This window comes from Gordionus sp. m RMFG-2023, chromosome 3, assembly GCF_954871325.1.
Source record: "Gordionus sp. m RMFG-2023 chromosome 3, tfGorSpeb1-WG-v2, whole genome shotgun sequence".
In the NCBI taxonomy this organism is placed as follows: domain Eukaryota; kingdom Metazoa; phylum Nematomorpha; class Gordioida; order Chordodea; family Parachordodidae; genus Gordionus; species Gordionus sp. m RMFG-2023.
In genome coordinates, this window is record NC_088777.1 from 40323775 (window position 1) to 40456849 (window position 133075).

At 25.9% G+C, this 133075-nt stretch overlaps 5 protein-coding genes and 2 long non-coding RNA genes across 16 annotated transcripts; 4 read left to right on the forward strand and 3 right to left on the reverse strand.

Annotated features, from left to right (window-relative positions):
• The first annotated feature begins 4798 nt into the window (after window positions 1-4798).
• On the forward strand, window positions 4799-10952 carry LOC135927158 (uncharacterized). 2 transcript variants are annotated; one of them, XR_010571966.1, is made up of 5 exons: window positions 4799-5005; window positions 5056-5212; window positions 9623-9754; window positions 10529-10616; window positions 10742-10952. It is a non-coding gene; the product is annotated as an uncharacterized LOC135927158 (long non-coding RNA). The 2 variants fall into 2 exon arrangements; XR_010571965.1 differs by having other exon boundaries at window positions 4799-5212.
• Window positions 5798-18283, reverse strand: LOC135927156 (uncharacterized). 3 transcript variants are annotated; one of them, XM_065463102.1, is made up of 6 exons: window positions 18170-18283; window positions 17994-18112; window positions 8700-9065; window positions 8509-8652; window positions 6791-7389; window positions 5798-6740 (listed from the first exon to the last, which is right to left on the reverse strand). In XM_065463102.1, exons 1-6 carry the CDS (start codon window positions 18210-18212, stop codon window positions 5864-5866), a joined length of 2148 nt encoding a protein of 715 aa, XP_065319174.1. In that variant the 5' UTR covers window positions 18213-18283; the 3' UTR covers window positions 5798-5863. The 3 variants fall into 3 exon arrangements, with proteins under 3 accessions (XP_065319174.1, XP_065319175.1, XP_065319176.1); XM_065463103.1 differs by having other exon boundaries at window positions 5809-6740; window positions 18177-18241; XM_065463104.1 differs by lacking the exons at window positions 17994-18112; window positions 18170-18283 and adding an exon at window positions 12178-12195 and having other exon boundaries at window positions 5810-6740.
• Window positions 17912-19139, forward strand: LOC135927159 (uncharacterized). The gene is made up of 3 exons (XR_010571967.1): window positions 17912-18557; window positions 18603-18689; window positions 18735-19139. It is a non-coding gene; the product is annotated as an uncharacterized LOC135927159 (long non-coding RNA).
• Window positions 19140-44881: 25742 nt separating this feature from the next.
• Window positions 44882-61607, forward strand: LOC135927604 (semaphorin-2A-like). 3 transcript variants are annotated; one of them, XM_065463708.1, is made up of 16 exons: window positions 44882-44905; window positions 50063-50110; window positions 53195-53282; window positions 53983-54034; window positions 54082-54156; window positions 54207-54311; window positions 55621-55717; window positions 55811-55975; window positions 56132-56444; window positions 56919-57072; window positions 57514-57718; window positions 57793-57914; window positions 57963-58123; window positions 60726-60772; window positions 60822-61100; window positions 61367-61607. In XM_065463708.1, exons 3-16 carry the CDS (start codon window positions 53200-53202, stop codon window positions 61507-61509), a joined length of 2001 nt encoding a protein of 666 aa, XP_065319780.1. In that variant the 5' UTR covers window positions 44882-44905; window positions 50063-50110; window positions 53195-53199; the 3' UTR covers window positions 61510-61607. The 3 variants fall into 3 exon arrangements, with proteins under 3 accessions (XP_065319780.1, XP_065319781.1, XP_065319779.1); XM_065463709.1 differs by lacking the exon at window positions 44882-44905 and adding an exon at window positions 48990-49001; XM_065463707.1 differs by lacking the exons at window positions 44882-44905; window positions 50063-50110 and adding an exon at window positions 50704-50807.
• Window positions 61608-61678: 71 nt separating this feature from the next.
• LOC135927605 (COP9 signalosome complex subunit 4-like) lies at window positions 61679-86129 on the reverse strand. The gene is made up of 11 exons (XM_065463710.1): window positions 85987-86129; window positions 85868-85947; window positions 85680-85831; window positions 84333-84436; window positions 80988-81141; window positions 62842-62992; window positions 62437-62518; window positions 62280-62365; window positions 62001-62116; window positions 61841-61925; window positions 61679-61798 (listed from the first exon to the last, which is right to left on the reverse strand). Exons 1-11 carry the CDS (start codon window positions 86055-86057, stop codon window positions 61692-61694), a joined length of 1188 nt encoding a protein of 395 aa, XP_065319782.1. The 5' UTR covers window positions 86058-86129; the 3' UTR covers window positions 61679-61691.
• Window positions 86130-90922: 4793 nt separating this feature from the next.
• On the reverse strand, window positions 90923-100899 carry LOC135927596 (polypyrimidine tract-binding protein 3-like). 4 transcript variants are annotated; one of them, XM_065463687.1, is made up of 18 exons: window positions 100870-100899; window positions 100776-100823; window positions 100680-100734; window positions 100528-100643; window positions 100298-100450; window positions 96058-96195; window positions 95961-96012; window positions 94242-94300; window positions 93961-94198; window positions 93845-93919; window positions 93649-93794; window positions 93439-93472; window positions 93250-93342; window positions 92823-92920; window positions 92652-92770; window positions 92521-92598; window positions 91194-91257; window positions 90923-91153 (listed from the first exon to the last, which is right to left on the reverse strand). In XM_065463687.1, exons 1-18 carry the CDS (start codon window positions 100876-100878, stop codon window positions 91085-91087), a joined length of 1644 nt encoding a protein of 547 aa, XP_065319759.1. In that variant the 5' UTR covers window positions 100879-100899; the 3' UTR covers window positions 90923-91084. The 4 variants fall into 4 exon arrangements, with proteins under 4 accessions (XP_065319759.1, XP_065319758.1, XP_065319762.1 ...); XM_065463686.1 differs by having other exon boundaries at window positions 100492-100643; XM_065463690.1 differs by having other exon boundaries at window positions 91089-91153; window positions 92577-92598; window positions 100492-100643.
• Window positions 100900-101219: 320 nt separating this feature from the next.
• LOC135926311 (protein BUD31 homolog) lies at window positions 101220-106040 on the forward strand. Of its 2 annotated transcripts, none has more exons than XM_065462137.1 (4): window positions 101220-101364; window positions 101558-101680; window positions 101724-101890; window positions 105886-106040. In XM_065462137.1, exons 1-4 carry the CDS (start codon window positions 101271-101273, stop codon window positions 105934-105936), a joined length of 435 nt encoding a protein of 144 aa, XP_065318209.1. In that variant the 5' UTR covers window positions 101220-101270; the 3' UTR covers window positions 105937-106040. The 2 variants fall into 2 exon arrangements, with proteins under 2 accessions (XP_065318209.1, XP_065318211.1); XM_065462139.1 differs by lacking the exon at window positions 105886-106040 and adding an exon at window positions 102594-102656.
• The last annotated feature ends 27035 nt before the right edge of the window (window positions 106041-133075 follow it).

Consider the following 133075-nt stretch of genomic DNA (forward strand, 5'->3'; position numbering starts at 1 on the left):
GTTTAAAGAGAAAATTTTAAAAACCATTAATTTTAATTATAATACAAGAGCAACACAATAGGGGTTAGGAAATCTAAATATTATGTAAGTTTATCGATTAAAATGATGATATTTGTTGAAATTTTATTTTTGTTTATGTTAAAATAAATTTAAATTACATTCAAAAAGATAGCAGAAAATTATTCAGAAATTAGTTTTATTTAAAAAATTATGACTATATGCAATATATAAATTTGGCCTATATTTAGATCATTGCATTATAATGGTCTATAATAATTGAATAATTTTTTTACAGCAATATATTTTGCCCTATTTCTAAAAACTTAATAGATAACTTTCCAAATAATTTTATCCTACCTCTAACCTACACTCCCCTTAAATGACCTCCTTAATGGAAGCAAACACCCCCCCCCCCCGCTCATGTAGATGTTGTCTGTGCAATTGCGCCAATTTCTCATTAGGTCGTTCTATATTGGGAATTAAATCTATGTATATTAAGCAGAGCTAGACCATTCAAATCAATTTCTGATGTCGTAATTAGATTAATTCTTTTTCTCAGTAACGAAGAAAAGGTCCTCTCATTTATGCTTGTACTAATTGTATTGTTGACAAAATATACAGTAATCATATTTCAAAAATGCTAAAATATATTTTAAAGTATGCAATGCTTCCATGGGTCTCTTGGATATATTAATCTTTCGTATCTATATGTAACGTCAGAAATTAATTTTTCTTCAGATACATTTATAGTCTCTGAATTAAATTGTGCTAGGTGTTTATTAATATAAGATTTAATCCTCAGACGGATTTCTAGGTATATTAATATCTGTAAATTGGATAGTTATTTGATAAATCCCAAATTATTGATTTGAAAAATGTATCCAAAAGTGAAATAATAACGGTTATTTTATAGTAATCCTTAAATAAGTCTAGGTGAATACTGGAATGATTTGTTTGTCTAGGAGTCGAGGCTTGCGAATCTCAAAATCATAAATTTCGCTTTTGCCTCATCAATCACACAAATCTCGTAAAATTCTTGGTAGATATAATATTATTTGCAATTATTATAACCTCATCCAAATTCATATCATCTTGTTTGAAAAATATTGCAAATTGTTATGTAACCTTCAGATTAAATATCTGGTTCTTCATGTCATTCCGATATTTCTTAAAGGGCCAGCTAAATAGGCTTTTTTATCTAAAAGTGCTGTAATTTCAAAGGTTCCATCTCGGGCATGATTTGCGCATTCTTTTTTCTTGTAGCACTAGAGGTCTCAGAAAAATAAATCTATTCCGCAAATTCGGTTTCTTTGGATATCTGAACATTTCATAATAAACTCTAGAAATTTTGCCTAATCATAGTTTTTAATAGAAATAAATTTAATACAATTTTATTTTGTTGATAAAATTTTTATCCATCAGTCTTTAGAATTTAAAAAATTTAAGAAAATCTGCTTAAATTTTAGCTGGATAAAATTTTGCCAAGAGACGGGGTAGAAGAGGAGGGGAGGGGTGGGTGTATCTTTATTTATGAACAAGAATAACAATCTTCAAAATTTTATAAATATAAGGTTATAAATAAATTTAAAATTTCTTCTTTTATTATTTTCTGAAAGAGAAAGATGTAATATGACCTAGAGAGGCTATATCTACATCATTTATAAATCATAAAATATTACATAAGTCAAAGTTGATGTAAAAAATGTAAACATTGGTATTTAATTAATTTTAAGAACGTGTGCATTGAAAATCATACATTTATAATAATTATGGTCTGGATAGAATGGAACGACATTAAAAAAATGAATAAAGATTGCATTACTCTATTCTCCTTTTATATTATAAATAAATAACATGATCAATAACTAATATCTGCAAAAATATATTTTATAATGTTTACTGAAAACTATTTTATAGGCATCATTTATAATATAAAGACGTAATATTAGTTAATTTTAAATTCTCACTTCCATCAATATTATTGTCAAATCACATTTTTTAAATTATATTTCTTATTCCCAACCAGAGAAATCACCTGAAGATTTGACGTTGCTTTTTAAACTTAAAAATTTCATTTCCAAAATTAGCAAAAATAGGATATTTAAATCGAGATTACCAAGAAATCCATAAAAATAGCATATCTTAAAAAATGTTCACGAAGCTCCCCAAAGTTATGGAATTTGACCCCATCCTCCCATTGCCCTTTCTCAAACGATCCCAATGATGCAAAGAGCATATGATTAGGCCTAATATCTATGTATAAGTTAATTAAAAAATAACAATTTTATTCATATGTTGGGCTACAAGGAACAAAGAGCGCAGTTTTGTTTGCATTAAAACCACTATTTAAAAATTATCTGTTAAAAAAATTTAGTTATAGATTTTAAAAAATAATACCGTCATATCTATCAAGAAAATAAATTTGAATTTGGTTTATAGTAGTAAAAATGTTTTATACAAAAAATTGAAGTTTTTGTTTTGTTATTGAATTCTCAAAACAAAAACTTCAGATTTTTGTTTGTATTTCTTTTATCCAAATTCAAATGTTGTCTACCCAGCCCTATTAACATATTCTTATATATTAGGAGCAATGAATGCCTCCATTTTAAAAAATATAGGGTTGTTTAATTTCAGAAATAAATTATTTAAAAAAATCAATAATTTTTTGTTATTTTTTTTTAAAGCAGCCTTCACTCTGCTTGCTATAAAAAAATTGGTAATTTAAAAACAATCTGCAAAATGGTGAATACTAAAATATAAATTTAAAAGTAAAGAAAAAAGTCATCGTCATTATTTTTACTCCATCCACTATTAAAAGTGTTGTAAACAATATTTTATTCTTTTTTCTTTATGATTTTCTTTCTATTCAACCTTAATTCATTTATTATGAACCTTTCTTTTTTTTAAATATAAAAGTATGGCAATTTTTTAATTTTATTTTATCTCCGAACTTTTATTGCATCTTTTTTTATCGAGCCTTTCTTTAACAATTATTTTTGTAAATTTTTTATTATATTATTTTAAAAACTCGAAATAATCACTTTTAGTACGCACAAAAATTGAGAGTTTTAAACGATTGCAAACGCAAATAATGCATTTCGAGCACATTGGTAAAATTACCGTGGCGTTAGCAATTAGTTAAAAAAACGCTAACAGATTTGCTTTTTTCAAAACATTTTTTTATTCGTTATTTTGTAATATATAATATGTAAAAATATAACTTAATTATCTTTCAAAATGAAATATTTAGAAATTAATGAAATAAACAAGCAGACGATATTAGAATGGTTAAAATGTTGAATCGACGATATTAATTAAAAATAAACCTCAAAAAAAGGGTTCCACGTCAATTCGGCGTGGAAAATTCGGCGCAAGACAATTTGGCCTGGCAACGATTCAGCGCATCGTCAATTCAGCGCGGCGTCAATTCGGCGCGTATCCATTAGAGTTGCAATTTATTATAAATTAAAAAATATAAGGATGATTAAATACAAGTCATTTTGAATGTTGGTATTATTAATTATTTCTTCATATTTATTTTTACAAAAATCTCAATTTTATTTACTAAATGTGTAATATCGAAAAAAATTAACTAATATTTATACCTATTTCTTTAATGGACCAATTTACCACATTATAAGGTATGTTGATTAGTAGCCAATATTCTGTAAGACTGGAGATTTTGCGCATAGAAGGAAGAAAGAAAAAGAAAGATTTGACCTCTATCTCTAATCTTATATATTATTTTGGCTACAATTTTAATCAACCATTTTTAAAAATAGGCCCAAAATACCCCCCTGATAAGTAATATGCCCAAAATCTCAGCTTACATAACATTGGCTACTTATCAACATATCTTATGTAGTAAATTGGTCAACCAAAGAAATAGGTATAAATATTGGTTGTTAATTTTTTTTTGATATTACACATTTAGTAAATAAAATTGAGATTTTTGTAAAAATAAATATGAAAATAATTAATAGGACCAACATTCAAAATGATTTCTATTTAATCATCCTTATTTTTTTTTAAACTAAGTAATATATAATAAATTGCAACTGTAATAAATACGCGCTGAATTGTCGCCGCGCCGAATTGACGCTGCTCGGAATTGTCCGCCGCGTCTATTTGAAGCTGCGCTGAATTGTCGCCGTGCCGAATTTTCTGCCCCGAATTGACGTGAACCCAAAAAATATGGCAAAACGCAAACGCTCAATATGTGCCCACTATAAGGCTTGATTATTTAAAATGAAAATTCAATTTATATAAAATAAAATTTAAATTACATTAACTAACTCGTATTATATATTTTTTAAATATTAATAAAATGAATTTTAACTATCTCGAATAAGTATGTTCTTCTCAGAGTTTGAAAAAAAATTCAAAGATTATTTTAAAATTCTTTTACGCCCAAGATTTTGAACAAAAAAATCTTTGAGGATCACAAAATGGAAGACTTTTAAAAAGTGCGAATTTTATATATAAAATTTGTGATTTCATTATGAATGTTTTTTTTATGCATAGTAACACAGAAGATTTATTTATACAAGATTTTTTGGTAAAAAAGATTTGGAATAAAATTTGATCAAAATCCTGTTTATCTTTTAAAAAATTTTATGTTGAAGAGGATTTTAAACTTCGGTTCATCTTATATTAACTAAATCGAGTTATTTTTTGGATAAATAAAGAGAATATTTTTTATATAATTGCAATTATTCGAAAAGATTAATACATTTAAGACGAATTTTTAATATAAATTATTAAATAAAATTAATTTAATAAACTTTTTTTAGGTAATTTAAAGAAGTTTATACCTTCCATACTTCACGAATCAGGGATAGACTATCATTTGGTCCTCAAAATTATATTTATCCTTTAGGATTATTTTATCCTTATTTTGATAAATCGGAAGTGGACGAGCCTTATCATAGGTTTTCTCCTAACGATTTTTTGTTGTGGTTAAATGCAGTTACCGAGGCGTGGTACAGTGAATGGGGTAATCAAGGTAAATTTTAAAATACAGTTAAAGTTTTCCTCTTTTTTTAAAATATGCAGATTCTAAGTCCTATTATTGATATGACTGAATCCTCCAAAATCCTGTAATAACAATCGTAGTCGATCCCTTACTGTTCCAAAATCCTGTTACACTTGACATAAAGGCAATTATTCGTAGAGCCAGACCTGCTCTTTTTACAAGAAATATAAATTATAGGTTTTATAAAAATAAATAGAAAAATATTTTCCCTCGTTTTTGCGAGTCTCAAAAGGTTACACTAAAATTAAAATTCAGGCCAGTTTTCATTTTAAGATATAAAAATATGAGATGGTTTACTTTTTTAAATCGAGAACATTCAATTAAGGTGGGTTTAGTAATTCTATATACATAATTTTTTAATAAATGCGAGCTTCACTGTATGAATTGACCAAACCAAAGAACCGTTCTAAATTGAACCTTAACCGAATCAAAAAGAATATATCCATAATTTTCATCGATCCCCTTATTTTAAATATTTTTAGTAGTAATTAATCTATTCGCATATTCATTAGAATAAAACTTATACTTATTTTATATAACACTAATATTTCCAAATTAAACCCGAATGAACCTTTGCAATTTTTACATAACCTTTCTTCATAAAATTCTTTGGGCCCCTAATAAATTTAAGAAAATAATTTCTGAACTCTTAAACAAATATAATATTATAACCTTTTTTTTAATCAAATTTATTTTTAAGTTACAAAAATATTAATAAAATAAACATTGGAAATTACAATATTATGATGATATATAAACTATTTTTCTTTAACATTATAATATATAATATAATATTTATATAAATTAATATTGCTATAACAATAAATGTTAGGGGGTATCAATATAATCATCTAGAAACACCGGAATAATGCCATTGAATGCACTGACGACAGTTTTAAGTTCGGCCGATTTTCGACGTCGAGGATCATATTTTTCTTTTTTGTGTTTTTTGTCTACGGGAATAATTATCGGCAAATCGTTTAAAGTTATAAGGGCCCGGCCATGAAACTTTAGGTTTTCATATTTCGATTTAATAAGCAAATTTTGTTCATTGCAATCAATCCCTTCGTATTCCTGAATATCTATATCACTTATGTTGTTAATATCATCATCATCATAGTTGTCGAGATTGTTTTTGTGTTGTCTCAGCAACCTGGGATCAATCCTTTTGGAGGAACGGGATGTTGAAGCCGCGTCTAGACCATTTTCTGGACTACCTTCAGAGACATCTTTCTTTCTCTTTCTTTCATTAACGCTATATTTATGTTCCGTGTACGAAGCCGTGGGAGAGGAGGTCGGATAATTGAGGGAATAATTGTCAATTTCCATATTATCTTCGGTATACTCGGTTTTAAGGTCGCTTATATTACATTTATTTTCATTCTCGTTATCATCGTCGGGGTTCCTGAGATTTTCAACCAAATCCTCAATGGTTCGCTGTAGTTCTGATTGTAAAATCTGTGGATTATCGGAAGGTAAATCGGAATTAAATTCTGATATGTATTGAACCATGAAGTCTATTGTTTTATGAATCGAATTCTTACTATCGACCTGGTTAAATTTTTCATCTAAAGTCGAGAGAATTTTTAACATGATTGAAAATATAAAGTTATAAAAGTCGACGCCTTGGTCCAAGCCTAATTGGCCTATTAGTTGGTTACATTTGTCCAGGATGGATGTATTATTAACCTTATCATTATATAACCTATTTAAAAAAAAAATTATTTGGCTGATTAGATTTGTTAAATAACATACATGGTATTTGTGAATGTGACTGCATTGTTTGAATTTGTTGTTGATAAAACATTGGCATAGCATAAACCAATGTTGGGATATTGATTGTTAGATGTTATATAGGTATTATTGTAATTTACATCTCTGTTATACGTATTCACGTGTAATAAATTTTGATTGTAAGCATCATGATAATTGTAAGGCAATTGGGTGACCGTAGTATTATGAATGAGATTCTCATTTCTGATATATGGAAGGCTTTGATTAGGAATAGGAACATCGGTTATTATGACCGGGAAATTAGGACGCGGACCATTTATTTCTGGCTTGGGGTAAAGGGGTATCAAAGAATGTCGGCGTTCATCGACATCTTTTGTAGATATCTCAGGTTTGACAATAGAGGGTGGCTCTGGTTGAGAGATCGATCCACTCTTGTTTACTAGGGTAGAAATTTTGTTTCCTTTTTTTCCATGAATGGGATTATTATAAATATTGTTGTGAATCAATCGTTCGAAGCGCTGGTTGGGTTGTTTAGTGTAATAAATGACAGCATAAGGTGATATATTTCGCGGATATTGAATTAGGGAGAGATTCTTCATATCGTATTCATAGATATAAATCTAAAGGACAAAAATTTTTTTAAAAATAATCATCATTAAAAAAATCTAGTAAATAAATTATAAAAATTTGCAAAAAAACGTAGAACAATGAAATATAGCCCTAAATTTACTAAAGCCTTAAATATAATGGTAAATCTTCTTTGATTCAGTTTCTGAACTCAACTAAAATTATAACTAGGGATGTACCGATATTTTTTTATTGTATCGGGTCGATTTTACGTCTTTTAATAATATCGGCGATAGATCCGTTAAAATGGCGTCTTTAAATTTATTAATATTTAAGAAAATGTATCTAAATGATAATTTAATCAAAATTTGATAATAGTATATTTTTAAATGACTTATCTATGTATAATAAAAGCTAAAATATATTATTAATATAACTAACAAAATAAGATTAGTGATATTGTATCGCTGATCGGCCGATATCAATTTAATATCGGCAATAAGGTATCGGATCTGACAGGCCTTTCAAAAGTGTAATCAGTAGACACCTAATTAAAACAAAACTATTTTTTAACCATTTCCGGCGTGAATAACAAATTGCTCATAATTTTTTAAAAATAATATTATGTAAGCGTGGAGATTTTGCTCATATATGACTGAAAGGTTTGGACATCTATTGGCCAAATCTCGAGGCTTATATAATATTATTTTGGCTAAAATTTTAATCGGGCCATTTTTAAAAATCGACCCGAATCTGGCATTTTAACAACACTACTCCCAGTATCGGTAAGCGTAGCAATTAAAAAAAATTAAATAGAACATGATTTGAGTGAACCTGTATCTTATTTATTTAGTTTTAATCATTCATAATTTTACAGCTTTAAAAACATAAAACTTTATCTTTTTTTTTAAATTTTTCATTAGTAAATTTAAAAATAACAAATACCATATTAGTTAGATTCTTGTTTCAAATATAAATTTATCAATTGTGTAGTAATTTTGAATGTGCGGGCATTAAGTTTAAATTTAATATTTTGTAAGTGGTTTCCAATTTATATTATCACATCTGAAAGGGTTTAAGCATCTTTTTTAAAAAATAGATTTATACCAATCAAATATTTCAACGGTAGAATTTTATATTATTAGATCAAATGTATATATTTGTGCGCTCACCATAGATTTATCTCTTTTAAGGGAAATAGATTTTTCATCTGGTATAGGCTTTTGATCAGGTATATGAGAGTCGTGGATTGGGGATGGGTCAACTTCGTTCTCCTCACCATTAACAACAACCGTCTGTATTCGACCCAATAAAACCTATAAAAATTTTTTTTATTTAGGGTTAACGTTATTATGATAATAACTTTGAATATGATAAGACAAGATATTTGTTCGCCTTTATCTAGTTTGAAAGTGTAGGGAGGAAAATCGGAGGTCCATAAACGATTACCATACGTGTCCGTATGGTAATTTCTTTTATTGATCTTAGAGTCTAAAATGCACGTGTCGGCATAACGAAATAAATGTACTCCCTTTTCCCAGGAACCAAGAATAGATTTTTTCAAATTACCAATCTCTAAGCTTCCATTGGCTATCGTATTGACTTTATCGAGCGGTACGAATGAAAACGCGTAAATTTCTTGTGGAGATCTTCCGCTGAGAAACTTTTTCATCTCATATTTTTTTTCAAGGTATTTTTCCTCACCCTTTTTATTGACGAATATTTGAGTCTAATAATAAAAATTTTTAAAATAAATATATTTGAAACATAAAACACTTGATCAATTAAAAAAATCTCACAAAATGTGGAATACAATATATTAAGTAAGCAGTATATATATATATATATATATATATATACATTGAAACAACATTATTTGTTCTTTTTCTCCTTTATAATTTAATAAAGTTATAATCAATAATGGAAATCTAGGATGTAAGCAGGGATGGGCAAATTCTTCTCAAGAAAATATATTCAAATAAAAATTTTTTCTCAATAAAATATAAATTTCCCAACAAAATATATTCAAATATAATTTTATATCCAAAAATCCAAACATTGGAAGCCAAATAATTTCTTTTTTCAAGCTATAAAATACAAATTTTTATTATGCTAACCCCCTTCTCCCTTCTTTAAAAATTTATTTTTATTTTTTGTATTAATATAAAAATAATATATATGGTTAACATGACAAATCAACATGAGTTTCAACTCGACTCCCTCAGATTTTTCCAAAATTTTTACTAGATGTTACATATATTATAACTAAGAAAAAAATATAATTAGATTTCAACCCCAACTAGCGGCTGAAATATGTGCCACTAAATATCGGAAAAATGGGGCATTTTGGACAAAATGCTATTTTTGGATGGCGCGTAGCCAGTTGGGGATGGGAGAGGGAGAGCCACGCTGTATCAAGTTAGCAAAATGTTAAAATATTTATTTCTTTTATATTATTTAATCTCAAGAAATTTTAAAGTTTATTTTCTTAAACTTTTTAAACCTTAAATACTAATGGATATAAGAAAATTATCAACCAAAAAAAAATTCTATCTGATTATCTTTACTAAAAACTAAGATTAGAAAATTTCTAGAGTGTATGATTATAAATATTTCTGAGACTTTTTATGCTATAGAAAAATTAAGCTGCAAAAAGCCTCCATGACAAGATGGAGCCTTCTACATAAAGCTATTACAAATTTTTTAAGATCTAGAAGAACCCATTTTGTATGCCCGTGGAGAAATATCAGAATCACTTGAAACAGATATTTCATCTGAAACTGATACATTGATTTAATATGACTGCCGATTTTTTTCATTGGAATGTATTAATAAATTATTTATTACACAACAATTTTATGCAATATTTTTCAAAAAATGGATTTGGTTGAAGTTATGATAATATCGACCAGAAATTTTTCGAGATTCATCTGATTGTTGAGCGAATGCAAAATTATATGTTTTTGAGATTCAAAAGCCTCGATTTCACCGACAAACAAATCGTTGTTTGTATTAACGTGGACTCAATTGAGGATTATTATAATATAACAGTTTTTATTCCACTTATGAACGATTAGCGATTTATTATTTGGCTCTATCCAATTTACAATTATATCTTATAACTTCTTTAATCTGAGGTATATCACATCTTGATATTGAAAAATTAAATATTTAGCTAAATTTTATTTATAGGTTATAAATGTACATGAAGGCCAATTAATTTCAGAATTTCAATGGTATGGAAGATTCATATTTGTAAATAATCCTTCAAGGAATACAAGTGAAGCATTGCTTACTTTAAAATATATTTTATAAGTTTTTCCAAATATATTAAAATTACTGTATATTTTGCCAATGATATCAATTAGTATAAGTACAAATAAGAGAAACTTTTACTCATTACAGATAATAAAACCTATATCAAAAGTATAACATCTTAAAATTGATTGAATAGACTAGTTTTACTCATGGAGATCTTCTAATACACAGAACAAATTACTAAAAATTGGCCCAATTGCAAAGAAGAATAAATTTTCATTTATTAATAATATTTTGATTAACTTTTTAAATCATTATAAAATATTTAATTTTATATTTTATTGTGATTTAGATACAGATTTATATAGCTATATTTATTTTTTAACAGTATTAAATTCGCTCTTAATATTTTGTATTTTCCAATATTTTATTATTTGTGTTATATGATAATTTTTAATATTTTATATAATGATTAGTTCTAATAAATCTTATATCATTAGTTCTGATAAATTTTTAATGCTCAAAAAAAACCATTTCAATATAAAAAATTATCCCCCCCCCTCCATTCCCATATAAATTTTATGGTTACGCGCCTGTTTGGATATAATTGAGCTAGAAGTGTCATTTGTTTTTTTATATAGCCTAATGGTAGACCTTTAAAATTATATAATGTTAAATATTGTTAAAAAATTTTCAATGTCAAAAGCCGGAAATTGAAAACCGGAAATGATCATAAAATCAAATCGGTTTTTTCTCAACTTTTTTATATAAAGGATTAATTAATAACAAATAGGGTCGAGTTCAGGTATAGGAGATATGGCATTTTAATCATTAATCAGTTGTAAAAATTCGCGCACAATTTGCATAAACACATACGCGGTGAAGGTAAAAAATGTACTTCCTCATGGAGTGTTTTTCAAGACGAATTTATATATATTATTGAAAAATTTTATAATTCCGATAAAAACAGTCGCAAAATGCCTTTGTAAAAATCATTTTATATAAATAAGGAGAGAAATGTTAATTGCAAAAAAGACTCATTTTATGCAATCTTAAGAAATTATATTCTAATTTTAATGAAAAACATGGTCATAAAAGTGAACTTTATTAAATTTGCGTATTTAAGACCAAAATATTGTGTTTTAGCTGGAGAACTTGGAAATGAACTATTATCAAAATTAATTGATGCTAAACGGGAAGATTTGCCCAATTAACGTCTAATGCTATATTCCCCGTTATAGATTATCAAGATTGTATTGCACAATCTCTGCAATTCCTGATTGTTACCTTAGAGAAAGTAAACTTTACACGGGTTTCCTTAGTCTACGAGAAATTTTTAAGATATCATTAGACAGTAAATAGTGTAATTGATTATACAACTTTCAAACAATGGTTAACTATTGATCGAACGACTCTTGAAACATTTTGCAAGTCTACATCCTATTTTATATTTATTTTTCAAAATATTAAATACAATAACCACACATTCATTTATATCTTCGCTGCAACCAGCATTATTCATTAAAATCAAGTTTAAATGTTAGTGATTTTTTAGTTATATGTGATTTTTCGAAAAATTATACTTATGTGACGCAGGACCACGTTCAGGGATTCCGCTGTAATAATAACCAGTCTACTCTCCATCCCTTTATGGTGTATTTCGTAAAAATAATATGATCAAACAAATTAACTATGTGATGCTGTCATCATGTCCTTTATTTATTTTAAAATATAATGATTAATTTTCTTAAATCAAAATTTTATAATATATCAAAAATATTTTATTTTTCTGATGGCGCAGTAACGTAATATAAAAATAAAAAAAAATTTCATAATCTTTGCCTTCATGAATTAGATTTCGGAATCAAAGTAGAATAACATTTTTTCGCAACAGCGCATGACATAAGTGCTTGCGATAATTTAATGGAATTACCAAAAAATTGGAAGCAATAGCTAGCCTTCAGCATCATTACGAGAACTAGATATTAAATACATTAGATTTATTTTATTTTTTATAAAAAATATTACAGGAGTTAATTATACGCTTATAAACGACCATGAATATGAAAAGAAAAATATCTGAAACAAGGTTTCAAAAGGCTAAACATATTCCTGGAACACAAAAGTTTCATGCGTTTATACCTCTCATGGAAAATAAAATTAAAGTTAATTATATTCATATTGTGAAAATTATTTAATTTACAATTATAAATTTAAAAATAAATTATATTTTGTCCTTAATTAAATTATAATTAAAAATTGATTTGTATTTTGTAAATATTCTTGAGAAGAAAAATATTTTAATTCATCAAATATATTCCAAACGTTTTCAAATCTTATATAATTATTCTTTTAAATATTAAACATAAAATATTTGATAGCTTTTGATTTATAGCAAATATTTATTAAGAATATTTTCACTCCTAAACCTGTGCTCGGCCAAACTTGAAAAAAATTGAGAAAAAAAAATATCGATTTGATTTTATAATAATTTTTGGTTTTTGACATTATTTTTTAACAATATTTATTATTATATAACTTTAAAGTTCTACTACTAAATTTAAATGACGCTTCTAGCTCATTATATCCAAAGGTACCATTTTTTCGACATTTAGAGCCCGTTATCTCAGCCACAGTTAGGAGTTGGAGGCTAAAATTTTATTTTTTTCTTAGTTATAATATATACAAATCTTGTAAAAATTTTAGAAAAATCTGAGAGGGTTGGATTGAAAATCGTGTTTTTTTGTTGATTTATCATGGAAATTAATATAAAACATATGTAATTTTATATTCTCGTCAATTACTTCCACCAGTAGACAATTTGCGCATATCACTTTTGCTTTTATAAAAATTTGGCTCACAGAATAAAAATACAAGCCCTTGAACCTAGGGAATTCTTTTGGAGAGAATATACAATTAAATATTTCTAAATCTAACTATTGTTCCTTTTAGGAAGACAATTATGTTTTTCTTAAATTATTTTTTTATTATTATTTTGATTTGTAAATGTTTTTAATTCTATTTTTTAGAAATACAAATTACAGTTATAACATAGTTGATATTAAAAAAGCTATATATATTTTAGAGATCTGCAAAGTCCGACCGGAAATTAGTATATAAACTATTTTTGGGCCGGGCAATTCGTAAAATATATTCTGGCCGGACCGTATACATAAAAAGGAGGAGCTCGCAAATCTGATTTTTCATAAAACTTTAATGCCAACCCGGGCATAATACTTTTGATATTTTGTTAGAATTTCAAGCTAATATTCTGATTGTAATAATATTTGAAAATAAATTACATTATACTTATTTCTTTGTACAAGAGCTGTCTAACTAAAATACGAAATATATAAAAATTCACAAAAAATTAAACAAGTTATTTATGAAATGATCCAATTACAAATACACAATGTAGATTAGAGGAAAGCCCTACCCGTTTTGGACTGTTAAGAATTTTAAAAGTTGTCCAGTCCACCCCAAAACAGTCCACCCCAAAATTTTTAATTTTTTTTGCCAGGCCCTGACTTTTAGAGTCTTTTAAAAATTTCCCGGCCTGTCAAAATTATATGAAAATTTAGGTCTGGCCTGTTAACGTTTTATGAAAAGTCTGACCTATCCCTTTAATTTTGCTTCTATGAATTTTTAGGCCATCCTATTTTTTCTCCCAATGTCAATTAAGGCTCTTAAAATCCCTCCTCTATGAATATCTATTTATCCAACAACCGTTTTATAAAACAATTGTGTTGTACATTTGTAATTATATCATGTAAATAAATTGTTTAATTTTTTGTGAATTTAATATATTATTTATATATTTAGTATTTTAGTTGGACGATAGGCATATTGTAATTTAATTTCAAACAGTACATAATAAAAATATTAGATTGCAATTCAAAAAATATTTTAAAATCTTAAGGCCGGGCCTTATTAAAATTTTACGAAAAATCAATGTTAGCGTCAATGTGTTTTTCCGACAATGTATATTTTTTTCAACTTTAAATCGTTTTTTGAGCACGTTTTTTTTAAATTTAAAATTCTGATTTTATCGGAAAAGTATTCCAGCATGTTTAGAATACCTATCTTATGAATTGTAGATAATTTTACCAATAACTTTTGACTCATTTATAACTTATATAAAAAATCAATGGAAAAACTAATGTAAATTATATTAAGTTCAAAATTTCATGATAAATTATCTGATATTCATAAGTATTTCAAACATGATGGAATACATTTCTGGTAAAATCATATTTTATATTGAAAAAAAACACGCTTAAAATATAATTTAAAATTGAAAAAAAACACGCTCAAAATATGATTTAAAATTGAAAAAAATAACATATCGCGGGAAAAAACGCATTGACGTTAACATATACATTATCTGGTTCTGCCGATCTGAAAATTTTTTCAGCATGAATTGCCCGGCTCTGCTAATTTTTTTTATAATTTTCCGACCAGGCCACTTTATTTTTTTAAAAAATTTTATCGCGTGCTTGACTAAAATAAAATAATCATTAAAACGATCTAAATTCGATATGTATTAGTAGAGGTCTGAGGCGTATATATTTCTAAAATGAGCGGGCAGGCAAATTTGATATATTTAAAAAAATGAGAACAGGCTTATATTTATTAAAAATATTTTTTCAAAATGAGAACAAGAATATATTTATTTATTACATAATAAATATCAAGATTTTCCACTAAGTTTATCATTTTTTTCAATATTTTATTTGTAAAATAAATAAATATAATCAAATAATTTTTAAATAATGGGTGGGCGAGCTAAACAAAATTTTCAATAGCAGGGAGGCAATTTTTTCGAAAACCATGAGCTCGCAAAATTTTTTTAAAACCTCTATTAGATACTGTAGTAAATAAATGAATTTAACTTTTTTAAAAATAAGAGAGACCTGCAGAGGTACCAATTTGCACGGCCCGGACCTGGTTATTTTTCAAAAACATTTTTCGGCCCAGCCTGGGTTTTAATTACTCAGGCACGGCCCGAATTTTTTAAAAATATATTTATTTTTAATTTTATATCTAATAATTGCAATTTAAAATATTTGTTTTTAAAATATACATCCTAGCCTGACCTGGGTGTTTTTTAAAAAAAATTTTAAGCCCGGCCCTGGTAAATTTAAAAAAATTAAAATACGGCGGGGGGCCTGCAGGTTTATATATTTTTGAAAGTTAAAGTAAATCCTCATAGGGGACTGACTGAATAGATTAAAATTGAATTAAGTTTCAAACAAATTTCATTAATATATTTAGACACACTAGAGATCGGTATGGCCTGGCCTTACGGCAGAGCAGGACAGCCTGTGTAAAATATTTTTATGTACAGGATCTGAAATTTACAATTTTTTTTAGCTTACAATTAGGCAAAATTTAGGTTTTTTATTCATAAAAATTATTATGCGCAGGGCTGGACATCTTGTGTAAAATTGTATTACTTTTCAAAAATTTTCATAATCTGGGCCAGCCCTCACTAATCTTAATGCATACCAGTTTAATATATAGGTGTAGAAATATTATTTAGTGAAAATGTATTAAATTTAAAACAATAATCTTTAGTGTATGAAGATGAATATAATTATATAAATAGTGTTTATTATTGAATTATCAATGCTTTTTCATCCAACATACTTTTTATAACTATTATTCTTATCCTTAACGAATTTGTGTACAACATTGTAGAATTTATCCTCCTCCCTCAAAAAAAAAATTTTACGCCTTAATTTTTATAGGATATAAGGAAAAATGTCCCCTTTTCTTTATGTAGATATTGCTCCCCAATGCTAAACTGAAATTATTAAAAGTATAAAAAAGATTGTCTAAAAGGTCATTTTTATATTAGATTGTCAGATGTCTAATTTCTTATTTGCACCTTTCAATAGGAGTATAAAACATCTAAACAAATTATTAATATTCAGCGTGTTCATAAAAAAGTTTTGGATGTCACTTTCGTCAAAATAACGTAAGTTTATTGCTGAATATGAATCATAGAATTTAGTAGAAAAATTTGCATTGTGATCGGTAGTGTTTAAAAAATTAAATGAAAGTTTAGCTGCGTAAAACCAACCCATAAGATATGATGTCAATCTGATAAATTTTAATTAGAGATCAGCAAAGCCCATTAAGATTTTTGAAGTAATTATTTTTTTGTATTGGGACTCAAAATAATTTTGTAAAAGTTGTAATCCATGTCATAAAATATTTTTGTCTAGCCTCCAGGTCAGATTAACTAGTTATTTGAATAAACATATTACTAAAATTTTAAACCCTAATATACTTAAGTCACATGTTTTCTCTTCTGAGAATGATTGCAGGTTAAAAAATTTTAAAGAAATAAATTAATGTTATTCACAATATATCATCTTAAGGACAACAAATAATATTTTTTCGGGAATGTTGAAACAAATTTTCGGTTTGGTTATTTAACTTTTTAAATATCTGGTTTATCAATCTTCTTTGGGAAATTTTTTGTTTGTCCATTTTAACTATACCATATACAGTGTAACTCCGTTATAACGTTCCCAGCATGGTTATAACGGGTTTATACGGTATTTGGTTTGTTAAGAATTTCTTTATCTTCATTTAAAAATTTAAACAATCGACCCCAAAAAGCGCTAAAATTTGGATGAGAATTTTCTTTCACACTTCCACAAAGATTGGAGGTGAGGAATAACTTTTCATATCATTTGAAGTTGGTTAATTATTTTCATTCTCCTTATTTTTATTATAAGCAAATAAAGGATTATATAACAAGTTTCATTTCTTTATAAAAGAAACACTTATTCTTTTTACTGGATATATAATTTTTTGTTATATGTATCTTTATATGACATATTTAGTAACTTCATAATAACGATTGCCAAACTTATAAGAATGGAACTAATAATACAATTTTCTATAGTTAAATAGTATCTATAAAAAAATTATTATATGTATATTGAAATCATGTAAAATTTCTACCAAATATTACGAGAGTAGTTTGCATTATTTGTGAAATAATCGGGAGAAACAGAAATGAGTCAAATGGTTTGATTTATTTTTAATATAAAATTTTGCGAATAAATTATAAAAATATTTTTAATGATTAAAATAAATATATTTATTCTCCTAGTGATATTAAATTTGCATAACGATTATATAGAAAAATCTGCGCATGTGCAATTTGAATATTTAATTGAGCTAAGAACAGATTATTTTATTATACATAGCAATCATTAAACGAATTAACAACCAACTATTTAAGTATTATAAATACTTTAACAGTTGATTGTTAGGCTGTTTAATAAAAACAAACAAAAATATTTTACCTTAAAGTAGGATATCAGATAGAAAAAACTATTAGACGTAGTATGTATAAATGCGCATTTAAAAAATTTAGCACTTTTTTGGTCATAATTCCGCACAATGGGTTTTTATCACAAGTGAAGGAGTCTGATAGTATTTTCGTAATTTGTTTATATTCATGAGATCCTATGAGGATATCTTGAAGGCAAGGGCAACCTACAAAATATGGTTGAATATATAAAATTTACATTCAATAGTCTTATTTAAATTAACTTGATACTTCTTTTTTTGGAATAATAAAATTGGTAAGTTTCATACTTATACTATATTTAAAAAAAATGACGATTTTTTTAATATTTATTTATCATTATTATTATTATATTATTGCGAAAGGCGCATTGATACATAAGAATCAACTATTGATGCATTTTTTTTGTTAAGGTTAAAAAAAACAATTTACTATAACTTTTTGTTTATACAAAATTTTATTGTCCTCATAATCCTGAGATTAGTCCATAATTATTTTTACATCATTTATTGAATTTGAAATTAACAGCCAAATTCCAAAAAAATTGTAGCTCTTAATTTTACCAAATTTTTTTTCTTTTATTTTTTATAGCTCAGATTGAGTCAAGAATTTGTGATATTAATAAAATATATAGTTTATCAATAACCATTTTAATTTCTGTAACATTCATCGTTCTAGATTTTCGTTTCTCTAATGGTAAAAACATGACTGGAAGCTGGTAAATTATTAAAAACCAAAAATCGTGAAATAGATTACTTGTTACATGTATAATATTAATCATTCAATAAATTTTATATTACAATTTTATAGGGTCTAAAAATGCACTACAAAGAGGTATCATGGATAAGATATATCATCATTATACCACTTTTTACAACTATTTCATAAAATAAATAGTAGGAAATTTTTATGACAAGAATAAAGAGAGCCATAAAATTATAGGAATACAAAAAGGAGAAAATAAAAATATAATTTTTTAGAGTTAGAGAATATTCAATTTTTAAATGACTTTATTTTAAATTTTCTCTGAATTTGTGAATGTCCTTGTTTGATTAAACTTTTCCTTCATTCTTTTGCCCTTACTTTATACAATTATCTATATATATCATCCTTGATTGAATATTTTTTTGGGGCATTTCCTTTTTTCAAAATATTTTATTTTTTAGTCAAAGTTAATTTTTTTTAATGAGAAAGAAAATTCAATAAAAATTCTATGCATAGTATATTATGGTATCTATTTCTGTTTACAGAAAATCTTAGCCACCAACTTAGTGTTGAGAAATCTTTATACAAATTTTAAGAAGTGGTGTTAAGCAGTGTGATTAAAATATGGCAAGAATTATTTTTTAGTTTCTGCAATTTCTTTGAAATGGTTAATGTTTTGATACTGTGGATGGGTCTATATACGAGTAATCTCCATAAAGATATTGGCTGACTCATTTTCTAAGGAATGAGAGATATCCAATTAGTGGTATTGTCATTTAAGTTCAACACTGAGTCAATACATAATTATTACATTAAGTGAAATTTATTTTAAAATATTCTTTTTATTAACTTCATCAAAATTATTGATGTTTCCATAAAGAACAATTTTCTAAGGAATAACAATAATGAGAGAAATTAAGATTCCTTTATAATAATTGATCGGGCTCGGGAGATAATGTCAAAATGGGTACGGTCTGGTACCCAATTAATTGATTATAATATATAACAATTAGATTTTAATTATTGACTTGTTAGGCAAAATCTAAACATTTCAAACCAAAATTTTAGCATATTGCATTTTAATTATCATTAAGTTTTATATATATTTAAGAAAATAAAAAATATAAAACCAAGATTTTAAAACTAATTATATGTGTATCTCATTTCATCTCACCTGTTATCTTTTTTTATTTCTCTATATGCATCAATTCTATTAGTAGTGATATTGGTTATACATTATTATCACTTATATATCTGAAGGTATCTTATTTATATAATTTTAAATATTTGCAATATGTTTAAAATTTTTGAAAATGCAACAACAACCAGATAATAGTTTAAAAAATTTATTAAAATATATTTTTAAATTAAATCTAAATACAAATAAATAAATAATATAAAAATTTTTTTTTTATTACATTTAAGATAGAAGTGTTGATGTTAGCCTTTATCATTCATTAGGTAAACTTCTCTTATTCCTTATTTCTGTTGGATTGGGGAAAAAGTATGCAATTTTTCAAATAAGAGTTCAAAATTTATTTAGATAATTAGATTTTTACACACCATTTAAATCAGAATTTAACATTTGCTCAAAAAAAAATCATCAAAGATTTTGATCTCAGGTTTTGAGAATGCTCAAACACATAAAATTTTCTCAAAAATATTTTATAAGTAAATGTGATTATTATGATAAAAAATCTTAGATGATAAAATCATAAATTTTTATAAAAAATTTATTTGATCTTTAAAAAAGATCTTCAATTTTGTTAATCTCAAAGATTTTTGCCAAAGATTTTGACTGAAGAATATTTAAATTTGAAGTTTTTGTTAACCCCATAATTAAATTTATATGGTTTTTATGCAAATTTATGAATTATATACCATTTATTTTAGAGTGAAATGTGTCTTATTATTAAATATACAACCACATAATTGCCTGAATTGCAACTTACCAGTTTATGCTGGACAGACATGGTTAAATTGTATTAAAAGCTAGGGCCATATCAGTGTCATTCCTCAAATAAACTAGTCTATTCTTAAAGCTCGAATCACCAATATCTTAGAACTTTGTAACCTATTATTAGTTTAATGGCTTGACACTATCACATAGGTTATGGGTAAATATATTACCACTTACCCTGCAAATAGTGCTGTTAAACGGCTCGATTTGAGCCGATTTTTAAAAACTGTTAACTCATTATTTTGGCCAGGAAGAAATTAGGCAAGTCTGAAGATTTTGGTCATAGATGGCACAAAGATTTAAAGATCTTGTAGCAACATCTCGAGGCGCATGCAATGTTTTACTGGCTAAAATATTGAGTTAACCGTTTTTAAAATCGGCTTAAATCGAGCCGTTTAACAACACTACCTATAAATATCAATAGCAACACACTTACTCAAGCCCAGGGATGTGAACCCTTCGACAAAAAAAAGGGTTGGGTCCGGTAATAAATTTAAAAAGGACCCGGGTCCAGGGTCCGGGTTCAGAGGAAACATAAAAATAATGACTCAAAATAAGACTTATTTTCATTCATTTTTTATTATAATTCAATATATACATATTTATAATTCGAAATGAGATAATTTATATTTTAAATCTTTTATTCAATCGCACAATCATGATATCTTCTAAAATATCATCCGTCAGATTTCCACGTAAATTAGTCAACGATGAAAATCCACGTTCTACGCTTACCTAAAATAGATAGTCATTTTTATAATACATAAATTATTGTACTTGTGTTGCCGGTACAGCCATGACGATTCTAGAAAAGGTATATAATTCTGGATATATTGAAGAATTTTCCTCCCAGAATTTTAAAATGTTTGCATCTCTATTTATTCTCATAACTTCCGAGAACTTTTCTATTAAAGATATAATAGATATATTTTGCTCCTTTCTATCAGATGATAATTTAATTTTTTTCTCTATCTAATAGTAAAATTTCCAGATCATCATTATCATTGTTATCAACCAGTAGATATTGTAACCACCAATGTATTGTAAATAATAGAGTTTTGGGTATGCCATAAATCTTCAAGATGGTCTATAGCCATTTGTTTTTGCTCACTACTTAATAAAACCTGATATCGCGGGTCTAAATATATAGAAGCATATACAACACTATTTTATAAATATTGTTGCTCTCTTATTTTGGTATTTTCTAATACTTCATTTGAAAAAGAACTTGTTAATCTCCCTAACTCTAATCGACATCTTAACCATATGCCATAAAAGTCCGATAGACATAATTGTTCAGCTTGCACTCTTAATGTTGTTATTTTTAAAGGAACCAGCACACTAGTAATCTCTTTTACTTGATTCCAATCATCTTCTGACAAAATGATTTCACATGCTCCTATGATAAAATCATTACAGAAATCTTTCAAACTTAATAATCGCTCTAGCATCTTACATATAGAGGACCAACGTGTTGTGCAATCTAAAATTGCCATTTACCTTTTCATGGATTTTAATATTCTAACAATTGTGGGAGTTCTTAAATATTTTAAAACATCCCCTTAAATATTTTAAAACATCCCTTGCTTTATCAATTATAGTTTTAAAGTGACTATTTTTTAGGGAGATTCCACGAAAAAAATTATAAAAATTTTGTATTATTTTTTAAAAATTATAAAAATTTTATATTATTTTTTAAAAATTATATATTATTTTTTAAAAATTATATATTATTTTTTAAAAATTATATTTTTACATTAATTTAAAAAAAAAATTTTAAGTTAAAAATTTTTAGCACCCTGAACCCTTGGACCCTCCACTTTTTAAAAGGGTCCGGGTTCAGCCAAAATACGAGGGTCCGGGTTCACATCCCTGCTCAAGCCTTAACAAAAATGATAAATATAAAACATTGGATCTTTATTTTCACTCTAATTGTCACATCCACCAGTGGATATTTTGATCCTTGAGAAATTTCGACCCATACGATTCCACACATTCGAGAAATAATTCATTTTCTTAAGATAAAAATAGAAATATTTGAATATAATTACAGCCTTTTTTAGGGACTCAATTATATTTTATTGTGCCCCTCCCTTTTTAACGTAATTTTGTATTTTATATCGTTTTTTTAGTTACATATATATAGTCTTTAATTGTTAAAATGTATATTTGAAAAAATAGATAATTTAATTTTAAAAACAAAAGGGGGGGGGGGAGGGGTATACAAAGAAAGATTTTAATTTATGATAAGTGAAAGCAAATAATTAAGCTTAAACATCATGATTAAATATTAGAAAGAAATTATCTTAAAAATTTAATTTATTGAAAGTCACAAATTTAAATACTTCTTTTTGATCTCTATAAAAGACTTAAATTTTGATAAGCCACGAATAAAAAATGTTATAAATTAATATTTTTTATATTAAAATTCAAGAGATGAAATTGTTTTTAATATCATTCAGCTCTTACATGTATTTATTTCTTACAATTTTACTATCTACAATAATCACATTTAACAATATTTGGAGTAGGGTTATCATGGGCAATTGATTAATTAAGATGTTATAAGAAATAATCTAAATGAACGAAATCGTGAAATAACATGTAATCAAACCATGATATATTTAGGTCGATTAAAATCATAACAAAAGTTTATAGTATATATCATTTTTATCGAAATAAATGGATACAAAATAGATTATATTTGAGAAATTCAATATTAAGAACTTAATAATAAGAAAACAAAGTTATATGCAGATTGAAAAAAATCTTTAAATTTCATCAGACTAGAGAATGAAAATTAAAGAAACCCAATATTTTATAGAATTTTTTATTTCATCATGAAAGATTTTTTATGAGTAAAAATCAAAGGATGTGTCCTGTTTCGACATAATTTTGATACTTAATTGCTGCTTAGCCAAAAATAATCAGCTTTTGAACTAGGACACTATTTTGGTTTGTCAAGAATTTTGTGGCATTTCTATTTTCTCGTTTTTTTATATTTAATTTTTTTTTTTTCGATTTTATTAAAAAAGTTTATTTTGCTTTTTAGACTGTTTAGTCTAAGCTAAATAACTGACTAAACAATCGACTGTTAGGAATAAATCGAACCAGGCCAAAAAACTTTTTACAAAAAAGATTTGGAATTTTAGATAAAATTTAATCAAAACTTACTTAAGCATTCTCAAAGAAGATCAAAAATAATTTTTTATTTAATAAATCATTTTTCCAACATAATTTCTTTTTAATATTTAAACATGATGTTTAAGCTTAATTAATTGTTTCACATTTTTAGTTTCAATATAATTAAAATAAAATATTTAAAATATTTCTTTGCTTATCTGGGTTCCAAACCATAAAGAATATTGGTTCAGGTTAGGATATGATAAAAATAACCGTTCAGTTTTTATTCTTGATTTAAAATTTATTAAATATTATATTATGTCCTAATTTATTTCATTACAAAATCAACTCATACAAATTTCATTTTACGCAATGAATGACGTTCGATAACAAGGTAAATTTTGAATTGTAGTTGATGATATATTAAAGTTTTTACTGATTGTAAACAGATAGACAGTTAAAAATGATATAATAATTTAGTATTCGATTTTTTCAGCACCTCTTAGACAATATGAATAATGATATAAATATTAATACTCATCAAATTTTGAATAATTTTTAAAATGAGTGTCAGGATTTTAGTATATTTAAAGATTACCCCTAATATAAAGTTGTATTTCATAAAATAAAACACCATTCTGCAGCCAAGTGCCCATATAGAAAAACTTTTAGTGCGGCTAAAGATAAACGGGGATGTCTTAATGATAAAGATTTTGAGTTTGTTTTTTTAAATTAAAATCTAACAATTATCTTTAAAATAAAAGGCTTGTCACATTTTGTTATACTTTGTTACAAAGTGTAACAATACTTGGATTTGAAATCGAACTTACCACTAACGGGACATTTGTTGTAGCAGCTTATTGCTATTCCCTCACCACAGCAGCTTAGTGTTATGCCCTCACGGGTTCTCTAATTTTATTGTTATTTAATTATTCTCAAAGTTGTCTTGGACTTATGAAAGTAGATATGTTAAAATGGGTATCAATTGATAGCTAATGAAAAGATTTATTGAGTCCCTCTTAATGGGAGAGTCAAGGCTTAGGAAGCCATTAATATTTTAATACACAAAATTTAGATATGGTATCAATTAAAATATAATTTAAATATCAGTATTCACTCTTGGTCTTCATGGGATTAAGCTTGTTTTGGGTATAAGGGTGGGGGGTGGGGGGGTATAAATATTTGATATGAATATCAAATAAATCAAATACCCTTTTATTGTAATGATAATTATAACTCTAAGTTGACGGGTTAGGTCCTGGGGGTCAGGAATATATTATCAACACAAAATAAATATTGATAATCAAATAAAAATTAATTAAAATATATTTTGACTCAACAATATATTTACTCTTGTATAGGTTAGACTTCGCGAAGGGGGAGGGAAATTAAAAATTAATTTGTTATGGATATCAAATAAAAGGTAATTAAAATATCTCTTGATTGTATTAATTATCACTCTAAATATGCAAGTCCAGGTCTTGAGGGAGGGGGGGGGATCAGGAATATTTTTAACAACCCAAACTATTAATATAGGTATCAAATAAAAGGTTATTAAAAAATATTTTGACTCAAATAACAGCATTTATACTTGTTTAGTAGTTGGCCATGGTTAGGAGGGGAGAGGGGTAACTTTTTTGATATGAATATTAATTAAAGATAATTAAAATAACTTATTGTAATGATAATTATCACTAAGTGGCTGGACTTAGGGCAGGGGCGTCGCTAGCTTTTACAATCTCAGGGGGCTCAACTAAAAAATTTTTATGGAGGGCTTCGCCCCCATACCTCCCAATTTGCGTTATATTAATATATTATACATATTATACTTTTTTTAAATTAACTAACTCTAAATAATTATTCTGAATATCATTTATTATATTTTGCATCAAAATAAACTAGCATATAAATCATTAAAGTAACACAAGACATTTCTAAAAATAATATTTTTTAATACAAAATCTATTTATTACAGTATAAAATATTTTCGATTATTGATATAAAAAAATTTTGCGCCTAAAGAATTATAAATGATAAAAAAGGTTAATTAATTCATATATATATGCCTCAACTCAATTTATTATGGTTTTTGAAAACATATAATATAATATTAGCAACTTACATTGACAAAAGGTCATGAAACTAATATAACTCTCTATTACCATTTTAGACAATGTTTTATAGAAGAGACTAATAAGAAAAAATTTATAAACCTTACCAAATCAACAATTCTTGAAGAAGAGAATATAAACGACCAATCCAAATCATAAAACTATATGGTGGTTAGAGCTTCCTCTTAAATGACATGATGGAAGCTAGATAAGTAATCGAGAAAATTATGAGATATTAAATTTCTAAAAGATAATCTTCTATTATTAATGATATATAAACGACTACACAGTTTACCATTATTGCTAATTAAAATATGCAATAATATGCTCTCAGCAGCTGTAGTAATAATCTTAAATTACATAGCCACACAAATAATAGATGCTGGTTAATTTGCAGTCCTAGGCATGACACTCACGATGGTAACCCATATCAGAATTTATTCTGTTAAATAAATTGATAAAACAAAAACACTAAAAACCTTTAGAAGAAATTATGAAAATATATTGAAGCCTTGAGTTATTCACGGCAAAAATGCCATATTAGAAATAATACATTTTGTAACTACAAAATAAGAACCAGAGTGATATCATGAAAGCAATTAAGATTTTATATATTATTGTCGCACCATCTCTAGTTGGTATATTATATCTTAAAATAATGGTAGTTTGTAATAATATTAAAAATATATTCGTATTAAAAATTTAACTCAAATTTATATTCTAAAGAAGAAAAAAAGAGCTTCCTAAAAACACGTAAAAAAGAGAAGAAAAGATATCTAATTTATTACATCCATTGTAGGATGAATAATAATACGCTTAATATTAATTATATTGTAAATAAATAGATGGAGTAAAATATTTGCAAGCAAATTATTACTTATATTTATTGTCAAAAGCATATTTAAGTTTTAAAATATTAACTGTAATAGATTATATAACTGTCAAATACGTCTGCAGAAGTGGTATTTTACCTAATATTTTATAAATAATTATATATAATAGAGGATTATAAACTATATGTCTACTTACTTTTTATAAATAAATCTCTTATACTTATTTGGATTTGGACCTTGAAAATAATTTTAGGAAGAGACATGATAATTAAATTTAAAAATCAATAATATAGTTGATTAGTGATTTTGAACTCGGCTAAAATATGAAATTATTAATTTTTAATTAATAAATGATTATATTTAATTAGGGTTATATAATAATAAATAATAAAAGTCAATTAAGTTTCAACTGTTAATGCTAAATTAATATTTAGTGAGTGATATTGTTATATTTTTAACATAGAATCTGATTGCAAGCTGACATAGTATAATATATATGTAATAATCTAATCTAATAATTAAAATAGTTCTCATTTAATAAAAATTAAGATAGTCTTATTAATTTTTTAATAAAATTAAATCTATATATTACTCAATAGAATTATAAAAGAAATTATTAAGAGGGCAATTAAAAACATTTATTTTTAGCTCAAGGGGATATTAAGGAACCATTAAAAAAAATTTTTTGCTTCATGGGGCTATTCAAACTTTTCAGGGGGCTCGAGCCCCTGTGCGCCTCCCCCCCCCTAGCGACGCCACTGGCTTAGGGAGTCTGGAATATTTTTATCAAAACAAAATACTGATATGGGTATCAAATAAAAGGCATTTAATATCTTTTGAATGTAATGATAATTATAACTTTAGGTAGGCGGGTCTAAGTCTGAGGAGGGAGTCATAAATATTTTATCTCCACAAAATATTGCTATATCATTTGATTGTATCGATAATTGTCATGGTATGTGAATCAGAAATTTAATTTTATTTTGAAGAGAGTTTATTCAAAAATTTCCCTATATTTTTATAAAATTTTTAATGAAGTGATGTATTTATTACCTTCGCAATTGAATATATAATTGGAAAATATGTGTGAATATACTTTTTTCTTGAAAAAATAGTATTTATGTGCTCAATAAAAAATATTATGTTTTATTTAATATCCATATCAATATTTTGTATTGGTAAAAAAAAATATTCCTAAGCTCCCAAGACTTAGACTTATCTACTTACCATCACACTCCATAAGATAGGCTAATTTTTTATTTATCTATCATCATATAAAGGAAATCTCTCATCCATTATTCATCAAATAAAGAAAAAAATTTAGATTCTTCTTCATTCTTGACCGGCCATCTACTAGTTACTTATATTTAGTATTGTTAATCGGCTTGAATTGAACCGATTTTTAAAAAGGACTAACACATTGTTCTATCCAGAAAAATATTAAGCAAATGTTTGGACATCTATTAGCGAAATTTCAAAGCTCAGGCAATATTCTTTTGTCAAAATATTAAGTTAACAGTTTCTAAAAATCGGCTCCGAGCCGTTTAACAACACAACTTGTTATATATATTTTTTATATGTATGGAACAGGGGCATCGCTAACCTTTACAATATCAGGGGGTTCAACTAAAAAAAAAATCCTGGAGGGCTTTGCCTTCCATACCTCCTAATTTGCTGACCTTCGGCCCCCTTTTCACCGGCCTTCGGCCGAGTTTTATATTAATATATTATACTTTTTTAAACAATTATTCTGAATTTCATATTTTGTCATTTATTATATTATGCATACAAAATAAACTAGCATATAAATAAAAAACTACCATATAAATAATTAAAACAATAAGACATTTCTAAAAATAATATTTTTTAATCAAAATCTATTTATTACAGTATAAAATATATTCGATTACTGATATAAAAAATTCTGCGTCTAAAGAATTACAAGTGATTAAAAAAAGGTTAATTAATTCATACATATGTCTCAATTGATAATGGTTTTTAAAACCACATAATATAATATAATTCTTAGCAACCTACATTGATAAAAGGGTCATGAAACTAATATAACTCTCTGTTACCATTTTAGACAATGTTTTATAGAATGGACTAATAAGGAAAAATTTATAGGCCTAACAAAATCAACAATTTTTGAAGGAGAGAATATAAACGACCAATCAAATCATAAAACTATATGATGGTTAAAGCTTCCTCTTAAATGACATGATGGAAGCTAGATAAGTAATCGATAAAATTATGAGATATTAAATTTCTAAAAGATTATCTTCCATTTTTAATTATATATAAACGACTACACAGTTTACCATTATTGCTTATCTAAAATATGCTCTCAGCAGATATAGTAATAATCCTAAATTACATAGCCATACAAATAATAGATGCTGATTAATTTGCAGTCTTAATACTCACGATGTTAACTTATATCAGAATTTATAATGTTAGATAAATTGATAAAACAAGAAAACTATAAGAAGAAATTATGCAAATATATTGAAGCCTTGAGTTATTTACATGGCAAGGATGCCATATTGAAAATGAAACATTTTGTAACTAAAATAAAGATATAGTGATATGATGAAAACAATTAGGATTTTATATATTATTGTCACACCACCTATAGTTGGTATATTATATCTTAAAATAATAGTAGTTTGTAATAATATAAAAAATATACTCGTATTAAAAATTTAACTCAAAACTGTTTATTAAAGAAAATAATAGCTTTCCTAAAAGCACGTAAAAAAGAGAATAAAAGATATCTAATTTATTACATCTGGGATGAATAATAGATGCTTAATTTTAATAAAATTTTTAAATAAAGATAGCGTTAAAGAATTGAATGCAAAATGTTACTTATATTTATTATCAAAATCAATTATTAGTAAAATTTATTAAAATATTCACTATAATTATATTATATAACTGTCAAATACGCCTGTATAAGTGTTTTACCTAATATTTTAAAACCAATTATATATAATAGAGAATTATAAACTATATGTCTACTTACTTTTTATAAAGAAACCTCTTATACTTATTTGGACCTTTAAAATATTTTTAAGAAGAGGCATGGTAATTAAATTTAAAAACGAATAATATAGTTGATTAGTGATTTTGAAATCGGCTAATTACAATATTATTTTCAATTAATAAATGATTTTATTTAATTAGGGTTATAAATAATTTAAATAATAAAAGTCAATTAAGCTTCAACTGTTAATGCTAAATTAATATTTAGTGAGTTATATTGATATTCTATTTTTAACACAGAATTTGATTGCAAGCTGACATAGTGAAAATATAAATTAAATCTATTAATATAATCTAATAATTAAAATAGTATTCATTTAATAAAAATTTAGATAGTCTTATTAATTTTAAATAATAAAATTAAGTCTATATATTACTTAATAGAATTATAAAAGAAATCGTTAAGGGGGCAATCAAAAAATTTATTTTTGCCATTAAAAAAAAATTTCCCTTCAGGGGGCTATTCAAATTTTTTAGGGGGTCGGACGCCACTGGTACGGAAATGTAACAATTACTTTTATATATGAATTATTAAAATTTAATAATTATTATTAGTTATTTTTATTATAACACTAAATATTTTTTTTCATTTTATTCATATCATCCATATAATGATCACAATATGGTATATTTGCGAATAAATTTTATCTAGGCAAATTTTTTTAAAATAATTATAAATATAGAGGCATCAGTAACGTATCACTCCTTAGACTCTACTTCAAATACACAAATTTTAAGTAAAACTTTTATTAAATTTTTTTATTAAATATATTAATCCAGAACAATTATTTTAATTAAACATAAAAATATTTAAGAATAAATATATACATATAATTTTACTTTTTTTATAGGGAAAGTAAAGGCGCAAACATGTAATTTTAACATAATATAAAAATATGTTATGTGCTTTTTTTCCTCAATTAAATCGTGTTCAAATTAGTTCCAACTTTATTCTTTATAACAAACCGTAATCTATTTTATACCTCTTCCGAGCTCCATATCCTTTTCAACATTAATTTATAAACACAATATCTATTAATCGGAAGAAGTCTTATAACAAATATAAAAGTGTTCGTTTTGAGGAGTTTAAACGATTCCACCGTTTTCCCAGCTTAGTTCTCTTGACCTATACCCTCCTATTACGTTCTCCTGTTCCTGAGTTTTCTATCATTGTATGCACGTTACAAGCAATTAAGACTAGCTTCCTTAAACGCCTTTAATAACTGAATAATCGTTTTCTCCCATGAATCACCAATATTTATTTTAATGTGATGTTTGTATCTGTCAATTGGGAATTACCAAAGGAAACAATTTAGTTAGGCTACTGCTTCTCTACTGGTATATAGATGACTTATTACATGAATTGACTGTTACATACCCATATCTAAAAACTAATAAATCCTATCCCACATTAAAAATATCGAATCAATAAACCTGCGATAAGAAAAAATAAATATTATAACAAATTAAAGTATATATAATAGTTTTTTAAAAATATTTTACATATTAAACTTTTTTATTTCATTCTCGAACTGATGTAAATATTTGAAAACTTAATTTATACATAATGGAATTCCCATTATTATATGGCTCGCTTTTCTTGGTATCAGCTATCTTTCTAATTTCATTCTCTGTCATTGCAGACCAATGGGCAACGGGTAAATAATTTAAAATTTAGAGCTGTAAGAAAAATCTTAAAATATATAGGATATTTTTATTATTCTTGTAAAATAATAAATCATCTCTAAATTTACATAAAAACTATTTTTTATCAAGATGTAAAGGAATAGCCCTTTTCGGAAATTTTGCAACCTTATATTTAAGTATATCTTTTTTAAACATGGCTTTTTTTACTGCTCTTTTTATTTTATAGAAGAGTTTACATTTTTTAAAATATTTATTAACTTATTTTATTTTATTATTTGAAAAAAATTATCATTTATAAATACTAATTTTATTAATTGAGTGGTTCGAGGGCAGCAATTTTTATTCGCTTAAAATGACATTTACTAAACTTTGCACATTTTAAAAAAGGGGTGATAAAATCCAATGTATAATATATTTATAATACTATTTAAAATCTGGATATAGCAATAAGAGTACCATATTAATTTAGGTTTTATATCCATTGAGAGGCTGTCCTAGCTTCCTTTTTAATCGCATCTTTTTCTATCATAATAATGTATAATGCTGTTTTTTAACGTTGCGTGAAAAGTGATTTAAAAAAAAATGAAATGTGATTAATATTTTCTAACATCTAAGACTAAAATGCCCAAAAAAGGCAAACTAGGATGACCTCGAAGACGCAGCTTAAATTAATTTAAATGATAGAAATCAAGTTTGATTAATAGAATTATCTAAAATTCTACCAAACATTCTAATCTGGGGTTAGATGTTAAACCAGTAATCCAAAATGTAGAAAATATAGGCTCAGATTCAGATAAAAATAATATTTCCGGTTGGGTTCATAAAATATAGTTAGACCCTTTTTCATACAAACTAATAAAAATTTTGTAGGTGGAGAAAAGCATATTTTTAAAATTTTATTATAAAAACCCATATTTCGATCAAATACCATTTATTTTATTATTATTGTACATACAGTATACCAAATTATTTATTACCTATAGTATAAATAATTATTTAAATTATTTGCTAAAAAATAGTATGAACTGGGTTTAATATACTTTCAAGATTCTCAGAGAAGGCAAGGAAAATAAATTGTGGAATAGGTGATAAAATTATTTATTTCGATTAGAAGTAGTATAATTCTATGTAAATGATTAATTTTTTCATAGTCATAATTAATTATTAATATAGGTGAATTAGAAGACAGCTACATAGGATTTTGGCATTATTGTGTTCAAAATAAATGTAAAAACATTTTCAATGTGAAGACGGACATTCATTTGGATAACACAGGAGGCGTTCGCTTGACGTTATGGGACAAATCACCGGGTATATAATAAGGACTTGGATCTTTCCACAAGAAATGCCAGATTCTTGAGAAACAAGAATGGAACTGGAACACGATTTAAAAAATTGCTGAGATAAATCTGGTTTTTTGGAACCTTCCGGTAGTGAATTTTCGGAATGTTTCGAAAATTATTATGATTGAAATGGATTACTTTTTAATAAGTATCTAAAATTGTAACGGAACGATAAAGTACTTTTATTACGGGTCCTTGATGTTTATGTAGAGTATAAGATTCAAAGACACTTTATTATGAAAGTGTTAGGATCTTTATAATCAATTTCTAGAATTAATAACTGATCATTTTTTTTTACTATATAATATTGGTATTTAGAAAGATAGTTAAGGCTAAGGTTATGCCAAAGCATTCTTGCGTTTAAACGTTAGAGCCACATTGTTAAAAATAACGAGCAAAAATCAAATATAATTTCCAAATATTTCGATATTTTCTTTTGCACATTAAAATTTTGTAGTCGGCTTAATAATTGTATTAAATTTGAAAAAAAATGATTATATTTTAAAGTATTAAGTCTCTATAAGTGGTCTTCAAATGCCAAAATTTTCAAGCCCTCTCCGGTTAGAATTTAGTTTTTGCCCGGCCCGTCCAAATTTGTTTACCTAAACCGTTCCAATTATTTAAGGTTGTTTTTTAAAATCCAGAATAATGTCCTACGAAAAAATAATGATGTGGATATAGGTTTCATGATTTTAATAAACACAAAATGTAGTAAAGGAAAAAGAAATCATATTTATGAATTTATGATCATAGTAGCAAGGTATATCATTAAAATTATAAGCAATATAAAATATAGCATTTAAACAATCAGGCTTTAAAATAATTTTCTTCTTCTATTTTCTATTAAGCTTGTTTGTTCTCCCGAAGTAAATTTTTTTCAGACTTTACCCAGCCCAGTTTTCACCCTGAGCCAGGTTGAGTCCCGGGCTTGGAATTGCAGATCTATAATCTATTTTATATTTAAAATTATTCTGTAAAATTTATAATAATTTTATCGTTTTAGTTTATTTTATAATTACTACTAAATGTTCAAACTCGAGAACGCCTTGCAGATCTTTAATGTAACATGCTCAAATAGAAAATTATAGGAGTGCTCTTATTAAATTTTTACTCGCTGAATATGTTTTTCGGTTATCTCACCTGTGGTTATCTATAGTGTCGTTAAAAAGCCTGATTCGAATCGATTTTTAAAAACGTCCCAATTAAGATTTTGACCAAAATAATATTATGTAAGCCAGAAGATTTTTCTCATAGATGGCAGAAAGGTTTGGATCTCTATTTGTCAAATCTCGAGGCTTGCATAAAATAATTTAGAATAGAATCTTAATCGGGCCGTTTTTAAATATTGGCCCGAATTGGGCTTATTAAGAACCCTAATTATTTTTTTAAAATTAGATTATATTAAAAAAGAGGAATAGCATAACCATTTTTGGCTGTATATTAAGAATATAAACTAAAAGAATGCACGAAATTGGTATATGACGGGAAAAGCATATTTTAACTAAAGAGAGAAAAAAGAAACAATTTTCTGAAATTTAAATAAAATACAAGTTTCATTATAAATATAAAATGCAATTATTATAATATTCTTATAGGTTGGTATGTGATAGCCCAAATTCTATTATATCTGTCGCTTTTTGGATTTCATTTCGAAGTATTAATATTTCCGCTACTATATCTTCTTATTCTAAGGGATGTTGACAGTGTATTGGCGATCATTGTTCGATTAACACAGATAAGTGGTAATTTATTTTACGGAGCTCATATTCATATATATTTTTTTTGGTCACATAGTGTCCTTTTTCAAAGTTATCATTATGTTTTTTTAAAAATGTTATCATGTCTTTGCAGCGTCTACATGAGCGGGAGGGGTAGGAACAGTTTGCATCCTATTTTTTTGAGGGGGGGGGGGGGTAGGCTGCTTTAAAGCGGGTAGGATAAATTTTTTGCGGGGTTATCTATTAAATTTGGAGATCAAATAGGACAAAATTTGTTGCTGTAAAAATTAATACTTTTATTATAGAATTATTATAATAAAATTCATCGACCAAATCTATATATTGAAAATAATCATACACATTGTTTTATAAATAAAACATTCTGCTATCCTTTGCAATGTAATTTAAAAGGTTTCGATATTTCAGCAAGCTCATAATGCCATAATAATTAATTCATTGTAAATAATAGAGGTTTTAATTGAATTTATTATCTAAAAAATAAATTCTTTTTATTCACAAAATATCGATAGTTGGTAGTAGAGATAGATTAATTTAAGTTATCCTTTATAAATTGTCTGAAAAGAGTATCAATAAATTAAAAGGGTGAAAATAATAATAAAAAGACACCGCCCCGAAGACGGCGTGGATTATTTAGGGGGGTAGGCAAATGTTTTTGAAGGAGGTTTGTATCCAGTGAAAATCCTTTCATGTATACGCTGTGTCTTTGAAAGACACTACATATATAGATATCATTTTTGTTCCTCTTTTTTGCATATTTAGACTTTTAAATTGACCATTTTGACCGGTTAAAAAATAATAATCAAAATCAGATATTCCAAAAAGTATTATTTTTATGAATAAACATTTTAATTATCTAAATTTGTAATTAAACATTTTTATCAATTTAAATTTATTTAAATATATATCTATTACATGTGCATTGGTGCCATCTATCATATATGTTTATTTATACTTAAAATTTTATTATAAAAATATAAAATTAAAGATTTTGTTTTTATTATTTTTAAAAAAATATACAAAGTATATTATAATAAAATATAAATTTAGGTTGTTTGAATGTGGCATGATGCATCTTGCGTAATTATTAGATCCCCCACATTTTACAAATAGTGTAAAGTTCGTGATATCGATATTTATTGAGAACTTTGGGTGGATCATAAATCTATTTTTAAATAATATAAAAAATTGGTAATCGGGCTCCGGAAATGGAATTCCCATTTAAATAAATTCTGAGCTATTAGTTTTAATTAAAAACCTATAGGTTTCGTCTACACCTTACCCAGCAAGAAAGTCTTAAAATAGTAAAATTTCACAAATCCTGGTTGGGATTAAAAATAAAAAATTTAAAACATTTAGTAAGAATAAAAAGAGGGTGAACAATTTTCTGAGGGACAGTTTACAGTAAAATTCCCTAGTAGCAACATAATTAACAACAGAAAAATGTATTTTTTCAAATATTTTAAACATTTAATTCTTACGTTCTCTGTCTTCAATCTCATCGCAGCCTGTCAAAAACGCCTCGTGACTGCTAGTGAAGGTTAAAAGCTTCTGTAATCTGGAATAAATATAATCATGTTCTCTTCTAAAAGTTATTAAATGTAAAATATTTATGTCAAGCAAAGCATCGAGCTATAAACACACAAATAGTTTGATGAGAGGGTAATACTGCTTTGGCTAATAAATTTTCTCCTTTGCTTTCGATAAATGAAAATGAAGACTGAGATGAATATTGGAAGAAATTCGTATTTCAATGTTAAATGTTTGAAGAACACAAAGGTTGTACACAGCGATATGCTGAATGTGCTGAGAAAAGGGAAGATGGCTTATGTTCAAAAGATGAAACGTTGAAATATAGTACTGCCTTCAACCCACCCAAAATGTTCTGAGACGAATTATTTATTTTTTAGGTTGAGTTGAAGAGTCATATCGGGGCCGATATTAAAGGCTACAAAGAAGCTCATAGTAAATATAAAATTTGTACGATAAATGTAAAAGATTTCAGAGCATGGCGACGCAAAGACGATGGTTATATTATACTACTGAGAAAAAAAACATGTTGATGAAAAGGATAATATAAAGAGAGCATTAAAGTATTTGATGGTGAGGTGAAATGATCTTCTTATTGTTTAAAACAAAAGGAGTATGTCAAGATTATTTGGTTGTAATAAAACACATTAAGAAAATTAAAGTTTGAAAATCAAAAGTTTGGGAAATAGATTTTCTAAAATGTTAGCTGTATTTACTAAGGTTTCTCATACGAAAAGTACATAAGATTGAATGAAACCTGGTTGGAAAAACGCACCAAGTTGTATATTAGAAGGGTTGCCTAGACACAAAGTTATGATAGAATAATGTAAAAAGAGAATTGAGAAAAAATACAGTGTTGAAATGGTTAGCAGAAAACCATGACAAATGTCAAGGAAGTTATAAAGAGGCAAAGCCAACTGCTAGAAAAATTGTAAAAAATGTGAAACAAAGGGCAGGAGTTCTCAAAAGATTTAAAAAAATGAGGATATCTTAATATTGCTGATGACGAAAACGATATATGATATAGTAGGTTTGAGATAAAATATTCTGAAGAAGACATTGTAATTAATAAAAGCAAAATCAAGCGCCTGGATAAAATATACATAAAAAGCTTAAAAGAAGGAACTACATGAAAAAGTTATAAAATGAGGAAAACAAATTGGGAATGTGATGTTGGTTGAATATATTGGATCGTCTCTTATAGATTTATAGAGACAGGAGTTTAATCATCTCAGTTAGAAACAAAAAAATTATACGTTATATGTTGGTCACAAAAAATAATTAGGCACATTAAGCAAGGATTTAAATTGTAAATGGTTGAGAAAGTTTAGAAGAAGCGAATTATGGATTATGCGATAGTAGATAATATGCAAGATAGTTTTTCACCTGGTTAATATAGAAAAGACTTGATCACTAGATGGACTTTATAAAACAGACATGGGTGAACGATTAGTTTCTTCAGTTATGCCGATACATAAATTGGTCACCGTGGCCAGAATAGTGTTGTTAAAAAGCCCGATTCGGGTCAATTTTTAAAAAAGGCCCGATTATGATTATAACCAAAATAACATTATATAAGCTTAAAGATTTTGCTCATAGCTGGCAGACAGGGTTGCCATGTCCCCCCCCCCATCAGCGGGAGACTCCCGCAATTTTTTAGTTTACACGCAGACATATCTCTCCCGCAAAACTACCTCTATTAGAAATCTCCCGCAAAAATCTACCGCAATTTTTTAATTTCTCCCGCAATTTTTTAATTTCTCCCGCAATTTTTTTTTTAGTATTTTAACATATTTTGAGAGACATTAATTGATGATTGTTATATTTTTAAAATAATTTTAAATATTTATTCGAAAAACATGTCTAGTTTGTAAATTTCTTTCTATCCTGTTTTATTTTTATCCAATAATAAATCAACATCATTTCATTCATATAGGTCAGTACAGGGGAGTATATCAACATCGATTGCAATACAAAAATATTCTCAAATAATAAATAATACAGATGCAACTACATTTGCGGAAATCGTATACATCTATCATGTAGTTCAACATTCACAGAGCTATATCATCACAATGTGGGTCGAATCTTTTTCTCATGATATTTAACGACTCCAATATAAGTGCAAACCCTTCTTGTGGCAGAACAAAAATGGGCAAGGCTATCACAAGTGTTTTAGTACCTGAATCCTAGAGGTCAATTCTAGACGATTTGAAAGATGACATCCATATTCAGTTCTAACAGATGCATCTAATAAGGGAAATATTTTCGCTATTTCAACAAGACATTTCCATAAAACTGTTAAAATTTTTTCCTCGGATAGTGAAAAATCCAACGATGTAGCTAGCCACATAATGGTAAATATAGCTGATTCAGGGTTATCAATGATTTGCATGTCAGCTTTCTGCGCTGATAATGCTCTGTAAATTTTGGCAAAAACCAATGATGAATTAATACCAATTGGCTGTATATGCCATATACTACATAATTCTTGCCAGAAGGCAATAAATGTACTATCGGTGGATGTCGAAATAACGAATTTAGTCATCAACTAAAAAAGTTAATGAATTAAAAGATTGGTGAAGTGGTGTGACTTGGAATGGTGTGAGTTGTTGCGATATTTACCTATCAGGTGGTTGTCATTAATACCTGCCATAGATAGAATTTTAAAATTTTGCAAACCCTTAAAAAAATACTTTTCTTAAATAAAGATTTTAAAAGCTATCCTAAAATTTTGAAAAATTTTTTCGAGTATGAAATGGCAGAGGCATATTTGGGATTCGTTTCACATGTAGGAAATCTACTTCATGCAGTTAATATTCAGTTGCAATCAGAATATTCTTTATAAAAAAGATTCATAAAATCATGCTACAGCTCTGTTCATCTCTACAGTTAAAAATTGATAATAAATTTTATGGCGCTATTGCTAAAAATATTTTATTAAAATGTTCAAATAATACTCTAATTAATATATTTTTAAATGAAGCAGATATTTTTATTAAGACAATTTTAGAATATTTACAATCAAAATTTGATTTTAATTAACTCTATTTACAAATGTATTAATATTATGACCTTGGAACAGAGACCATCAATTGATGGTTTTTATAATTAATAAATATATTAAAAATACAGAAAGACATTGATTTCTTGTTTGAGGAGATTGTAATTCTCTCTATTTTTTATGATTCGCCAAAATACTTAAAGTTAGATGATCTAAAAGCAGAGGAGAAATGGGTAGAATTTTTTCGTAATAACGATAAATCCCCATGCTTGGAAAAAATATGCGAGTATGTCTTCTCCTTACCTCATACCTCATTCTAATACCTCATCCGAGTGCATTTTAAGCCTGATGAGGACTGCCTAGAAAAAGGAGAGAAATCGGATTGCTTTAACAACATTAGAGACCGAGCTAATGATTAAACAACTATATAATATGTCTGTAGAAGTCCATATTTACTATTTCAATTGTAAAATTCTAAATTGTAAACGTCCATTTAAATTATAAAAATATCTAATTAAGATCATAAACTATTTAATAATATAAAACAGTTATCAATTTAATAATAATTATCATAAACTATCCAGCTTCCATGTCTTCTCCACCCCAAAAGGCACACAAAGAAAACTCCATTGTTCTTCGCCAAAAAACCCCATGTGTTCACTCCTTTCCCCTCCTATCCCCTAGGAAAAATTAATCCTCATGTCAGAAAATGACTGACATTTAGTATATTATATTAAATTAATTTCTTCTTTTTTTCAACGGCTACAACAATGTCATGCCAGGAATTTATATAAATATCTCAATAACGACGGTAAACATTTAGTTCTATTATTTAAATCTCAAATAAAATATAATTATGTTTTAGCAATGGCGCCATAAAATTATTGTCAATTTTTAACTGTAAAGATGAACACATCTTTAAGCATAATTTTGTGAATTTTTGTTAAAATTCTTCTGATTGCAACTACACATTAACAGCATGTAGTAGATCTCCTACATGTGAAATCATTCCTAAATATACCTCTGCCATTCATTATTGAAAAAAATTTTAAAAATATTAGGACAGCTTTTATAATCTTTATTTAAGAAATATTTTTTTAAAGGTTTATAAAATTTTAAAATTCCGATGGCGGGTATTAGGAACATATCGCAACCAACATTGTGCTGACTCAATTCTGTAAATACACTCTGTTTTTACCAAATTCACTGAGGAATTATCAGAAGAAAGCTGACATGCAATTTATGATAATCTCGAATCTGCTATATTTAGGTTAGCTATGTCTTTGCATTTTTCGCTATTCGAGGGGAAAAAATTTCATTGATGTTTTAGCAATGGCGCCATAAAATTATTGTCAATTTTTAACTGTAAAGATGAACACATCTTTAAGCATAATTTTGTGAATTTTTGTTAAAATTCTTCTGATTGCAACTACACATTAACAGCATGTAGTAGATCTCCTACATGTGAAATCATTCCTAAATATACCTCTGCCATTCATTATTGAAAAAAATTTTAAAAATATTAGGACAGCTTTTATAATCTTTATTTAAGAAATATTTTTTTAAAGGTTTATAAAATTTTAAAATTCCGATGGCGGGTATTAGGAACATATCGCAACCAACATTGTGCTGACTCAATTCTGTAAATACACTCTGTTTTTACCAAATTCACTGAGGAATTATCAGAAGAAAGCTGACATGCAATTTATGATAATCTCGAATCTGCTATATTTAGGTTAGCTATGTCTTTGCATTTTTCGCTATTCGAGGGGAAAAAAATTCATTGAAACGACCTTAATTTTAATGAAATAGCGGAGGATCAATGGAAATATTTTAATATTTCCCTTATTAGATGCATATGTTAGAATTGCATATGTATGCCCATTTTTCTAATCGTCAAGAATTGACCTCCTGGATTTAGGTCTTAAAACATTAATGATAGCCTTGCTCATTTTTGTGCTACAAGTATAGTTTTCATTTATATTAGAGTCGTTAAATATTATGGGAAAAAGATTCTACCAACATTGTGACGATAAGTATCTCTGTGAATGTTGTACTACAAGATAAGTGATTACAATTGCCGCTAATGTAGTTTCATCTGTATTATTTCCTATTTTTGGAGTACCTTATTATGTATTTAAACGTGATACATGATAATTAAGCGCCTATCCCTATAATGTTATACACACACTGTAGATTTCCAATTGCGGTCGTTTTGCTGGACATTCGCATATAATATATTTTTAATTGTAAAATTAAAATCGTTTTTTTTATAAAATTTTATCTTGTTTACATTCTTTTATATTTAAAAAAGATCGTTGGTTTTTTTTTATAAATTAATATATTTTAATAAATCAAGATGTTATTTTATTTTGAAAAATAGTTACTGACTTTGTATTTATATAAACTAAATAAAAAATAATAGGCGCCCGCAAAAATTTTTTTTTAGCAATTTTTATATTTCTCCCGCATCATACCAAATTTCTCCCGCAATTTGAAAATTTTGACCTGGCAACTCTGCTGACAGAAATGTTATTTCAATACTTACATAATATTATTTTAGCTAAAATCTTGATCGAGCAGTAATAAAAAATTGACCCAAATCGGGCTTTTTAACAAAACTAGGCCAGAACATATCTGATGGTGATAATAAAAGTTTAGAGGTGAAGATTGTACCTAGGTTTAATAGTATTCATGATGGTTATGGGTGGAAGCTATAGAAACAAATGATGCTAATCATATTGATAATGTAGAGTGAAATATAACCAAAAGATAGAATAATGAATTGAATAACTGGCATAAATGCAAAGCAAAACATTTTGTGGAGGCAAGCAAAGACAAGGTGTTTTTAAAACAAATGTTGGAAATGTGAAGAAACAAGTACGAGCAAGGACGTATAGAAAATTTTTCAATGACCACATTAGATGATACCGGAATGTGTATGTGGGAGGGGGGGGGGTTGAAGGAATTTATAAAAAATGTGTAAAAGACAGCAGGATTCTTATTTTGCTAAACATTTAAAAATATTGGAAATAGAATTGCTTTAGAAAAAATTGGGATAATTCATTACAAGGAGATAAGTTTTGTGCTAAGGGAAATGCTTGAACAAGGTTTTTGAGATGTATGTCGATATTATTTCATAAAATGACATCCAGAGTTGTTAAACGCTGCTTTTAAAAGTAGCGCGCTACCGCTATCGCTATTTGTTAAAAAAAGTAGCGCGCTACCTCTATCGCTATTTGTTAAAAAAACGCTATTTGTTAAAAAAAGTAGCGCGCTACCACTATCGCTATTTATCAAAAAAAGTAGCTCGCTATTAGCTACTATTTTTTAAAAGTAGCTTTAGCTACTTTTTATAAAAAAAATTTACAAACAAATTTTTTATTTTTTGCTTATAATGTTATTGTATAGTAAATATATAAAAATCAACATTTATAAATATTAAAATATAGTTAGTTTTGATTATAAAAAAATTTATGTAATAAAATAAATATTTATGGTAATTTGTTGTATTTTAATAATAAAATCATTTCAATATTATAATCCCCAAGTCTAGAGCGACGATCAGAAGGTATAAGTTTTACATTAAATAATCTCTCGACACTAGCACTTGAGGGTAAGGGCGTATTTTATCTTATAAACATATTTTTAATATAAGATAGATTATCAATAATTTTAATTGCAAGTACATCGTATGTCTGGCATCCTATTATCATTTTGAGGGCTAATGCCACAGATCTTCTTTTTAAAGTTCTAGGGTCTAGCCAATGGCCTATGATTCCCAAACGAGCTCTAAAATATTTAATCAGATCAATTTATAAATATAAATAAGTTTTTACCTTCTGTTATGTGTTCAACTATCTCCCGTGGTACATATATATGATATCTCTGATAACTCTACTATTAGAGCATCTTTCATCATTTTAAAGTTATCTGCTATTTTATTCATTAGTGTTTGGCGGCATAAAATTGTTTTACCAGGGGGATAGAGTTTTAATCATCATGGTAAATGATGGATTATCAACTAAGGACATTGGCTGAACTGTATAAATTATAAAATCAACAATAACTTTATCAGCCAATTTCTGAGAAATATTGTCATTTGCTTATTAATTAATTTGGTTTGAATTGAATTAGTCTTTTTGGATGTAGAGTCGCCTATACCAAAATTATTTAGATGTTACTCCATTTCCTTAAAACTCATGAACAGTCTTATAAAATAAATATTATTAGAATGTAAAAATGGCAATTTACCTTTAGGTGTTTCTTGATGTTATAGCTACTGGATGATTTGGGGAAATATTTTTTTTACATTTTAAACAAATAAATTTGAAACCAGTTTTGGTTATATATTTATTTTAAAAAATTTTCAAATCTAGGGAATGGAAAATTTGTATTATAGCTATTAAGAAACATTTTCTTCCCTTGGTATCTTCCATTTCATTAATATCATTGTCTGAATCACTTTCAACGATTTGGATATCCATAGGAGATGACATTTTAAATTATTAACACGTGATTTAGGTTTATAATACAAATGAAAATATAAATTACAAATTGAAATTATATTTTAATTTCAAAATTAAATAATAAAAATTATAATTAATTATGATATTATATTTAAATTTTCATGTTTATACTTACCTTCATTATATTTTTTAAAAGTAGCGAAGTAGCGGCTACTTAGCTACTTTCAAAAAAAGTAGCGCGCTAATAAAATTAAATAATTACAAAAAAAGTAGCCGCTATTAGCTATAACTACCAAAAAAGTTAGAGCGCTAATTAGCGTGCTATCTTTAACAACTTTGATGACATCCATTTAATTCTCAAAATGTTTCTTTTCTAGTTTTGAAATGATACTTGTGTATTAGCAATGTACCATTGGGATAGAAAGACCAATGCAAAATTAAGAAAGAAGATTAAGGTAGAGGAGATGGGGATGGGTACTTCTTTTAAGAGTTAGATGACACTGACATGTGGAATGAAAGGTTAAAAAAATATTGGAGCAAAAAAAAATGGTTTTAGATACAAAAACTCCAGCGTTACCAAAAGAGAATAGGGTGAGGTGGTTATAAAAGTAATATAATACAAATTTTTAATTATCTATTACGAAATTTTTTTTTATCGCATCGGATGTATATATATGAAAAAATTTAATTATAAGATTATAAATCATTTTATTTTATTTTGTAAAAATTAATATCATTATGATGAATTAATTTTTTTATTTGATTAATATAATAGCAATCCTTAGTGGAGTCACCGTAGGAATATTTGGTATGGGAATAGCTATCAGACCTAATTCTTTCACGTATATTTAAGATTTTTTATTTTTCTATTTATGATTGATTTAAAAAATAAAATATATGCCATGCCCGTTGGCCTGAAAATATATAAGTATTATATTTAATTCTTTCTTGTCTTTGAGCACAGTTTAAAAAAATGAATTAAAGAACAAGAGAAGTTTTATTGAAAAAATTCAGGTGGTAGAAAATATTTTATATTCATTTTCACATCATAGGTTTTAATGAATAAAATAAGTAAATATTATTAAGTTTTCAGAGTTTTATTGCAGAATATTAAAATTTGCAACATTAAAAAAGAAAATAAAATAAATATTTTGGGTTTACAATTTTTTCTTGATATGAAAGAATCTTTTCTAAATATTTAAATTATATATATGTATTGTATATTATATAATGACCCAAATAATTTTTTTTCAGAGCCAAACCGGGCATTGCAGACTTCTAGTTTAGAAATCTCAATTATATATTTTTTAACTATTTATGATAATTTGGGCATTAACTCCACAAATCAACAATAACCTTAGATAAAAAAAATGTAAATAAAATTTTACAATTTTAATGATATCTATCTAGACCAATTACAAGTGGATTAAAATTCAGACGTTTCTCAACATCCTTGTATTGCTGTGCTCTAGGTAGTGCTTTAGGCCTAATTGCGTCGGATTTATTGTATAATCGTTGCCAATCAATGTTCAATTATAAAAAATATATTAAAAAATAAACCGTTATGTATCAAATATAATATTGTTAACACAAATCATACAGATTTTTTTTAATATCACAAATTCTTATGAATACGCATAAATATTTATTATAATATTAAGAATTTAAAATAATTTTTAATCTGTATCATTACTATAACTAAAATTATGTATAAATAACGCTTTAGTGATAAACAGTCTCAGAAATAGACCCAAATCAATCGACTAGTAGGCAAATAAAGGACAATATACCTAGATTAGAGATCTGCAAAGTTAGGCCCGGCCTGTGTGCCTAATTCTATTTAAAATAATTGGGTTCAGGTCGGGCCGGGCCTAATATTTTAAAAAAAAATTTGGGTTGGGTCGGGCCGGACCTTAGAAATTTTTTAAAATATATCTAAATTTATCAATTTTATATTGAATTTTTTATGTAAAATAAAATTATTTGATTTTATTTATCGAAATTAAACGACATATAACATATGTCTTTTATTTTGAGTAATTAAAAAAATTTATTTTTTAAAAAAAAATTTGGGGTTCGGGCCGGGCCTGCAGAACTTTCTAAAAAATTTTGGGTTCGGGCCGAGCCGGCAAAACTTTTTTAAAAAAAATTTCGGGCCGGACCGGGCTTGAAAAATTAGGCCCGATGCAGATCACTAACCTAGATAGTGGTTTTAAACTGTTAATTCAAATAAAATTTAATAATTTTGTTTTAATTATTTTTGCAACAATTGTTTTGTTTCACTTCTATAGATAGAATTCGGAACGTACATGTCCTATTTAGGACAGAAGTACCACGAATACAAAACAATAGACAAAATACTTGTTAATAAAAAACACCGGATAAAATACCCCATTTTTTTATAAATTTTAAATGATTAGAAAGGGGTTTTTATTATCAAAATAATAAATATAAGATAATTTAGTGCGAATCTCAATTTTCTATCATATTATAATGTAGTAATCTACTAAACAATGACTTCTTCTCAATTTATTGGCGATTTCTAGGTTTACCTAGGTAAGCCAATTGATTTTATTTATCCATTTTTGAGGGTCTTGATCATATATCCGCCACTAACATCTTTACCCAAGTCATCTGTTATCTTGGCCTTCCTCAAGCTCTTAATACTTTAAAACTCTTTCCCAGTAATCTTTTGTTTTTCGTTACATGCCAAGACTATCTTAGTCTATTTCTCTATACTACTCCAATCTTTTATATTACCGTCCTTGGCTAGGTTTTTTTCTCTCAGTGATAACCCGCACATTAATCCGTAAGGCTTCAGAACTCCTAAACATTTCTGTTGCCACTCTTGTTAAACGCTTTCCCCCCCTTTTTTTTTATCTTCTTCAGCGCTTTCATATTTCTTCCTTGCCAAATCTACGACCAGGATCTTCTACTTTTGCAAAACTAACTTCATTATCCCATTTATTCTCTTAATTATAAACTTATTTTCACTATTTGTTTTACTATTATGCCATTTTTTTGTAACACCTCCTTTTCTTCCATGGTTTCTGCTATCTCCGAATTCTACCGTATACTTGGTCTAGGTGGCCATTTTATCCACCACACACATTCTCAGTTATTCTCAACCAAGCCTTCATGGCTTCCAATTTTACATTTATCCCAGATGTTTGTGCAACCTCCGTTTTTCTTATCGCCAATATTCTATTGAATTGACCTCTTGCACTCACCTCCTTCAATATCCAAGCATTTAGCCATAGTACAAACTTTTATTTAATGATTCTTAAGCCCTTAAAAGTAAGATCTCCTAAGTCGGGACTGCTCAATACATTCTTCCCCTTGTATCATTTTCACATTTTTTGATATACACCTATCACATCTTCTCACTAATAAATAATCTACACCACTTTTAGCACAACCCAATAGTCACCAGCTTCCTTGCTTCTTTCTTAAAAATTGCATTGAAAACAATCATATCCGTAGCATCAAAATCCAAAATTCTCTTCCCTCCAGGATTTATCGTACTGAAACTAAATCTACAATGCACTCCCTTATAAACTCCACTACTCGCTTCCACATTCCCATTCAAATCACCAGCCAGGAAAATCCCTTCTTCATTTGCCAGTCTCGAGGTCGCCTCTAATAGACTGTCCCAAAATATAAATTTCTCTTCTTCACTTCTTCACCCTGCCACGCGCCTATAGAATGAGCGGAATTAACAGACATTTAGCCATTATCCAAACTATACTTGAAACATAGCAATTTGTGTTGATTGTTAAAAGAAGATCCATCCATTAAAATGCGATTTTTTTTTTACCTAAAATCTTATGAAAGACCTAAAGGTAAGATACAAATTACAATTTTAAAATACAATTATTCATGTTTTTTTGGAACATGTAGTACCACCTCTATTTTTATAGATTGAGTTTTTTTTATATATTATTTATATTTACATGTTATGTTAAAATAGTTTTATATGAAAAAATCTGAAAAAATCTGAAAAGTCGTGGTACTTTCTAATTTTTGACTTTCGGCTGTTATAATCGAGTTTTTGGGTAAAAGTGACCTGGGAAACACATATGAAATCCCAAATAAGGTGTTTTCCTCTAAATCAAGGAATATTTATAAGACCATCTAGTTATCCATCCCCACCAGACAAGGATAAGTGAACGGATTACAGTATAATTATTTAATTTCGATATTTTAATATAATTTTATTTCATATTTCATGATATAATTTAATTGAACTAAAAAATATTATTCGAATATATCCATTGAGCAATTTGTGAATATGAACAGTAACCTATTCGTATTTGATTTTGAATAGGTTTGTATAATCTTTTTTATTAATAAACATGATAATTTAAGGACAATAATAAGTCACTATTTGACATCAAGTAAATTTGATTGATCATATAGACTCCAAATTTCGAATTAATCTTCAACAATTATCTAATTTTACTGGGATACATATAAAATGTTAACACTCCTTCATTCTCCAGTGACCAAAAAAGAGTATATAATATATATTATAATTATCATTATAATTAATTATTATTATTATTATAACCTATTAATTATACCCCACTAAGATTAGCATAAAAGTACAGCTCATTCATCTAACAAAATGATATTATAATAAAAAGATTATATACCCTAGCTAAGTAAAATCACATTGTAATAAAATAAAATTTTGCTACTTTTTTTTATACATTAATATAAATATAATTAACAATGTAAAAGGTGCGAGCTAATCAACAATACCTTAATGACGCTTTGAAAAAAAGTTATAATTTATAATAGTGTGTAATTATTTTTATCGAAATAATTGACCCTTAATTAATGTTTTATAATGTATATTTGGTTCACGAGGCCTTTACAATTAAGCTCTGAGATATGCACTTATTATATAAATATTTACTTAGGATAAGTGGAAATAAATGTTACTTAACTATTTAAGTTTTTATATTTTTTTAAAATATAGAAGATAACTTTAATTTTTTTTTGACAATCGTGACAAAAAAATATTGTAGATCAAATTAGAATTCTGGTAGATGGTATTTGTATACTTTTTTTGAGTTCATTATTGTAAGACATCTTTGGAGATATCAATTAGTATATTTGAAAAAAATTTCAATGAAACAAAGTTTTAATTTAAATAAAAAGTTAAATCAATGGTTGGTTTTAGAGAAAGGATAAACTTCTATAGACAGCAGAGGAGTACCCAAAGAATTTTGAGTAGGTGTCAAATGTAAAAAAAAATTGCGGCATAGGGCTGCAATTTTTGCCTCAAAATTTCCCATTTGCTATACAAACCTTAAAAAAACTCCATAAATATTTTTTTTAAATATATACGATCGATATAACTGTCTTTTTTGAGGACCACAGTTCAGACCGTTTTATTAATATTTAAGTTTTGAGGACGATGGTTCTATCGGATACGTGTAACGGTCCCACCAAAGGCCTACCGTGACTTTCAAATTTATTCAATAATATGTATCGTGAATTTGGATTAGGGGGGTGTCCTGACCTGAAACCACATCCCGTAGTTATCTGATAGAAGGCAAGGTTAGAATTAGAAATAATAATTAAATTACATTTTCATTTTATTTAAATGTGAAAGTCTGAATTTCCAAAGCACATTTTTTCCATCTTGATTTTGGAGACATTTTTGTGTGCGATTATTTTTATAAAATGTTATTTCTCAATCTCCTTAAATCTTTTAAATGTTAATATAATATAAAGTGTATAAACCAACGGCGTAACAACTAAGGATCCTTAGGTAAGGTAAGAGAGATAGGGACAAAATGAATAAAAGAGTCCCACATTCCTTGTAAAAAAAATCAGAAGAGCTCAATTTTATTTGTTCAAATATCAATGAAATTCGAAAGAAATAAAGCTGGCTATGGCCATAACTCAGCGTTCCAGAGGTCGCGCATATAATGTTAAAAAAATAGCAAACAAAAAACCTAGCGTTGCAAAATCGATTCCAAATATTTAAATATTTCAAGCGTTTGCACATTAAAAGTTTATCATCTGCTTACTAGTTGTATCCGGAAAATTTCCATATTTTAAGTATTTCTCAAAAGCTAGAACTCTCTGGTATATTCTATCATAATAATAATTTTTTTTAAAATCTACTGCACTTTCATTCGCGATGATTATGTCAATGTAAAAATCTCTAATAGTGATCATTCATTGCTTGTAATTTTTGTTGTTGCAAAGTCTGGATTTAGTAGTCAATAAAAATCATTTATATCATATCAATAAATATTAAATAATGATGCCCTAAAGAAGATGAAGAAATAAATAAACATAAATGCTCATTCCTTTTTAAAGTGCAGGAAGAAAAGATAACTCCCATTATATAATGATCTCCCTTTATCCATATTAAATACAATCTGTTTTATTATTATTACCAAATATATAAATAATGATTTTAACATATTTTGCTATTATTAATATATATTGCATGCCAAACTAAGGTTGGTTTTTATTTAATATATTTTTAAAGGATGGACTAATTTTTATTTATTTATAAATATTCCAAAATATGCTATTTTAAGGGCAACCAAATTTTAGCGATTTCCTTTTTTGTGCTATTTTTAGATATCCTTTTTCTTTTATAGATAACTTTCATTTCGCTCTGGACGTCCAAAAGGCTTAGCGCTACCATGGTTTTAAATAAATTTTTATGAATACCTTCGACTTTTTTTATAAGATAAAATAGACCAATGATTATTAATATTTGTATGAATCGCTATATATAAGCGGAGTTATTAAGTAATTAGTTTTATTTTATTGGTTAAAAGTTTTTTAATATAATTTTTGTAAACTCATTATTATTAGTACCATACCATAGAAATAACCATGATATGATAATGAAGCATTTTTATTTTTAGTTAATAAAAAATAATTTTATTTATTTATTATTGATTTTTTCTACAAATTATTACATTACTATTACTTACACACTTTCACAAAAAAATGAATATATTTTTATTATTATATTAAATATAATGATAAAATAATATTTTTTTAAAAAAACCATGTTAAATAGTGGGATTTTCTTTTATAAGGCACATTAAATTTTTATAGTTTAGCGTTTAACCGATAAATATTTTGGTTTTAATAGCATTTAAAATAGAATCCTTTTTTTTAAAAAAAATTTATATATATAAAAAAAATACTTCTACTTATCATGGATAATTCTCAGATGGATTTATAACAATAATTCGTTCAAAAAATTATCCCGATATACCATAAAAATGATTAGTAAATTTTGGATAAATTTTGTCATGTTTATGATATGCGATTTTGATATTCGGATCTTTATCGTGGAAGCGGAATATCCTAAATTTTTATTTGATGAAAGTAATAATTTTTTTTTAAAATTTTTTTTGAAGTCAGTAGCGTAACAAAGATATCGCGGACTTCCATGCAAATTTTTATAATAAAGTATATTTTGAGGTCTTGAGCCCCTGTTATTATATTTCAGGGCTCTAAAACCTTTTAGCCCTCCCCCTACAATCGCCCGAGCTATGTTACGGTGCAACCTCTGCCATCTTGGTTGTTACACCGCTAGTGATTATTTAATATATAAAAGACGCGAGTTATACATTCATTTTATCAAAATAAATGGCATCTCCAAGGACTCGCGAAAGGTTTTCATCAGCATGTATATATTTTTTTAAAAATAATTTTGTAGAACTAGGATAAAAATTACGCTAAAAAAGGAATTTTATATAATATGAATTTGCATTTCTTTTGAGTTAATTTAGCAATGCTAATTTTTTTATAAAAAATTATCTTTTCCTTGATTCATAACAGACTGTTTTTAAGATTTCTAATCAATAATTTATTAATATAAATAAATAATAATAAGTTTATTAACCTCGTTAAACTCATACAACAACTAACTGAGAAACATATATATTAGGAGACCGTTCTTCTTAAGGATGTAACTAACTTGCAACTGCAAGATACTTTATAAATAATTTATATAACTCATTATCTTCAATATATTTAATATACATATTTATTTTTGCGATTTACATATTCTAAGGAATTTTAATAAAATTACAATTTAAGTAAAAAAATAATTGCACTAAAAAAAATATACCACATATTTATATTCTTAAAATTTAGGCATAATAAATTATTGGACTTGAAAATAAATGTTATGTAAATATTCAAATAAAGTAACCCATGACCGGGAAAAAAAATAAATTATATTAACATATTTTAAAAGGTAACTTAGAATATAACTAATTACTTTGGTAGTTACATTTCAAAAATGCATTTTTTGAAAAGTAATTATTAAAAGTTATTTTTTTTGCAAAAATCTTACTTCAAAAACATTAGTATATTATTACCTAATTTTCCAATTCTATATACTTTTAAGAATATTCTGGATAAACTAAGATGAAACTTGCGGCTTTCAAATTTACTATAAATATAATGAATAATATCTACTAATTTGTTTTCAAAAATTTGTGTTATCAAACTTTACATAGACAAGCATTAGTCTTTAAAATTAATTCAAAGCTTGAAAAAAATGTGAGCGAATGCCCCCCACCCCCAAGTAAATATTCTTTTATCGGGCTGAGCACATCCATATAAGAATATAATTATTATAAGTGATAAAGTTCCAGTTATGCCTTTAAATTTTCATAATGTAGGCTTAACATTTTTTAAATTTAATTATAATTTTGATTTAATCCCTCACCTCATATTTTATTTTATTTAAAAAAAAGGAATCTTTGTTTCTGTGTTTATCAATAATATATAATACTTAATATATATTGCATAGTAAAAATGAAAGAAGACCGGTATTTTTTAAAAAAGATTCATTTGGTTTAAATGATATTACCGACAAAAGTCTGCTCGAAATCACTAGTTAAATTGTTCAAGTTAGACGGGTTTTATTATATAATCACGTAATTTTTTTATAAAATGTGATAAAAAGGTTGTCGAAGTGATTAAAAAGTCTATTAATTTTTAGTTATCAATCATTGCTTTCTTTCTTTATTATAATTAATTAATTAATCGTGTAGTTTTAAATTACCTATGATGACTTTTATAATACTTTTAAAAAAAAAATAAATATTAATGTAATCCTTACTCCTTTTTTGTTACACCTGGTAAAAAGGGAAAGACGTTAATTAATAAAATATTGTCTTAAAAAGATACTCTTGTCTATTATTATAATTAGAATTCTTAATTATAATAAAAATGTGTTTTTATTTATTATCATCAAAAATGAAAGACATACACATATAAGGGGGAAAGTAACCCTTTTTTAACATTCCCAATATTTTTTATTGATTAATCAACCTTTGTAAATCTTTCCTTATTAATACTTGTATATATAATTTCTTTTATAAACTCTTTATATAAATAATTAAATAAATAATATTTTTTCACGTTACCTCGCCTATTAACTCAAAATAATATTTGTGTTTAAAGCTGAATTTATTTTTGTTTTAATATTTGCGACATCAAAAAAAATAATCTTAAAAGGTATAATAATAAATCAGTAATACCTAGCTTACAATAAAAATGGTGCCAAATTATATCTATATGATATTTAAACAGGAGACCTCAATTAATAAAAATTTTAAACAGAAGAATAGAATGTGTCTCATTTTAGGTTATTAAAAGGGGACAATAATAGAGTAATTATTTTAATGTTATAATTTAAAAAAAGTGAAATAAAATATTTAATTATACCAAAAATTTACGAATAAAATATTATCTAGACATAATGATAACCTATTCAGGAGGCAACAAACATTACCACCCAATCTACCTAGATGCCAAATCCAAAAATCTTTATGTAGGATCAATGTAAAAAATTAGAACTTATGTGAATACATTATATTTTCAAACTAAAAATAAGCTTAAAATGGAATTTAGATGGCATTTAAAGTATAGGCTCAAAATGTGTATGGGAGGATGGGTATTTAAAAGCAAGCAAAATTTTCTCACAAACATAATTTATAGTGGCTTGGTTTGAAATATTGAATACTATTATTTTTTAAAGTTTCATATAACTGGATTTATTTGACTTGTCAAATTCTGATCGTAAGGAAGAGTTATTTTTTTAAAATTATTGATCTTTATACTATAGTAATAAAAATAATTAATAGATACTATTCAGTGATATCATTAAGTAGGAGACATTGGGGGAGGGGGGAGGCTACTGCCACGGGGAAATATATAATGAGAGATCGTCATTGACATAAAAGAAAAAGGGGTAGGGGATAATTTTGATTTCTTGTTTTTGCTCATTTTTTATTGGCTTGCTAATTATGATTTCATTTTTTTGCTAATCTTGATTTGAATTTACTTTTTGATGCTAATTTTGATATTTAAAAAGGGTAGATAGGACATAAGATTGGGGAAAACAAGCCCTTTCCCTAGTTGAAAAATTTAGCGGGTTTACTGCTATTATACGATTATATTAAATTGAATCAATATTATTTATATAATACCTTGTAAATTAACAAATGCTCATTTCAATTTAAACTATTTATACTTAATAAAGGAACTCCATTCTGAAGTTGAACTTGTATAATATTTCCGACATATCCTCAAAGGTTAAAAATTATTAAGCGCATGCTTTATTTTATATCTTGTTTTACAGTTTTCTCAAATAACTATTCTTCCACTCAAACAAGATGTTGATATTTGTATTTCGAAATTCGGGCTAGACAATCAGGTAATCAATAATTCTTTAAAAAAATTCACATTTAAAAATATTTTTTCCAGGCATATGACTGTCAAAATCATTTTCGAGTTATCCAGAAGATGTCGGATGGAAAAATATATGCGTGTTCAACGGGTTCTCATTCGCCAAAAGATTATTTATTTTCGGTAATTATCATGATATATTTTTTTCTCACAAACTTAAAAAAATATATATTAATGTTTATGAGATTTGCTTAGGTTCACTTTAGGCAATGGACCTTATTAACGTCGTTTAAATAAAAGAATTTTGACCCATTTTTGCTCATGATCGAAAATTTAAAATGATAATACCTAAATTTTATTATGTTATTTTAAAAAATGGATAAAAATGTATATCAATTATTCTTCACGGAATTTTCAGTTTTAAATTCACTATAAGAAGAGATTCCCCTCCCGCTAGATTTTTTAATGTTCCCTACATAATCTTGGAATTACAATTCTAATTTAATTTGCGATAATTCTTGGCCAATCTCTAATGATTTATATGAAAATTTGTGATATTTAAGTTGTTAATTTATAAACATTCATATAAGCATTTTAAACATTTACAGAAAATGGGAGATTAAAATAAAATAAATTAGGATTATATCCAATTTATATTCCAATTCAAATAAACATATATTCTATTCTATATTCATATATATTATAATTCATATAAAAAATTTGTAAAATACATTAGTTTATAAGAGATATCTCAAAAATTTAATATCGATTTTTTATTGAGATAATTAAAAAAACAAATAGACTTGAAATGTTAGGAGATAATAAAATATATATTAAAGAAAATTGTCAAAGGGCATTATTTCTGGCCCAATATGCTTTTTTTTAAATTCTTTTTTTTTCTATAATTTTATAAAATATTTTCCTTCCACCAAAATTAATTATAAAACACTAGAGGAAAATAAAAATTTTCGGTTGTTTTTCCTGAAAAAATATATAAAATAATTAAGAAACCAATTTTTTTTAAATAAAATTAGAGTCCAACAGGCTAAAGTAAAAATCAAGAGCTAGCCAACCAAGTTGAAGAAAATATCTGCCTGAGTCTTAACAATACGGATTCTGTAATATAAACCTTTTTTTCTTTGTTGTTTGATCGGACAAATTAATATTAGCCGCGGAATTTTACTTTCGTAATGAAATCTTTATAGCTGAATTAACGATTAAATTTAACCCCCCCCCCTCCCCCAATATCGATCTGAAAGAAAATTAGCAATCACCACCACTATTCCAATTCAGAATCTGGAAGGGTTCAATCCAGTTATTAAAATATAAAAATATTATGATAATTTCCCTAGCATGTAACAATAATCTAAAAACCCTTATATATTTCAACATTTGGAATAAGAGATCCTTCAATTTATCATATATTAATTAAATTAATAATGCACTTAACTAAATAACAATTCAACGTATATATTTAAAATGATAAAAAAAGACAAATTTAGATAATTATACCAACTATCCACCAGATGGGATAGGAATAGGAAAATGCCCATATGATCCTAGGAGTTCCCACGCATACATTTTATCAGGTATGTAAATAAATATTCAAAATTAAATTAAATAACAATTAAAAGATATCTTAATATAATTATTATAATATACCTAAAAAAATATATTATTAGAAAAAAATAATCCGCTCAATCAAGCCATGATATATTCGGGAACTTATAGAGACATAGATAAATTAGACGCTTTCATTTATCGACCGCCCATTTACGATGAATCCGGACAGAAACAGATATCCTCCTTCATGAGAACCGCATCTCAAAGTCTTAAAGTGTTGAATGGTAATAAATAATTATGATATATTATATATCTTTTTTAAATATTTTATTTTTTAACTCGTTTGCAGATGTAAAACAAAAATGATAGTTGTTAGCCCATATCATTTCAAATAAAAATAGTGTTTAATTTTATCAAAAAAAAAATATACTTTCCCCTAGAACCACAATTCATTAAAGCTATAGAAGTCGACAACTGTGTCTATTTCTTTTTCAATGAAATCGCAGTCGAATATAACTCATGCTTTGATTCCATTATTCCCAGAGTCGCGAGAATATGCAAAAAAGATAGAGGTGGCCTGAGTGTCTCTACCAATTTTTGGGCTACCTATATCAAGGCCAGGTTAAATTGCTCTCATACCTCGAATCAAAAATCTTTCAAACAAACCATATACTTTAATAAATTGCGAGACATTTTCACGATTAAAAATAGCGAATCTCAACATCGGTTTTATGCGCTTTTCACGGCATTCAAGTAAAAAATGGAAGATAAATGTATTAGAGATCTGCTAATCACCCCCGGTCGAGTCTATTAAAAAAAATAATTTCGGTTCGGGCAGGATCGGGTCTAACATTTTTTTAAAATTTCGAGTCAGGCTGGGTCAGGCTTAAATGTTTAAATATGATTTTATTACATTTTGTCAAAGAAATTGATATATTTTAAAATTCTTGCAAAAAACAAGATGCTAATATTTTTTAATTGTGGAGTATTTTTTTTACAATAAAAATAAATTAAATTTTACTATATTTAAATAAATTAGGGCCGGGCTTGGTGGACAAATATTTTTCATTTTTATTTCAGGCCGGGCTTTTCCAGACAAACAAAAAATAATTTGTTCAGGATCGGGCAGGGTCAGACAAATATTCGGGTCAGGCCGGGCCTGGGAAATTAGGCCCGATGCAGATCACTAAAATGTATATTTATATTCGCATATTATTTATATTTCAGTGGTGATAAAATTGGTTCGGCTATTTGTCTATTCAATATCTTTGACGTTGATGAAGCATTAAAAAGTAATTTCATAAGACGACCTCATACATTCTCATCTTGGGATCAAGTTCCATCCACAGAGATTCCTGAGATCATTTCAAACAACCGAGAGGTATATTATAAAAATAAATATTTAGTTGGAAAGTTATTATTGGAATATTTAAAAAAAATAATATAAGAAATATACATTGGCTATAAATAAATCATGCAAAAATTTAATCGTTATTTACTCATGAAAAATAATTTGAAATTATACTGTAATATAAATTAAACAACGAAAGTAATTAACTGATCCTTTTAAACAAAAATATTTGTTAATTTCTATAAGCATAATTTGGCTATTTATTAGAAAGCGATTTTTATTCCCAGGAAGGGTTAGTATTGACAGATCATCTATCATATTTGTTTACTCAAGGTTTATAGTTTTAATTTAGCCAAATAAATTATCCTAACATACTTAATCTTAACAAACTATTTATTTATTATTAATTTGTCAAATGATGATCCAACATACTCTATATTAATAAAAATCAAAAAATAATTATTTACCAAGTGTTCAAATAAAACGGACACCCTATCTTGGAACGAGGAGGCAATTTATTTTATGAACGAGCATCCTATGGTGCAAAACTCTGTCAATCAAGAAAACCATGAACCCATATTTTTCCATAATAACCTTGAATTGAAGAAAATAATAGTGGATCAAATCGTTGGGTTTGACAAAGCACATCCTTATTACGTTATATTTGCTATTTCAGGTATAAAATTATATAACCATAATATGTCTTATTTAATCTTAAAATATTCTTCTTTTTTTAAAAAAATATAATAGTTAGAGGTGACATGTATAAAATAACTTACTGGTACGATGCAAATGGTAGATATTCATCTCAGATTGTCTCGTCATACCAGATTATTACCAATTCCAATATTAATTCAATCGACCTATTACCGGTTTTTTAAAAAAATTGAAATAATTTTTCACAAAATATTTTATATTAGGGAAAGTATATTTATGTTACGATGAATAATTCGATAAACCAAATCTCACTCGCATTGTGCGAAAAATACGAGCTTTGCTCTCAATGTATACGGGACCCTTATTGCGGGTGGGATAAATATGCTGGATCTTGCAAAAAATGGGACAGTTCGAAATCATCAAAGTTATTATAATTAGAAACATTAATATAAATATAAAACAACTATCTTAATATTGATTATGAACTATTATAAATTTCCATAATACTTCATTTCTATCATTTCGGTATATTGTCTCGGACTAGTCCGCCCAGAATTAAGTCTTAGGACATTGTGTCAAGTAATTTTTTCTCCCTTTCTAAATAACTTTTACTCCTTTGTAAGGTCCTTTAAAAAAAAATTAAATATAAAGGTCAGTCATAACTCATTTTAGAAAAAGTTTATTAAAGGTTCTTTGATAAATTTTATTTTGCATGGGAAAATATCATGCAACATAATTGTCTAGATTCAATAACATTTTTTATAAACCAACATGAATCTTATAAAATCTCATTTTGGTGAAGTTTAATTAATAAACATTCAGTTCATTTTGAAAGATGATCAAAAAGGTGTCTCTGGTGGGGGGGGGGTGCCAAAACGTGCTCGACATGCCATAGATGTTTTTTATACTCCTTTATCTTTTTTTGGCAATCCATATTTTCTATTTCGACAGCCTTAAATTAACAAACGGTTTTTGCTCGTTAGCATCTGTTTTTTGCACTAAAGAGAATAAAGTCATTCAGGCAAAACTATATAGGTCAAAATAAAACTATTAATTGGCTTTGATTACTATTGAGGTATTGTAAAAAAGCTGCGATGATGATATAATTTATTTATACAATATATTTAAAATTTAATTCCTCACTCCCCTCCCCCTTTTCCATTCAAAAAAAATTTGTAGAGTAACTGTTCCCCTATGTAATAGAAGTTAGCATAAACGTAGCCAAAATTTTGCTAAAAGGGAGTGGGGAACTATTAGGTGAGATTTTCCCCCATAAATTTTATTGGAGGTCCTATATTAGATTTTTTATAAAATGATTTTGGGTTTTCATTTATTTTATATAAATCCTTTTTTTTCCTAAAAATTTTAATTTGTAATCATTATTTTAAATTTATTAACTTTTACAAATTTTTCTTCCAAATTCTTTGTTTATATAGTTACATTTTTGTGTGTAGGGGGAGATTTTTATTAGCATAAAATGATATTTACGAGAACAGCCAAATTTCCGAAGGGAGGATTTCCCCTAGTCCCTTCCCTGACGTGCATATGGAGATTAGCAATGCAGAGTGATTATATTTTTAATGAATATTTTTTCATTTTTAAACAGACACCAAAATATTTAAATAATAAAAAAACTGCCTCTGCTTCCACCCATAATATCAATTAGCTCACGTGAAACTAGGATCAGTTTTATCGTTATTTTTGAAATATAAACCAAATTTTTTGGGGAAAAATACTGCAAGGAGAGAGGGGGGGCACAACTGATAATTAAAAATGGAGGAATAGTAATTTTTATATTCGATTATTATTATTTTACATGTTAAATGGGTTTGTTTTTGATAGAATCTCTTTCAATATTTTTTTTTCTCTTTAGCTTCCATTTTTTCTGGTGGCAAGCTCCTTCAATATCTCTCTCCACTTTATGTTATTCTATCTAATTTATACTTCTTCATATTGAAGTTTTGGCCTTCCTCTTTTATGTTTGCCCATCACTTCCAAACTCTCACCCTTATTTCCTATGTAGTTCATAGGACTTCTCATTGTGTGCCCATACCACCTAAGTCTTCACCATTATCTTAGTCTTAATAGGCACTTCCTATTATTTTTATACTTCGCACCTTATCCTTTTTGATACCCCAGCAATCATTACAATCTCCATTGGTAACTATTATTTTTTAATTATTTATCTAAACTAAAACTATAAATAAAATATTTTCTTTTTAACGTTTATACTAGATGAACAATATTTTTATGGGCCGGAATTTTGCAAATTTCTTTAAAGCTTTGAATTAGGCAAAGTTAGCTCCTTCTCCTTCACATAAAATTATTACGAGCCTATCAGGACAACTTGTATAAAATTATTTTATTAACAGGCCAAAAAAACCTATGACTACAGTACATTTCGTTTTGCATTACCATGGTATTATACCTCTCAGTCTCTATATATTGTCTACCCCTCCATTAAATTGAATACAACTTATGAACCTTTCAGGATAGGTCACAGTTTAGTATTCCTCCTAATACAACAGATGAATAAAGGTACAAAAATCCATTTTATAGAAAAGATAATATATGTGCGAAAAAATGAACCATAAATATTCAAAATTATCGATTCGATATTAGGTTTTAGAAATATTGGTAGATATTATTTGGATTTGCAGGATGTGATATTAATACTAACGTTTATAATCTGAAAATTTGGGCTTGGAGAGCCATTCCAAAAATTTTCAACTTTTATGTGAGAAATATATGGCAAAAATGAATAAAAATTTTACTATTCGTATATTTCCGAAAAACCAGTTACCAAATGGGATTTTTTTTAAAAACATTGTAATATAAATATTAAAAAAGCAAGCAGAAAAATGGACCAAGCTAATGAGATTAGTTATAAAAGTTTGCATATAATATAAATAACTTTGTTTTATATAATCGAAAAAAATGGGCCTCTCCACTAAAAAAAACCACCGTGGAAATAAAGAGTAGATTTTCAGTAAATTAATTGTTAATATATTTATATAAATAAACAGATTATTACAATCGGTAAGAACGAAGAATGATGGATTATGCGTTACAAGTAATATAATTTACTGATCATTTCATGTAATAATTGATTAAAATTTTAGATGAAAAAGTAGCGAGATTTAAAGTCAGTAATATCATGACAATCCCAGGCAGTTCCGTGCATATGAAATGCAAATTTCCATCTTATTTAACGAACCACGACATCAAAGACCAAATTAACTGGTTCTACAATAACAATATCATTCCTTATGACAACACGCTTATTCTAACGAACGATATGGGACTTATTTTACTTGGTTTAAACATTTCCAACGCGGGAAGTTATAGTTGCAAATATGGTCAACAAATTTTAAGCAAATATGACTTAAATATAAACAACGGTAAACATCAAAAAGAAAATGATCTGTATCTATGTATATTTAGTGGCTTGAAAATTGAAGCGACTTTATTTTTTCTTGAGTTAGCATTTAAATTTAAAAGTAAAAATTATGTTCACTCTAAAACAATTTGAAATATAAAATTTTGAATTTTAAAAGTTTTGATTTTTTTTCTCTTTTAGATAGCAAGAATTTTATTAAAAATTGCTAAGCTATCCTAAGATAGAACGAAGATATTTATATAACAAACTTTTTCTTATTTACATTAGAAGTTTGTTCGATACCTCAAACCAAGGAAAAGTACAATGAGAAATATAATGAATGGTGTAGAGAATTCGAAAACTATAAACGAGAATTCTATGACTGGCAAAAGAAAAAAAAGGAATGTATTTTTACGAATAGCATTTCATAGTTGATTTGAAAAGAAAAAAATAAACTTCTTTTTTCTTTCATATTTATTAAATTTACCAAAATTTACAGATAACACTTTGCGTGCAATTCTTTTTTATATAAACATAATTATAAAAGCATAAATATTTTATATTGTAATATAAATAATGTTTTTTAAAAAAAAATAAAGAAAAAAAAAATAAATTATAGCGTTGATATATCCTTTTTATAGAGAAGTTCAATTTTGTCGAATAATGAATTGAGTTGTATACACAATTCTTGAGATGGCATATCGGCGTTATCTCGATTCCCTTTAAATAAATAGATAATTCTTAAATTAAAAAATAAAAAACCTTTGAAGTATATAAATTTTTCGATTTGGTCGATTTTGCCTTCGAGTCTTCCTTCACTAATCATTTGAGAGGCTATACTTTCGGCCTATAAAAGAATTGTTTTATTAATTTTTTTTTTCTATTCTTTCTCTCCCATAAATATTATAAGAAATATTAATACTTTATCCTCTGATATTTCTAGTAATAGCGCGAGTTGTTCGAATGATATATTTAAGTAAATATTACTAGCAGATAGTAGATTGTGCTGCATAATCGCTTTTTCCAATATAGTCGTACCTATAAAACAATATGCAATATCATATTATAGCATTTAAGTTAAAATATCATCAATCTAAATGACATTTATTCAATCTCTTATTTTCAGGACGAAACGTGTTCAAGGGCGTTTTATTATTTAATTATTATCATATACAATTCATAATTATCTTTTATATAATACCATCTATATTTTGAGCTTTTTGATGATGAGGCAGGCTCTTTTCAAATTCTTTAAATTGGTCTCGCCGTATAATCCTATCAAGGTACCTATTGTAAACGACACATTATATAATATCTTTTTTTAAAATATTGAATTTGATATTAGTTGTATTTTATACATTTTTTCTAATATGTCAAAACTCAATGCTCGACATCTCTCGTCTTTGTATAGCAGTGCTAAAAATCTGGAACGCGGTTGGCCTTTTTAAAATGTTAAGAATAAATGTAGGGTAATTAATATTTCCTATGTTTTAAGCAATTTATATACACAACTAAATTTAAGAAAATATTGATGATTAAGCTATGGTTGTTGTGCTTGTGCATTTTAACAATTTTAAATAATAAAAAAAGGGCCTTGGCCTTGATAAGTAAGATGAAAAGAAAAACGAATGATAAGATGGGTCTAAATCATATTTCAAAACTCATACATTAATGATAAGCCTTTGAAATTAACTAGCGTACGTTATATAATTGTAGCATTTAAAATAGTCTCCCTCCTTTTAATTTATTTTAAAAATATTTACCAGCTGGGGCCAAAATGGCACAATTAAGTGCTTGTTCTAGTGCTTGGTTGCGTTCAGCTTCATTAAGGGCAGATTTGTAAGATAATTCGAGATATTTTTGAGCACTTTCGATGAATTTTCTCCTGTTGTCAAGCACGCGAGCGTATGTTAGCTTTCAGGTAAAAAATTTAAAAAAAATGTGAGGTAGTTGACTAAATAGTAATATCGAATGGATTGCTTAATAATTTTGATTATCTGGTATTGATATGATAGTATTCTTTGCATAATTGGTTTTAAAAATATTTAAATGTTAAATTATTGATGACATTTTTATGTAAACTGTATTCAAATAAAATTAATATTCAGAGATCTGCAAAAGTAGGCCCGGCCCGAACGGACTTCGGGCCGGGTTCGGGCCTATTTTAAAAAAAAATTAGGGTTCGGGTTGGGTCGGGCCTAATATTTTTTTAAAAAAATTCGGGCCGGGTCGGGCCGGTCCTTAAAAATTTTTTTAATATTGGCACTAATATTTTTTGTAAAATAAAAATATTTAATTTTATTTGAAGAAGCTAGACGCCATATGATGGCATGTATCTTTTATTCTTGGTATAAATATATAATTAAACTTTTTTTTTAAGAAACAAGGCGGCAACATTTTTTATTTGTAAAATATAAATATTTAATTTTATTTATTTAGAAAGTAGACGCCATATGTCATATATATTTTATTATGGGTAAAATAATTTAAATGTTTTTTTATAAAACTTAAATTTTAAATATAATTTAAAAATGAATTTAATTTTTTTAAAAAAACAAATACAAAATGGAACATATATTTGTATGCCCCATTTAGGTAAAAGCAATATATGGGAAAATTTTGAAGACATATTTGATGATAAAAACAAAAAACTTGATTACGTCCAATGTAAAAAATGTAATAGTATATTACAATATAAAAGCACATCTGGAAATTCTCATTTAAGACGTCACAAGTGCGTTAAGAGAGACGATTCCTCTATTCCTAAAATAACTAGGTATATTCAAAAGAAAATAGATCTAAATTCTTCCTTAACTATTAAAAAGAAACTATGTGATACCTTGATCTATTATTGCGCCAAGGACATGCGTGCCTTTGATTCGATAACTGGAGATGGCTTTATAAAAATGGCTCAAAATTTTATTCAAATTGGCTCCATTTACGGTAATATTGACTGTAGCGAAATTATTCCCCATCCAACTACTTTATCGAGAAATGCTATAGTTATGACGGATCAAATTAGAACAAATTTGGTTAATAAAATAAATGTTCAATTATTTGATAAAAAATGCTCTGCTACAACAGACATGTGGACAGATTCTTTTAAAAAGTTTTCCTATTTAACTGTTTCAATTCATTATATCGAAGGTGAAACCTTATATAAACATGTTTTATTTAAGAATAAGTTTAAAGAAGAGAAAAAAACCGCCGCGATCATACATAAGGAAATGCTACAAAATTTTGCTGCAATTGGAATAATTCCCGATCAAGTGAAAAATATAATATTTATATCTGATCAAGGAGCTAATATAATTAAAGCCCTAGAAAAATACACCAGATTAAATTGCAGCGCACATCTATTAAATACTGTTCTTCGAAATACCTTTAAGGAACAATCTTTGAAAATTATCGCTCCTAATATATATCAAACCCTTATTTCTGCTAAAAAATTAACCATGTATTTTAAACAAACCGGCATGAATCAATATTTAGACAAAACATTACAACAAGATATCGAAACTAGATGGAATTCAAAATTAAATATGTTGAAATCTATTTATAACCAATATGATGACATCGTCAATTTTTTATCATCCAAGGGAGATATTAATAAAATGGAAAACTTGGAGAAATCTATTTTGAAAAATTTGATTGATATTTTATATACTTTTGATAAAGCTACTAAAGAACTTGAAGGAGATATTAATCCTACTTTACATAAAGTACTGCTATGCTTTAATAATATTCTTCACGAGGATTTAAATGATTCATTTTATCAAAACAATGAAATAAAAGAAATAAAAACTAATTTAAAAAATTTTTTATTATCTAAATTTAAAATCAATATTTTGCATAAAATAGCGACATTTTTATGCCCCAAATATAGAAAATTAAGAATGTTATCATCAATGGAAATATTAGAAGTAGAGAATTCAGTCAAAAATATAATTAATTCTGAAGAATATTGTCCTTCAATTGATATTATAGATTTGGATATTCAAGGCGTTTCTCAAATTGTGGAATCGCCTAAAAGATCTAAAGGTACATTTAAAATTGTTCTATTTATATTATTTTTATATATCAGGCAATGAATATGAAAGATGGGAGGACAATGAGGAAGAATATGAAAAAAAAGAAACAGATGAGCTTGAAATTTATAAGAATTTAAATATAAAAGAGAATAATGAAAATATAGATCCAGAAAAAGATATATTAAAATGGTGGAATAAAAATGAAATTAGATTACCAAAGATGACAAAATTGGCTAGAAAAATTCTAGCAATTCCTGCAACGTCCACAACTTCAGAGAGAACTTTTTCAAAGACTGGAAGGTTATTAGACGAAAGAAGAAATAGACTGTCACCAGAAAATGTTGATGCTTTGATATTTTTAAATGATAATTATAAATATGAATCTAATATATAGTTGTGTAAGTTAACATTATAATTATTGTTTGGTTTATAGGTATTTTTGATAGTATTTTAAATAAATAATTAAATACTAAATGAATTTTCTGTTTACTAAGATATTTTTTGCAAAAACAAAATCTTAAATATAAAAAATAAACGAAAAGCTAAAAAAAATATAATTATTACTTTAGGATGAATTAAAAAAATTTCGGGTTCGGGCCGGGCCGGCAAAAGTTTCTAAAAAAATTCGTGTTCGGGCCGGGCCGGGAAAAATTTTTTAAAAAAATTTCGTGCAATACTATCCACATCTTATTAAAATTTCACTCGTAAAATACTAAGATATTAATAATATGTAAGGTAAAAAAGCGAAGGATGAGTTAATATGATTTTATATTTAAAAAAAAAATAATATAAAAAAGTGCACATTTTAATTTTTTCGGGTTGAATATTTTAAATGTTTGGTTTATAAAGAAACCGTGTTATAATAGTAGCTGATAGCCTGTCAAGAATGACGCGGAATCAGAATTTTGACTTTTATTTTATGATGGATAAATCAGAAATTTTTTTATCTTTTGAGGTTTGGTTCAGTTATATTTATTTAGATGAGGGATTATTCTAAATTTTTCCATTATTTTTATAAAATATGTTAATGACGTATATATTTAGTAATTTTAATTTAACATTAAAAAAACTTTTGAACTAAATTTTTATTTGTATTTGTTATTTATAATCTAAAAAATATATTTTTGCTAGATGAGAGTTTTAACTTATATTAGATTTAACATTGCCCCACAAAACTCTCATCTAGCAAGAATACATTTTTTACTTTATAAATTATAAATACAAATGAATAAAAATTTAGTTGAAAAGATTTTTTATTGTGCACATAAATTAAAATTACTAAATTTATACTTTATTAATAAAATAATGAAAAATTTTAGAATTCCCTCATCTAGTGTTGTTAGTTGGTTGTGTAAAACCCAGACGGGGTTTGGGTCTAAAAATTGAATAAACCAGCTCTGAGCACGAAACCCAAGCACAGATCCGGGGTTCAGACCTGGAAATAAATGGAAGATAAAAATAGAAAAAAATAAATAAAAAATCATTACTGTATATATTAGTTTGTTTAAATATAAATTATAATATAATATCATCACATTTTGCGATTTTAAAGATGTTTATTTTAACTATGAAAACACAATATCTCAACAGGGCCGTAGCCACGGGGGGCCCCCAAACCTGGTCCCCAGGAAAAATCTTTGGCCCCCAAAATTTTTCGCCCTCCCCCTCCAAAAAAAATTGAATTTTTTTTTTAGAATTGATTATTTTTATATTTTTAATATAAATTTTGAATATTTATTCAAAAATATTCAAAAAACATGTCTATTTAGAATTGATTATTTTTATATTTTTAAAATAAATTTTGAATATTTATTCTACAAACATGTCTAGTTTGTAAATTTTTTTCTATCTTGTTTTATATTTATTTTTACCCAATATTAAATTATCATTCATTCATTTTTTTTTCATTTGTTTTTGTTGTGTATAACATTCTCTATAGGTATCACATTTATATTATATTATATAACCAGTTATTTTATTTTACAGCGTTTATTTTAAAATTATGAAGAAGCAATTAGTTATTAACTCTTATTTTAGGTTAAAGTTGAACAAATGTCAAGCAACATCACCTCTACAAACTACTAGCAATACTACATCAGAAATTTCAGAAACTGATTCTTCTCATAGTTAGTATAAATTTATATTATTATTTCATGACTTATATGATATTGATATAGGGCAATACCTATATATTATTATTTCATATATATTTATTTTATATAAGATAAGAAACAGACATTTATTATTAATATTATCATTTTTGTATAATAATTTTAATTATTAAAATAAATATATTCACTCATATTTGAAGATATGAATGAAGCTAATAATCTAGAAAATGATCCTCACTACACTCAGGAGGAGGAAGATGGTAAATAGTTTAAAATTTAACCCAAATTTTTCTATTTATATATTTTTGACAATATCAATAGGAGTAGGAGATTATGGTGTTTCATTATTACATTTTGATTTTAAAACAAATAAAGACGAAGAAGAGACTCAATCATCTTCATCTAGCAGCTCAGTCTCTCATTGTCAAGAGGCAACTAGTAATTGATTTATAAATATAAAAATATTATATTTATTTGTTAATCTTTAAAGATATGTTTATGACCTTTTTCTAGTTTTTAATACTGAATATCTATAATTTTACTGATCAACTTTACTGATAATCTTCATCAGGGTTGGGCACTACAGTATAGAAAATACTTGTATCTTAAATACAAGATAAATTTTGTGTTTGTTCATTTTCAGCATGCCCTTCCTTCGCCCATCCTGATGACCATTATTATTTATGACCCTTTCCCTCATTACAATTTATTAATTATAATATTTTTAGTGTCAAAAAAGTCCTCTAATGGTTCAATTCAAATCCCAGGTGACCTTGGCCAGAATAAACCAAATCAAATTAAACAATTACGCGAAAAAAGATATCCATGGAAGGCAAAGATCATTTCAAAAATCATGGTATAGAGGCCGAGACTGGTTGGAGTATAGTGTAGAAGCTGACGCTGCCTTTTGTTTTCCATGTAGGAAATACTTGTGTAATCCAAGTGATGAATTTGGACAAACGGGATTCAGAAATTGGAAAAATGCGTTAGCTGCCAAGAAGGGACTGATAAAACACGAGAGCTCAAAAGCTCATTTAAATTCAATTACAATATGGCATGATAAAAATCAAAATATAAACAAAGGTACAGAAATAACTAAAATGTTGGGAGGTGATCAAATTAATCGTAATCAATATTATATTAAATCAATATTTGATTTGATGCTATTTCTTAGCATACAAGAGCTACCTTTCCGTGAGACTGGTTCAACAAATATTACGGATGCTGCAAAAGATGAAAACATAATTTATTCTTCTGGGCTATTTATAGCAATGTTTTCCTACACCATCCAAAAAGACCCTGAATTAAATAAAATTATGAAATTTATACCCCAAAATGCCCAGTATACATCACCACAGATTCAAAACGAAGTAATATCCATTATGGCAGATATGGTGCTTGAACATATTTCAGGTAAATATAATAAAAGCGAGATGCCTTTCTTTTGTCTTAAAGCTGATGAGACAAAAGATGCTTCAGGTTGTGAAAACATGAGCATAATAATTCCCTATATTTTTTCTGGAGAAATCCAAATTTTTAATAGGAATTATAAATTCAGAGTGTCTTTCTGCTGAAAACATTACAGATTGCTTTTAAAGCAACTTAATGATCTAGATATTAATTCAGCTAATATAATAAGCCAGGCATATGATGGTGCAAACACTTCTTCAAAAAAAAATTAATAAATATGTTCCTTTTATACATTGCTACACCACAAGTTGCATCTTGTGGTTCAAAATTGGTATAAAATTCATTGTATAATTTTTTCAGGCGTTTTAACGTATCCTGTAAATATACAGGCCACACCCTTAAGAGACTTTTAGACCAGAGGTGGACTGGTCATTTGGAAACATCTCGCATTATTTATGAGAATTTTGAGGCTATTGGTGAAGTATTATTTTACTTTTCTAATAGAACTCTTAATTCAGAGGTTTCAATTCATGATTCAGTCGAAGCCTCTGGTCTTTTATCGCAATGTATTAATATAAATTACATTATATTAGCCATCATAATTTATGAGATATTAATTACAATAGATCCACTAAATAAGTATGTAGGTACTAATCTAGTGGATGCTAAAAATTGTATTAATTCTACTATCAATATATTAAAAAATAAAAGAAGTGATAATTCTTTTGCTTTGATTATGATTAAGGCTGAAAAACTTTTATCAAAATTTAATCTTACTCCCCAAAAATCATCATGGGTACGTAAAACGCCTAAAAATTTCCAAGATTTTTTAGTTGATAGCAAACTAGAATTCGATTGTGAAAAAGACTCCAATTAGAATTCTTTAAAAAGGATATATTATGAAATTATAGATAACTTTGTGGATTGTTTTTTAGACCGATTTACAGAAGATGATTTTAATCTTTTTTCATCTTTTAATAAATTGTCCCCCCTTTGACCTTGATTATTTTTTATCAGATAAAATGGCCCCATTAAACCTCTGTTAAACTTAAATATGGAAACACTGCATCATGAAATGAAGATAGCAAAAGGATTGCTAGCTTCGGAAGCTAAATAAAATCATAATTTTGAAAATATCATACATATTATGTATAAAAAAAATATAATCATGCATTTAAAGAATTATATAAATGCTACTCAGCAGCGATAATCATTGGGATATCAACGGCTTCTTGTGAGGCCTCGTTCTCTACATTAAAGAGAGTTTTATCGAGCAGTAGAGAGTCTATGAAGGATAAACGTAAACAAAATTTAGTATTAATTGCGTATGAAAAAAGAATAACGCAGAATTTATCTTTTAGTTCATTTATATTAAAATTTAAAAATAAAAATCGCCGTATTCTATTATAGTAATATTTTGTTTTGTATATGCATATTATAGTATTATTTTGTTTTGTATATTCATATTATAGTATTATTTTGTTATTAAATTTTTAATAAAAATAGGGAAAAATTTCTATGAATGGTTTGATTTTAAAAAATAGTACCCCCCCCCCCCTTAAGTAAGCACTTGCCCCCCCCCCTAAGTGAAAATTCCTGGCTATGGCCCTGTACCTCATATAAATAGATATGGAAATTTCTAAAATCTTGCCTACCATAGAATTTATAAGTTAATCATCTCGATACTTAGCGGTCACTTTGGCAAAATATATCTGTTTTATTTTTTTTATCTGGAGGGATGGCCAGTATATCATTAAAAATAATATTCTCTTTATTAAAATCTATAAAAAAGTTAATAAACATTGTTATGAAATATCGCCAATTAATTCATCGGATACATACGATAAATATGCATAGTTTCTGCGATTTGGAACATATCTATTATATATCCTTCTATTTAGTTATCTTATATAAACGAAAAAAAATGAAAATCCAACATGTTTTTTTACTTAATTAATTTCTACTGAAGACAACATCCTTAGTTATCGGAACTTTGATATTATAAATATTGAAATCTCATGGAACCAGGGCCGCAGCCAGGAATTTTCACTTAGGGGGGCCAAGAGTTTTGGGGGGGGGCAGTATTTTTTTAAAATCAAACAAATAATTACGTATTCATAGAAATTTTTTCCTATTTTTATTAAAAATTTAATAACAAAATAATACTATAATATGAATATACAAAACAAAATAATACTATAATGTGCATATACAAAACAGAATATTACTATAATAGAATACGGCGATTTTTATTTTTAAATTTTAATATAAATGAACTAAAAGATAAATTCTGCGTTATTCTTTTTTAATACGCCATTAATACTAAATTTTGTTTACGTTTATCCTTCATAGACTCTCTACCGCTCGATAAAACTCTCTTTAATGTAGAGAACGAGGCCTCACAAGAAGCAGTTGATATCCCAATGATTATCGCTGCTGAGTAGCATTTATATAATTCTTTAAAAGCATGATTATATTTTTTTTATACATAATATGTAAGATATTTTAAAAATTATAATTTTCTTTAGCTTCCGAAGCTAGCAATCCTTTTGCTATCTTCATTTCATGATGCAGTGTTTCCATATTTAAATTTAACAGGGATTTTAATGGGGCCATTTTATCTGATAAAAAATAATCAGGGTCAAGGGGGGACAATGTATTAAAAGATGAAAATCATCTTCTGTAAATCGGTCTAAAAAACGATCTACAAAGTTATCTATAATTTCATAATATATCCTTTTTAAAGAACTCCAATTGGAGTCTTTTTCACAATCGAATTCTAGTTTGCTATCAACTAAAAAATCTTGGAAATTTTTAGGCGTTTTACGTACCCGTGATGATTTTTGGGGAGTAAGATTAAATTTTGATAAAAGTTTTTCAGCCTTAATCATAATCAAAGCAAAAGAATTATCACTTCATTTTTTAATATATTGATAGTAGAATCAATACAATTTTTAGCATCCACTAGATTAGTACCTACATACTTATTTAGTGGATCTATTGTAATTAATATCTCATAAATTATGATGGCTAATATAATGTAATTTATATTAATACATTGCGATAAAAGACCAGAGGCTTCGACTGAATCATGAATTGAAACCTCTGAATTAAGAGTTCTATTAGAAAAGTAAAATAATACTTCACCAATAGCCTCAAAATTCTCATAAATAATGCGAGATGTTTCCAAATGACCAGTCCACCTCTGGTCTAAAAGTCTCTTAAGGGTGTGGCCTGTATATTTACAGGATACGTTAAAACGCCTGAAAAAATTATACAATGCATTTGATAAATTAAAAAAATTAGAAATAATAACAATATTATTATACCAATTTTGAACCACAAGATGCAACTTGTGGTTGTAGCAATGTATAAAAGAACATTTTTATTAATTTTTTTTGAAGAAATGTTTGCACTCCTCCATTTCGGCCAGACATAACGATTGCAACATGATATGCCTGGCTTATTATATTAGCTGAATTAATATTTAGATCATTAGGTTGCTTTAAAATGAAATCTGTAATGCTTTCAGCAGAAAGACACTCTAAATTAATGATTCCTATTAAATTTTCTTGGATTTCTCCAGAAAAAATATATCGAATTATTATGCTCAGGTTTTCACAACCTGAAGAATCTTTTGTCTCATCAGCCTTAAGACAAAAAAAAGGCATCTCGCTTTTATTATATTTATCTGAAATATGTTCAAGCACCATATCTGCCATAATGGATATTACTTCGTTTTGAATCTGTGGTGATGTATACTGGGCATTTTGGGGTATAAATTACATAATTTTATTTAATTCAGGGTCTTTTTGGATAGTGTAGGAAAACATTGCTATAAATAGCCCAGAAGAATAAATTATGTTTTCATCTTTTGCAGCATCCGTAATATTTGTTGAATCAGTCCCACGGAAAGGTAGCTCTTGTATGCTAAGAAATAGCATCAAATCAAATATTGATTTAATATAATATTGATTACGATTAATTTGATCACCTCCCAACATTTTAGTTATTTCTGTACCTTTGTTTATATTTTGATTTTTATCATGCCCTATTGTAATTGAATTTAAATGAGCTTTAGAGCTCTCGTGTTTTAGCAGTCCCTTCTTGGCAGCTAACGCATTTTTCCAATTTTTCTGAATCCAGTTTGTCCAAATTCATTACTTGAATTACACAAGTATTTCCTACATGGAAAACAAAAGGCAGCGTCAGCTTCTACACTATACTCCAACCAGTTTCGGCCTCTATACCATGATTTTTGAAATGATCTTTGCCTTCCATGGATATCTTTTTTCGCGTAATTGTTTAATTTGATTTGGTTTATTCTGGCCAAGGTCACCTGGGATTTAAATTGAATCATTAGAGGACTTTTTTGACACTAAAAATATTATAATTAATAAATTGTAATGAGGGAAAGGGTCATAAATAATAATGGTCATCAGGATGGGCGAAGGAAGGGCATGCTGAAAATGAACAAACACAAAATTTATCTTGTATTTAAGATACAAGTATTTGCTATACTGTAGTGCCCAACCCTGATGAAGATTATCAGTAAAGTTGATCAGTAAAATTATAGATATTCAGTATTAAAAACTAGAAAAAGGTCATAAACGTTATATCTTTAAAGATTAACAAATAAATATAATATTTTTATATTTATAAATCAATTACTAGTTGCCTCTTGACAATGAGAGACTGAGCTGCTAGATGAAGATGATTGAGTCTCTTCTTCGTCTTTATTTGTTTTAAAATCAAAATGTAATAATGAAACACCATAATCTCATACTCCTATTGATATTGTCAAAAATATATAAATAGAAAAATTTGGGTTAAATTTTAAACTATTTACCATCTTCCTCCTCCTGAGTGTAGTGAGGATCATTTTCTAGATTATTAGCTTCATTCATATCTTCAAATATGAGTGAATATATTTATTTTAATAATTAAAATTATTATACAAAAATGATAATATTAATAATAAATGTCTGTCTCTTATCTTATATAAAATAAATATATATGAAATAATAATATATAGGTATTGCCCTAGATCAATATCATATAAGTCATGAAATAATAATATAAATTTATACTAACTATGAGAAGAATCAGTTTCTGAAATTTCTGATGTAGTATTACTAGTAGTTTGTAGAGGTAATGTTGCTTGACATTTGTTTAACTTTAACTTAAAATAAGAGTTAATAACTGATTGTTTCTTCTTAATTTTAAAATAAACGCTGTAAAATAAAATAACTGGTTATATAATATAATATAAATGTGATACCTATAGAGAATGTTATACACAACAAAAACAAATGGAAAAAAAATGAATGAATGATAATTTATTGGGTAAAAATAAAAATAATCAATTCTAAATAGACATGTTTTTTGAATATTTTTGAATAAATATTCAAAATTTATATTAAAAATAATCAATTCTAAAAAAAAATTTCAAATTGAGGGGGGGGGCAGAAAAATTTTTGGGGGACAAAGATTTTTTCTGGGGGGCAGGTTTGCGGGCCAAAAAATTTTTGGGGGACCGGGCCCCACCCGGGGCCCCCGTGGCTACGGTCCTGCATGGAACATATTTTTGAAATGTTTACTTAAATGATTTTAAATAAGAAATAAAAGTTAAAAATTTTTTAATCTGTCCCTTATAAACAATAATTTGCCCTAGACCTATTTTAAATTAAATTAAAAATATAATGTTAAAATATATTCATAAACACAATAGATATTATCGCAATCAGTTCTGTCAATATTTAGCGTTGTTAAAAATATTCCTGATCCCTAAAGATCTAGACCTGCCCATTTAAAATAATAATTATGATTACAGTCAAGATGTAAATAAATTAATTTTTGAAGCCCGTATCAATTTGTGTTGTTAAGAAATATTCCTGTCCCCTCAAGATCTAGAATCGCCCAATTAGAATATAATTATGATTAGTCAAGATAAAATTAAAATACCTTTTATTTGATACCCATATTATTATTTTATGTTGATAAAAATATTCCTGACCCCCCAAGCCTTAGATTAGCCCATCGAAAGGAAAAGCTTATCATCCTAATGAATAGATCTTTTGATTAGCTCTCGATTGATATATATTAAACAAATATACTTTCCTAGATTCAACAAAAAACAACTATAAATTGGTTTTTGCTCAGGGTCTGAGGCACGAGTTTGTGCTCAGGGTTCGCGCTCAGAGCAGGCTGAGGACAAAATTGGGTCGTAAATTTTACGACCAAGCAAATTAACAACACTATCCTCATCTAAATAAATATAATTCTAAATCATATCTCATAAGATAGAAAAATTTCTGATTCATCCATCATCAAATAGTGAAATTAATTATTCCTACCATCCTTGATAAATGAGAAATAGCTAGTATTATAATAAAATATAAATTACCTTTTTTATATCTAAAAACTATAATATAAGACCACTATAACAAAAATAGCTATCAGGAGTCAGATGCTTAGGGTTTAGTCAAAACATCGGACTTAAGACATTTTTAAATTGTCCATATAGAACAGCAAAAATGCTCTTTGATCCGAGGTATGTGATAAAAAATTTCTGTTTTATTTACACTGAAACTCTGTTACTCATTACCAATTAACTACTCATATTATTGCTGTTCACTCCGCATTGCATGAAAGTGGGAGATGGATTTTAGGTGAGCAAAGAGAGGGAAAAAGAAAGAATAAATAAAAAAAGAAACAAGGATATGAAAGAAGAATTCTAAAAAAATATAATAAGCGTTTATACTTTATGACTTGACGGTTATATATTTTCAACTCACTCACTTTTAGTCACATTTGCTTCTGAATGCCAAAATCGTAATTTATAAAAATTTTATTTTTTAAAATATAATCAGTAATATTTCTAAAGTATCTCATATATTCCTTCTTTCCCAGAAATGTTAAGGGGAATGAAGCAATAAGACCTAGCTTATGTTAATGTCCATAATATCTAAGAAAAATTGTTTTTATTTGCTGAATAAAAAATCTTTTCGCCTACATTTTTTACCTTTTTATTTATAATTTATGACCTAAAAATTATTTTAGATGAAAGCTTTCCAGACATTATTATCGAAGGCATACTCGATTTCGGAAAAAATAAAAGAGATTAAAAAGCGACGTAATATATTTTATTTTTGGAAAAAGCCTAGAAATTAATTTATATATAATTGAATTAAAGAATAGTGACTATGCGAAGAAACATATTTTCAAACATGATCAAACATATTAGAAACCTGCAGAGGTATCTCGTAATTTTTTAAATTATATTACATTTATTTTTAATTTTTATAGCCAATATTCCATGTCAAATGAGCAAAAAAATCAAGATTTTCGACCGACCTCTTTCAATTTCGATAAAAAGTTGTAGACTGGTTATATATGTTCCCATTAGATTATAAACAAAATTTTAGCGCATTGGCAACTATCTTAGCGGAGATAATCGGGGTTAAAGGTCCAAAAAACGTCTTTTTTTGCTTTTTACTGATGTCAAATAATTAGTTTTTAATTTAAAACTAAATATGATCAAATATGGAATCTAATATCAATAGCTAAGTTAATAATTGTTAATTATGGCTAAAACATCAAAATTAATTTTTGATAAAATTTGGGTCATCTTATGGTAAGTTGAAAACTTGAAAATATTTCGAAATGTATATGATCTCCGATTTTTAATTTTTTTAAGAAATATTATCTGTTTACTATATTTTTAATAATTTCTTCAACAATTAGCATGGCTGGATATTTATTTAAAAAAATATTGAGATTTTTATACTTTAAAAAAATAGATGGCGCTATATAAAATAGTTTTAATATGTTAAAATTCATTTTTTTTATTGATTAAAAATATTTTAATGTATAATATATCATAAAATTCGATTATATAACTTTGTAAACCTTATTCCCCTGAGATATTCACAGGATAAAAAATTTTAATAATTTTTTTAATTATTTGAATGTAAATTAAAAATAATTAAAAAATCCGACTAACGAACAAAAAAGCAGGATTAAAGGAGTGCAGGAAAATTATTAAGGGAAAAATCGAAAATCACATTAATTACCAGGCCTACCCCCAACCTTCCACCCCCCCCCCCAGACTAAGTCATATACCCATAAAGATCAAGAATGTTATGAAATTGTCATTATCTTAAATTATTAAAATAACCAGAGATGAAGAAAATTTCGAAGATTTTGAAAAAATTTTTAAGCAATAAAAATAAACAAAATTATAGTTCTGATGAAATAAGCCGACTCATGCCTGGAATAAAAGATTGTGTATCTGTTAAAGGCGAGAAAGAATCAGTCCAAAGACTTATATTAAATAAGCTTAAATAAATATTCAAGATGTTTAAGGAAGAATACTCAAATATATTAATTGGATTTTCTAAATTTGCCGAACTTAGACCAAAAAACTGTATTTGCTCCATTCATCAGAACGTGATATTAATGACAAATGTAATAGCTGAAATTACAGCAGGAAAAGATTACTGTATAAATTCTTATAACTATCTTTTGGCGCTAATTATTTGTAATCCAACTCAGCCAAAATGTTATTTAACAAATTGTGATCAATGCCCTGATATAGAATCTCTTAAGGGCCAATTATACAATTGTTTCAGAGAAATCGTATAGAATATGTCACGTTTAAACAATGGATCACGGTGGATAGAGCAAATCTTGAAACTATTATAAAGTCCATTGATGATTTCATCGAATATATATTAGAAAAAGTTCAAATTTTACTGCGTCACTCTTTATAGCTAAACACAAAGTTTATTTTTGAAGAATTCCAAAGAAAATTTAAAAGATGGGGAATTTTTAACAATTCTAGATTATTCTGAAAATTATTCCTTCATTTTACAAGATGAAGTTCAGGGATTTCATTGGAACAACGTGCAGGCCACTATACATCCATTTGTGGCATATTATAAATCTGGAGAAGAATTAAAAAATATAAATTTTGTTATTTTATCCAAATTTAATTCTAAACCAGAAAAAATAATATATTTTTCAGATGAAGCCGCGTCTCAATACAAGAATCGCAAAATTTTTCTGAACATATGCCTTCATAAATACGATTTTAATATCCCTGCCGAATGGCATTTCTTTGTCACTGCTCACGGCAAAAATGCATTTGACGGTATCGGAGGAACTGTCAAAAGATTAGTTGCCAGAGCTGATCTTCAAAGGCCAAATAAAAATCAAATCCTAACCCCATTAGAATTATATAATTATGCTAAAGAAAATATTAATGGAATTCAATTTGAATATGTATCCAATCAAGAATATATCGAAGAGGAATTAGCCCTTCATAAAAGATTTAATTCTGCACAGCCCATACATGGGACCCAAAAAATTCACGGGGTTATTCCCATTGATCAAAATAGACTAAAAACCAAAATATATTCTAATTCCAAAAAATATAATATAAAACAAGTTTCGTTTTTAGAGAAAATTAAATTTTAAAATATTAATTGATATATAACATGTGTATATGATGATAAATGGTGGTTAGGATATATAATCGATAAAAATGATATAAATGAAGAAGTAAAAATCAGATTTTTACACCTTTGTGGTCTTCAGCCTCATTTTAATTTCCTCTAGATGATATTTTAGTGTTGCCTAAATCTCATATTCTCTCGCTGGTCAATCCTTCTACTCCCACCAGTCAAACATATATATTATCTCCTGAAGAAATCTCACAAGCTAGCCAGGCTTTGTATTCCTTTAGATGAAGTAAGATTTAATTAATTTATAAACTATCATAATTAGGCTAAATTTGTGAAGATTTTAAAAATTTATGATCTGAATTACAAATAAATATATATAATAGACATTGTAATCGATTTAGTATGATATATATACATTAAAATATTTTTAATCATTAAAAAAATAAATTTTAACATATTAAAACTATTATATATAGCGCCATCTATTTTTATAAAAATCGCAATAATTTTTTAAATAAATATCCAGCCATGCTAATTGTTGAAGAAATTATTAAAAAAATAGTAAACGGATAATATTTCTTAAAAAAATTAAAAATCGGAGATCATATACATTTCGAAATATTAATTTCAAGTTTTCAACTGACCATAAGATGACCCATATTTTATCAAAAATTAATTTTGATGTTTTCGCCATAATCATCAATTATTAACTTAGCTATTGATATTAGATTTAATATTTGATCATATTTAGTTTTAAATTAAAAAATAGTTATTTAACATCAGTAAAAAGCAAAAAAATATGTTTTTTAGACCTTTAACCCCGAATATCTCCGCTAATATAATTGCTAATGCGCTAAAATTTTGTTTATAATCTAATGGGAACATATATAACCAGCCTACGATTTTTCATCGAAATCGAAAGGGGTCGGCCGAAAAGTGATTGATTTGACATGGAATGACCCATAGCGATTTAAAATATCTGGTTATTAAATATGTGGCCCGACCTGGGTATTTTTTTAAAAAAGTTTTTAGGCCTAATCCAGGCATATTTAAAAAAATTAGAATACGACCTGGGCGGTGTACCCGACGGCCTGCAGGTCTCTGAAATATATTAAACAAGTATATGTATCAGAGACATGCAAGCTCGGGCAGTATATTAATTTTTTTTAAATATACCAGGGCCGGGCCGTATATTTTAACACCAAATATTTTATATAGTCATTATTAACTATACAAATTAAAAACAAACATAATATGAAATTCGAACCTGGCCGTGAAATTATTTTTTAAAATAATCTGGGCTGGGCCAGGCCGAAAATTTTTTTTGTATATATATTTGATGAATAAAATATAGTGTTTTTAACTTAATCAATCCCCAAGATTATAAATAGTTGTTTATTTTTGTTTAACAACATATATTTTGTTTTAGGCCTTGTATAAAAAAATTTAAAAATTGGGCTAGGCCACACAACTTTAGAAAAGAATGAAACTGGCAAGGATCAAGCAAAAATTTGGCTGGGCATTAACTAACTCTCACCTTAGCCTTAACTAATTTCTCATCTGGGCTTGATAATTTTGTCATTTACCAATCACTGATTGACATATACGTTCCAATTATTTGCTCATATTGAAGGTACTATAAATATATACTTCATTAACATATTCTATAAAAATAATATTAAAAAATCAAATAAACTCTCATCAAAACAAAGATAAATTTCTGATTCACACCTCATAAAATGGGTTAATATTTGATTCATCCAGTATCAAACAATAAAGGGGAAATTCTGATTACCCATCATCAAACAAAGGACAAATTTAATATTCCCCATCATTCTTGACTATCTATTTGTTATAACTCTTTATATATATATATAAAAAACCACTATGAAAACTTAGAAAAGATGATAAATATTTGGGGTCAGATGTTTCAAATAATGCTTAGTACTATGCTTATGATTATCCATATAGGACAGCAAAAATGTGCTTTGCTCTAATTTCTAAGATAAGAAAAAAAATCAAAATTATAATAATTCATATTTCTACTCTAATAAAACTATATCATTAACTACTCATATTATTTGAACATCAGAACTGTTGTTCACTCTCAATATTTTTAGATAATATATTAATAATATAAATATGAACTGGTAAATAGTTATTTTATTGAGTATATAAAGAAATATTTTTGAGATATTATGAAATTTATATTAAAAAAATTAACAATTATCTTCTATAATTTATGCTTGGTTGTGAGAACATACATTTGCTGGAACCTTCAGAAAATGATTTCAAAAAATATCTTTTTAATGTGATAGCCCATTATATATTGCTGATGAAGAGTAAATTATATATTTAGTAATTAGAAAATAAATCATTATTGTATTAAATAGGTTAGCAAAGTATATATTTAGTACCTTCTCAACTATGCAGACGTTAGTAAATGTTATAAAATCATAAAGTTTTTATTTAATGTATAGTTAATGGAAATAAATATTCTCTATCCAGCTTTTCAAACTGCTGAACAAAATTCTAACACTAACATTAAAATAGCTGAATTGAAAAACTCATTGCGAGAAAGCAAAATATAATATAAATTTTTATTAATAGTGTCAATACGCATGGTAGTGTAAGCCCAAAGCGTGTGCTTTTGAAACAGATTCCTGGTTCGATACTATGGCAAAAAATTAACATTACACTATATAGTCTCCTTAAATTTGAAAACTTTAAGATGATACCATAACGATCATGTTTTGAATATGGAGATTATATATATTAGATAATATAAGGTGAGATATCCATCATATAATAATAAAAAATTTAGCTTCTAAACTTCATTAAAAATATATAAAATAAACGACATCAAATTTTTTTTAAAGAACTTTATTACTTTATACTTGATTTGCAACTGCTCATCATTGACATCTGTTTGCAAAAGTGAAGCTCGATTAATAAAAGCTTCAGCTTGAGCATCATCCCCAGCATTCAGGTACAAATCAGCAATCTTAACGTAAATTTTCAATTTGAAATCTTTCGGATATTGCCTAGTGTATATATATATATATATATGTGTGTGTGTGTAAGTAATATAAAAGAACTGTTATAAAAATTATTTTTTCTAAATTGTTGATTGCATCTTTTTAATAATTTTTTTTTCATAAATATAATATTTCATTTTGAAATTTTGGCATATCGATATCACGTAATTAATATATCTAGCCACCAAAATTTGAAACCTATTTATTGACGATTAAAAATATTATTTTTTTTAAATCAGAAGATAGTTTGGAACCTCGGTAATATGTGTTGAAAGACAAATAAATACTGCGCAGACATCTCCATAATTGAAAAAAAAACGTTTCAGGATCAGTTATCCAATATTCAAATAAAGACAGCGACAATTGTAATAAAAACCTATACAGGGCAAAGGATATTACCTAAAGGGGAGATAAAGACGTGAGCAACGTATAAAAATCAAGCATATTATTTGCTATTAATTATAATGATACCACTATTTCTGAATAAGATATACTATCTAAAATACCAGAAATTAACCATGGCTCAACCTAACCCCAAAGAAGACCATCTAATAGAAAACTCACCAACGCCTCTTGCAATCAAGATCAGGGGAAGAAAATGACTCCATAAACTTATTAGATGTATCAGAAAAACCATCAACACCATGCAACACACCCGATAACGCCATGCTCCAATATAGAAAAGGAGAGGTTAATCTTCCCTCCAACAACCAAAGACCCGCCACTCAGTTTCGAGAAACCTCTTTCCTATAAACCAGTGATATCAATACCCGTTCAAATTAGATCAATAACTCCTCCCTGTGAACTACCAGTAATCGATTTTAAATATTCACTAATACCGATTGCAAAGTACACAAGTCAAGACGCAAAAACGACACCTTTCCTCAATTCCCCCATATCAAGCAAGACAGACCACATACAATATAAAGGGGCCAATACCAAATACAAGGCCTTACGGAAAAGAGAAGTCTTAACCAACGAAGTAGAGGACCACCAACGCAACCGATCGCAATCGGAAACAGAAACCTTCATGGGCCGGGTATGGGCCTAATATTATATTTACTAGTGGGCCTGGGCCGGGCCTGGATTTAAAATTTTTTCAATGGGCTTGGGCCTAAAATTATTATATTTAAATTTAGATTATTTAAAACAGTTGCTAATTTAAAGAAATATTACCCTTTTTTCTTCTAATGATAATAAATTTCAGTATTGTAAACAAAATGATTGCCTAATATATTAAATATTGTTTATTTTTATTAAATAAAAAAATTAAATTTTTGGATATGGGCTTGGGCCAGGTTTGGGAAATTTTTTTGAAACTTATCAGGGGCTTGGAAATTTTTTTAACATTAGATATGGGCCAGGCCTAGCTTGGGTCTAAAAAAAATTTCTACTGTGGGCATGGGCTGGGCTTGGTCAAAAAATTAAGGCCCATGAAGGTCTCTAATCGGAAATCGTGGACAATGGATTGAAGAAATCTGAAGAGCCATGTGCACCAACAAGCACCAAAAATACAAAATACATTTTTTTATAATCCATATATAACTTGAACACGTTTTTTGAATCATTATTATATCAACATTTAGTAGTTTTTTTTGTGGCCCTCACCCAATCATATACTAACGGGGGAGGAAGAGTTGTAGGGAACTCCACCGCAATATTTTTTTTATATGGGTATTACAAAGTTTTATTTTTAAAAATAAAGCAGTACCCTTTTTTTGTCCCTCCCTAAAAGCCACGGTGTTAACTTATACCGGGGGGAAATATTCCTGTGTCACTCTCAGCTAAACCCCTTTCTCTTTCTCTTTCTCTTCCCCCGAAGTTTATTATAGCGGAATTATTTAATTGTCCCCTCATTGTGTTTTAACAAGGTCCAGCATTACAAAATGTGAAATTGATGAATAACTATTCAATTTCAAAGATAAAGGCTAATATGTTATAACTTGTGTTTACCATCTTTTTATGTAACTTTCACTGTTTTTACAAAGTTTGTGTTTTATTTTTCTAAATAAAATGTATTTGGTAAACATTAATGAAAAAAATCTATCACAATTTATAAAGTCGCGTATTACAGGATAACCTAATAAAGGAAGAACAGAACCTGTCATGTGTCAACTTTTTATTCTAGATCCTCCTATTTTTGGTGATTCCTACCTTTATTGACAATGGTCAAGGCTACTTCTTCTAATCTTAACTCAAGCTAGCCGGCGCATCTAATCCTATAACTAACCTCCTCCCTTAAAGTCTTTTACACACCATGAACCCTGTACTTCAAATGTAATACTATGATTTATAGATGTATCGATATTTATCGGATTGGATCAGGCCGTTCACCCATTTTAAAATATCGGTTATCGGTCAATATTATAAAATTTTCGGATCCAATATAAAATGGTGTATTTAACAAAAATATAATGTTATAAAATTTAAAAAAAAATTTATATCTAAAATCATTTATTTTTATAAATAAAATCGAAATCCATTTTTATGTATATTTTTTTAATAATAATAACTAATTAATAAACATTCTGCCATATTGTTATTTTTTTGCGCATTCTGTTTATAAAAGTGTGCGATAATCTTTTCAGAATCTGTTTTTAGTGAAGCTGGTGATATTGACAGTTACCATCACTGCAGGCTGACCTCTAATAAATGGAAATATTGGTTTTCTAAAAAAGAAATCTTCGATATATTAATGTTAAATATTTATTTCAAATTTCATAATATAATTGTTTATTATTTATTAATTATTATGTATATAGATTAATGTTAACTAATTATATAAAAGTGATTTAATGTCATTACTTATTATATAAAAGTGATTTAACAATAAAAATATTTTATATACTTTTAGAATTGCAAATGAATTGAATATAAACTATAACTGATCATTATTATATATTTAAATGACATAAGTTATGTTATTGTTATATTATAGATGTTATACTAATAAAAAGTATATTATTAAAACCATTGGAATCTTTACAGAATACAAAATTAGATATGATATCGGATTGGTAATTGGCCTATATAAATTTAAGATAAGGAATATTGGATAGAATCGGCCTCCATAAAGTGGTATCGGTACACCCTTAATGATTTGCTATTTTGAGAATTAAATTCAAATCCTCACATATAGGTTTTATCTTTCTTAAAACTGGAAAAATTCAAAAGTAAAAATGTAATCATTAATAAACTTTTGGCCAGTTTCTATAGGAATAGCAGATAACACATCAGCAGCTTCTTTCCAGTCTTCTTCCTTATCGTAAATCTCACTGAGATTCATCCTGATGTCTATGGCCTTTTAAAATATAAGAGTTTATCGACCATAAAAAGTGTGTATTGATTAAGAGGACAATCTGATTTTATTTAATGATTATGGAAAATTTTTCTATAAAGAAATATATCTTTCATAATTATTTTTCATAGTTTAAACTTAGACTAAAAACAATTTTGGTTTAATATTTTTTTAAAGAGAAAATTTGAAAAAAAGTTGTGATTCTTAGACAGATGGTTATGTTTTGGTATGTTAATACACAATAGAACACTAAATAAACCTAAAAAACAAATTTTGAACACTATATACAAAAATTTGTTGTACTATTCTTACAGACAGTTCCTTGAAAATTTTAAAAGCAGTTCTAGTCTTGCTTTTTAAATTTAGCCAGTTTTAAATATTTGTATTTATAAAATATTTCAGATATTTTGCATTATATAAATAAAAATTAAATGCTTTAAAATTTTTTTTAATTATTCTGATTAAGCCATTATTATTTTCTGCATTGCATTGTATTTTATTGTAGTGATTTGAATGAGAATATATCCCTATTTATTGAGTGGTGGGAGACCCTATATGATGACAGACCATTTTTTCTATTGTCAGGTTTTTTATTAGCACTTCTTTTAGTTGCCAAATATAAAATTGTAATTGGAAAAACTATGATTCATCTATTAGCTAGTAGTTTTTGTTATTCAATATATATACATGTTACAATTAAATTATGTGCAGCCAATATGTATATTTCCATAGTTAAATTGCATAATATTTCATAAAATTGTCTGAAATTGAATCACTTAAATCTAAAAAAGTCACCTAATCAAGATTATTAATTAATAAAAAATTATTTATAAGTAAACCCATATTTTCTAAATTGCTCATTTTTAAAATGTAAAATATTAATCTGTTGTTTGCAAATATTATTCTAGTAACTTAAATTGTTTAATATATTTTTTTCTAAATTTTTCTATAGCAAGTATTAATTAATTTAAAAAAATAATATCACGTTTTAAATAAATTAAATATATATTTAATTTTATTATTCTTCTATAAGTATATAATCAATTCATAAATATAATTTAAATTTAATATTAAACAATATACATCATGGTGCCACATCATGCCACCAAACTACTTCGATAAATGATTGGTACTAGGTATAGGTGAATATAACCAATTGATTAAGGCTTATATTTAAATTTATTATTTTCTAAACATTTTAATATACTTTACAAAGAAAACTTATTCAGATAAAAAAAATAGTTACATGTTCTTCAAAGGATATAAGCCTTGTTTGAATGTATTCCAGTGAAAGCATATACAATTGTTTTGAAATATAAGGTGGTAGCTTTTGAAATACCTTAATTAATTCAGAAAACATTTGACGAGAAAAAATCAAACTTAGATTTTCACTCAAAACTAAAAAAAATTAAATAATACAACAGATAATCTCACTCAATTCTATAACAAGTTTGGTGGATTCATATATTAGATTTTCTTCAACATTAGTTAGCGATGTTATCAGATCTAATGTTCTAAAAAAATTTAAATATTTAATTATAAATTATATAAACTTTTCTTGTTGCAATTTGGGTTGGCCATTCAAATTACTAATCATTTCAATCTGTAGGCATATGTGTTTCATTTTTTTATATTTGACTATCTTATCTTATCTTGCACGTTGGTCATAGACCTGCCCAAAATGAGCGAAACCTATTTTTCTCAGGATACCGACAAACCTTGTACCTAGATGAAACTAATTTATGAGTTGAACTAACCCACTTCCAATAGAGTGAATAGTTTGATTTAGCCGAAGATAGAAAATATATTATAAGGAGAAATAGAATAGATGTACAATAAAAAGGAATACTGTTTAAAGCCTTCCAAATACAACAGTCTAATGTTAAGTTTAATTTATTTTTATAAAGGACTTACTAAACCACCATAAAAAAGGCTAAAATTTAATATTGGTCATTTTTGACAGATTATGAAATAAATAGTTTTCAAATATTTAGCGAGCAAATAATTTTCTAAATATCTGCTATAGTTTAATAAATTAATCCATTAATTCTTTATATTCATTAATCTAAGAGACCAATCAAAATTATATTGTATACAAATCATCATAACAATTGAATTATCTTGTTAATTTATACTAAATATATTATATAGTAAGAATATAATTTATATGGTTTTATAATAAAAGAATTCAAGTATTTATGCTAAATAAAAATATTGTAATATAAATTAATGCATTAAAAGGATATTTTGATTCAGAAGTAATATGCACCAAATCATAATATTTTATTTAATTTTATTGTATTTTCAAAATTAATTATTAGATTAGACTTATATTTTTCGAATTTGCTAGTCAAAACGTTATAATATCAAAATCGGTGAAAATTAAATTCAATATTCCCAAATATTTTATCCCAGTGCAATATAAAGAGAAATATATTATGTATTAAAATATCATTATTTAAATATATAAAGAATAAATGAAGATGTTTATTTTAATATCAATCGGCTGAAATATTTATAACTATATATTCCATATTTTGATACTAATATTTCTCACTATATAAATTATTACATTCATATTTAAAACTTTTTTTATTATCTTATAGCACAAAAATATATTGGTATGTTGTTCTTGTTTAACATTATTATATAACAAAAATTTACATCTGTTTGTACTATTCTTTTCCGATTTTGAAAATTAAATTTTATATTAATCTTCTTAATATTAGTTACATTTCAAAATTACAATTAAGTAGATTATTGTTTCAATTTTTTTCCTAAATTTTGATATACAACAAGATGTAACTCTTGTTCGGTCATATTTTATTAAACATGGAAGAGTCAAACGCTTCAGAGCTTAAATTCCCTCCCATATTTGAGAAGGCTGAAACCTTAATGATATCAGAAGTTTTTCAATTGCTAGAACAAAGAAAAAAACAAGATGAACTTTCTCAAGATGAAGGAGATTTTACAGATATTTTTAACAAAACCTACAATTATACAAGGGCTTTTAGCCGTTTTAAAAATCGTGACACCACAATATCTATTCGGTAGGTTCAGACAATTTTTAATAAATACTGAATTTGAATATTATGCATTACATTTTAATATTCAGCAATAGTGTTGATAATTTAATGGGTTTTGTTACAAATTATTATTAGAAAGTGAATAATTAATATTTCTAAGCTGATATTTTTTTTAAAAAAAATTATAAAAAATAAAACATTAATATTTTTAGGCCACAGGCCAACCCTATATTTTTTTTTGCTCAGTTCTGCAATTATATGTACATTTTTTTAAAAATATATTTTATCCTTAGAATTTTTGATTAACACTGATGCTTTTTCTTTCCAATATAGTAGCTAAAGATCTCCTTTTTAACTTTACAGCATCATTATAATCAAAATAATGAAAAATGATAACTAAAAACTTTAAATGTCATTGACTTCTAAACTAGATAATTTTTTCAAGATTTTTATTTACAAATATTAATAAAGCACTAAGTTACATATCATATAAATTATAAAAAATGATTATAATATTTTTTATGTTTATTGCAATTAATGCAGAAATACATATTTTGCATAAATAGCCTTACTGTTAAATTATATAGTGAAAATAGCACAAACATTTTTTTGGTATAAAAATGATATTCATTAGGAATAATCAACAAAAATCAGAGCTTGAAACTATCTTTGAAATAAAAAATATTCAAATATTTTTTTAATTGAAGATTTTTATGCTTAAACAAAATTTTTGATGAAATTTTTCCCAAAATTCTTATTCATTGAGTTTATTATTAAAAAATGAATTTAAAATCAAGGTCATAAAAAACAATTAATGATTGAAAAAATATAGTTGCATATATATATAAATTTTAAAACAACAACTGAGTAACAATTAAATTAAAAAAAAAACAATTAAAAGATTTGTTTACTTGCATTGCTTTATGGAACAATAACAAAAAATCTTTGTGATTTTTATTAATAAATAATATTTCATGATGAAATCAATTTTTTTAAAAATAGATAATGAACTTCTTTATTCAGATTATATCATTAAACTTAAATTTTTAGCATCAGAATGTTTTTTGTTGTATATCTAAAAGAAGAAAAACAATGGTGAGGCTAAATAGTTGAACCTTCATTTTTTGAACAACATAATATTTTCATACCAAATTTAAGTATTCTCTAATTAATCTAACGGGTATTTAAAAGAAAAAAAATTATTTAGTCAGCTTGAAATTTGAAAATAGTATCTCAGCTAATGAAAGTAGTAGTTTGGTCTGAGCTAATTTAATTAATATATACATATATATATAATAATAAGATCAGCTTTATTAAGATCATATAAAAAGAATTATTTATTTGATATTCCATTTTTAAACTATGACCCAATACATGTCATAGATTGTATCATCTTTCTTGTTAATCTATTTCTTTTCACAATTAACTAATATAGATTAAATATTTGATAATTTTATAAAGATAACATTATTTTTCTGTTGGTAACTAAGACTTGCCAAACTCATAGAAATAATTTTAAAAATTAAACTGTCAGTTCAGTCCAAATTAAAAATTAGGACCATTGATCTTCAAAAATTACAGCTTAAAATATAATAATTTCCTTTAATCTTTTATATATTTAATTGTAATCCAATAATTTTTCTTGCAATCACAGTTGATTAATAATGTCAAATTACCTTACTTTTTCTTAATTTTTAAATTACAAAATTAAAGAATTTTATCAATAAGTTTTTGAATAGTACAATATTAATTGTATAATTTAATTTGTGATCAATAATTACTTCTCAGGAATTTGGTTTTTATCAATAATTTTAATTGCATACCTTTTGCATCTAGTCTTTGAATAACTCATGTTAGATCAAACAAATTAGTTATAAATTTGTTAATTAACATTATCAAAAATATTTCTAAAATATTAAACAATTTGTGTTAACTAAATTTTGGAATCATAATATTATATTTAATCAATTAAAACAATATGGGATAAAAATGTGGTCGATATTTTTAAAAAAATTTCTTCATTGTACATTGTAAAATTCTAATTTTTTTAACTAATTTAGTCAAGGTAGGGCAAGGTATGACAAAAGTTTAAGATTTACTGAATAAAACAATAATATATAGGTAATAAGCATTAATTAATTTTTTTATATAAACCATCCTCAGTTATATTATTTCTTTTCAATATTTTATCTCATTGTGCATACAACTACATTGGCATACCCTAACTGGAAAGTAGGGCTTCCCTTTAGCTTTTGATTGAACAACATATTGGGTGAAAAATTAATATGACCTATTGATGTTTTTAACACTATTCGATTTATTTGAAATTGTTTAAACCTGATTTAATTTAACCTAGATTTTATGAGTTGTTTTAAAAGGAAATCTGAAATGTGATAAGCTAATGAATGTTTTATTGAGGTAATTTAAATTTATTTTAAAAAATAAATCCGGGCCCCCGATTTCATATATTTTAAGGAGCCCATATTTTTTATTTATCCTAAAGCCTGTTTTGAGACTTATCTGCTATCCCAATCTGAAATGTGGGATATGGTTTAAAAACTGATGTTTTGAGTTTTTCGGGTTTGTTTTTTTAGAGAGCTGCCTAATTATCATGTCTCAAATCATTTTATTTTTTGTTTTAATAAGGGTTTTCTTATTTTTGTAAGCTTTTTTAGTCCACGTTTATGTTACTTTTTTTAAAATGGCTTTGTCCAATGACGTATATATACCTAGACTGACGATTGATTCAATAAAATGCATTTTTAAGCGTCGTTAAAAGCAAATCAGCTGGACCCGCCATTTTGGTAACACATATAGTAATTATTCTCATGTTAAAAACTACTATTAAATTGATAACCTTCCTTATTATCTTGATGATCCGGTAATTCTTTAATAAAGTTTGCATCAGATAGAATAAATTAGGCTCTCTTTTAAAATTATAATGATTAGTGTAACCAAAATGGCGTCTCCAGCTGATTTGCATTTATGTACAATTTTAATGAATGAATCGTCAGTCTAAGTATTATATATGTCATTGGCTTTGTCTTATTTTTTGACCCTTACAACTCTGCTTTTTTAACATCTTCGTCACCTGGGCTGGACCTATTTTAACTAATAAGAGCAAAACTTAACTATTTTATCATTAGCTTTACTCATAATTATTTATTGTATAAATCTAGAAACATGCTCATGGGGTTAAATTTACACAAATTTGAATTGGCGGCATTGGCAAATTTATGTCCAGAGACTTCAGAAGAAGCGAAGAGCCATATACCCACACTTATAGAACGTTTTGAAGATGATGAATTGCAGCCAATTTTGGATGACATGAGATCAAAAATAAGCATTCAATATTAAATTATTAAATGTCGTTAATAATGATAATACTTTAAATGATTTATTATTTAATATCTATAAATCTAAAATTGTAAATAAATATGATAGAATTTTTTAAATTATAATGAAAAAATATGTCATTTTAAAATAAAGGTATATTTCAAATTTATAAATATTTTTGAAAAATATAGTTTGCATTAAAATTTCCTGAGGTAAAAATATAGTTTTGCATTGAAATTTCCTGAGGTAAAAATATAGTTTTGCATTGAGATTTCCTGAGGTAAAAATATTAAATATGCGATTTGGAGAACGAAATTCTCAAATTATGAGTATTGTTGATTGGATGATTGTGTAAAGCCTAAATATAAAATGAGTTTAATTTAATATTAAAATCAAACGATTAATGCCGATATAGCTTCTTCAATATCGTCTAATTGGATAAGGGCCATTCTTTTTTCGTTTCTAATTATTATTGGGAACAAATTATAAGATATTTTTAAATAAATGCCCATTAATTAATATTTATTTTCAGTTTTTAATTAACAGGTTTACTAATTTTATTCACCAATCCCACTACATGTAAAATCTAATGGGCTACTGAGCAGCAAATATGTTTGTTAGTTTACCAAACTATAGTTTATAAGGCTTACCAAACTTGTGGACTATGCAACAAAGATAAGAGTTATTGTTTATATTAGATAATGAGAAATTTAAATTTTATTAAAAACCAAACCCAATTCGGCAAAATTTAACATATACTTAGGGCTGTTGAGCAGCCTATAAGTTTCTGTTAGTCTTTACCGAACTCCGCAGTTCAATTGTGTTAGCGGTGCTTTGCTCTATGCAACAAAGATCAGGGTTAGCGTTTATATTAGATAAGGATAAATACTAATTTTATTAGCAAACCCACTCATTCGGTAAAATATAACATAAACTAAAAAAATAATTTTATTTGAAACTGAAAATATGAATTAAAAACTGAATTTCAATTATTCTACTATAATTAAATATAAATTATTGTTTATAATGTATAGCCTTTTTAGTCACATCTCAAACACATTGTGACCTTTTGAAATATCACGTCTTTTTCCAGTTTGAAAAAAATAATTTTTTTAAAGAAAGATTTTTGATCAAATTTTACTTAAATATGCGAAATATTTTTAAAAATTTTCATATATAAAAAATCTTTCAAGTTAAATCACAAATTTATTTCAGACTGAAAGTAATTTTCGCAAATGAAAGTATATTTTAATTATTATATTATATGAAGCGACTTATTAAATCTATTTAAATTGAACATTTATATTAAGTGTTCTCTTTATCAAGGTTTTAAGCTATTTTTGTAGATAAAATAATTCCGTTATTTTGCCTTACTCCTTATCGACAAGTTTTTTATTACAATCCCACTTTTATAAGTTTTGCCATTTTTGAAGAATAATTATAATTCCGTTATATAGATAACCCGTTTTAAATTTATGCATTAAATCTTAATATTCAGCAATAACTATTCATTGTGATATTTTATCAGCCACGAAGAATAGGAGGGAAATATAATCAATATTAATTTTCGACACGATTTTCTTTCCATTTAATTAAATATCTTCTAGTGCTATTTTTTTTAAAAAAAAGACACTTTGATATTACCAAAGGCACTCGTGTGTTTGAAAAATGCCACTTTGACTAAAAAGAAAGCGATAACACAGATAAATTAAGTAATTGAATTACACAAAATATTTGAATCCTTTCACATTAAATCCTGAATTGTCAAATAAATTTCTTACAAAATTTTCTTCCATATCTAATCTATTTTAAAAAAATATATAGGTAATTAATTATAAAAATTAGATTATAATTACGGTATGTTGGATAAATGTAATACTGAAGAAGGGGGCACAATATTATTGTAATTCTTAGAGCCTGGCTTCTTAAACCGGTGTAAAGGTGAATTTATATATTCTTTAGTCAAAGATCCATCCTATTGTTGGTGAATAAATTATTATTCACATTATAATCATATAATTGATTACTTCTTGGCTTTCCTTAGGCATTTTAATACTTTGGTATTTTGATATTGAAACACGAATATTTTTGCCATACATTCTTAGATTGTCAAGATTATTTATAGCTAATGAATGAATTTAAAAATATTATTATAAACAGTTACTTATTATATTTTCGAAAACTCCTAAATTATTAATAAAATGCCAATCACAGATTTTAAGATTATGATTGGACATAATTTTAATTTTATTATTATCAAATTTTTGAAGAAACTTTTTTAAAAAATAAATTATAAAAATGATTTTTCTGTGTCTTATTAAATTATAAAATTAATTTTTCTGATTAAAATTATAATTTTGCATGAATAAAAGAGTGTTAAATATGCGAAGAATTTACTCAGATATCTGACGTGATAATTAATTATAAACATCAATTTTTTTGTATTAATTATACCTAAATGGGCTTGTGAAGGATTACTCATCTGAATTAAAGCAGTGTCTCGTTTATTATATAATATCTTTATTTTGTAGACGTCTCCATACACACCTATATTTATAAGTTATTGTATATTCTGATAGGATTAATAAAAGCAGATTATATAAATACATTTTTTTAATTTTTAAAATAAAGAAAAATATTTACCAAACAGGATAAAGAGTGCATCTGCAGTCACTTTCTTTACGAATTACGATATGTAAGGTTGAAAATGAAATGAGTTAAAATAAAGTAAAAAAAGAAATTATTTTGGTAATTGTGTATAGTGTATGTAATAATGTTATTTGAAAAAGGTTAAATTTTAAATGTAAGCCTTTTTTTAAAAAAACATGATTGAATTTGATATGATTAGTTGACCTGATCGTTGAGATTACTAACAATTATAACACTGCCTATATGATCACTTTTAAAAACAATGGGAGATTGATTTAATGCATCGAGGTTGATAATCATAGGTTTATTAGAGTTAGGATTCAAAGGTTGCCCAAAAACATTTTGCAAAGCTATAAAAATGGAATATTCAATTTTAATAATGAAAATAATGTTAAAAAACCCAGATTTGATGGAATTAGGTGACCCATATTACCAGGAAAAGGTGAAATAATAGTATATGGTTGATTTAGCATATCTTGTGGAAAATTAAAATTGTTTTTTAAAGATCTAAGTTACTTGAATATTGCAACATGGGATTATCCATAGTGGCATGAAATCTCAAAGATTGCTCACCTTCCCCGTTCTTCGGATGCAAAAAGTTTTTGCTTGAATTAACGCCATTAGCCTGATCCTTCATGGGGTGCAAAGTGTAATCTCGCATTTTATCGTTATTATATTTGACTTCTAAATTGTTCAATTTAGAGAAATCGATTTTCGAAATAATACAACCATTTATATTTAAACCACATAAATTCTGATAAAATATATGTAAAACAACGATTATAAAATTTAAAAACCAATCTCGCCATTTGGGCCAAGGCCGAAGACATATATTGGACAAAGGCTTGAAATGAATCTATTGGGAAATAATAAATATATAGGTTTTAGTGGTTTAAAATCGATGTAAAAATATAATGATCACAGACCAGAGAATATAGAGACGAAATTTATTATTTCCAAAAGTTGAATAATGGGTCAAATTTAACAAATATCCTTAAATCCCAGTAATTAAACTCAATTTGGGCAAAGCTAAATAGATAAGTAATAGTTCTAGATCAGTGGCGTATCCAGGATTTTCCTACAGGTGCATTTGGGGGGGGGGGGGGACTGGCCCTCAAACCTTTTTTGGCGGGTCTTCGGCCGGGTCATATCTTTGAGCTATTCTTTAAAATTATTCATAATTCAATAATAATTATATTAATATTATTAGCTTTTACTAATTCGCGCTTATGAATATTTAAAGAAGAAATAAAGGTTATATATAACCCAATTTTTATTTTAAGTTAGGTATATTATAAATAAATTTTTTTTAAAAAATATAAAATTGAAATAAAGTTTAGTGTCAATTTTTTTTATAAAATTGGCTTAAAAACTTTTCAACTTAAATTCTCATATAATATAAGTAGAATAAAAAATTTTTTATTGAAAATACTAATGTAGTGTGTATAAAATATTGACTAGTAAATTTTTTAAAGAACAAGTTTTTATAACTTATTATCAAATACAATATTATCAAAAAATTTATTAAATGCTAGAATTATAATGTGATTTTTAATTTTCGTGGGAAATTTGCCAATTCATTAAGAATTTTGTTTGTCGTTGGAATCAAATCTCTGTGGATATTTAACAGAGCTAACTCATTTAGCCGAGATTCGGAAGTAGTATTTTGTAAATAAGTTTTCAACCTTCTCTATTGAAAAAGGTCCTTTCATTCGTATATGTTGTAATAGGCAAATATGTAAGAATATTAAATACCTTCAAAATATTTGGAAATTGAGCCAAGGTTTCCTTATACCGATTGAGCGCATCAATAGCATGCTCAGGTAAAATAATAAACGTAGTAAATATTTATACCACAATTCGAATTCACTGATTAAATTGATTTCAGTATCAATAATAGGAATAAAATTTTGCTAAATATTTAATTTTACCAATAATGGCATCAGAAAACGAAGAAGGGTCTTTAGGAAATAAAATTTGAAGATTACCAAAGACTTGTTTTTTATTTAAAAACCTACTTTAATTTGCGATAAAAAAGTATCTAAGAATGGGATGAAATTGGATATTTTATAATATTCTATAAGATTTAGTTTTGATTCAACGTCTATATAAATATTATGAAATATTCATCTACATTCATTCTTCCTGTTTACATTTTCCTCCAAATCAATAACTTGAACCAAATCGAAATTTGATATTTGTAAATTTCTACATAGTAGTGAGCTATAGGAAAATAATTTATTAATGCAACTAGCAGTAAGGATAAACTGCTTGATATTGAAAAATTTTGACGGGGCATGGGGGGGGGGGGGTAAAATTTTTATTAGCTTAAAATGATATTTAGGAAAACAGTCAAATTAGCGATGGGGGGTGAAATTTCCCCCTTCATTGGTTACGCGCCTGTTCTAGATCATATGGTATAAAACTATTTGTCTAGCGCTAAAGAATTATTAATATGCTTATCTTGTTTAATACATTGTAAGTTATACGACAATTTAAAGTTATATAAAATTTACAGTTTTTAGTAAATGTGATAATTTTTTGAACTTCTCCATATTTGCTAAATATCTATTATAGTTACATATAATATATTAAAAAATATATATTCGTTACCTGATGAATTATATTCAAATTTAAAATAGGAATATATCCATCAAATTTAATTCTAAGTATATTGGTCGGCGTTTCCTGGGTGGAATTTGCATCATATAAAGAATTAAGAGTATTTATTATGGATTCTGCTAAAGACGCCTAAAATATATGATTTTTTAAATAAATAAAAATATTTTTATTAAAAATATAGGTAATTTGATGCTTATTTTATATTTTAAAAAATTATAACGGCACATAAAATATAGGAAATTACATTAATTATACTATGTTAAGTTTAAACAATTTCAATCAGTATGTTCTTAAAACATAGAGCATATATTTTATATAGTGCAACTTGTTTTTTATGGAATCAAAAATTTAAAACAGAAAATAGAATTCAAAATCAAAATCAAATGAATTATACAATTTCTGGGACTTGTAATGAATAAAGGTGGAAAAATTTATTGTATTTTTTTATGGAAAAGTAGTCCCATAGTAAATAGATGCATCTAGTTAAACTTGATATAGATTATAGCACTACAAATGCCTGGCCAGTCATAAAAATAAACTAAATCAGGATAAGTTCAAATTTTCAAAATATTAAAAAATAATATGAAAACAATAAATTTCTCTGTGATCAGGGTTTAAAAAAATTTTCAAAAAAATGTATAATAATATGAAAAATATACTTAAAAAAATAATTATTTGAATAATCTTCTTCCTCAACGTAAGAGAATAGAAAACTTGCAAGCTTCTATCTCATTTTCTTTTTCAGTTAAGAGGGCTTATCTAAGAGCATGAATATTTACTTTCATCACTATATTCAACCCATCAATTTTTAAAATAGAGATGTAAAAGAGTGGCTAAAAGACCCTCTTTTAATTTCCATCTAAAATGTTAAATGACATGAGGATGTGGGCATTGTTAGTATTATAGTCTCTGCTAAAAATATCTTATGACGATAATAGCTTAATATAAAAACTTAGTGGAACTGAAATCTATATCGTTCTACTAGATCATTAATATCTTCAGTTATAATTTACTCATTTTAAAATAATATGGGAATGAAAGATTCATAATAACGTGGGTTACAATTTTAAATCACAAATAAACAAATTGAGGAGTTACATTTAAAGTTATTTATGATGAAAAATAGAGAAATTAATTTGCATTTGTCTGTAAGCATAATAAATGCCAAATACTTTTTATTTTAAATATAAGTATTCACATGACTGCCTAACCCTGTCTGTGATAAAGAAAAACAATTAGCTATTTAATTTATTTGACTTCATAAAATATATCTTTATATTAAAATTTTTAGACAATCCAAGCTCACAATTAAACATATTTAGCTTAAGAATAAATAAAAATTTCAGTCAAAGTACAGGTTTAAAAATTTAAAAAAACAAATTGGGCCAGGCAAGGGCTTGTAAAATTAAACTTGCAGAGCTCTGTTAATTGATTTATATTAAATATTTATAGGCATAGCCGCAGTGTACTCGGAAGTTCTCCATATTTTACTTGAGAGAACATCACTAGAAAGCATGGAATCCATGATTTTAGCCTCCTAGTAATAATAGTTCATGAGATATCAATGATTAAACTTAAAAGTGCTAAAAAATGACCCTTTTCGAAGAATAAAATTAAAATAAGTTAAAAAATAATGATGATAAAAATTACATGTCATTTTGTAATAAGGAATTTTATAAATAATAATAATATTGCGGTTTTTATTTACATTATAAATTTTAAATCTGAAATCTCCAGTTGTTTGGCTTAGCGATTTTTTTTTGAATTTATTAATCACTTACATTATATCTATTTGCAAAACAAAATTTAAACTTGGGATAGCCATGGGTTTATTAGTTATTGCAATTTTTAAAACAACTATAAATATATTTTTCAAGTCTAGATGACGCTCATATTTAAAATAGTGTTATTTTGTTAATGTTATATTTTTTTTTATTTTTTAAACATAATAATAAGATTTTCCAGCATTAATATCATGAAAAATATTATTTAAATCGCTGTTGATAGGCTTATTTATTATTATTATTACTATTGATAACTTATAAAAATTATTGTTATTAATAATAAATGATTAAATTTCCTAAAAAGATAGTTATTTCGATATCTCCTGCAGGAAAATATAATAATTAAATGTTGAAAGATAGAAGCCTGTTTTCATTCCCCTATCTGCTATTTTACAAATATATCGATATATATTTTAAGAAAATTATTTATAATGTATAAATATAAATCAAATCCTTTTAAGAATCCATTAATTATAAAATGAATCTGTCAAAAGTTATAAAAAGAATGACTTAATTTCCAAGTAATGAGGCGGAAAACACATATTTCTGATCAATCCCTTGAATGTGTATCACAAAAATATAACTTTTTATAGCGAATATGAAATAAATAATATCACCACAGCAACCACAGCAATATATACAATCAATATTATTTTAAACGAAATTAAAATATCTCCTAAGAAAAAAAAAACTAACTGAAAAAAATAATCCAAGAAAAAGATAGAGAAAATATTAAAAGCTATTTCAGATATAATAATTAACCATCTAGAATAGGTTAGTTGCCAAGAAAATTTTACCAAGACCTTATTCAGATCAAATAAATTATTACTTTACATTTATATAATTATGCTAAAGAGCCTATAAAAGGTATAAATTTTTCTTATGCTATCATACCAGAGTATGAGCCAGAAGAAATAAGGTTTATTAATAAATTTATCTCAATATTGGGATACAAAAAAATTCATGCAGTGCTTCCAGTTGGTTTTACTAAGCTCAATACTAAAACATATTATAATTCGAAGACGTTATTGTGGAGAATATAGTAAATCCATGTGAGGATCTGTTAATCGATGAAATTAGAGGATATGTGACCTGTATGTATGAAAACGATTGGTTGTAAGAATTTTTGCAAAATGAAGATGTAAATAGAGATTAAATTATAAATTTGTTCCATTCTAATGGACAAGTCTATTTTTGTGTTTATACAGTGACGACCTCCTTTTCATATCAAAAAGAACTATTTTACAATGAGCCCATTAAAGATGACTGAGCGTACTTATCATTTATTGCTAACGAAATTATCAAGGCATCAAAAAATTTCATTTGATGAAAAGCAGAAAATAAGTAAAATCTTTCGTGAATTTTAATTTTCCTATCATATTTCCAAAATAATTTTAAAAAAAATTACATGAAAAAGATGATTATATTTGCACCCAAATAAATTTATTTCACGATATTAACTTTGAAAATTGTATATAAGTTATAAAATGGGAAAAATTCCTAAAAAAATATTTCCAACAAAAATCTTAATTTTATATAGGAGCGCCATCATTTTTGAAATATCTATTCTTTTTTTTAAAACGTAATAATTAAAAAAACCATGGCTGGATTATATTTTTTAAATATATTGTTATAATATAATAATAAATTCAAAGAAATTCGGGAAGTGAAACACCTGGAACTTTAAGGCTCAATATTTATTATAACGTAAATAAAAACTGCAACAATACTATTTTATAAAACTTCAAAATGACATATAATTTTTATTTTTAGCATCATTATATTTTAACTTATCCCAAATCTTAAAAATTATTTTTTAAAAAAGGACATTTTTGGCACTTTTGACCATTGATATCTCAAAAAGAGAAACTAATAGTACTTGGAGGCAAACATTTTGGATTCAATGATTTTTAATGAGGTTTTCTCAGTAAGCAATATTTATCAAAATTAGAAAAGATGGGCCTTATCGATTTGATGGAATTATTTATATGTTACAACTTTGAGAAAATCAATGTAAACAACCTGGCCCAGTAATAAATGGATTTTTCAGCTATGATAATAAAAAAATATGCAAGTTGCCTAGCCCATAATATTTAGGAAGATCAAAGTTTTAAAAAAAACTATGTAATTCCAGACTGGCAAGGTCCAGCCTGTAAAAATTTTTTGCATAAGCTTCCCATTCCAAAAATAATATTTTAAACAAGTTGTCAGCTATAATTCTGTTTAGCCTGACCAAATGGATTTCTAATGCATATGATTATCTTCTATTAAAGTATTTAATATATTTGAAAGAGTGAAATAGATCTTATAATTAATTATTTTATATTTTACTTATTAATTTAAATACTCAAAAGATAAACTAATGAAACTTAAAAAACAATGGCAGTAATAAATTGAATAAAAAAGTTGAATTGATAAACAAAAACAATTTATGAAATAAATTTTACTGCAGCTGGAGGGACATGTGAAGTATCAAGATGTTTGTGAGTGGAATTTTGTGCATATATTTTATAACCCCTTAGAGAGGTTTCATTTGTAGAGTGTGAAAAAAAATCCAAAATTTTGGTAACAGCACCAGGATCAAAAAACTCAATAAATGCCTAAGATTGTATATTAAAATTAATAATAAATAAAAATAAACTTGATTTTTTGCTTTCAATAAAATCAATTTTTTTACTTTTCCAAATGGGAAAGCTAACTGAACTATTTCTTTTTCTGTAATATTTGGGCACAAATTTCTCAAGTGAATCACGTAATCTAAATTATCCACAATTGATGATGAATCTATTTCATCTTATACCAAATAATTTAATATGTAAAATTAAATACTTTCAGCTATATTAACTATGCAAACTTGAGATCTTTCTTGTTCAACACATAATATCTTAAAAATTATTATATAATCAATATAAAAACTGACTTAACCTTATTATTTTGATTATTTTCGTCAGGTTCTGACTCATCTAAATCACGCTAGATATAGCAATATACATAAATATTTGAATATTACATATCATACCTTTGACATTATTCGGTTAAATAAAACCACATTTAGTTATCCATCCAGAAAAAGCTTAGGCACTTATGGTTAGATTACTCTAATTAAAATTGAAAATAATGAATACTAAACATTCGTATATAATAAGATATTAAATTCGAATCAGATGTTTCATGTTTAGTATATAATATAGCCTATATATCACAATACATTTGTGAGGGTTTGATAACTAATAATTTTTAAATAAGACCAATAGTTTATATAGCATCTATAAAGGTAAAAAATCATTTCACGTATAAGCTTATAGTCTTTACTATGAACCTTTTAAAATTCGTTTATTTTATGTAGGTTATAATTATTAGTAATTAAGTTTTTTTTAAATTCATATCAAACAACTTTTTTATGTGGATTTAAAATCGCTTATGCCTAAAATTCGAAAATTAAAACAAGATCCTCCAGAAGGTTGGGAATTAATTGAACCAACATTGGATGAACTGGAAAGAAAAATGAGAGAAGGTTTTACTAATCTATTATGCACTTTTTATTTAAATCTTATTATTTAATTTATTGAAACGAGAGTTCAAAACGTTATATACACATTTTTAGAAGTAAATTATAATTAAACTAAATATGCCATATTTTTTTTAATTATTGTTAATCTTTTTCTCTCAAATACCTTTTATTTTTAATTGATTATGTTTAAAAATAGCTGAAACAGATTCTCATGAGGGCAAAAGAAGAGTTGAAGCTTTATGGCCAATTTTTAAAATTCATCACCAAAAATCTAGATATATATTTGATTTATATCATAAACGGAAAGCCATTTCTAAAAGTATGATTAGTCAATAATATTATAAATTAATATATAAAATTAGATTTATATGATTTTTGTATTGCGGAAGGTTTGGCAGATAAAAATATTATAGCCAAATGGAAAAAGCAAGGTTATGAAAACTTATGTTGCCTTAGGTGCATTCAAACAAGGGATACAAATTATGGAACAAATTGTATATGTCGAGTTCCTAAAAATAAACTTGAAGCGGTACTTTTTTTATTTATTTTCCTTTAAATTAATTATTCTTTTATTTTGCACATTAAAAATTATTTATATTTTTAATACATAAGTAAAATTAATTTACAAATAAAATCACATTCCCATTTTTTCTCAGATTGTTCGTACTTATTGTTCTATCCTTACATAACATTCCGTTAATCTTCTAATATCCATACTATTTTTTTCACAATTATCTACACCATGTTCTAGACTTACTTTACACCTTCTAAACATAGACATTGTCTCTAAACTTATTTTTCCATTCCACAATAAAACAAAATATCACCACATTTCCTTATAATTTTTTATCCTATTACTTAAGTTAAGACTGTACCTTACCTTTAACCTAAATATATTTTAAAAAATTTAAAACTTTTGTAACTATAAAATTATGATACATGTCCAAAATCTTCTATTAAGAATTTTAAAATTTCCTACCAAATTATTTTAATACTTCCCATTTTATATTATAATTTGGGAAAAATATTGCATATTTTTTTTGTAACAACATTATAAACTTAAAACTAAAATATATTAAATTTTTATAATTTCTCTTACTTTAAAAAATTAATAAACTTTCATAAATTTGAGAAAATGATTTAGATCCCTATTTTACTCTTACATTAGAAATAGCTTATTTTTCCATTTTCATCTAGGTTACGAAAGTTTATTAATGATGTTTTTGATTTAGGTCACAACCAGTGGTGTATTACCTAAAAACTTGATGGGGGTAGGCTAATTTATTATATATATTATCAAAAATTATGATGTATTATCATTACAAATAGGAATATATTTTATATTATATTTTAAATGTAAAAAATTTAATACAAATTATGTAAATATGAATTTGAAAAATTTTGATAAATCTTTAATTTCTTCATTTTCTTTGGGCTGTATTTTTTAAAATTTTTATTCCCCTGTGACGATTCATTCTATATTTTAATACATGGATCTGGAATCCATTCCGATATCAAAGGTCAATTAATATTTATAACATTAAATTTAACAAATTATTTACTCTTATACTTATCTACCATGATCAAAATCATAAGAGGATAAAGTATCCACACAGTAAAGGAATTAGAGGCTTAATTTTATTTATTGCCTTATAATTTAAATGTTGACAAATTGTTAATAGGTTTTTTAAAATTTAATCTCAAAACAATAGAAGTGTAATTCATAGAGTTTAACATTTTTAATTTTACCACTCCCCGATATATAAATGGTTGTTTATTTAGGTGTTTAACTACAAATATTTTAGGTTATGCCTTATATTTTAAAAAACAGGACTGGGCTACAATAAAATATGAAGTCAGGACAGTCAATCTTAGTGAAAACTGAAGCCAGGTTAGGCAAAAACTAAATCCTGAAAATTTTGTCAGTTATTATTAGATGTGATGGGCATTCCCAAAATTTGCTGGGTGTTATTGGGCATGAACGTTAATTTATTTCACTGAATCATGGAAATTTTAATTTTTAAAATTGTTTTTTTATAAATAAAATTTGCAATATAATATATATCTTCTAATTTAATTTAGAACTTTTTAAAAAAGAATAATTTTGAAAACAAATCACTTCTGTATTTTATAAGCAATATTTTCTTCCTAGTTGTATAAAATGTAAATATATTGAAAAATTTTAAATCTCTCAATTCTCGTTCAGCAATGGAGACTTGGTAATAAATAAATATTCAAAGAATGCTATAATCTGAGGGCAGATTCTCGCCCCACAATATATGAAGTTTATCTCTGGAACTAAAATTAGTAAAATTTTGTCAACCTTCTGAAGATGATACAAATTTATAACCCTAAAAATAGAACATTTCTTTTAACGGAAAGATTTATTATGCAGCCACTACATAAGGTAAGCTTAATTCTAGAACTGAATATCAAAAATCTTGACTTTTTAATAGACAAAGAAAAGAAAAATATATATTAAATAGTCTGTAAACATTTCTAAAAAAATCGATTCATTGACAAAAATCGAACATGTTCACTTTCAAAAAAAGGAACGTGTTCTGTTCAAAATTTTATGATAAATTTTTTATTTAAAATGTTTTATATTTTTTAACACAATTATTAGCCATGTTAAATAATATAGTTTTATTTTGATAATATAATTATAAATACAATATAATATAGTGAATAAAAAGATATTTTTATTTATAAAAAAAAAATTTCCTTATTTATTTTTAATAATGGTTTTTCAAAATTTTCATCTGATAGCCAGGAACGCTTGGCAGTTAATATGGCATTAGCTATAGTAAAAACGCGCTCTACAGGGGCGATGTACTTAAACAACTCTTCTAACGCGGGGAATTCATTAAAAACATTTATTGTTTTCCCCTTTGTTTCAAAAAGTTGAGTTAAGTTATCCTCCTTCAATCCATCTACTTCCTCGTCAAAAAAAGGATAGCTTGAAATTAACAGTTCTTGCATTATCATTTCTAGGGTTTTCAATGCATTTTTTAAATAACACTATTAGTTTATTTTTTATAGGTTAGTTCTGTGGTAGTTTTATCCATGGCCATTGAATCTTGAATTAATGATATTATTTTTCTACGTTCTTGTTCTGTGGTTTATCCATGGCCATTGAAGCTTGAATACTAGATATATAATTGCAGAAAGATCATATTCTTCATATATATATAATATATATGTTCAATCTTTAAAAAAATAAAATATGTAATTAAGTTGATAGTGATAGGTTTAATACCTTTTATTAATCCCATTTTATACTGTGTCTATCAATGGTTGACCATATTTTATGCTGCTATTTTTTTTTAATTTTAAATTAACTATCTTTATTGTTGTAGTCAAATAGCCCAAATGCATTTTTTCTTCAAATTTAATTATACTTAGTTATATTATATAAAAGAATAATAAATATTACAATCAAATTTCGTTTTAAGCTGGTACTTGAAGATTTTGAAATGATATTATACTTTTTGGGCACATTTTACATTTGATAAGTATTGAATTAGTTCCTTCAATAGAGGATGTTAATGTAAAATATTTATCATATTTGGGCCATGGTAATGTTAATTTATCTGATTTTGAATTTTCATATTCAGATGATGATGAATAATAATATCCATGCTTATGTTAATCTATTAAATTAAAATATAAACAATAATATTCAAATTAATAAACTAATAATTGTTCAAAAATTGAAATGTGAAAAAGGAAAAACAGCTGATTAAAAATATATGACTTTTTTCTTTAAAAATTTGGATCAATATTAAATTTTTAAATAAATAAAAATCAATCTTTAGAAAATATTATTCCCAAAGTACAGATTAAAAAATCTACCTTTTCCCGGAAATAAAAACCCTAATTTTTAAAAAAAAAAATTTTTTTTTAAGAAATGGATTAAATGGCTATTTATTGATACCAAAGATAGGTCTATAATATATTTTTTAAATAATCTTTATTTTTATCGGTTTTCGAATTAATGACACCATTTTTTACCTTTTACCCTCCATATCTCCAGAAATAATTGAGTTAGAGATTAAAAATTAACATAGACTCCTCACAACATAAATATAATCATCACGCAAAGTTTCATTCGATTTGAAAGAGGTCCACGAAACCAGATCGATTTTACGTGGAATGACACGTATGCTAATTTTTATAAATAATGGTAACTGTTACCTTTTTTTAGGAAATAGGAGTACTGTTCTACTTGCAAAGTAGAGTTTAATATCTCTTGTGAATTCATATTGTATAGTATATTTTTTAGTTTTTGAGCAATTTACTTATATAACTTTTGACTTTTCTCCAAATTTTATAGGTCAAATTTACATGCAAACCCATTTCCATATTTAACGGGATTCACAATAATAGTTTACTAGTGTTTATGTGAATGTGTAAATTATTTTGTCAGCCACTTATTAAAATCATTTTTATATTTACCCTAATTTATAATTTTCGTATATTTATTATTACAAAACCTAACTATTTCTTTATTATTATTTTTAGGGGAAAATTGTTGAATGTATTCATTGTGGATGCAGAGGGTGTTCTGGCTAAATAATGATATTATTAATATATTTATAGTATTTAATCGATTCTAAAATGCCATTCATATGTAAATTATAATTTTTTTAATATAAATAAACCAATCAAAATATGTATATATGTTTCTCTTTATGTTATTGTGTAGTCAATTAGTAAATAATAATGTATATTTTAAATTAACATGATTATATTACTAAATATTATTTGATGTATATTTAGCATAATTGAGTAGTTTTTCCAATTCCGCAAATTTTTTCGGTAACCCTTTATAGCGAATATTCTACCTCGAATGTTTGCGCCATTATCGCGAAACAGTAAATAATTTGCGAATTCATTTATTTAAAGGAAAATAACATAATTAATGTCAATTTACACTCCAAAGTTCCTTAAATCTTAAATGCGAAATGTTTTAATGTTACTTATTGTCTATTAAATAAGCATGCAACTTTTATCTGAGGTGACAGAAAATAAATTACCCAATTTCTTTCTGATCCCTCACTCACAATTGTAAGCCCGGAGGGGACATTGGTTCAAGTTTTTATCCTAATAAATTTACTCCCCCCCTTCCCCCCCCCATCCAATTTAAAATTTAAAAATATGCATTATACCATTAAAGGTAAATTTTAACAAATATTCTGAAATGCTTATAAATTTTTCCAATCAAGATAAAAAATACTGAGAGCTTATAATTTTTGCTGATCTCAGTTTATTTTTAAAAATCAGAAGATTTTGCTAAGTAATTTTTTAGAGAATTTATTAAAGTAAAGTCATCATCGGTGAACCTTATTGCTAATAATGTCTATTTTCTTAAAATCAATAACACTAAGAAAATTACTTATTTCATAAATTTTGAGCGATTTATCTTTCAAGATGAATTCGTTTTCTGAGCAGTTCAGTTTTATATCTGAACATTAAGGAATAATCCGTACATTCAGCATTTTTTCTGAGCGATGACTATTCTCACATTTTAAAGATTTTTTTAGCAGCTTTAATTCTGAACGATTAAATAGGTTTTTAAAATTGCATGATTTGCCTCAGTTACATTTACATATCATTCATATATTAAATAATTTATAAAAAATAAACTAAAGAACTTTAACCTAGAACTCTCTTTTAAAATTTATAGTAACTAGTGTTGTTAAACGACTTAATATAGCCGATTTTTAAAAACGGCCAACTTTATATTTTAGCCAAAAAATATTACCTAAGCCTTTCAATTAAATTATCTTTGTGCCATCTGAGCAAAATCTTCAGCCTTGTGTAATATATTCTGGATAAAATATTGAGTTTGTCATTTCAAGAATCGGCTCAAAATGAGCCGTTTAACAATACTAGTACCCGGAATCGGTATTCATTTTTAGGATATACTTCTAACAAATATGCGAGTAATATATTTTTACATTATTTAAAACGTTGGGTGATTCATTTGAAGGTTTATTTATTGTTTAAATTTTTTGATAGCTTTAACAAAGTTTGAAACCTGGAACCCTAGGAATCTCAATAATTTCAAACAGGAAGTATGAATCCATTTTAAAAATCTTAGGAACTAGAACCTCTACAATAAAAATATTCAGAACCAACCTCTATTAGTATAGGTTCTGTTTTTTTTAAATTAAAATAGGTAAAAATTGATAAATAATGCAAAAAAATATGACAATTGTTGGAATCAAAATCTTAACTACAATATTTTTTTAACCAGACAAAAATAAATGTTTTAAACATATTATGTTAATTTCAATGATAATGAAGATGATATTTATGGTATATAATTTTAATAAATTTAAAATTCGAAAGGATCATTTCATACTAATTGATAAGTTTGGGTTAAGTAAAAAATAAAACATTCCACAAATTTGTAAAAAACATGAGTTTAACATAATAACCGCACAATCTTTTAAATGTTATTTTTATTTTTGAATTATATAGAAAAATGTATTGCTATCAAAGACCGATCTAAGAATACACTGATTTTATAAAAAAAAAAAATTTTTTTAAGTATTACAGGTCTCCGACGCTCAAAAAGGTTCTGGCAAACTTATGCAAAGGCTGGGTCGTAAATTTGAATTTTTGGTAAGCCTTGACTTTGGCAACATGTCTTTTTCCTTCATTAAAAATTATTATCGGCCACTATGACTTATCTCAAATTATTTTCAGGGTTGGGAAAAAATTTACCGGATGGGCTAAAAAAAACAATTAAAAATTTCCAAGGATATTATAGTGAATTTAAAATGAATGATTTATTAATCAAAACATTATTTTCTTTAAAGACTAAATAAATATTAAAGATACTGAAAAACATTAATAAGTATAATATAGTATATTTAAAAAAATTTATTTTAAGGATTGAATATTTAAAAAGGATATTGATATTGGAGCTAAACTCTTGTTGATTAAAATTATGTAAAAATTTTGATTTACTCCGATTGGAATCGGGGGAATATTTTGAATAAAATAACAATTTTTAATTGATCCAATTTTTCCCGTTTTCATTTCTTTCACAGTTTTAATCATAAGTTTTACCGAGTGGTCTTGACCAATATCCACGAGGATAAATTTAAAGGCTTTTATCTTATATGGGTAAGTATTCTGAAAAAAATAAATAAGTAATAACTTCAACAACTTTTAATATTTTACTTCGCAAAGCACTCTTATATCCACGCTATCCGGACTATTTAAATTTTTATCAAAATATGATATAGAAAAATGAGTTTTTTCTGACATTTCGGATATATTAATTTTAATGGCATCTTGAGGGTATAGAGATGCTACAGAGGTTATACTCGCCCTTATGTATATATCAATGTTGCCTAAATGTTCATTTTTAGGATCGAACTCAAAATATCCCGATAATTTTGTTATATCTTGAGATTGATATTCCTGAATCGATTGAATTTTACCCATACTCATCAAATTGATAGTATTACCTGTCATTTGATTTTGAGATTGAAGTTTCCAAATGGTAGGATCCCATTTATACGGGAAATTCAACAAATATAATAATTTTTTGTCTTGGAGCAAAGTCTCAATTTTAATTTCATTTAAAGTAATGATGGGGGGTTTAATTGTAGGCTTAGATACTTTGTCCATTTTTGTTTGACACAGTATGCTTCCTTTACGAATATCATCTGCCTTTGCTCCATAAATACTTTTAAATCTCCTAACTTTTTTAGACCCACCAGGTGACGATCTCTCCGTTAATTTTTCGGGAATATTCAATTTCGCAATTGTGCAGGAAAAGTTTTTGTTGGTTATATCTGTTTCGGCCATTTTATTTTAATAACTTAACTACAAATATAAATAAATAAAAGGATGACATTTACGACAATTTCGTAATTCTTTGTAATCAAGATAAGAAAATAAATAACGCAAGCATAAACTTTTAAATAGATTGATAACTTTGCATTAATAAAATAAATTGTTTAACATTTATAATGGCATCCACTGCGTCAATAGCAATGTTCACATAATTGCCGACACTTAGATTACCTTCAAAATTTATATTTTCTATCGATGTCTGCGTTTTGTTATCATCAGGATTATATTCTAGATTTTTACGTTGTGATCCTTTTTAAAGAAGTTATAATGCAATATGAATTAGATAAAATTAGATCATCTTTGGGCAATTATATTTCCATAACAATTGAGTTGTATAAAGGATGGTTTCATATGCACCACTAAATCAAAAATATATAGGTTTAGATAATTATTCATAGTTAATATAGCATAGATATTTTGAAGACATATTTTACTAGTCGGGTACATGGGCCGATTTTTTTATATACATCCGGGTCGGGCCGTAAAATCTTTTTAAAAAATTTATACATCATGAATTTTAATATTCGTCAATTAGATATGGTTATAATGATTATATAATTTACTTCCATTTTTATAAATATTAGTTTTATTTTTATAAATGCAATATTTAATATAGGGTAGGTCTATAAGTCAAAAGGCTGCATGATACGAAAGGCTAAAAAATAATATTGAAAATAAAAATAACAAAGAAAATTTATTGCTTTTTTTAGGAGAAAAATATTATAATAGCAAATTACATTATAATATATTAAAAAAATGGAAATTTTAAGATCTTTTCAATTTTTTTATTAATTCTTTGAAATAAATTGCTGTTTTAATTTTATTAATTTATATTTTTAATTAAATTATATTTGGTTATTTTAAAAAAATGGATTATAATATTTCAATTTTTTTATTAATTCTTTGAAATAAATTGCGATTTTAATTTTATTTAATTTTATTAATTTTTAATTTATATTTTTAATTAAATTATATTTGGTTATTTTAAAATATTGGAATTTTTAAAATTATATGTATATTCTATTTAAGTTTTTTTTCAAAACTAAATTGATAGTAAGTATAACGATATTGTGAGTACTGGAATAGGGAAAAGGCTAACATCTTAAACGTAATTTTAAGTATCTTTATATCATTCTACTCAGAATTAAATTTCCTATCCAATTATGCTTAGATGTATTTTTTTACGTTACCGGTTCAAAAAATAATATTTTTGTCGCCAAAACGTTCGAAGGGAAAAGGCTAACATCTTAAACGCAATTTTAAGTATTTTTATATCATTGAACTCAGAATTAAATTTCTTATCCAATTATGCTTAGATGTATTTTTTACGTTTCCGGTTCAAAAGAAATATTTTGGTCGCGAAAACGTTCGAGAGGGAAGGCTAACATCTTAAATTTAATTTTAAAATTTTTTCATATCATTGAACTCAGAATTAAATTTCCTATCGAAATATCCTTTGATGTATTTTTTTACGTTATCGGTTCAAAAAATAAATTTTAAAATTTTTTGGTGGTAAAAACATTCAGTTGGAAAAGGCTAACATCTTAAACGCAATTTTAGGTATTTTTATATCATTGAACTCAGAATTAAATTTCCTATCCAATTATGCTTAGATTATTTTTTTACGTTACCGGTTCAAAAATAATATTTTTGTCGCCAAAACGTTCGAAGGAAAAGGCTAACATCTTAAACGCAATTTTAAGTATTTTTATATCATTGAACTCAGAATTATATTTCCTATCTAAATATTCTTTGATGTAATTTTTTACGTTATCGGTTCAAAAAATTAAATTTTAAAATTTTTTGGTGGTAAAAACATTCAGTTGGAAAAGGCTAACATCTTAAACGCAATTTTAGGTATTTTTATATCATTCTACTCAGAATTAAATTCTCTATCCAATTATGCTTAGATGTATTTTTTTACGTTTCCGGTTCAAAAAATAACATTTTTGTCGCGAAAACGTTCGAACGGAAAAGGCTAACATCTTAAGTTTAATTTTATAAATTTTTATATCATTGAACTCAGAATTAAATTTCCTATCTAAATATGATTTGACGTATTTTTTTACGTTATCGGTTCAAAAAATACATTTTAAAAATTTTTTGGTGGTAAAAACATTTAGTTGGAAAAGGCTAACATCTTAAACGAATTTATTTTTTGAACCGATAACGTAAAAAAATACATCAAGGCATATTTCGATAGGAAATTTAATTCTGAGTACAATGATATAAAAATTTAAAAATTAAACTTAAGATGTTAGCCTTTTCCCTTCGAACGCTTTCGCGACAAAAATGTTATTTTTTGAACCGGAAACGTAAAAAAATACATCTAAGCATAATTGGAATAGGAAATTTAGTTATGAGAAGTAGAATGATAAAAATACGCTAAAAAAATGTAGCTTCTGGTAGGAAATTTAATTCTGAGTTCAATGATATTAAAATTTATAAAATTAAACTTAAGATGTTAGCCTTTTCGACATTTTCGCACAAAAATGTTATTTTGAACCGGAAACGAAAAATACATCTAAGCATATTTGATAGGAAATTTAATTCTGAGTAGAATAATATAAAAATATTTAAAATTGCGTTTAAGATGTTAGCCTTTTCCGAACGTTTTCGCGACAAAAATAATTTTTGAACCGGAATTTAAAAAAAACATCACGGATGGAAATTTAATTATGAGTAGAATGATATAAATACTTAAAATTGCGTTTAGTTTAGCTTTCCCAACGTTTTACTACAAAAATTATTAAAATTTATTTTTTGAACCGTAACGCATCAAAGGATATTTGATAAATTTAATTCTGAGTTCAATGATATAAAAATATATAAAATTAAACTTAAGATGTTAGCCTTTTCCCTTCGAACGTTTTCGCGACAAAAATGTTATTTTTTGAACCGGAAACGTAAAAAAATACATCTAAGCATAATTGGATAGGAAATTTAATTCTGAGTAGAATGATATAAAAATACTTCAAAATTGCGTTTAAGATGTTAGCCTTTTCCCTTCGAACGTTTTTACCACAAAAAAATTATTAAAATTTATTTTTTGAACCGATAACGTAAAAAAATACATCAAAGGCATATTTCGATAGGAAATTAAATTCTGAGTTCAATGATATAAAAATATATAAAATTAAACTTAAGATGTTAGCCTTTTCCCTTCGAACGTTTTCGCGACAAAAATAATTTTTTTTGAACCGGAAATTTAAAAAAAAACATCTAAGCATAATTGGATAGGAAATTTAATTATGAGTAGAATGATATAAAAATACTTAAAATTGCGTTTAAGATGTTAGCCTTTTCCCTTCGAACGTTTTTACCACAAAAAAATTATTAAAATTTATTTTTTGAACCGATAACGTAAAAAAATACATCAAAGGATATTTCGATAGGAAATTTAATTCTGAGTTCAATGATATAAAAATATATAAAATTAAACTTAAGATGTTAGCCTTTTTCCTTCGAACGTTTTCGCGACAAAAATGTTATTTTTTGAACCGGAAACGTAAAAAAATACATCTAAGCATAATTGGATAGGAAATTTAATTATGATGTAGAATGATATAAAAATACTTAAAATTGCGTTTAAGATGTTAGCCTTTTCCCTTCGAACGTTTTTACCACAAAAAAATTGTTAAAATTTATTTTTTGAACCGATAACGTAAAAAAATACATCAAAGGATATTTCGATAGGAAATTTAATTCTGAGTTCAATGATATAAAAATATATAAAATTAAACTTAAGATGTTAGCCTTTTCCCTTCGAACGTTTTCGCGACAAAAATGTTATTTTTTGAACCGGAAACGTAAAAAAAAACATCTAAGCATAATTGGATAGGAAATTTAATTATGAGTAGAATGATATAAAAATACTTAAAATTGCGTTTAAGATGTTAGCCTTTTTCCTTCGAACGTTTTTACCACACAAAAATTATTAAAATTTATTTTTTGAACCGATAACGTAAAAAAATACATCAAAGGATATTTCGATAGGGAAATTTAATTCTGAGTTCAATGATATAAAAATATATAAAATTAAACTTAAGATGTTAGCCTTTTCCCTTCGAACGTTTTCGCGACAAAAATGTTATTTTTTGAACCGGAAACGTAAAAAAATACATCTAAGCATAATTGGATAGGAAATTTAATTATGAGTAGAATGATATAAAAATACTTAAAATTGCGTTTAAAATGTTAGCCTTTTCCCTTCGAACGTTTTTACCACAAAAAAATTATTAAAATATATTTTTTGAACCAATAACGTAAAAAAATACATAAGTATATTTCGATAGGAAATTTAATTCTGAGTTCAATGATATAAAAATTTATAAAATTAAACTTAAGATGTTAGCCTTTTCCCTTCGAACAGTTTCGCGACAAAAATGTTATTTTTTGAACCGGAAACGTAAAAAAAACATCTAAGCATAATTGGATAGGAAATTTAATTATGAGTAGAATGATATAAAAATACTTAAAATTGCGTTTAAAATGTTATCATTTTCCCTTCGAACGTTTTTACCACAAAAAAATTATTAAAATTTATTTTTTGAACCGATAACGTAAAAAAATACATCAAAGCATATTTCGATAGGAAATTTAATTCTGAGTTCAATGATATAAAAATTTATAAAATTAAACTTAAGATGTTAGCCTTTTCCCTTCGAACGTTTTCGCGACAAAAATGTTTTTTTTTGAACCGGAAACGTAAAAAGTACATCTAAGCATATTTGGATAGGAAATTTAATTCTGAGTAGAATGATATAAAAATATTCAAAATTGCGTTTAAGATGTTAGCCTTTTTCCCTTCGAACGTTTTTACCACAAAAAAATTATTAAAATTTATTTTTTGAACCAATAACATAAAAAAATACATCAAAGCATATTTCGATAGGAAATTTAATTCTGAGTTCAATGATATAAAAATTTATAAAATTAAACTTAAGATGTTAGCCTTTTCCCTTCGAACGTTTTCGCGACAAAAATGTTATTTTTTGAACCGGAAACGTAAAAAAATACATGTAAGCATAATTAGATAGGAAATTTAATTATGAGTAGAATGATATAAAAATACTTAAAATTGCGTTAAATTTTAGCCACTTCCCTTCGAACGTTTTTACCACAAAAAAATTATTATTTATTTTTTGAACCGATAACGTAAAAAAATACATCAAAACATATTTCGATAGGAAATTTAATTCTGAGTTCAATGATATAAAAATTTATAAAATTAATCTTAAGATGTTCGCCTTTTCCATTCGAACGTTTTCGCGACAAAAATATTATTTTTTGAAAGGGTAACGTAAAAAAATATATCTAAGCATATTTGGATAGGAAATTTAATTTTGAGTTGAATTATATAAAGATACTTAAAATTACGTGTAAGATATTAATAAAATTAAATAAAATTAAAACCGCAATTTATTTCAAAGAATTAATAAAAAAATTGAAAAGATCTTAAGATTTCCATTTTTTTAATATATTATATTCCATTTTTTTTAAATAAATAAATATAATTTAATTAAAAATATAAATTAAAAATTAATAAAATTAAAACCGCAATTTATTTCAAAGAATTAATAAAAAAATTTAAAAGATCTTAAAATTTAATATATTATAATGTAATGAATGCTATTATAATATTTTTCTCCTAAAAAAAGCAATAAATCAATCAAATTACACATTAATCATTTTCTTTGTTATTTTTATTTTCAATATTATTTTTTAGCCTTTCGTATCATGCAGCCTTTCGACTTTTAGACCTTGCGTTTAATATAGTATATTCTCAAAATTTTATTTACTTCCATTTTTTTTATAAATATTAGTTTTATTTTTTTTATAAATACAATATAATATTATTCTCTAAATATTATTTATTTCCATTTTTATAAATATCAGTTTTATTTTTTTTATAAATACAATTAATGTAGTATATTCTCAAAATATTATTTACACAATTTTTTTATAGTATCAATTTATAAATATATTAAATATCTGTATAGAATATAAAAACATAAAATATGTAATATCCTTGCTTATTAAATGATAACTATTGTATATACAGGTCGAATATAATTTTAAAAAATTCTAAGCCGGGCCTAATTTTTTTTTAAATATACGGACCGGGCCTAAAAAATTTATTTTTAAAAAAATTCGGGCTGGGCCGCGTCTCTTACTAATATAATGCCTAATGTTTAACAAAATTGCTTTACTTCATATCCCGATTTCTCTGGAAATTGGATTGTTAAAATTTTCTTTGTATGATAAATTATCTTTGATAATTTCCTTCTATTGCTAGCGCAATACATAATAAAAACTAAATGTTAGAAAAAAAGATATTAGCTTAATTTAGAAATGTGAAATTAAGATTATAATAAAAGAAATTATTCCATTATGGACATATGTTTGTTAAAACATGTGTTAAGCGATAACAATAATTATTCTTAGCCCTTTCTTATAGGCCTTATTTTTAAGCTTAAAACGATGTTCAAATTTTTCAAAAGTGGGTATATCATTAGAAAAGAAGATTTAAGCTCTTTGGCATATATAAATATATACAATATAAAATATATCACTCGTTGGGTTAAATTTGCGCAAACATTAAATTTTGCGAATTCATGAAATTTTTATTGCCAAGAAAAATTAAACAAATTAACGCAAATTTTTTTTTGGAAAAATTCAACATATAAACACATTTTCGATTATCCTTATCGTATAAATTATAATTTTATTTAGATGAGAGAAGAGAGAACATCATTCTTCTATAATTTTTTAAAGTATTTTTAGGTCCAAATTTTAAGCTCTAATCTGCCTATGGGCCGACTTACATCACAGACGAGATTATCGGCGGCTGGGAGTTTCAAAAAATCTAATAAATCGCATGCGCGATTTTCATAAACTTAAAAAATATCCGCCATGACATTGAAATCAACAGCCTCAATATTGTTATATATAACTACTTTTTTAAATATAATTTTTCGTTATAAAATTTTACAAAAGATTACTGGAAATTTATATTTTTATCAAAGACCAGCTCTTTTGATATATCAGGGCTGGGCCTAAAATTTTTTTAATACCCGGGACGGGCCTAAAAAATTTTTTAAAGCCAATTGACCGAAGGAGTATTTGACATGGTCAAATACGGTCAAATACTCTAAAATGTTATTGGTGAATAAATACATTGATTTAATTAAATAAGATGTATTTACAGCATGTTTATCAATCTAATTAGGTTACAATTTATTTCAAAATATATTTGTTATCAAGACATCGATTTAATTATAATTTTATAATAAAATATTAGAATTAAATTTTGAGATATAAAAATTTTTTCTCATTATTAATTAGATTGAATCTCAATCTCAATATATAAGTAAATATAATAATTTTGCTAAAGCATGGTTTAAGAAATTTACTATGCTAATTTATATTACATTATGTACAATTATTCAAACAAGATGGGCATCATCAATAAAATGTAAGGAGAAATATAAATCTGTAAGAAATCTCTGAAAGCAGCTGCTGAAGAAATTGAATATTTGTCCGAAAGAATACCAAATATATTAAATGAAGAAATATTTTGAAAACTTTCCAATTAATGAAGGGTAAATGTCGTAATGAATGTAAGAATATATTGTAGTATACTATTTATACAATATGAAATATTATATTCGTCAATTAGATATGGTTATAAAGATTATATATATATATATATTTATGATTAATATAATATTGAGTGAAGGTTAACACTATCTAACACTCATAGCATCGATTAGATGATATAATTATGGTTTTACTGTCATGATGGAATAAATAAATTATATATATATGTTTGCAAATATACTAATTATTATATATACAAGTAATATTTGTAAGAATTATATTAGGTGCAAATCTAATAATATAATATTTAAATTATTTATTCTTAATAATATTACATTTATTCTAGCAGTAGCGTCACTAGAGGGGGGTGGCGCAAAAAATTTGAATAGTTCCCTGAAGCAAAATAAAAAAATTTTTAATGGCTCAATATCCCCTTAAACTAAAAATAAATTTTTTTGATTTCCTCCTGAATAATTTCTTTTATAATTCTATTAAGTAATATATAGATCTAATTTTATTATTTAGAAATTAATAAGACTATCTAAATTTTTATTAAATGAATACTATTTTAATTATTAGATTAGATAAATACATATAAATTATATTTTCATTGTGTTAGCTGCAGTCAAATTCTGTGTTAAAAATAGAATATCAATATTACTCAATAAATATTAAAAATATCATTATTTATTAATTGAAAATTAACAAATTTAATATTTTAATTAGCCGAGTAAGTAAACATATAGTTTATAATCCTCTATTATATATAATTGGTTATTAAATATCAGGTTAAATGCCATTTTTACAGACGTATTTGACAGTTATATAATATATTACATTTAATATTTTAATAAATTTTATTAATAAATACTTTTGATAATAACATAAGTAACAATTTGCATGCAATTCTTTAACGACATCTATTTATTTAAAGATATTATTAAAAATTAAACATCTTATTATTCATCCCACAATGGATGTAATATATTAGATATCTTTTCTTCTCTTTTTTAACATGTTTTTAGTAAAGCTAAATTTTTTTCTTAAACAGTTTTGAGTTAAATTTTTTAATACGAGTATATTTTTGATTTATTACAAACTACTATTATATTAAGATATATATATAATATACCTAGTGTTGTTAAAAAGTTGAGTTCTTACGACTTGCGACTCGAGTCGTAGTCGTAAAAAACGGCTCCGACTCAAGCCGATCAAGGAGATGAGTCGGCTCACTTAGTTGGCTCATCACTTAGTCGGCTTACTTAGTCGGCTCGCTTAATCGGCTCACTTAGTCGGCTCAGAGGGTAGCTTGAGTTTATTATAAATTTAGAGCCAAAAATTATTTTTATGTTATTGAGAAATTTTAAATAATAATGTAGAATTTTATTTAATTATTTTTAGTGAAATAATTTATTTTATTTATATTTTATTTAATGCAAATAATATGTTTTGATTATAATAAAAATGGATTTATTTATTTGATTTTTTTTTAAATAAAAAAAAATTAATATTTTTGAGCTAAAAATTTTAAGCAAAAAATATTTTTTAAAGTACAAAAATATTTTTGAAACATATTTTTTGCTGATTTTTTGATGAAATTTTATTCTTTTGTTTTATCATAAAATTTTATTCTTTTCTTAATTATATCATAAATAAATAATCTTTTAGGTCAAATCTTCTATAGTTTTTTTTATATTATTTTTATAAATATATCTATATTTTAAGTTTATTAGAGGTGGCTTTTTCTAAATAATTTTTTTATAAATATATCTATATTTTAAGAATATTAAAAGAGGTGGTTTTTCTTTTTCTAAATAATTTTTTTTCTAAATATATCTATATTTTAAGTATATTAAAAGAGGAAATTTTTCTAAATATTTTTTTTATAAATATTTATGTCAATAATGCGACAATTGTCATATGCGTTATTTTTTAAGATTTTTGAAATTTTTGGACACAAAAGGGTTATAATATAAATTATATTGTAAAGATATTATATTATATCAATGAAGATGTTCCCTTGAAAAATGATAATTATCATAATAGGTAGGTATTTTTAAACATATAAGATTTTTTTGTGACGCTAATGGGCAAAAAGATGTTTCTTTTAGCTAAATAGGCTAAAGTAAGTATTGCAAACATTTAAATAAAACTTCAGTGAAGATGTTCTCTGAAAAAGTGACAATTGTCATAATCGTTATTTTTAAAGTTTTTACGGAAATGGGCATAAATATAGATTGCTAACATGTTAAATTAAAAATTATGAAGATGTACCCTAGATAAATTCTAATGACAATTGTCATAATCGTTATTTTTATTTTCAATATTTTTAATTTTTTTAGCCTAAATAGGCTAAAATAGGTATTGCAAACATTTAAATAAAACTTCAGTGAAGATGTACCCTAAAAAAGTGATAATTGTCATAATCGTTATTTTTAAAGTTTTTTAAATTTTTTTGACGCAAATGTGCATAAATATAGATTGCTATTATGTTAAATTAAAAGTTTAATGAAGATGTACCCTCGATAAATGATAATTGACATAATAGTTATTTTTAAAGTTTTTTAAATTTTTTTGACGTAAATAGGCTAAAATAAGTATTGCTAACAACATGGCTAAATAAAACTTCAGTGAAGATGTACCCTAGAAAAGTGACAATTGTCATAATCATTATTTTTTAAAGTTTTTTTAAATTTTTTTGACGCAAATGGGCATAAATATAGATTGCTAAGATGATATATTAAAAATTTAATGAAAATGTACCCTAGATAAATGACAATTGTCATAATAGTTAATTTTAAAGTTTTTAAATTTTTTTGACGTAAATAGGCTAAAATAAGTATTGCTAACATGTTTAAATAAAACTTCACTGTAGATGAACCCTAAAAAAGAGACAATTATCATAATTGTTATTTTTTATAGGTATTTAGATTTTTAAATTGTTAAAATTTATTAGATAGTGAATGATAAAAGTTTTAAATTTAAAATATAATTGTACCTACATATTATCATCACCTTATGCTTATAGCCCAGCCTACTTTTACATGTATTTTATCACTTGTTTATTTATATTTACAGGTAAATATATTAAAAAACTCTACTATACCCTCTACCCTAGCCCTATATTTTAAGAAAAATTTGGCATAAAATTTTTGTTTTAGATGTCTTTACATATTGTCAAATAATTTCTATTTTTAATTCTTATAAAAAACAAGACGCTAATATTCTTCTGTATAATATAAGTTTCTAATTCATGATAAAGAAACTTAGAAAACAGTCGGAATTTACTAGACTATAGACTCAAATCAATTGAATAAGATTTTACTTTTTAAAAATTAAAATTCTTTTTTTAGATTTTTTTATTTATTTATATTTTATAATTTATTTATTTTTTTCGCTTGATTTATTTTTTTAATTATTATTTTTATATAAATCATGTTCGCCTTCGCTTATGCCATTATAAATGGAAATAATTAATAAACATAAGAAAGTTAATAAATAAGAAAATTATTATTAAAAATAATAGGAGAGGAACGACAGACTAAATAAAAATAATTTTTTTTAAATATAAAAATGGATTTTCTCTTTCTAATTCTATAGATGAAGATTTCCAATCGACCTCACAGTCGCAGCAGGAAATTGAGGTATAATTATGTATTTTATTTTTTTGTTAATTATAAAATATAATTTTATTTTGGTATGCTTGAAAATGAACTTATTCTTATTTGAGCAAAACTATAAATACTAATATCAGAGAATCTCTGACTTGCAGAGATATCATATGCGCGGCCCGGCCCGCATCTTTTTTAAAATTATATTCGCGGCCCCCTACTTTTTTAAAAATAGATTATAAATATTATTGATTTTTATAACTAATAATGGCGATTTCAAATATTTGGTTTTAAATTATACGGCTCGGCCCGATTTTTTTATAAAAATTTTTCAGAACCGGCACGGTCCGGGTATATTTAAAAAAATTAAAATACGGCCCGACCCTAAACTAATGATGGGCATATTAAATGATATAATTATATATATAAATTCTGTGGCAAAATAGGAAATTTGCAATTCAACCAGGTTTCTATTTTTTAAATTATTTTGCTTATGATTTTTTTTTTTTTCAAAATTTACAGAAAAGAAATAATTACGATTATGTAATGTAATAACATTTACTGAGTTAGAAATTTTTAAAATAAAATAAGTTTCTATTTTAAGATTATAGTTCCTGTTGTGTTTTTCTTAATGAATTATATATATTTAAAATTATAATAATTACAAAAGAAAATTACCTGCTAATTATTTTGATAGGATTTTTTTCCGGGAAAAAATTTTTCCGGCTAATTATTTACTAGAATTTATTTTTCCTGGGATATAGTATTTTAAAATCTAAAAAATGGGGAATTTATTTCCGGGGAATAATTTTATATGGTAATTTTTCCCGATAATTATTTTTTTTATTTCCGAATACCCTTCGACGGGAGCTAAATTTTTCAAGATAAAGTAGAGATTTCGAAATATATAGAATTAAAAATGCAACTTGTGTAGATGTATGAAAAATGGAATTAGAGAATTTTTTAATGAAGAATAGATGCCCGAGAGTAAAGATAAATATGGATGAAGCAGAAATTTGTTTTTTATTAGATACAGGAGCATAAATTAGTTTGATAAGTATTAAGGATTTTATGAAATTTTGGCCAGAGAAAGAATTTGTTACAAAAAAGATAAGAGCCGAACAATTGGATGGTAGCGTGGTGAAAATTTTAGGGTATTATAGGGTAAGGTTACCAGGAGTTAATAAAAGTATAAATTTGTGGATAACTACATTGAAGATTGAACCAATTTTAGGTTGGTGTGATATAAGAACATTAGGTCCAGTTTTAAATTGGTGGAATTTTTTCGAAACTATCCCTGTAGGTAATGATTAGTGAAATAATAAGGAGTGATTTCGAGAAAATTAAGTTACCTAGTATAGAAGATAAACAAGAATTAGTTCTCGATAAACTTAGAAATCGAACGACAGAATTTATTGATATGTTGCATTCTATATATTTCAAAATCTCTACTTTTTATTTTTATATCACTCCTTTTACCTATACTTCTATTAATATCGCTTGAATTATAATTATCAACGTTAAAACACTTTTTATTATTACAAAATTTATCGTTCATATTACAATAATTATTCTTACTTGCACTAACACTATCAACATTATACAAATTTTCATTATTAAAATTAAAATACTTATTTTTACTACAATTATTAACATTAAAAAAATTATTATAATTATCAAATCTATCATTAAAATTAAAATGTTTATTCTTACCTGAACTAAAATTAGAAAAACTATTATTACCAAATTTATTATTAAAATTAAAATATTTATTCTTATTTGCTACTAAATTATCAACATTAAAAAAATTATTATTATTACAAAATTCATTATTAAAATATTTCTTGCTTAGTCATTTGTTACATTTCTCTTGAGTGTGTCCATCCTGGCCACAAATATTACATCTCACAATCATATTGTTTAATCTACATCTTATAGCTAAATGGCCATTCCTGCCACATCTCGCGGTTTTCAAATCCTTTGTTAAATCACAATCACGCGACATATGGCCTGGCTGACCACAGCTATAACAACTAACTCGTCTGAAATTCTCTGTACTTCTAGAAATGTTTATGTTTCTCTCCTTATTTTCCTCATTTAATATACTTTTTATCTTATCTAATTCCTTATTTTCTATTTTGATGTACGATGTATTTCTACCTAAAATTAAACCTAATAAAAATGCTAAAACTATTACCGAAAATATTATTACCATTATATTTTCCAACAATAAATTCCTTAAAATAATTTGACTTAGATACATTACAAAGAATTCAAAATAATTTTAATCACAAATAACTTAATGCTGCGGCCAAAATTATACAACAATGTAATTAATATTATGATTAAAATAAAAGCATAAAAAGGCATTAAAAATAAAAGAAAATATATATATTTTTTTTTTTACCTTAAATACGCTGATATATAAAAAAAATTGACTTTTAATCACAATTTATTTCTTCTAAATTTAATTTTATAGTCTATTTATTAGACTGAATATCTGCTGTCCCTGAATATGTTTACTTCGGACCAGTGTTAAGTTTTGAAGTTGATTATTATATAAAAAAAAGGAAGATTAAATATTAAAATATATATAACATCAAACCTTTTTTGTATTTAGAAGTACGGGTAACTTTATTTTGAAATAGAATTAATTGAATAATAATTGGTGAATAATTTTTAAAATGAGTTTGTTTCGTTCGTATATATATCTTTTTCTTTTAATATTCAAATGACATTTTTTAACCAAAAAAAAATTTGAGTAACGAAAGAAATTAATAATTTTAACATATACTAACAATGCTCAACTAAAATTATAATCTAATAATAATAATAACTAATTATAATATTCAAAATATAAAAAAATGAATTCATTACTTAAAAAAATGAATAAACACCACAATAATAACTAATTATAATATTCAAAAAATTGTAATTACATAACAATATAAAAAAATTAATAAAAAAAGGAATTAATTATTTTAAAAAATGAATAAATACAACACCATCCCCCTTAAAAACCCACTTGTGTGGAAGATTTAGGCTGGTCATTATCCTCCCTTACCGATAGCAGGGCATTGTTGTCGGAGGTTAACGCCGCAGTTGGACAGTAACGTAACTTGTGGGTGCCTCCGCAAGACCAACACTCCATTCGACTTCTCCTGACCCAATCTAGATCTGTTCTGGTCTCATATCTTGGTCTTTTCGTTACTTCTTGCAATAACTCTCCATATCTTTGTTGTGCCTCCAACCGGGTAGCTTCTATCCATTTCTTCGACTCTACGGATCCGTCAACCTCTCGTATTTCGATTTTAATAATTTTATTTCCTACTCTGACGAAGGAAGCCATCTAAAACAAATTACTATTTAATTTTAAAAAAAAAAAAAATTTAATGATCTCCTATAATATTCTTCTATAAATTATGATTCTCATGTCTATCATCAATTCCATATCGTCAGAAATTATGATTCTCATAATTATGTCCTTCATCAATTTATTATCCTTAGAATTATGATTCTAATTATTATGTCTATCATCAATTCCATATCGTCAGATATTATGATTCTCATAACTATGTTTATCATCAATTCTATATTCTCTGAAATTATGATTCTCATAATTATGTCTATCATCAATTCCATATCGTCAGAAATTATGATTCTCATAATTATGTCTATCATCAATTTCCATCTCATTATATATATATATATATATATATATTTCCTAAAACATTCTATCTATAATTATCTCCAATATTATTGCTCTAAGTATATAGGTCTTACTTGTTTGATATGTCTAGACCAAGTTCCCTTTTGTCCTTCAATTTCTACCGCAACTCCTTTTCTTCCTAAATTTCTCTTTACTATTCCCTTCCCCCATTTAATTGGACCATCAAACATAAGAATCCAAACTAAGCTTCCAACCTTAAATTTCTCCTCATATGTATTATCCTTTTGTTTTCTTTTTTTCTTTCAAAAACTCTAATTCCGTTCTTGTTTTTCTACCTAAAAATATCTCCGCGGGTGACTTCTCTTTGGCTGTCTTAGTGTTATTGTAAGCTAATAACAATAACCACCATTTTCCTTCTCCATATTTTTCTTTCTTAAGCCAGCTTTTTACAATGGAAATCATTCTCTCGGCCTGTCCATTACTTCTCGGGTAATGTTGTGGCGATAATAAATGCTTAATATTCCACCTTTCACAAAATTGGTCAAACACTCTACCTTTAAACGCTGGTCCTCCATCCGAAACTAAAGTTTCCATTAATCCAAACTTACCTACAAAATCCTTTATTCTCGTCAAGGCTACTCTTGTCGTTAAACCTGACACCTGATGACAATCTATCCATTTCGACCCAGCATCTACCATGATAAAATATTTTCTTTTTTCATATTCTAAAAAATCTATATGTATTCTTTTCCCTGGAACCCCTGTTTCTGGCCATTTATCTGTTTTATTTTTTGCTGGTACATTTAGAAAATCAACTTCTCTTCCTCATCTTGTATTTATGTCTCTTCTTTCATTCTTTCATTTCACCTTGGATAGGACAAAAAGGAAAAGGATAAAAATTTATTTTTATATTGCCTTAAAACAATTTGGGAATCTTAATCTTTTCCTCCTCACAATAAGAGATTAATTTTTGGTTAACTACATCATAATTATACACGCGACGTATTTATAATTGTCCAATTAAATATTGTAATTTAACATGACAATGAATATGTTATGCTATTGAATGAGGCTAAATACATAACCGACTATGGGTCAACATTTCTAATTTTATCCTTTGAAAAATATTCATTTTTGTTTTTTATGGCAATGTATTCTATTGTGGTTATAATTAGGGATCCAAACCGAACCTGAACCGAACCATTCTACCGCGAAAACCCGGTATTTTTTCTATAAAATAATGTGTAAGTTATTACTAGAATATTGCAAAAATTAATTATATTCAAATTGTTTTAAAAATTATTATCAATCACATTTGAATTTGATTGTGTCAGTCATAATTTTTATAAACTTTAGTATATTGCCATTTTACAACATTTTTTAAATATTTTAAGCTCATAAATTATAATGCCTAGAGAAAAATTAAATCCAATATATAAATTATTTACATATAGTATTATAAAAAATACATCAAATCTGATATCATACTGGCAGTGCCGGCTACCCAAGTTAGTGTGGAAAGATGTTTTTCAACAATTAAATTTATATTATCTCCTTATAGATGCAATTTGAGTGAGATGAATTTTAAAAATATATTGATTGTGCGGCTTAATAAAAAAATTTTAAGTAATTGTTCATATTAAAATTAATCATTGATATTTAATGTTATATTTATAAATTAAATATTATTTTATAATGTGCAATTAATAGTGTTTTTATTTTAATTATTAAATAAAAAAACATTCTTCCTTATACATAATTCGAATGTAGGTTTGAATACAAAAGTGTTCAAACCGATTTTTGCATTTGTTTTTTTTATTTTCGTTCAATCTTAGAAAATAATCTTATTTTTATTCATTTGAAAATAAAAAAATATTAATTTTATATTTTAAATTAATAAGAAAATTTTATTAATAATAAAAAAATATTTTTATTGACTTAAAACTTTTAATTTTAAATATGGCTAATATAATTGTGATAAAAATATATGGTATTTTATTTATATTAAATTAAATATTAATTTTTAAAAAAAATTATTCGTAAAGTTTTGTACGAACGTGAGCGCGTTCCTTTTTTGCAGGTGAACGTTAAACATGAACGCGTTCGATTTTTACCAATGAACGTTGAATGCGAACGCCCTCGATTTTTTGGAAATATTTAGAGTACTAATAAAAAAACTGATAATTATTTAGCTTAATTAAATAAATGCAACTAAATCAAAAAGATTATTTAGATATTTTGCATACTAAAATATAGAAAATAGGAATGCTCAAATACTATATGAAACAGAAAGATTGTGAATCAATTTAAGTCATAGTGACAAAATTAATACATATTTCTTATGGATATTAAGCAAATATTTTGATCATTTAACTATAAATAACGACCCGATATGTTAAAATATGTAAAACACTACAAGGAAAAATGTAAAAAAATGTAAAATTATTTATTTTATTTTGCTTAAAACCGGTTTAACTTTTTTTATAAATGTTTGTTTTACTCTTTCAAACAATTAGCTGCCTTTATTTTAATTTTTATAGTACACAAAACAAAATCAGCTATAAGAAAATTATAAAAATTTATTATCATTTTACTAGCTTTTAACAGTTCTAAATTTCTAATAAGCCGGCACGCCTCAATAAGCAAATACTCAATAATAGCACAAGAAGGAAGAGGGGTAATGTATTTTATAAAAATGTTTTTTTTAAAAATCGTTATATATATAATTTATTTTTCTAAAATTATAAACTATTCATCAAGGCAAACTCTAAATCCGTAAAATCGTTTACTTTTAAGGTGTTTAGATATAGTTTTATAAAAACTCTCACCTTTAAGGGTATTCAAGGTTTCTGCCAAAGGCTCCATAACCTGAAATTTATTAATTTAGGAAAATAGCAATTATATTAATATTTTGTTCTCTAATAAATTTACGTTCCTCAGAGTAAAAGCGTATAAGGCCTATGTTATCACATTAATTATCAAGATCTTATAGTTTTTTGCTTAATATTTTATTTTAAAATACCATGGATTCATAATATTAAATTTATCAGCTTATATTTGGACATATCAAATATCTCTCCAATTTTTTAAATATATTATCAATCATATTTGTGAATATAAAATCTAACAAACACTTTTGAAAAGAGCTTTAGGATATAATTTTAAATCTTATATTTTTTAAAGCTTCCACATAAACATTTGCCACTAAATTGTTGTGGTAGGCTCAGATGAATGTTGTGGTAGAAAATCATAACTTTCTAGTCTGTTAATCTAAAAGAGATAAAATGATTGAGCATAAAAGTTCTGAAAATGGATGAATTTCAACAAATATATTAATTAAGATTATTTTTTAAACTATTTGTAAAATAAAATTAAAGGAGGGCCACTTTTTCGCTCTATCCCAAAAAGAAGCTACATTCCTTTCCCGAGTTTCGAAAAAAAGTAAAAATACAGGTGTTTTCTAAAAAATGTTATGGCACTTTTTAACAACGCTGATTTTTTTTTTATTAATGGGGAAAAATTCCATGTACTAGTTTGATATGAACATACGATAAAAGAAAAGAATTTGGTAATCACATATAATACCTAATTGATTTTATTATATAGATAATGAATTATAAACATAACTTATTTCATGAAGTCTCAAATCATATTATTCATGCAATATAGGGGAGACAAGGGATGGTCGGCGCAAGGGGCTTGTCGGTTCAGCAGATTTTTTCTAAAAACCAGGCAGAAAATTTAATTATGTAATAGCATTGTATAATATGTATATTTGAGTATAAAAATATTTTATACCCCTCAGCTATTTAAATTTAATTATGCAATAGCATTGTATAATATGTATATTTGAGTATAAAAATATTTTACACCCCTAAGCTATTTAAATATTTTTATAATAAAATGTGTTCTTTAGGAAAAAATCAAAATGTTTTCACACCACATTTAGGTGGTATTAAAATATGAAAGGTTTAAAAATAATAAAATTGGCATTATATGAAATTTAAAATCCTCTTTTCGTATTTCAGAATTTTTAATAGTCATATATCATATTTAAATATATTTTTCAATGGAATTAATAATGGTAGTAACTAAGGGCTAGTAGACTCAGGGCTAATCGGACCAATCAAATTATGCTTACAAATATTATATTATAATATATTTATGTAATAATATAAAATAAATATTCATTGGTTATTATTATATATATATTTAAATCAAATAAAAAAATTTATTGAAAATTTTACACATTTAATTCAAATACCTATTTATATTAATCATTTTTATGTAAATGGTATATTTGTAATACTAAACAATTGTCCATGAAAATAATGGTATAATAATGTTAATTAACTTATCGGAGACTTAATAAAATAATTAAATTTCCAAGCCCTGGCTTGAGGCTTGTTGGTGAAAATTCACTTTTATTAGGATAAATCTTGAGAAAAAGATATATAATTTTAAAAATCAATGTATAAGGTTAGGTAGTTGTTTTCAAATACATCAATTATTTTAGGACATATGAGAACAAAAATTGCGCTGACTAGCTCTGTCCCCTACATAAGATAATATTTATAATTAAAAATTGCTAACATGGAATTATTCCTAAACTAAAAATTATTTAAGCTTCGGTAAATTATATATTTTTAAAAAAAATAAAGTATCAAACAAAGAGATAATAATATTTAATTCGCGAGGTGGCGTTTATTTATATTATTAAAAATTTTTTAAAAAAATTCTTTTTATAATATAATATTTTTGATTTTCTTACTTTCTACTATTTGTTTCATACCTTTAAAAGATAATTCGATCGCATAATAACGAAAAATTGAATTGGAGTGGAAATATCTTTAAGATAACATTTCAAGATATTTAACTTTTAAAATTTATAGTCTAACAGTGCGGCTAATATCCTGCTAAAATATAAAATATGTAAATGATTCAAAGATTAGTTATTGAAATCTGTGATTCAATTAATAGTGTATATTTTGCTTGGTGATAGCGATCAAATAATTGGATATTTAACTAATGTATAATCAGAGCCGTGCTAAATTTGTGGCATCCCGGGGCAAAAATAAATTCAGCGGCCATTTTAAAAAATGTTCGCCATAGCCATTCGATTAGTAAATCGAAATTATCAGAAAAATTTTAATATTAATGGGGAAAAAAAGGAAATCTAAATTTTGCGACCAAAATTTGCTGCTACCGCATATGCTCTTACATTTACAAAAATCTGAAAGAGCTAAATTTAAGCCAAATTTATTTGAAATAATAATAAATTCACTGAATCTTTAATTTCATTAAATCCTAATCAAGATTAAATAATTTAAGTTTATGCACATTTCTCCAATCTATTCAATCTAACATAGTAAAATAATTTGACTTTTATTGGTTCCATCACACTTTCTAGATTTTAAAGTTTTAACTTTTTTCATCGTACGAAGGTTTATCATCCAGATCTATTTGCTTCTTCGTATTTTCTATTTTCAAAATCGATTGCATCTATTAAATCTGAGTTTTAAATTTTAATGAAACAATAATTATTAATTTTAAAAAGCTTTGATAGTAAAAAAATAAATCACTTTGATATCATATTTTTATCAATGCTTACACCTAGTTTAGATTATTTAAAATAGATAATTATAGCTGTAATGAATCATGATATGTTTGCTGGAATCTCATTAATACACTTTACATTTAAATAAAACCATTATATTTTATATTTTTTTTTTCCTAGGGTAAAGAAAAATAAAATATGTTAAGCATATATGTAATTCGATTATCCTAAAAGCTTAAGATCAGCTCAAATTCGGTTTTTTCTAGAACCTTCAGGCCTCTTCAGATTCTATGTTAAATTTCCTGATAAGATTTCTCAAATTCCTTGGAAGAGAGGCCAATCCCTGGTCTAGGATAATTCTTGAATTAATCGATTGGCTCCCTCCATAAAACTCCGAACATCCTTGAGGATAAGAAGGAATTGAAAATTACAAAATTTTCAATTCCGCAAGACAAATCCTGATAATTTTCACTACCTTAACAACCTTTGGAAATCTCACTTTTTTTTAAGGAACTTGGTTCTCACATTCATAAACTTACGGATAAATCCAGCGGAAGCTTCTTCTTGAGGCAATTAGCCATTGCTATTCACAAGGATAGTTATACCAGTTTTGTGGGTAGCCGCATCCCACAAGATGATTATTTTTAATATTATGTATATATTATTTTCTAATATTAATTATAAACAATTTTAAATATTAGAATATTTTTTTATCTAATTTATATGATTAATATGATTGGGTAAATAAAATATATAAAAAAAAAAATTTCATCGAATATTAAGAAATTTGATACTTATATTGAGGTCGACTTTGTAAGGAAATGGTAAGCCTTAAATACTGATTTATTAAAATTTCACTAAATTTATATTAAGTAAATAAAATAAAGACATTTTTGAAATATATACCAGTTAAATACCTGTTTCACATTTAGGAGAGAGTCAAATATCTAAAATGTTATTTAAAAAAAATCTATAATTATTTTTTCTTATTAATTAAAATTTTTATTTTAGAAATAAAGAATAATTTAAATTTTTTTATTATGCCGTTCATACACCTTATGATCCTATTATTTATATATTCTTTCAATTTGTAAGTAAATTCATTAAAACTATGACCATTGACTTAGATCGCCCTTAAAATTCTATTAAAGTGTTATATAATTTATATAAATCTCACAACCTAATTGTATAGCTGAAATTGGTGCAAACTTTTGTCATAGTGATTTATACACATTTTCTGATTTTTTTTATCCTTGTGAAACTATTGCTGCATTTATTTTAACTTTATAAGAGAATTGAGTTTATTTACTTAGTATAGTAGCAATTAACAATTTTACAATTCTTATGTGTTGTAATGGAAATGGTCTATACAGACCCATAGCCAGAAAACTTCAGTTAGGGGAGGGGGGTTATTTGGGGATCAATATTTTTTGGGGGGATTGGCCAAGTTTTTGAGCCGAGGGTTTCAGTTAATAGCTTATGTTATTAAAGCACTAGCTATAAAGGTTACAAAAAAAAGTCATGCATATTTTTTATGGAAAAAATAGAATGAAATAAATATTTTCAATTAGAAGGGCAAAAAATATTCGAAACCACCATTATGTTTAATTGTAAATATAATTTAAACCTAAATTATTTTGGTCGTGCAAAAACGCCTTCTATTCTTTTAGATTGTATATTGTGTAGCCACGCTAAACAAATATCAGTAGTATCTAGCTAGATTCTTAGACACGGAAAACTTAAATCTAGAGTAAAGAAGCATTTAAAATTCTTTTTTTTTACCTCTTATAAGAAACACGGGAGAAGACTTATAATAAATATTTTAAAATTGTTTGAAATTTATGAACTTGATATAAAAAAATTGTTAGGCTAGGGTAATGATAGTGAGGCCAATATGAGAGAAGGAAATAGGCTCCAAAATGTTATCTTAAATTATGAAGTACAGAGCCTTTTACATCTGCTGAACTTTGCAAATGCCATTAAACAGTTTTTTCCCCTATTATATATAATATATATTTTTTCTCAGCTTAAACGTTATGAATAATATTAACAGTGTCAAATATAAGAATAATATTTAAGATTGATTCAAGGATAAGAAAGAGGTATAAAGGCCCTTTACTCGTTGGAAGAATATATGACATTTTATATGAAATCATAACAAAAATTGAAAAAATACAAATAAACTAGTGTTTGGTTGAAATAACATTGTCGATCAATCTGAAGAATTAATATAAAAAAAAGAAATTTTTTAAAATTTATATTATATATCGTCAAAAAATGAATAGCAAAATTTCCAACAAAATCTCACAAATATAGGTGAATATATTTGCAAATATTTCTAAAAAAAAATTTTAAACTCGTTAAGCATTTAAAAAAATTATAGACTGCCCATTTTACTAATAAGATGTATACCTTTAAAAATGTCAATTTTAGTTGGAGAAATTTGTATGTATTGTAATTAATGAAAACCATTATGATTATGAGTATTAAAATATATTTTATTTCAATAGAATGGCATTTCAAGAGTTTGACCCCTTGGTTGATTGTCCATGTTATGACAAAACTCCTAGATGTGGAATTACTGCACCCAAAAACTGTACAGCCGGATTAGTTTATGACCGCTGCAGATGTTGTAAAATTTGTGGAAAGGTCGGTCACTTTTATAAATAATAATTTTAAAAAAAAAGATTTATCAAATAATTTATGGTCTCAAAGAAATTACGGTTAAAACAGCTAATTTATTTAAATTTCTATTCATCTATTTATAATCACATAACCTGTCAGGTTTGACTTTATTAATAAAAAGAATTACATTTTCTTTAAAACTAATCCAAATCCTAACCCATATCTCTCAAACCTTTAAATAACCCAAACCATATCTCTCTAACCTTTAATCCTACTCCTTCTTTCAAATATTTGTTTAATTATAAATATATTTCACCCAATTAATAAATTTTCTTAAGTTGAACATTTTTTGAGTTGAGAGATTATCAGAAATAATTAGTATATATTCATTTATATTATACATAATTTTTATGAAATTAAAAAAATATTGAATTTTCATTTAGAGAACATTATAATATTTTTCAAGTTTTTTCTAAAATTAAATGACTCCAATATAATCGATAAAAATGAAAACTTGAAGATTGAAACTTTTAAAATACTGAGATCAGGAGCGAACTGGCAAGTATGCCTAGTGGGAAAAAGTCCCAAGGGGCTTTGAAATTTCAAAAATTTGAGAGCCTTTAAGAAAGGAAAAAGATCGTTTTTAAAAAAAATTGGTATAAATTCTAAATTTGTATTTACATAAAATAAATTTTTAAATTTTATAAATTTTTCTGGTGGAATTAATGGCTATTTTAAAATAACTTCTAATTAAAAATTAGAGTTTATATA

What these genes read in the sequence shown, in the direction of transcription:
- LOC135926311 (XM_065462137.1), top strand. Translation starts at nt 101,271, where the DNA reads ATGCCTAAAATTCGAAAATTAAAACAAGATCCTCCAGAAGGTTGGGAA. An exon ending in GGAAAGAAAAATGAGAGAAG is followed by an intron (nt 101,365 to 101,557) that starts GTTTTACTAATC and finishes GTTTAAAAATAG; the next exon opens with CTGAAACAGATTCTCATGAG. An exon ending in ACGGAAAGCCATTTCTAAAA is followed by an intron (nt 101,681 to 101,723) that starts GTATGATTAGTC and finishes ATATAAAATTAG; the next exon opens with ATTTATATGATTTTTGTATT.
- LOC135927156 (XM_065463102.1), bottom strand. Translation starts at nt 18,212, where the DNA reads ATGAAACTTACCAATTTTATTATTCCAAAAAAAGAAGTATCAA. An exon ending in TCCAAAAAAAGAAGTATCAA is followed by an intron (nt 18,113 to 18,169) that starts GTTAATTTAAAT and finishes CATATTTTGTAG; the next exon opens with GTTGCCCTTGCCTTCAAGAT. An exon ending in CTTGTCTTATCATATTCAAA is followed by an intron (nt 8,653 to 8,699) that starts GTTATTATCATA and finishes AAATTTTTATAG; the next exon opens with GTTTTATTGGGTCGAATACA.
- LOC135927596 (XM_065463686.1), bottom strand. An exon ending in TCCTTCACAAGCCCATTTAG is followed by an intron (nt 92,921 to 93,249) that starts GTATAATTAATA and finishes TTCATTCATTAG; the next exon opens with CTATAAATAATCTTGACAAT. An exon ending in TTACATTTATCCAACATACC is followed by an intron (nt 92,599 to 92,651) that starts GTAATTATAATC and finishes TTTTTAAAATAG; the next exon opens with ATTAGATATGGAAGAAAATT.
- LOC135927604 (XM_065463707.1), top strand. Translation starts at nt 50,732, where the DNA reads ATGTTTATGATATGCGATTTTGATATTCGGATCTTTATCGTGGAAGCG. An exon ending in CAAAAGATTATTTATTTTCG is followed by an intron (nt 54,312 to 55,620) that starts GTAATTATCATG and finishes TGATAAAAAAAG; the next exon opens with ACAAATTTAGATAATTATAC. An exon ending in TGATGGATTATGCGTTACAA is followed by an intron (nt 60,773 to 60,821) that starts GTAATATAATTT and finishes TTAAAATTTTAG; the next exon opens with ATGAAAAAGTAGCGAGATTT.
- LOC135927605 (XM_065463710.1), bottom strand. Translation starts at nt 86,057, where the DNA reads ATGAAACACATATGCCTACAGATTGAAATGATTAGTAATTTGAATGGC. An exon ending in AAAAGCTCAAAATATAGATG is followed by an intron (nt 62,117 to 62,279) that starts GTATTATATAAA and finishes ATTGTTTTATAG; the next exon opens with GTACGACTATATTGGAAAAA. An exon ending in AAAATTTATATACTTCAAAG is followed by an intron (nt 61,799 to 61,840) that starts GTTTTTTATTTT and finishes ATTTATTTAAAG; the next exon opens with GGAATCGAGATAACGCCGAT.